Consider the following 113,480-nt stretch of genomic DNA (forward strand, 5'->3'; position numbering starts at 1 on the left):
TACAGCTCCTCATGTTGTGGTGACCCCCAACCATACAATTATTTTCGTTGCTACTTCATAACTGTCATTTTGCTACTCTTATGAATCGTAATGTAAATATCTGATATGCAGGATGTATTTAGGTGAGCCCCTGTGAAAGGTCGTTTGACCCCCAAAGGGGTCGCGAACCACAGGTTGAGAACCGCTGCCCTAAAGAGTTAGTGCCATTCCGTCAGATAAATGTGCTCCAGCTGGTGGAAGTAGGTTGAGCTACCTGAGGGCTCTGAACCGAAGGTTCTAGAACAGAATTCCATGTTCCAGCTTCCTCTGCAGACAGGAGCTGGCCGTTAGGATGAGGTCTGATGAGCCACCGGCTTACAGAAGAGGCGCCCGTGGCAGCGGAGGGGAGGCCCCGCCACAGCGGAAGCCACAGCCGGGAGCGGGCAGGCTCACGGTGCAGGTTTCTTTCCGGACAATGGCCTCCCGGTTGGGAGGGAGGAGGTGCGTGCCATCGGCCAGGGGTGCTTGGAGGGGTGCCATGGCCTCCAGGTGGAAAAAAAAAAGCAAAACTAAATGACAGTAACTACAAGTTCATCGTGAGCAGGGCGCGTCCTCCCCCTGCCCCCCCCCCTCCGTGGTAGGTGGAATGATGGCATCCAAAGATGCCCATGTCCCAACCCCGAACCTGTGACTACGATGCCTCACATGGCGAAAGGGACTTGCAGGTGTGGTGAAGGTCCAAAACCCTGAGATGGGGCGGGTCCCCCGAACCCCCCCGGGGCCTGAACCCTTAAATGTGGAGAAGCCGTCCCAGCTGGCCCAAAGGGAGGGGCCTGGGGAAGCGTGGGCAGAGGAGAAGCCAGGCGCTGGCTTTGAGGAGGGCGGGGGGATGTGGCAGACTCCAGAAGCCCCAAAGGCAGAGACCTCTTCTCCCCAGGCCCCCCCAAAGGAACGCAGCCCCGCTGACACCCCCAGCCTCACCCTGTGAGGCCCGAGGGAGCAGGATGTCAGTCACGGCGGAAACCAGTGCGAAGCACGAGGGAACGCTCTGTGCCACCTTGGCAGTGTTTTCTGTAAAGCTAAGCGCTACTCTGAAATTAAAGGTTTCTTTAAAAATACAGATGCCCAGGCCCCGTCCCTGACCATTTAAATCAGAACTTCTGTCTCAGGGGTCAGCGTGGGACTTCAGGATTCTCTCTCGGTGACTCAGCCCTGCCGCGGTGACAGCCACTTTCTAAGGACACAAGTAACAGTGACCTTCGCTGTTACTTAAAAATCCAGAGAAAAATAAAAATGAAACCCCCTCCCCCGCCTGTCCCCTAGTGAAGCCCGCTGTTTTGGTGAATGGCCTTTCACATCCCCCATGAGATACCTACATCTATTACTACCCCTGTCGTTATTACTGTTAAAACACGAAACCGGGGCTCTGAGAGGCAGCCCCATCGCCCCAGGACCTTTGAACTCACCTGCCTCCTGCATCCTTTGTCTTCAGGGAGGATGCGAGCCCCGCCCAGGGGAGAAGCCGGAGTGGCTGGTGTTGAAAGGCTCAAACCCAGCAGACAGGTGTGCCTTAGCAATGCCGCCTGCTGATGAGTGGGGCCCGGCAGGCCTCCAGCTGTCACAGGCCACTAAAGAGGAGCCACCTGTGTGCCCCCACTCCTGCTTCCTCTCCCACGCTAGGGCACCAGACACAAGCCAAGCCCCTCACAGCTGGCCTGCTGGTTCCCACTAGGGTTCCCTCTCAGCCCCCTGGGGCCATAGTCATCACCTGTCACTAAATACTGAATATTGCTGAACTCGCCGTGTGTCCCCGTTGGTCCACATCTGGCGCCTCCTTTAAGAGCGACACCTGCAAGCCACACGCCCTGGAAAGGCAGGACGAGGAGAGTCGCCAGTTCCGCAGTTGGGGTGTCACCCTGGCTCTCCTAGTCCTTGCAGTGCGACCTCAGGAGAGCTGCCTGGCCTCTCGGGATCTCATTTGCAAAACGAAGGGCAGGAAACTCACAGTTTGGAAGAAGGTTTATTTATTTAAAATTTATTTAATTTGAGAGAGAGAGAGAGATAAAAAGAGAGAGAGCGGAACATCAATTTGTTGTTCCTCTTATTTATGCGTCTGTTGGTTGATTCTTATATGAGCCCTGACAGGGGATCCGCCCTGCAACCTTGGTGCACGGGGAGGACCTTCTAACCCCTGAGCTACCCGGCCAGGGTACCACACTGCAGCCAGGAAATCAGAGAAGTTAATAAGGGCCTGGAGAAGTTAAAGGGAGAAAACAATGGAGAGAATGGGAAAATGAAGGAAAGGGAATTTGTGGATATTTTTCATTATCTTTTAAATGGAATAAATAATACGCATAGCACAGGTGAGTCATAAAATATACTAATAGAGTGAACACCCTTGAACCTACAACCAATCTAAGACAGTAGAAAGTTACCATAACACAGGGAAGGAAGGGGGGACAGATGTAATACCTTCAACAATAAAGAATTATTAAAAAAAGAAAGGAAGGCCCTGGCTGGTTTGGCTCAGTGGATAAGAGCGTTGGCCTGCGGACGGAAGGGCCCCAGGTTCGATTCTGGACAATGGCATATGCCTAGGTTGCGGGCTCAATCCCCAGTGGGGGGGGCGTGCCGGAGGCTGCCGATCAATGATTCTCTCTCATCATTGATGTTTCTATCTGTCTCTCCCTCTCCCTTCCTCTCTGAAATCAATAAAAATATTTTAAAAAGAGAAAGAAAGTTACCAGAACAGGCCCATTTACACCAGGAGTTGCACCTGGAATGCATGGGGAGCTTAGGCGACCGCTATCCCTCAGAGCGCCTGATGGGATTTGCCTGGAGTTGGGTGTGGGTATTTGGATTTTTGGGTTTTTTTAGGGCACCTGCATTTGTTGTTCTTATTCATCCTCACCCGAGGATATTTCTCCATTGCATTTTAGAGAGAGTGGGAGGGAGAGGGAGAGACAGAGAGAAACATCAATGTGAGAGACACACAGCGATTCGTTGCCTCCTGCACATGCCCCGACCAGGGGGAGGATGGAGTCTGCAACTGAGGTACGTGCCCTTGACAGAATCGAACCCGGGACCCTTCTGAAGGTCCGTGGGCTGCCGCTCTATCCACTGAGCAAACCGGCCGGGGCTGGGGCATCTGCCTTTCTAAGACCTCCCAGGGCATCCGTGTGCAGTCAGGTCTGAGAACCCCTGGCAGCGAGGGCCTAGCTTATATGCGCCTCCCTGCGTACCCCCGTCTCCCCACCCTCCCCTTGGTCTCCCCAGGTCACCACCCTCCTTCCTCCCGGTTCCCAGCATCAGCGACGCTTGCGATGACCTCCCGCCCGCCACGAGGCGGCGCCAGAGAAAAACGCGGCCTCCGGGAGGCCGGACGGCGCCGGGGCCGCTTGGCCCTCGCGGGGCCCCGTCGCGGCGCGGCGTCCGAGCAACGAGCGGGGAAACGGCTGCTGGGCTGCGCGGCCGGAGGGTGGCGGCGGGTCGGCTGGGCCTGCGGGCGCTCGGACGCGGGGACTCCCCGGGAACGGCGGGCGCGGAGAAACGTGAGTCGGAGCGTGGGCTCGGCCGGGAGCCGGCGTGGGGTCGGACCCGCCGTGGCCGAGCGCGCGGCCTCGCGCCGGGGGCAACCCCGCGGGCACCCGGGACGCGAGCGCGGGGCGCCCCGAGACCGGCATCCGCGCTCCCTGCTCCCGCCGCGCTCGGGGCCCTTTGGTCACATGTGTGTGCTGAGGCCGAGAGAGGGTGCGGCCGGCTGGGGGGCAGCCGGGCTGGTGGTGGCCGATCCGGACCCGCAACCTCGCTTCTTGGAGCCCGGAGCTCGCGCAGCCAAGGCGAAGAAGGAAGCGTGGAAGCCCGCCCGCCTGCGGCCGGGGATGAGCCCTGCGGTCCGGGATGAGCCCAGGAGGACGGGGATGAGCCCAGGAGGACGGGGATGAGCCCAGGCGGATGGGGATGAGCCCTGCGGTCAGGGATGAGCCCAGGGAGATGGGGATGAGCCCAGGGAGATGGGGATGAGCCCAGGCGGATGGGGATGAGCCCAGGGAGATGGGGATGAGCCCAGGAGGACGGGAATGAGCCCAGGGAGATGGGGATGAGCCCAGGGAGACGGGGATGAGCCCAGGGAGATGGGGATGAGCCCAGGGAGATGGGGATGAGCCCAGGAGGACGGGGATGAGCCCAGGGAGACGGGGATGAGCCCAGGAGGACGGGGATGAGCCCAGGGAGATGGGGATGAGCCCAGAAGGACGGGGATGAACCCAGAAGGACGGGGATGAGCCCAGGGAGATGGGGATGAGCCCAGGGAGATGGGGATGAGCCCAGGGAGATGGGGATGAGCCCAGGAGGACGGGGATGAGCCCAGGGAGACGGGGATGAGCCCAGGAGGACGGGGATGAACCCAGGGAGATGGGGATGAGCCCAGGAGGACGGGGATGAGCCCAGGGAGACGGGGATGAGCCCAGGAGGACAGGGATGAGCCCTGCGGTCAGGGATGAGCCCAGGAGGACAGGGATGAGCCCAGGCGGATGGGGATGAGCCCAGGCGGACGGGGATGAGCCCAGAGAGATGGGGATGAGCCCAGGCGGTCAGGGATGAGCCCAGGGAGACGGGGATGAGCCCAGGGAGATGGGGATGAGCCCAGCTGGCCCGGGATGAGCCCAGCTGGCCCGGGATGAGCCCAGGCGGACGGGGATGAGCCCAGGCGGACGGGGATGAGCTCTGCCGCCGGGGATGAGCCCAGGGAGACGGGGATGAGCCCAGGGAGATGGGGATGAGCCCTGCGGTCGGGGATGAGTCCAGGCGGCTGGGGATGAGTCCAGCCGCAGTGGCTCCCCGAGTCCGAGGGTGGCGCGAAGCCAGGCGTGGCTTACTCCGAGGATGGGCCTTAAGCACAGTCCTGGCCAGGCTGCAGACCTGCCCTGGGGCGGCCACGGGGTCAGGAAAGGTGTCCGAGTGAGACTGCCTCCCAGTCTCCCTGTGGGTCCCCAGGCTGCTCTGTGACCCTCTCTGCGGGTCGCAGTGTCTCCATCAGTGCAATGAGGGGTCTGCCCTCCGTGAGAACCCAGAACACTTCCAGGTGTGACACCTGGGCCAGGCCCCTCCCCAGGGCGAGGAAGCCAGGGCTGCTGGTCCCTGCGGGCAGCCTCTTGCAGGCTGGAGCCTGGGCCCTGGTCTCAGACCCACAGGACTTAGTCCTTGTTTCCCAGTTCTTTTATTTCCTCTCCCTTGCTTTGTGATCTTGGGAAGTCACTTTATCTCTTCGAACTTAAGTTCCCTCCCTGCCAGTAATGGGTGGCAGTAAGGAAAAGGCCGTATACACCGCGAGCTTGGCACGTAGACGTGTTCTGTACGTGACCGCTCCTTATGCAGAGCATAGAAGTGCCCGGTGTGCCTGGCCCAGCACTGCCAGGACTGGTTCCCTGTCCGTCTGCAGTGCCCTTGGGTGCAGTTCAGGCTTATTTAAGTCTGGGGTTTGCAGCCCTGAGGGCAGATCATTTAAACACTGCTGATGCCGAGGCCGACATGAAGACTGGATTTAATTGGTCTGGAGGGGGGCCTGGGCTCCATCCCGCGATTCCCGTGTGCAGCCAGAGAGTGAGGACCCCTCACTGAGGGATGAGGCCGAGCTCGAGAGGGTTCCTGGGCTGGCAGCAAGCTCATCTCCCTGCCCTGCTGTTCCCAGATGGCACTCCCCACGCTGCCCCCCTCCTGGTGCAGCGGGAGACTCCTGGACTGGCAGGTAGCACGGCAGCGCCACCGAGAGCAGGAGGCCCGGCTTCGGCAGCAGTGGGATGAGAACAGCCGCTACTTCAGGATGTCCAGTGCCTGCAGCTCCAAACAGGCGGAATGGAGCTCCCAGGCCTCCTACCAGCGGAGGTAACTGGCCACCGGGATTGGACGGAGGTGGGCGGCCACGTGCTGGTCAGGGGATGTCGTCTTAAGAACCTGGCGGAGTATGGCTCGGTCGCATGTTTTCTCCAGGGAGTTGCTGGACAGCACAGATTGCCTGCCTGGCGATTCTTTCCAGCTGGAAATTGGAAAAAAGATAATCAGTGAAGCAATACATTTGCACTGAAAGAAACAAAATGATAAGAAATGTATGTGGAGCCCGGCTGGTGTGGCTCAGTGGTTGAGCATCGACCTGTGAACCAGGAGGTCACAGGCTCGATGCCCAGGAGGGGTTGTGCAGGAGGCAGCTTATTGGTGATTCTCTCTCATCACTGATGTTTCTCTCTCTCTCTCCCTTCCTTTCTGAAATCAATAAGAAATGTATAAAAATGTTTAAAAAAGGAAAAGAAATTTATGTAGAATCTGGAAGTCACCTTGTAACCCCACGTCCCCAGCCTGATTGCCTATCCTCCCATACTTTTCCCCATTTGTGTTTGTGTATAAATATATACACACACATGCACCTTATTTGTATAAAAATACTAGAGGCCCGGTGCACGGATTTGTGCACTGGGGGGGGGGGCGGGCTCGGCCTGGCCTGCGGGGAGCCCTCCTCTCCGGGTCCTGGTGCAGGTGAAGCAGATTCAGGGCCGACAGTGCCCCAGCAGCAACCTCACCCATGGCTGATTCCGCATGAATCAGGCTCCCTCCTCTGCTGTTTGGAGTGTCTGCCCCCTGGTGGCCATTGTGCGTCATAGGTGAACGGTCGGACAGTTGCTTAGGCTTTTATAGAGAGAGAGAGATGTAAAAATACGGAAGTTAAAAGCAGAGTCCGACAGGCCTAGATAGAAATCCTGACTGTCTCCTGCCTGAGTGAGCCTCCGTTTCCTCGTCAGTGAAGGGGGCTGAAGCTCTGTAGGATGTATGTGATGAACAGCGTGGTTTTATCTGGTGCATGGTAACTGCTAGTACTGTTACCGTGTGCACATGTAAGCGTATTACACGTCTTCTTATTGCAGGTACAGGGTTCTGTTCTGCATAGTGTCCTGTGACCTCCGTGCCACCCTGTTATGCCCACCTCAGCCTCTTTATCCAGGTCGCCGTGGCCCACATGGCTGACTCTGGTGGCTCCTTCTCACCCAGCATGCACGCCTATCAGCGCGAGAAGATGAAGGAGGAGAAGAGGAGGCAGCTGGCGGCCAGGCGGGAGAGACTCCAGCAGCTGCTGCTAGAGGAGCAGGACCTGCTGGCCAGAGAACTGGAGGAGCTGAGGCTGAGCATGAACTTGAGGGAAAAAAGAATTCGGGAGCAGCACAGGACTCTCAAGTCAGCCCGGGAAGAGCAAAGGAAGCTGGTACGTTCTCACGCCCTCGGCAGCATCCCAGCCGTCAGGGCTGTGCACGCGGTCACCCCTGGCCGCTCGGCACGGACGCGACGGCCGTAACTTCAGAGCCAGCAGGAAAGCGCTGCCTCTCAGCTGTTTTCCACTTGGGTGTTTTGCATGAGTCGTCTTTGTTCTCCGTGGCCCTTGAAATCATCCCATCTTAGTTCTTTTTCTTTATTCCAGTTCTGTGGCCCCACGAGGCCTGGGACTGGTGTATTTTCTCTTCCAACGTAGCTGAGTGGCAGGTGAGCCGGGCCGGGTTTTAGCTGCTGTGTCGTGGGAAGCAGACCTGCAGCGTCTAGGACCCACACGTGCCGTCCGGTCTGGCGCCCTCCGTCACCGCCGCCAGAGGCTTTGTCAGCGCCGTCTGGTTCGGCTCGGGTCTGGCTCCCGGACCCGTGGGTGCCAGGCGGGGGCTCTGAGGGCGGTGCAGTGACAGCTGGCTCCCAGGGTGGGTTATCCGAAACGTGCGTGGACTGCAAAGCCACCCCAGGCTCCCTCTGTTTCCTTGGCAGATTGCTGAGCAGCTTTTGTATGAACACTGGAAAAAGAACGACCCCACACTTCGGGAGGTGAGAACCGGGCACCCTAAGGGGGCGACATCGCGTGTCCCGGCTGGTTTTAGATTGCATCTTGCACTGGGTGGAGGCAGGAGGGAGCACTCCAGCCCTGAGAGGAGCACCAGCAGATCTGGTTCCTTGGTGATTTAACCACTGTCATTGCCCATCTGGTGTGATGTCCACCTGTGCAGCGAGAGGCGGCCCCCCACTCCTCCTGGGGGAGCCAGTGGGCAGCTCGTTACAGTGCAGGGTGCGGGCATCAGGACAGTGCCCCGCTCAGTGGAGCTCAGACAGGCGTCCCAGCGGAGCCGCTGGTGGAGGCGTTAGAAGGACATGGGTGCTAACTTGCGGGTGCAGAGATGAAGAGAGGACCTTCTGGATTGAGGCACCTGCTTCATGGGTCCTCCAAAGCCATTTGCTCCGAAAAGCTTATTCAGAACATTTAGTTGCAAACGTCCATATTTGTAAGTTGAGAAAGAAAATTTAAATTTTTATGAACAATTTCCCACATAACGCTTTTGGACAGAGTACTGTATGCAATTCATTTTCTGATCCGAAAGACCCTTTAAACACGACTCTCTTACTAACCGCGCAGACGTGTTGCTCTGCTGGAGCTGGCCTCATGCATCCACAGCTGCGGCTGTCAGGCGCGCGGGAGGCGGGGCTGCGCTGGGCCCTCACCCGCTCCTGCTGCCCCGAGCCGGGGGCTTTAGACCAAGCAGGGGGCCTTTGAGAGGGTGTTTCCATTTCAGTGTCTGCTGGCCTGCTCCTGCTGAACCCCAGGGAACTGGGAGGAAAGCTGCTATTACTTTGTTCCAACTCTTGAAATTGGTTTAGAACCTGGGCCCTTTGGTTTTCTTTCTTTTAAAAAAAAAAATTTTTTTTTATTGATTTCAGAGAGAAAGGGAGAGGGAGAGAGATAGAAACATCAATGATGAGAGAGAATCATTTATCAGCTGTCTCCTGCAACCTGGGCATGTGCCCCGACCAGGAATCGAACCGTGACCTCCTGGTTCACAGGTCGACGCTCAACCACTGAGCCACGCCGGCCGGGCTGGTTTTCCAGTTGACCTGCTTTGGGGTCAGCCTGTGCTCCCTCCCCAGACACCTGGGCCACGCTTGCGTCCTCACAAAGGGAGTCACGGTCACGTGTCAGTGCAGGCCCGCGCTCCCAGGGGACGTCTGCTGGGTGACCCCAGAGGAAATGAATCATCTCCTTCTTATCCTCAGATTGAGTCGGACCTTCACAAGAAGCACGTGGCAAGCTCTTGGGAAACACAGAAAGAAGAAAAAAAGCAGGTGTGGGCTCGGACTCAGGAAACGTCCCACGGGCGATAGTGGAGACTCCCCGTGTCTCAGGGTGTTTGTGGTGCCCGCACTGCGCCGCGTGCTCCCAGCCGCGTCTCTCGGAAGCGGGGGTCAGGCCACGGCTCCCATGAGCACGAGCGCAGGGTCACTCAGCGGCGAGTGGCCGCTCAGGTGGGCGCGTGGGGTGAGGACCCCGGCCTGCGGCCGGCTGCACGCTCGGGCTGCGTGTTACGGAGACTGATCTCGATTCACTTGGCCCCACGCAGCAAGAAGCCGTGGAGGAGGAAGAGAACAAACGGTATGAAAATGAATATGCGACGGCCCGCAGGGAAGCGCTGGGACGGATGAAAGCAGAAGAGGAGAGGAGGCAGTTGGAGGATAAACGCCAGGCGGAGGCGCTGCTGCAGCAGATGGAGGAGCTGAAGGTGCAGGAGATGGAGGTGAGGGCACGGCCGCGCCCAGGGGGCCTCCTCTCAGTGCTTGTTACAAATGGGCATTTCATGGCTGCTGTGAAGAGAGAGCATCCTGGGGAGGCGATTCTCAGAAATGCAGCAACGCGGCTGGCATCTGCGGTTGTCCCTGCTCCTGCGTCGTGCTGTGTGCCTCATCCTAGAATGTCAGCCGCGTGGAGATGGCACGTGGCTCCCCCTGGCCAGCAGGCTTTGGACTCAAGGCACAAACCATGAGGGCCTTTGGTCTGAAGGCTATTTTGAGAAAGATGTGCAGTTTCCCTGAGGGGGTGGGACCTTCCCACTCAGGAGGGAAGCCCCCCGTCCCTGGCCTGAATGAATGGAGAACTAGATCTTGGCGCTCACGACTTATTCTGGGTGCCAAGCTGGGCTGGGTGCTAGAGATACCGCCGTGAGCGAGCCCCACAGACCTGCCCTCACGGGTGAAGGGGCAGATGGTGAGCCACAGGGAGGCGTGGGCAGTACAGGGTCCCGGGGAGCACAGAGCAGGGGCTCCTTGTCCACAGGGTTGGCAACGGCTCTTGTAAGAAATGGCTCATCTGAGTTGGGTGAAGGAGTGAGCTGAGCTGCAGCAAGGGGCTCAGCGGTGGGAGGGGCATGATCGCCAGGCGGCCAGGCCAGCCTGTCGCCTAGTCTGCTGGGAACGGAGATGAGTGAAGGGAGCTGAGTCTCCTGACCTCCTGGGGTTGCTGTCATTGTAACCACAGGCCACCAAACTGAAGCAGGAGCGGGTGAACCTGCTGAGGCAGCGGTGGGAGCTGGAGCGGCTGGCGGAAGAGAGGAAGCAGATGGCAGCCCTGCGGCAGAAGGCGGAGCTGGGGTGCGTGGAGGGGCTCCGCCCTCAGAGCCTGCCTCTCTCTCTCTCTCTCTCTCTCTCTCTCTCTCTCTCTCTCTCTCTCTCTCGCTCTCTCGGTGTCTCTGAAACAGGAAGGGTGCACCCTGTAGTGAGTAGCTGTCTAACTTCTGTCTAGTTCTTGATAAGACATTGATGAAGGGAACCAATATGTTCTTCCTTTTTAGACGTTTTTTGAGACATCAGTATAACGTGCAACTCAACAGACGCGCACAGCAGATCCAGGAGGAGCTGGTGAGTGGAGAGGCCGCCTGGCGTCCTCTCACCTCTGAGAGCCATGTTTCCATTGCTCAGTGAGAAGTGAAACGCAGAGTGAGACCCCGGCCCGGCCCTGCCGTCTCCGCCCTCCCCAGCCGGCTCTGCTGGCACGTGCCCTGTGCGTATGTTTACACCAGCACACGCAGGGAGGTGGTGGTTTCTAAAAAACGCACCCGAAGCCGCGCTCCTCGGCTGTGTACCTGAGGGTAACGCTCCCACTTTGGGATCCGTCTGCTTAGGTCGAGCTTGTTCTGTTTCCCAGCTGCTCAGTGTCCTGTCTCCCTGCCTGCGAGTCCTCCTCCTCCCTGGCAGCGCCCTCCGGCTTCCCCGCAAGGGAGGCGCCTTTCCCAGCTCTAGGCCCCTGGATTCCTGGTTCCTTCACACCCTTCCGCCATGTACCTAACAGCTGGCCCTACCCGGGTGTTTGCATTTCCGGCTTTCCCCTCTTACGTGACGGCGGCAGTGAACTTTTGTGCATAAACCTCGGCATGTGTGCATCTGGAGTCTGTGTTCTTAGAAGTGGGATTGCTGTCAAACTGTCCGCAAAGGCTGAGCTCCCAGATGTGTCTGAGGGCAGGGACCTGCGGGTGGCAGCAGAGGGCTCTCCCTTGAGGCAGAGAGCAGCTCCTGGGCCTCCGCCGTGTCGTTTCAACCATCCCACCCTCTTCTGCCTCCACGTGGAGAGCATCTGGCAGCATCACGAGTGTCTGCACAGGAGAGGGGCTCCGCCAGCGCCCACAGTCCTTCCTCCTCCTTCCCCTCCTCCCTCCAGGAGGCGGACAAGCGCATCCTGCAGGCCCTCCTGGAGGCGGAGGAGGCGGCCCAGCGGGAGCACTCGGCGCGGCGGGAGCAGGCCCGGGCGGACGTGGCGTGGATGCAGCAGGCCCTGGAGCAGCAGCTGCAGCGGGAGCGGGAGCAGGAGGCGGAGCTGCAGGTGCTGCTGAGGTGAGGCGGCTGTGGGCGCGCCCGCCTCTCTGTCCCGGGTCCCAGCAGGTCTCCCCGGGGTCGGTTCCCGAAACGCCGTCCTGAGGAGCGGCTTTGTTAGGACCTGGCTTGTGCGGGTGTTTCCTTTCGGTCACGATGAAGATCCTTAGGGTTAAAGTAAGGCCCTGCTCATCTGAAGTCTTAGCATTTGAAAGGAAATGGTCCCCATGCTGGAGATGGTGCTGCTGGGGCTGTACAGATGGGTCTGGGTCCTAACAGTGAGCCCAGCAGGTTGACACAAACAGCAGGCAGCATTCCTTGAGCACGTGTGTGCAGATGCCCCGCCCAGTGCAGGTCCGCGGGCCCTGAGACGCGAGGAAGTCCCTCGTTTGCGCCGGCCGGGACCCCAGGAGCGCGGCCACAGCTCAGGCACCGGCAGCTTCATTCGCCTCAGTGTTGAAGTGGCCCAGGTGCAAGTCATCAGAGAGCCTTTTAGAAAGAGGTGGAGCATTAAAAAAAGGTCACTGCAAGGTCTTGCTGGTAGGGACACTCCGTGAGGAGAGGTTTATTTGAGGCTGGCCCACAGCTGTGCCGGCCGAGGCCTCGGAGCCCTGCTTGTCCGTCCGCCATCGGTGCGGGTGAGGAGCTGCTGCCATCGTCTTGTTTCCCCAGGGAGGAAGCCAAGGAGATGTGGGAAAAGAGAGAGGCCGAGTGGGCCCGCGAGAGGAGCGCACGGGACAGGCTGATGGCCGAGGTAATCGCGCTGTGAGGGTGTGGCTGGCGGTGCCGGGCTGGTGTGGGAATTAGGGACTGAGCCTGCCAGATATTTTGGGGACAGAGTCCTCTCTGGCCATTAAAGAATGTAATATTCGCTTGTTAGAAATACTTCAGTGCAGAAAATCACCCAGACCCCTGCCGCCTACACCACTACTGTTCCTCCTTCCTTCCACACTCCGTCTCGACACAACATTTACCTACATATCTCTTCCTATGCTGTGTGATCTGATTTCAAGCATTCTTACATGCTATTACATCTTCTTTGTAAATACCATTTTTCAATTTTAATTTTTTTTAACATTTTTTTTATTGGTTTCAGATAGGAAGGAAGAGGGAGGGAAGGAGAGAGAGGTAGAAACATCAATGATGAGAGAGAATCATTGATTGGCTGCCTCCTGCACACCCCGTATTGGGGATCAAGCCCACAACCCAGGCATGTGCCCTTGACCAGAATCGAACCCGGGACCCTTCAGTCTGCAGGTTGATGCTCTATCCACTGAGCCAAATCGGCTAGGGCTGTAAATATTTTGATGGCTGCATAGTATATCATCGCATGGGTATACCATAGTTTGTTTTTCCATTCCCCTTGGTGAGTTTCCATTCTTTGTCTAATTTTGAGCCATTATAGGAAACACTGCAGTAAACATCTTCGTGTGTGAAGCTTGTCCGTACCTAGCCTTGTTTTTTGTGGGTGCGTAATCAAAAGTGGACTAAAGAATGTGTTTTATTTGCCAGCATTTAAATAATGTGTATAAGACACACAGCAGCTAAAAGGAAATCTTTTGGGGGAAAGTCTTCATTTCCCTGTGCTGAGTTACCTTAAAGTGGTTTAAAGGGGGAACTTGAATCGGTTCTCTCGTCTGGGCTTGCCTTCGTCTGGCGAGTTTAGGTGCAGGCTGGGTCTCGGCACCGGTGCAGCCAGCTGCCCACAGCTTGCAGAACAGGTGTCTGCTAAGAGGCAACCCAAAACCTCCCTTTCCTTTCTGCGGAGGCCAGGTCCTGACAGGGAGACAACAGCAAATACAAGAAAAGATTGAACAAAACCGACGGGCGCAAGAGGAATCCCTAAGACACAGGGAGCAACTTATTCAGAACCTGGAGGAGGCAAGAGAGTCAGCTCGTCGAGAGAAAGAGGAGAGTGAGGAACTGAAATCTGCCAGGAAACAGGAGCTGGAAGCCCAGGTGGGCCCCTCAGGGCGGGAGCAGCCTCCGCGAGGGGATGAGCGCTGCGGCCACAGGGCTGCGTGGCCCTGCGTGGTGGACCCTGCGTGGTGGTGGCACAGGATTCAGGCCCACTTTCATGTCTCTCCTGCTGACTGCAGCTCACGCTCCACTAGGTCCCCCGCCTGTGGAGCGCGTCTGTCATTACTGCCCCCGTCTCATTCCTATCCCACCTGCAACCCCGTCGCCCACTGGGCCACAAGCCTCCATTCAGTTCAGTACCTAATAGGTAACAAAATAATCCCCCAAAGACGGACATGGCCGCGTCCAGGGCTTCCTACCAGGCACGCACTGCCACGCGCACGACGCTTCCGCACCACATGCCCCGCCCGCTGTGGGCACGTCCCTCCCTCTCACCTGCTGACTCCAGCGGGGGTAGGTCCACAGCTTCCCTGCTGATCGGAGGCAGGCTCTGCCCCGCGGGCCTGGTCTCCGGTGACTTACTCTGTGTGTGCAGGTGGCAGAGCGCCAGCGGCAGGCCTGGGAAGCGGACCAGCAGGAGGCGGAGGAAGAGGAGGAGGCGAGGCAGGCGGAGCAGCTCACCAGTGCCCTGCTGCAGCAGGAGGCAAAGATGATGGCCAAGCAGGGATACCGGCCCAAGGTGGGGAGCCTGCGGGGACGGGCCACCCCTGCCAAGCCCCTCGGCCTGGCCCCTGCTCTCCAGCCTGTGCACACGCTGTGCGCGGCTCTGCTCCCAGCAGCTGGGAGACCCTTGCTCTCCTCTTGTATGTGTCCTTTTCGCTACAGTAGGTCACCTTGACGGGGTCTGTTTCGGTCTTTGGTGGGGCCTCAGACAGCCCTGGAGGTGATTTTGCTTTGGCTCCTGTCGTTGCAGCCCAAGGAGGGAGGTCCCGACTGCTAAGCTGTGTCCTGGGACCCTGTTTGGGGACAAATAGCAATCTTGGGAGAGTGTGAGCCACAGCTGGTGAGAGGAGAAGGCTGTGGTTCTGGGCCCTAACTATGCAGACGTCAGAACCCCGCCCCCTCGTCGGTCCTCCCCTCCTCTCCCCCTTTCCCTGACACTCCAGGACATCAGTGACCCCTGCTCTGAGGGAGCTCGCTGAGGCCAGCAGGCCGTCACCGCTGCCCCTCCTTTATCAGGGACCCAGGTGCTCTGAGCGCTGCAAGGCAGGCCGGCTCCTTGGAAGCCGATGAAACCATCAGCAGCTACTGCACCTGCTACAGAATGTTAATGTCCTGACCGGCTGGGCTCTTGAGGTGCAGGGGACAGCGTTTTAAACTTGGTGACCATGGGCCAGTGAGAGTCTCAGGGTCAGGGTGTCACAGAGCACACCTGAAAATGTACTCAGGGCTGGTACTTTAAAACAAGCCAGCAAGTGCCTCATCTGTGGCCTGGGGTCAGTGCTGCTTTGGCTGTAAGTGACAACAGCTGTTTATACTGTGCTTGTAGCTTTTACTTGAAATGGATTAATTCCCATTGCTTCAGAGAACGCTGATCTAATTTCAGGTTTTCTTTCTGTTTTCAGCCTTATGGGCGTCCCAGAATTGCTTGGAACTGATTTCCTTGCCACTGGAAGCACAGAGCTGAGGTGCGAAGGCCTTTGATGTGCAGCAGCAGACGGTGTGACAACGTCCTGTTCTAGTGTTGGGGTCACTGGCAATAGCTCAGCGAGCCTGTGCAGGTCCAGGTTACGTGGATCAAGGGCTGGACAGACTAACACCGGCAGGAGGCCTTCCCTCCTTTCCGAGTTAAGAAAGGGGCTAGGATCACACGCTGACCGTGCTGTCACGGCCTGTGCTGTTCATGAGGAATGCAAGGCTGCAAGTCCAGGCGGAGTTCCAAGTTGTGTCCACGGCAGGATCCAGGTTCTGCTGTCTCGCCCTTAATTGTCAGCCTCCAATGACGCCCCCAGCCAGAGATCTGAGGGAAGGCTCTTAATGTTTAAATTGCAGTTTAAATGTGTTCTATTGAAGACAAGGGTGTGGGGTATTAGTGTAGTGGTCCCAGCAGGGTCCCGTCTTGTTTTCTGAAGAGAAGAACTGTGAACCCTGAGACCGTCTGGTGTGGTCCAGGGGTGCCTTCCGGAACGGGGACGAGAAAAGAGTCTTTGGGAAGCATTTTGGTGGAATTTCCAATGCGCGCTGTGTGGTGGGAGGGGAGTGATCCGTCACTGAGCCTCAAGGTCGCTTGCATGGCTCGCCTTGTGATGTGACACTGTGGACCTTTGGTGTCTTAGGAAGGTCTCGGGCACGTACAGCCTCCTGGGGTTTCTGTGCCAGAGGAAGGGGAGGCATTGACCTGAGGAAATGAGATCAGACTCAGCCACAGACTTCTCTTCCCCGTCACATCAGAGTGACATAGGTCTAGATTAATCTCCACAAATAGCTGCAAAAAGTTCCTGGCAGCACATTTTTACGACTTGCATTTTTTTCATGTCTTTCGGTCAAGTTTCAGTTTTCGTTATATTGTGTTCAAGAATCCCTATCAGTAAATTATAGCTAATGACTGTTCCACGTTATTAAAACCAGAGTTTGTTTAAAACTCCTGAGTGGGCGGGCTGCATCGCCTTTCACTCCCATTGCGCTACAGAACACATGAAGCTGCAGACGGCATCCTTAATCTGTTTCTCATTTTGTCTTGAGTTTCTTTGGATATGATCCCCTGACACCACTTTCCATGCAGGCTCATTTATTCCCATTTCAGATGTCCCCTCATTGTGAAATAAAGTTGGTTTGACGGCATTGCTTCCAGGCTCTTACTGTTGCTTTATTATTGCTGCAAAGTGGTTGTGTAGAATGATAGATTTTGACTTATTTCATCCACCGCTGCAGGTTTGGACAGAATATTCTCTAGGACTGTTCCCTTATTCTAGGTTATGCTCATTTTTCTGGTAAGTTGGTGTTGCCTCCCCTCTCATTTCCATTGGAGCCTCTTCTCCACAAGGAAACAGCAGTTGTATTGTCTGAGCTCTAGTACAGAACTGATATGGGTGGTCCTGTGTTTGATTCCAGTCAAGGGCACATGCCCGGATTGCGGGCTTGATCCCCAGTAGGGGGTGTGCAAGAGGCAGCCAATGATTCTCTCATCATTGATGTTTCTATCTCTCCCTCTTCCTCTCTGAAATCAATAAAAATTTATTAAAAAATATGTTTCCAAATTTAGAGCTTCCACTGTCGTACTATTTCTTACACTCTTTATCTGGTATATATTTTGTGTATGCATATTGGTTTTGTTCTTAAGCACCTTTTTCTACTTATTGTGGGTATAATGAATATTTTATGGATATAATGAATATTTTCAGGATCTGGGTTTTTAGGTATTTTTCATAAAACTTAAAAGCGTTATATAGTCTCTGTTTGTATGTGGAAACGTTTAGGGTAGAGGATGCTGTGGGGACTCCCCATGTGTGAGGTCACCCCTGCCGGGTGGCACTGCCACGCCTGCCGCTGACCTAGTTCTGAGGAACTGAGCATCTGGCTTACCAGTGACACAGGCCTTGCTCCTCTGGGTTGACGACACAAATGGGTTTCTTCGGGCACTTCTGCAGAGGGACTGTGGCCTTTGCCAGAGTCTGACACACCTCATGGGGCCTGGCGTCTGGCTCGGTGGCTGGCTGGCCGAGGTGGGGACCACTCAGTCTTCCAGCCTGGTGTCTGGGCCACAGGGACGGGCTCCTGGACAGCCTTGCCCGCCAGCCTGCCGGGCAGCGGGTCATCCTCAGATGGTCACTGAACTGTCCCTGCGGTGAGGTCACCCCCGCGCAGCCCCATGGACGGGAAAGCGCTGTTCAAGGTGCTTGGGAGCCAGAGGACAGTCCGCCCAGTTAGTCACTGAACAAACGCTGTAGGGGTCCCAGTGCCCAGGGCTCAAGGATGGCACAGTCTCCACTCCAGGGCCACAAGCAGACTGTGCCCCATGTGTCCAGTGAAGCCGTGTTCACGTCACCCACTGCCCTTCGGACCTAGAGACGCCTCCCTCCCCACGGGGCCACGTTCTCCGAGCCTCCTCGTCACAGACTCCACTGGGTGGTGAAGCCCATCGGGGCCAATCAAGACAAACGACTCTCAGTAACCCACATGCTCCCCTCTTCCCACTGTCAGGGGAGCATGAGCTGCAGTCAGCAGGACTGTAAGTTTCCTCAGCGGCACTGCTGCCCACGGGGTTGTGGTGAGGACTAAAGGAGCTAATCCACATCAAGAACCCAGCACAGTGCCTGGCGCAGAGGAAGTAGTTGATAAATGTCAGAATTATTGTAAAAACCTATTTAAAAGCAGAAACGCAGAGCTGCCGGTGGGGAGGGCCCTGAGAAGGGTGGGCAGCAGCGCTTCTGAGCAGTCAGGACCCGCAGCGGCAGCCCCGGGCCCTCCCCACAGCTGCGGGGTCCGAGATGCTGGAGGGTTTCAGTGAGCTCCCGGGCGGGGCCGGCTCATTGGGGAAGCCCTGCCCTCGGAAGTGCTTCTGGGTGGGCGCTGACGGCCTGACCAGCTGGTCGGGACCTGACAAGCTGGATCACTGAGGACTCCATCTTCCCTGCACATCTCGCTCAGAAAGGTGCCCGTGGTGACAGGTCCCGCCGCACCCCTTCCATCTGGGAGAAGAGCCCAAGTCGCCTCTCCAGAGGACGACCGCTGAGGACGGAGGGTGGCCCCGATGAGCCCGGTGTGACTATTCAGTCCCCAGGGTGAGCCTGCACAGGGCGCCTTGCTCTGAAAGTTAGACCGATGGCCTTAGAGTCCCTGTGGTCAGCAAACTGCAGCTCACGAGCCACATGCGGCTCTTTGGCCCCTTGAGTGTGGCTCTTCCTAAGCCTTAGGAGTACCCTAATTAAGTTAATAACAATGTACCTACCTATATAGTTTAAGTTTAAAAAACTTGGCTCTCAAAAGAAATTTCAATCATTGTACTGTTGATATTGGGCTCTGTTGACTAATGAGTTTGTCGACCACTGGCCTTAGACTAAACGAGCCCCATGACCAGCTCACCTGGGAAGAGGAGGTGAGGGCGCCTGTGCGCAGCCACTCTCACTGAATGTAAGTCAAACTTAGGGAGAGAGCACACTGTGAGAAGGTACCTGGAACTGATCCCCGACGTGGGTTTCCCTAACAAAGCTCGCTGCTCAGTGCAGAGGATGAAAAGGGCCTCCGTGCTGTAAGCTGAGCTCCCGGGCGAAGCATCTCAGTGCTGTCTCATCAGAGGGGGGTGAGGGAGTATCTGAAGCATCAACTAATTGACGGGAGACATACAATTACCACAGAGACAGATATAGAGCCTGTTTATTGCGTAACTAGCAGGCACAAATTCCAAAACAATTTTACAACGCTTAAAGGTTGTACAATAATTACAGGAATAGAATGTACAATACAAATGAAAAATAAGTGCAGAAGAAGGGGTGACATGGATAAAACACATTTCCATAAAAGGCATTTCAGTATTCCTATGCAGCATTTTTCTTTCGTAAAAACAAGGGAGACCTTCAACCAGGATGAGAAGGAAAATGCTATGTCTGGGAGCGCGCAGCTGCTGTGGGGACCACCAGGCTGCCTTGCTCCTGGCTCCCAGCCTAGAGGCCCGAGACCCCGGACAGCTCCCGAGTGTGCATTTGCCCGACTGCTCTTTGGCAAACAAGAACCATTTGCATTGAGGCAGAGGTGCCTTCAGTTCCCGGAGCTGGGGGTGGAGCTGCCTCAGCAACTGCCCGTTGTGTAAAGGGCACCTCTGACCTACCGGCTCTGGGGGAGGGGGTTGAGAACAGGGGAAACATGACATTAGGACACAGACATTAGTGCAAGGCTGTGGGACCCAAGTGCAAAAAGTGGTGAGCGTCGTGCAGACACGGGGCGGTCTGCCCCAGGACAGAGAGCCTGCGACGCGGGCCTCACGGAGGCTGAGGCTGAGGCTGAGGCATGGGCGGTCGGAGAAGGAAGCTGGCGGCCCTCCTAGCACCGTGTGTCTTGCCACCTGGAACTCCTTCCTGGAGTTCTGGCGCTGTGGTCAACAGCAAACCCTGCGGTGTTCTTACAACCGAGAACGCTGGGCTCCGCGTTCCGGGACTTCCTCTGGGGCAGAAGCAACGCCCTTCATCGCAGGTCCTCGTGTCCGAGGAAAGACATCGCTGCGCCCATCGCAGACGACTCATTATTCAGAAACCTGTCCTCCGGGGGCCACGGCCACCAGCTCAAGAGCGTGCTGTGCCTTTCCTGAGGACCCAATGCGCCCAGGAGGGCGGGTGTTGGCAGGAAAGAGGGACACTGAGTGTGCAGCATGCAGAGGCGGCTTCCCGACGGGGCTGGAGCTGCAGGTAGGAGCATCCCTCAGCACCGACGGCACTTAGGGTGGCACTTAGGGTGTGCGCATCAGCAAGTGGACGAGTCTTCTGGAGATTGGACCCTTTCCCCAAGCTACTCAGTGACGTGAAGCCGGCAGGAGCGTCCACACAGTGACTCAGTCAAGCAAACACCCTCAAGGTGCTCCTTTCATGACAGTTTACGGTCAAGCTATGAAGGTGATTGTGAATCAAACAGTTCTGTGACAGTGCAGGCATGTTCAGCATGTATTTAGGCAACTTTGATAATTGTGACTTCTTCACACGTGTGAAGGAGCACTATGGGACAGAATATATGGGTAAAGCAAGGAAAGGGTGGCCACATACGGGCACGGCTCACAGGCTAACCCAGGTGGGACGAGGGAAGCCCGACTCGCACCAGTTTGCAGGGCCCCAGGGCAGAGGCTGCGCGGCGGCCTCCAGACCACAGCTCACCCACATGTGCTGTGCAAATGTCTGCAGGAGTCGCCAGCATTTATAAACAGAGAGATGGCACAAAAACATCCAGATTCCTGGAGTCTCTTGAGAAATAAATGCTCTGGCAACCCCGGATCCACTTTTCCACCTGGCAGCCCGAGTGGAGCTGGGGGCTGCTGTGCCACTGGGTGTGCCCTGGCCCCCCTGATGCCCCTGCCCCGCCCCGCACCTGGCTCACCCCATTCCTCTTCCTCACCGCGGCCTGGCCTCTGGTCTAGGTCAGGTCCGAGGCCCCACACAAAGGGGTTGCAGTCAGCAGGTACAGGAATGTGCTCGGCACTCAGAACCAGAAAGGTCTCTCCAGCTACTGAGGAAGCACCTGTGTGTCCCAGAGCTCACACCCGGGCTCTTCCACAGCTTTGGGGCAGCTGCTAGTCAGCAGAACACTCTCTAAGGAATTCTTGAAAGCTGATGTCCAATTTTTAAAAACCAGTGCGATAGTGAAAAAGAAAGAAACCCAGATGACTGTATACATCTTACCTCACAAGAAGTCCTTAAAGGGGACGAGCTATGCGAAGCAGGTCGCAAGAAGGCTTTACGTGGTCAAAGGAGTGACCGAGTTTCAGATGAGAGAGGTGCCATACAAGGTCTGGGCGCAGAGGGTTTCTCTTCCCGTGTTCACGGCACTGACGGGAGGGGGTGCAGAGGAGCTATGGCCTGGGGCGCTGCTCCTCCCGCTGTCCGCAGGAAGGGAAGTCTGGTTTCCTGTGATAAGGCAGAGCAGTAGACCACGTGTGGTAACACGGCGGTGCCCCTATCAGGACGTGGCCAAGTGACACGCGACGTGGAGGATGAGTGCTTATCTGATGCCACGGAGACTTCAGGATGATAGTAAAATAGAGAAGATCAAGATAGAGAAATTAAAGAACATCTCATGATAGCACAGTGAAAAGAAATGGAGCAATTCATTGTTTCCTTCCAAGAGAGATCGTTATACTATTTTTAGAAAGTGGCAAAGTCCTCCTCATACATGCTTGGAGATACTCCAAACTTAAGAGATATTTGCAACAGGTTAGAAAATTCACTTATTGCACAGTGCTTGGTAGGGAACAGATAATGTTGAATTTTTTTTTTTTTTTTACCCAACTCTCTCAAGAAAATGTTTTACTAAAACATCTCACTTAGAGTTTTAACCATAGGCAGGGAGTTTTAAAGGCTGGATAAATGGTAACGAACTTGCAACAATGAAGCTATGCTTTTGGATGTCCATGATCATGAGCTCAATAGTCACTGACAGCACAACAGAACATCAGAAAAACTGGCAAACAGTCACAAAGTAAGGCAAGTGGGTTAAATTAATAATTGAAAATTTGTTAGAAAACATGCAAAAATAATACTGAGTCTTTTTCAAAAAAGTTTTAAGCTTTCATTAAATGTTTGTTTCTGGTAAAAATCGGGAGTTCCACATCTACATTTGTAACGGGACTGTGAAAAGCCCAGGAAACAGAGGGGCCAGCTCCGCCGCTCAGTTGTTGTTCTCTTTGGTGGTGATGGTGACCAGCTGTTTGGCGGCCTTGGCGATGTCGTACGCACACTGGATGACCTGCTGTGTGGCCAGCTGGATGTCCGTGGGCGGGCTGCAGTCCCCGGGAAGGGTCTTCTTGCATTCTGACTGCAGTCGGTAGGCACTGGATGTCAGTAAGTGAAGGGAAGTCCTCACCATGTCAGACTTGGGTTTCTAAACAGAAAACACAGCCGTTGGCCATGAAGTGTAGGGAGGACATCCGAGAGGGGGAACATACATTCTTCTGAAAACAACTTCAGCTGCTCCCCAGTGAGAGCAGTTTTGTCAGGCACCTTTCAACGGGGGCTCAGAGCGCTGCAAGCTTTGCCACCCCTGGTGACTGTGAGATGCCCAAGTGCTCTAACTCAAAGGTCAAAGTGCGTGCAGTATCATTTTAGTAGGATGTGCTGTTCTGAGGTATTATTATTCCACTTGGGTGAAATATTCCAGATTTTATTTTATTAATTTTATTCTATTAATGCTTTGTTTTTATTCTATTAACCCTTTGCGGTCGTTTGTCTACTCTCAGCCACCAAAGCTTTGTTACCGTTCCGGTCGTATGCCTGCTCTCAGCCACCACAGCAAGGAACCGTACGAATCTTAACTCTATTCAGTCATGTATCAGTTCATAATTTCTCTGAAAGCTCTTAAGTGTCTAAGCGACCTTGTCACGAACCAAAACATTGCCCCGACAAATCGGGGATATCGAAACTCAATATAAACAAACGCGGTTGTTCCACACTCGCCATGCAAAACACCGTGGCGAGTCAGTCGCCTTTTGAGAGCGAAGAAATCGACAAGCTTCGGAGATACTTCGCAGAATTTCAAATAAAGCTTTACAAATTACGTTTAACTGTAATTAGGCATTCTCGCTTGTTAAGATATTTCAAAATAATACTCCAAAATGGCAAAAGAAAGTTACTGAAAGAAGTGTACTGCGAATCTGAAAGTAACGATGAAGTGTTTTATTTTGGCACCTTGAATACTGACTCTGACGTAGAAAGTGATAACGTTTGTAGTGATTCTACTAGCAGTGACGTAGTTCCAAAAAAGAATTAATAAATCTTGTTTATCCTTCATAATCTTGCATGTTATGTATCACTGCTCTTTCAATGGAAATTAATTCCGACCAGTACGACACCCATGTCCAAATTTAATACGACCACAAAGGGTTAATGCTTTGCTTTTTAGCACTGGGTTCAGACATTCTTGTCTTATTAAAACCAGTATTCATGTAGAACAAAAATATTTCAATACTGTATCTGACTGTTTACAGATGTAAGACTCTTTGTGCCACAAAAAGAATAATGTGCTATCAAGGTAATGAAGAAATTTCTTGCAGTTTTTTTAAAAGGATCTGAACCAAGTAAGTAGGAAGGGACTTACTTTGGGAAATAATGCTGCCATTTCTGTAACAGCCAGGTGTATCCTCTCTGAGCAGGGAGTATAACTGCAAGAACATTGAAAGGTTATTCAAAGAAAGCAAAATAATTCAGAGGCAGAAACACTCAGGGGCTAGCACAGGTTCCATGTACATTCCCTTAATGAAGGGGCTGAGGCCGAGGCTAGCCACTGTGGATCCCACACCAACAGGAGGCACCTGGTTACAGATCAGGGTCCCCCTCTCCTTTCTTGAAAGTTCATTCCATCTGAAGCATAGGCAACATTACACTACTGGCCAGGTGGAGCCACAAAACAGTCTGCAAAGATATTCACACCCCCTCAAGCCGGCCATTTACTTCTCATCGTCCCAATTTCTTGAAAGCAAAGTAAGGATTTCCATGCAAAAGGCCACAGAAGCTAAAAATAAAGTACTAAAAAAAAATACCTTAGAATTGGAGCCTACACCTCAACACTTAAAAACTAACAGACAGCTCGGCTGCCTTGGCTCAGTTGTTGAGTGTTGACCTATGAACCAGGAGGTCATGGTTCAATTCCCCGTCAGGGCACATACTGGGTTGTGGGCTCATTCCCCAGTAGGGGCTGTGCAGGAGGTAGTCGATCAATGATTCTCTCATCACTGATGTTTCTATTTCTCTCTCCCTCTCCCTTCCTCTTTGAAATTAATATAAATATATTTTTAAAAAGCAAAAACCTACAGACATTTCTAAATTCCTTCAATTCAATGCATCTGAACTGTTGGGATGTCTAAAGCTTTACTTTGGACAAAGAGGAAGCACTGATATCAGCGTCATCTACTTGCTCAATCACTTATCCACTTCCTAATAAAGTTACCAGGGCTTTGTAATAAAATGCTACGGCCCTAACTGGTTTGGCTCAGCGGATAGAGCGTCAGCTTGTGGACCAAAGGGTCCTGGGTTCGATTCCGGTCAAGGGCACATACCTCAGTTGCAGGCTCTTCCCCAACCCAGACCCTGGTCAGGGCTCGTGCAGGAGGCAACCAATTGATGTATTTCTCTCACATTGATGTTTCTCTCTGTCTTTCCCTCTCTCTTCCACTCTCCCTAAAAATCAATGGAAAAATATCCTCAGATGAGGATTAACAAAAACAAAAAACAAACAAAAAAAGCTATGAGCACAGCCAGCACTCTGCTCTGGACAAGCTCAAAGACAACAAAGTGCATTAAATCTGCCCATCCTCATACTGTCGTTCAGGCCTGACTGCGTGCCAGGCTCCATTCTCAGTGCCTTGCAAAGACTCCCATAATCCTCCCAACAGCCCCATGAGGTTGCACTACTATCACACCCATTTTTCATATTAGGAAACTGAGTCCTGGAGAGGCAGAGAACTTGTCCAAGGTCCTGCAGCTGGTGAAAGAGCAGAACTCAACCCTGGCCCTCCAGCCTCCAAGCCCAGAACCCTCACCGCCAACTACAGGCCTCTCCTGGCACGAGGCCATGAATTCACACTTTTTTAATAGCAAGCCTCTTTTCACTGATGACTGGCGATTCTGACTTCTTAGGTGATGAGAATTGGAATATTTGAGACTTTGGTTTCATTTAGGGTTATTATTGGCATTACAACAAGCAAACACATGGGCTAGTTTCTTACACCTTAAAAATGTTATATTTCTGTCCTTAGTACATGTTAAAAGGTGCAGAGACAAAGAGAAACTGAACGTGGTGTTACGTGACAGCCCTTAGGTACCACACTGCCCCCAGGCCTGGATATTGCTTCTAGAAATGACCCAGAGTGCCCAGGAGGGAGATGGACATGGGGAAAGTGCTTTAGGAGCCTGTTTCGCAGGTTAGGAAATATGGTGTGAATACAAAGGTCTGGCCTTACACAAGAAACCACATGGTTATGTTTTAAAATTGTCCTCCTAAGACACAAAGCCAAATGTCCTTCAGCATCCATCCTAGTACTTAACACCTTCAAGAAACATTCTTTCCCCATTTTTTAGCTCATAAAGTTGGCTTCTGCTTAAAAATTGTCATCAGCAACCTCTGCACTTCATCTTTGTAAGAAATCTAGTATCGAAACCGTTTTAATAAAGACTGCCTCCATTTTAATAACTGTGTATGGCGCCAGGTGGGGATACTTCGTAAATTATATAAATGTCTAACCACTAAGCGACACACCGGAAACTAATATAAAATATTACTGGATGTCAACTGTAATTGGGAAAAAAAAACTTATTCAGAAAAAAACGACTGCTTACATTTTAATGAAACCATCACATCTCAAGAAAATGGTTTATATTATTTCAAAATGCCTTCAAATGGGAAATCCTCACTTTTAACTTTGTGAGCAGTTAGAACCACACACCATGTAATAGCAAAAATGCCAATGCATAAGGAGTTATTTAACTTGCCAATTTCAAGGGGCAGCAATCCATCTGGTCACACAGACACTCAAAGGAAAAGGCAAGGCCCCCAGCAACCCCGTACCAGACCTAACGTGCCTGCACTAGTACACCCGTTCATATCACACTTACTGAGAACCACATCCATCTGGAGTTGTATGTTATCCACATGAGTTTTACGTTTTGCTGGTTAGGGTTTTCATGTTGATCCAAAAATATAATTCACCCTTTTCCCTCGCTACACAGAGAAGACATTCTTCCTCAGGACATCTCTCAAAGACTCATTCCTTGTAAGGTATTTGAGGAAAGTCCTCAATAAGCCACAAAGGGAGCACACAGATTAAAGAGAAAGGCCTCCTCCCTTATCAGAGGGAGTTCACCTTCACAACTTCAAACTGTTACCTGTCCCCAAAAGGGCTTTGTGCCTGATATGTAGTGACCCTGAACTGTGTGATTTCCTGTGTGTGTGAGTGTGAGAGAGATACAGGCAGGGGTAGAGCCAGGCTGAGGTATGGCCAGGGGCTGAGGGGAGCTTGCCTAGACCAGGGGGGCCAGGACCTAGCCTGAATGTGCCCTCACGGGCTATTGGTCTACTTAACGTAACACAAGCGATGGACCAACAGGAGGAAAAGGCATGGGTTTAATTAGTACAACACAAGGTTGTGAATAAAAGCATCTTGAGCACGTAAGTAACCAGAGATTTTAAGAGAACATCAAAGAGATTGTAAAATATAAATTTTCTATACCAGTTCTGGTTTAAAGCAAAAGAATGAGCTAATGATTAAAATCTTCACATCATTCTCTCATGGTCTTTTTTTTTAAGCTCACCAGAGGATATTTTTTCCATTGATTTTTAGAGAGTGGAAGGGAGGATGGGGAGAGCGAGAGAAACATTGATGTGAGAAACACACAGCGATTGGTTGCCTTCTACACACGGTTGAAGCAGGGCATCGAACCTGCAACCGAAAAAAAAGAAAAAACAAACAAAAAAGAACCTGCAACCGAGGCATGTGCCTTTGACTGGGAATCGAACCGGAGACCCTTCAGTCCACAGGCTGATGCTCTAACCACAGAGAAACCAGCCAGGACTCTCATGGTCTTAAAAAAGAAATCAGATCATGACATTTATTGAATAAATCTGTACACTATAAAGTAAAAAATTTCCAAATTGCACCAAGCACCATACTGCGATCGTTGAACCCAGAAATGGCGGTAGGGCAGATATGTATATTTTTGACAACTGCCAAAGAGAACAATGCAACGCAAGCACATGAAAGTAGGATGTCACCCAGAACAGTTAACTGAACGGAAGTTCTCAGAGGAGAAAAGGATGAGTTAGAACAAGAGCCAGTCCCTTCCTATGCTAAGAAGTGGCTCTGCTCGATATGGTTCTGCTCAGAGTGAGCAGACAGTTACGTGAATGGTGATTTGAGCAACTTTTATCGGTAAACCACTTGTGCCTTAGATGTTTCATACAAATACAAGCACAGGCACACACGGGAGACATAAGAAATCAGGTGCCTTTCAGGGTATCTTTTACGTCGGCAAACTGGCTAGCTAAGGCGATCACAGGGAGCAGTGGTGCCGGGAAGAATCAAGGGCAAGTTCTCAGGAGCTTCCCTCCCTTCTCTGCCTAGAACTAGGAATATCACTGTCCCAACGACACAGCGATTCTATTCCTAGTGACATTTATTTTCAGAGGACTTCATAAGAGGAATGAAAAACTGAAAATACCATGTAAAAAAACAAACCCAAATTTACAAATTTGTTCTTAAACCTGTTATGTAAACCTGAAATTTTCAAAAACCTTTAAAATCAGGACATTGAGAAAACTCCGTCCCTAACCGGAGCAGCACCTCTGGAGCAGGTGCATGTTCTCCCAGGCAGGACCTAAGCCCTTACCTGTCATGTTTATTTTCTTGGGCTGCTCTTAGGAGCTCCTGGATGTTTTTGGTGATCTGCTCAGTTTTCCGGATGACGTCTTCGGTGCTGGGGAGGATGGGGCTTGGGGCCGTGGAGGGTTCTGCCATATCTGGAACTGAGCCATCACCTTGCCACACCATACTCCTCTGCCTTCCCTTCCTGCTTGACCTGTGGACATTACAGAAGAGGCTAATGCAGCAGGTGCTTATCAGCTGTTTCTCTGTTTCTAGGAGCCACTGCCGTGCATTTGCTGAACACAAGAGCAGGCTGCTTTTGTGTTCCCCTTTCTCCTGTCTGGCAGGAGACTCATGGTAAGGCTGTTTCACCAACAGGCAGCCACAGCTCACATGGAGGCTTTTCCATTCACCACAGGGCTGGAAATGAAGACTCTTGTAGGAAGGGTAAAGATGGGGAAAAGGAGGGAATAACTGGAATGGGGAGGGCGCGTCATTATAAAGCCATCCCTAACTGAGTCAGTCCCATGGGGTAAAAATGCAGAATATAACCTAACAGCGACTTAAAGTGAAGTACTGATTTGAAGGACATTACAGAGACTTAGAGACATAAAATATGCTAGTAAAGGAAAAAAAGCCGCCTGTGGCAATAATGTGTGATGAGGTGTTGAGCTATGAACTTATGCCCCAATATTTTAAGACTTTATGGGTCTGGAAATAGAGAAAAGGGGGGCAGGTGATGAACTACGTCTCCTGACCACGACTGGCTAGATATCTGGTTTCAGGGCCCGACCCCCGGCACATCCTTCTGCAGCTGTACCCCATGTCCTCTGGGTCCGTGTCGTTGGGGGTGTTGTCATAGTCACTTTCAGGCGTGCTGTTCTGCTTCTCCAGCCTGGACGCCTACAAGAGGAAAAAGGGGCCCGTTGGTTCCGAGCATCAGACACTCCTGAGGAGCTGCTCTTCCCCAGGAATCACCACCTGCTGGCCCAGATCTCCTTTGGGACGGAGCCGACCCTTCATTGAAAATCTAGTAAAAGATGAACAGTGGATACAAAAATACTTTTTCCTTTTTTGCACCATTCTTAGCTCAGTGGCTACTCCATAAGCAGATCCTTGGTACAAACTAATGCAGACACACAAGCAACGCCCACACTTAGTTCTCCAAGGAATATGAGTGTAACTACAATACGACAAGTCCCACTGAATAGCAAATTGCCAACACTTAGATACCCATCGACCGTCAGCACTGGAAGCTGCCTGCAGATTATCTACTAGTAGTCTAACACCAGGTGAGAAAATGACACACCCAAGGCCAGACTCAGCAGAAAAACAGGCCCTAGAGCCCAGGCCTCCTGCTGCCTCCCATATCCCATGCCTGGGCGCGGAGGCTCACCAATCCTCAAAACACACATGGCTCTCCAGGAACCCTTCAGAGGGGTTTTATCAGACCAGAAAACTAGTATTGTTAATTGATTGCCACATGTTGTTTGTGAATCAAAATAGATTAACCTGGTGTATACTTGATTTCCAACCATTTTTATCTGTTTCTCAAAACACCTAACCCTCAAAATATAAAGATCTGATGCAACTGTGGAAATTAAAAAATGGGTGGCAGATTTAAGAGGAATGGTAAAAATGTGTTGAGCAAATGGCAGCACAGCTAAGTATAGGGCCTTCCAGGGTGACGAAATTTGAAGGGGACCACACTCCCTTGAAGTACAGTGGGGCCTTGACTTACGAGTGTCCCGACTAACGAGTTTTTTGAGATACCAGCTGTCTCTCAGCCGATTTTTTGCATTGAGTTGGCAGAGTAATTTGAGTTAACGAGCTCCTTAAGGAGCTCGGTCTCGGGACGAATTAAACTCTAAACTCGTTAAGTCAAGGCCCCACTGTATTTAGTAAACATGGGTTTCCCCAGCATGTATTTCATCCATAATGCTTGAGAACGTCTTCATCTAGAATAGAAATCAGTGGAAGCTGATTTAAAACCTAAACTGATTACTTCGCAAAATACAAATCTAAGCTATTTCCAGCTCTACACCTTGAATTTAATCCGAGTTAATAAAAACATGTGACTTAAGGAATTGTACTAATGCTGCAATAAAATGTGGCTAAAGAAATAGCTAAAAAAAAAAGAGAGAGAGAGAAAGAAGGAATTGCTATACAGTTGTTCCTTAAAGAATACAGGCTGGTGTGGCTCAGTGGTTGAGTGCCGACTCATGCACCAAGAAGTCAGTGGTTCGATTCCTGGTCAGGCACATGCCCGGATTGCTGGCTTGATCCCCAGTAGAGGGCATGCAGGAGGCAGCAGATAGATGTTTCTATCTATCTCTGTCCCTTCCTTTCTCTCAAATCAAAAAAAAAAAATTTTTTTTAAAAATACAGGATTGATTTTTTTTTTGAGAAAGAGAAACACTGATTAGTTGTTCCATTTACTATGCATTCATTGGTTGATTCTTGTATGTGCCCTGACCGGGAATCAAAATCGCAATCCTGGCCTATCGGAACGATGCTCTAACTAACTGAGCTACCCGGCCAGGGCCACAAAAATTTTTTTCAATTGACCTTCACAGTTCAATTGACCCACATAGTTCAGACCCACGTAGTTCAAACCCACATTGTTCAAGGGTCAACTGGTCGGTGTCCCTAACCCCCGTGTTGTTTGAGGGTCAGCTGTAAACTGAGAGCCTTGTTTAAACATCTGGAGACTCTACGGTTTCATCCCAAAGCGTGGCTACCTTAGAGTAAGTCAGTTTAAGAAAAATCTACACAAAATGTAATTATTTGCTCCTTACTGGTAATGCTGCCTGGTCCTCTGAAGGCCCTTATGTGGACAGGCAAGGCAGCCAGCCCCCAGGTGGAAGGCTCCTAAGTTCACATCACATTTTACTCACTATCCTCATGGCTTCGCTGTCCTCTCCCAGGGAAAAGGCTCTTTCTCTGTCTGCTGGTCTTTCGCGTTCCCCCCAAATGCTCTATTTGGTCCTAGCCACTTTAACAGAGGACACTTGTGCTGGCTCCTAAAATTCATACTTTAGCCACTCAAATTCATCTGGCAAATGATTAAAAGTGTTAGAGAGTTTAAGTTCTGTAAATTGACTATAACTTTTAAGATCCCTTCGCTTATATCTCCTACAAGAAAGCCATTTCTGCTTCACTTGCTGCCCATTTATCTGGCTTCATGAATCAAGCCGTGAGTCACTGGCCACTGGAAGTCTAGATGGAAGACAAAGGCAGGCCCTGTGTCCAGTGCAGGAAGCAGGCTCTCCACAGGTGATCTCAAAAACAAACACCCATCTTACCTTTCACAGGGAATGTTTGACCAATCTTTAAATTTATTTTCCTTCAGTTTTTATACACACACACACACGCACGCACGCACATGCACATAAATGTAATAAAAAGACTTGCATTTAAGTAATTATTCTGGAAAATTCATCCAGAGCTGTTCCAGTGGAAAAATCTAGAAAACAGAATTAAGCCCAGAAAATCCCACATTTTATAATGGATGTTTTTGCCTTCCTTGATATAAATTTGATAATTACAAATCAAATGCACTACCCTCACAATGATCAAAAGTACCAATTTTCATTTAAACATTTTAGAAGAGTAATAACTCATATATCTATAAAAGTCCTCAGGAAACGTTTCTCCAGTACTGAAAACAATGTTTGGCAGGAAATCAGTTACTTACAAATTAAGTCCTTCATTATTGTCGACAAAAACATATATAGGATTTCAAGTTAGCCAGCATTTAATTTTGTGAAAAATGATTGTGAACATGCAGAGGTAAGATCCATTAGTTAAAAGTGCTGCTCTCTCAAAGCTGTTAATAGAAAAGTTACCATATAGCTCAGCGGTTCTCAACCTGTGGGTCACAACACCTTTGGAGGTTGAACGACCCTTTCACAGGGGTCGCCATCGGAAAACACATATATAATTACATATTGTTTTTGTGATTAATCACTGTGCTTTAATTATGTTTAATTTGTAACAATGAAAATACATTCTGCATATCAAATATTTACATTACGATTCATAACAGTAGCAAAATTACAGTTATGAAGTAGCAATGAAAATAATTTTATGGTTGGGGGTCACCACAACATGAGGAACTGTATTAAAGGGTCGCGGCATTAGGAAGGTTGAGAACCACTGGTATAGCTGGTGCTGGTTCAGTTTATTCTATAGATTTGTAATTTTTTAAAAATACAGACATGCCATATGAACCTGAACTCATGATAAAGCTTCCAGGAATATTCAGGATTATCAGTTTAAATGACTTAATTGTTAATCTTGTATAAAACTCCATTTCAGAAAGCAGTCCTTGCAATTATTCTCAAAACTACCAGAAAAAAAAAGTTTTGCTTTTTTAATTTCATAGTGGACAGAAGTTTACTTAACTCAAGTAAAAGTTCATGAGATATTTCATTTCTACTAACTGCCCCTTAGTTTAACTGAAATATTGTAATAAAAACACTGCAGTTCCTTTTTAGAACTGCTCAGGAGACTTGAATTCTTTTTAGTAGACTGCTTCAAAGCTGGGGTAAAGAGCCCCACTGGCGCTGGCGGTGGGAGAGAACAACTCATCATTCCTACGTATGTGCAGGGAATGGACAAGGCCAGGTGCAAATCCTAGTGTCTATAAAGGGGGCCCCGCACCCACAGCTACCTTTTCTCCTCTCATCTCAGGGCCACGCCCCTGGTGTAAAAAAAGAGTGAGCGGGGACCTGACTGCAGGTCTTCAAGGCTTGAGCTCTTTCCACGTGTGTCCCAGCATGTGCTCTCCATGCATGAGCCTGTTTTTTAAATGGACAGTGCCTTTGGTAGCCGGGATGTCACCTAAATCCCTAGGACCCTTTCACTGAAAAACCAAAAAGCTGGGTCTGACCCTGGCTGGTGTGATCCAGTTGGTTGGAGCATTGTCCTGTGCACCAAAAGGCGGTGGGTTTGATCCCTCGTCGGGGCATGTGCAGGAGGAAACTGATTGATGTTTCACATTGATATTTCTCTCTCTCCGCCTCTCTCTGTCTCACTTCCCGTTTCTGAAATCAATTTAAAAAAAAAAAGGCTGTGCATGGAGGAGGTACTTAATAAATACTTGTTACCTGGTTATTCTAAATGGAGTTTGCCTGAATTGTGTACTGTTACTGGGAATGCAAGTTATACATCAGAAAGTGAATACATCTGGCCCGTGTGGCTAAGTGGTTAGAGGGTCGGCCCGTGCCCCAAAGGGTCACAGGTTCTACCCCCAGCCCCGGTGGGGGAGCGTGCAAGAAGCAACCAACCCATGTGTCTCTCTCACATTGATATTACTCTCTCTCTCTCTTCCTCTTTTCCCCCCTTCCACTCTCTCTAAAAACATTAATAGAGTTCAGCCAGTGTGGCTCAGTGGTTGTGTCGAGCTATGAACCAGGAGGTCATGGTTTGAGTCCCGGTCAGGGCACATGCCCGGGTTGCAGGCTCAATCCCCAGTAGGGGGCATGCAGGAGGCAGCCAATCAATGATTCTCTCTCATCATTGATATTTCTCTCTCTCCCTTTCCCGTCCTCTCTGAAATCAATAAAAAAATTTTAAAAATTAATGGAGCACTAGCCGGTTTGGCTCAGTGGATAGAGCATCAGCTTGAGGATCAAAGGGTCCCGGGTTCAATTCCGGTCAAGGGCACGTACCTTGGTTGCAGGCTCCTCCCTGGCCCGTGCCCTGGTTGGGGCTCATGCAGGAGGCAACCAATGGATGCATTTCTCTCACATCAATGTTTCCTGTCTTTCCCTTTCTCTTCTACTCTCCCTAAAAATCAATGGAAGAGTATTCTCGGGTGAGGCTTAAAACAACAACAACAAAAAAGAAAGTTGGACTTGACCAACGAATAAAGTGAGCAGCTGCATACTAACAGCTGCCAAGACCTCCAATTCTGCTGTGCTGCAATGCTTACATGAAACCCAGGGACGGCAAAACCTTGGTTTGTCAAGTATGGTGCTGACAAAGTATGTTAAGGGGTTAAAAGAAATGAAAAAGCATGATGTCTTGGTGTTTCAGTTAGTCCAAATATACTAGTTTTAATCTGATAACTGAAGCTCTGAACAAATCTGACAGATGTGCCCTACTACAATATTTAACCAGCAGCCAGCTAATATTCTGATTGTTTAAAATGTCAGAATAAATGTTATAGGGTGAATTGTGAACTTGGTTAAATAGTACGTGAAACAGAGTAATGTTAGACGAAAGGGTGGCCGTCTCCCATAGGCGTGTGCGTGTGTCCATGCGTGCTGCTAAGAGCTGCCTCATGCAGGACAGAGGGCAATCAGCAGGAGGACAGGGGGGCCAGAAACACACAGCGGCCCAGGAGCTGCCCCTCCTCCAGAGAGCCAACCATTCAGAGTGTACTTAACCCTTCGGGTGCTTTCGTCCCTGGACCAGGAAAGTGTGGAGGGGAAGGAAGGCAGAGACGAAGAGGAGGTCACAAGCGCACTCCTCCCGATCTGAAAGGGGAAAAAGAAACACACTCGGGAAAATACATACAACAAAACCCCACCTACCCCGGCCTCAGCCCCGGCTTCCCAGGAAGAGTCCTAAAACGCTACTCAATACGCCAGGTCAGTGCTGACATTTCTGTGACAGGCGGCTGACTGCCACACTAGCTGACGACAGATGCCCAGACATGTTTAATCCCTTAGTGAAATGCCTTCCAGAAATTACTCGGAATTTATAAAGCTATTTTTTCTATGTAAGGGAAAAGATAATATCTAGCATAATTTGTCAAATTTGCTGGTAGTTTTTAAAAAAATAAATATCCTTAAACAAATATTTTTAATTAAGACAGATAATATGAAATGAGAAACTATATGAATGATTAAAAGTTGGTATGTTATCTATTTTTTAGTAGATATAAAACTTCTGCAATAATGAAATAATGACATTCTTACATTCTAAGTGTTTCTAAAATAAAAAAATACACTTTGGAAACTAACAAAGCTTCCTTTTCTTAAATTTTGTTTTTCAGTTATACAAAAGTAAGTTTTTTGTGTGTTTTATTTTGTTTGTTTTTTTGTTTTGTTTTTTCTTGACTGGAATCGAACCTGGGACCTTTCAGTCCGCAGGCCGACGCTCTATCCACTGAGCCAAACCAGTCAGGGCCAAAAATAAGTTTTTAACTTTAGTTCAATGACATTCCATTATACCAAAAGTATCAAATCAACTGCTTTAGAATGTTTAGCCCAAACAACTTAGAAAGTTGAAGTAATATATTCCCAATTACAATATAACAACACAGTAATTTTACCACACTAAAGCTGGACAAAATTAAACTAGGGCTTAATTTACTAGACCATACATATTCTTTACTTTGAATTTTCTCTGAGAATTTTTTGGAAACTTACAAAATTTGACTGAAAAAAATAACAACTGTGACATTCAAAAAGATAAATATTATTCTCTAAAAATCACCACATAAGTTCAAAACATCTGTGACATTTTGTCAAAACAGATTTTTAAAATAAATCTTAAATATATTATTTTAAAACCTCACAACACAATATTATCCCATTGTAAAATAAGATGTTAGCAGCCTTTACAGAGTACAATCTTTGGAACACAACCCTTGTAAAATCCATGTAGAGTTTTTACACCTCATTCTTATGAAAGGACAAAGCCCGCTTTCTCCAGAATGGAGCGGCAGGGGATGCGGGAGCGAAGCAGGCACGCTGACCACACGTGCAGGCTGAGGGGCCCAGGAGCTGTGGATGTCCAGGTCACCGAGGCCACCTGCTCAACGGGGAGGAGCAGAGGAGGCACCTTGCATCCTAAGGCTCTAGTTCATAAAGGGGCACGGACCTGTCTTATCGACCTCAAAGAAGATGGCGCTTACTTCTAGGGGCAACCTTAACAATTTGTTTTTGTGTTTGGAAATGGGGATGAAAGTTGGTTATAAGAAAATAAAATTCCAATAGGGAGAAAAAGGGGAGGGGAGCTGAGCAAGAACCAGAATATTGGTTTTGTTGGAAACTTTTGGCCAATGGCCCTGTGTGCTTATGGTGCTCCTACAAGCATCTGTCAACATGTGAATTCAGCAAACACAACTCTCACAGCCCAATTTGGCAAAGCAGAGACGTGCGCATGTACAGGTTCAGAAGAGGGACCGCAGGAGGCAGGCTGCACAGAGAGGGAACAGTGGGAGCGCCAGTGGTGGTACTTACGTGTGCAGGGAACGGCTGCAGTCTCGTCCTGCTCTCTTTGGGGTGGTTCGCTTCTCCCACTGGGAGGTATGGCTTCTGACCTGATCCCGTCTCGTACATGGACATGGGCCTACTGCCCCGGGCGGACGGACGTCGCTTTAAGGAAGAGTGGTTGGAAGTATCTGGGTACTCAGAACCAGTTTGCACCTGATATATTTTGGTTGAGGCCTGTTTCCTGAGGTTCGAATTTTCACTCTGGAGTGTTTGAAGCTGAAAGAAATGTTTGGCAGTGGGACTGTGTTTTTCCACAGCAAGCAGAAAAAGCAAACACCAAATAAATGCATACAACTACTAGCTTTAAACAATAAAAACAATAATAGCTAGCTGGGTTGAAAGTAAAAGGCAACTATAAATGAGAATTCTGTCTTCTTGAATGAATGAAACGTAATCAACTCACTTCATCGCTGAAGCATGATAAATAGCTTAATTTCTAAATGTGGAAAAGTTGCAGATTAGACTTTTTAAAAACAAAATGTCTAACAACTTAAAATTTGGTCATGGCAGACCTGAGAAATGTTTTCAGGCATGCTGAACTCTGGATTTCCCTAAAGCTGTTGCTAGCAAGAGCTTGAGATCATTAAGACACCGCTTAGGTAACTTGCTTTTCAAATGAGCCCTGAGCAATTTGCCAATGCCAAAAATGCCAGCGGACACCATGGAAGCAGCACAAAAGTTACTGGAGTTGCTGTGCAAAGCAAGAAAGACAGTGAAGTTCAGCTTATGAAAAATCAGGTCAGCTACCTCCCAGAAAGCCAACAGGAAAAATTATAATCAACAAGTTTTTATTTCATAATATTTTTGATGTTCCAAACAATGTAGCACACGTTAAAAAAAGAGAGGGAGCCGAATCATGGTATGCTTGCTGCATTAACATATTACAAAGAAAACTGAAGACCTGTTCTGTTAACATCGTCATCCGAACGCTCCACGCAGCACGCTCGCTTCCCTTTGGTGACTGATCAGCTTTCAGCCAGAGCTGGAATATGTGGCCTCTCTCTCCTTCGGTTTTGTCACCCAAAACTGCGACCATGACGGTGTCAGCTTTAAACACTCTAATCTGCCTGGCACCACCCCATTCAGTTAGAGGCTGTCACTTGGAGACCCTGAATGCTCTTTCCATTCCTCACATGCAGGTTGCTTCATGGCGTCTGATGAATGAGAGTTAAGGGATCAGCAAGGAATCATGTTACTCTTTGGCATCTGGCATTTTAACACAATTAACTGAGTCCAGTCTGCAATGTCCTTCCCCTCTGGTGCTCCTTCATCGTCCATGACATTTATAAGCTGGGTGTGGTGTGCGTTCAGCTGTCTACTCTTTGACAGTGACTGTAAAATCTGACCAAATTCCCCACCAGGGCCAAGGCTCAGGTCCGCAAGCAACTGCATCTGCACCAGAAGATCATTACTTGTTCGATAGTAAACCATTCAGTGTTAGGAGTTACTTTCAATTTTTATTTATAAAGCACCGATCTGTGAAAATGCACCAATAGTGGCTGCTCCTCTTCATTAATTAGCATCTTTTCCAAGCAACTGTTCAAATGTGAAAGATCAAATAGAAATCACGCTTTGTCAACTCTATATATTTATATATTAAAAAACTTTACTTAACTTTGAAATAAAATCAATGCATCTTTGCTAAATAAAGGTATCTCACATACTTTATATTAATAGTGCCAAACGTCTGTGAAAGCCTGGCATACGGCCTCTGTCACAGAAATACCCGCATCCTCCATTTTCTCGAAGTGACCACGAAGGGCTGCCTCTACACCACAAAGCTTTCAGGGTCTAACGTGTCTGCAACTCCCTTTCCAAAGAAGGAGCGACAGCTGCAAAGTGGCCAGCAGCCATGGAAAGTCCCTACGTTCCAGGACACAGACAGGCGGAAGGTGCCTGTCAAAACTATGTCTTAGGGAACCCATATCCTAAAGTGAAATGGTCAAGGTCCAAAGAGTGAGGAGCTTAACTGACACACGCCTGCCGATGAAGGAGTGGTGTCTGGTCACATGTCTATGTAAAAGCCTTCTCTTAGGGAGTTGAAGACAAGGATGTTTCATGTCTCTGAAACATCCAGTCTGGATTTCGCTTGCAAGTGTTTTGATGAGCACATTTCCTGGTATCAATCTTTAAGAACTTTAGTATTCTGTATTTAGAGAGGCATCTAGGATGAATCTGAATGATACTTATCTTATTGAGAACTAGATCACTTTTTTTTTTATTTGGAAGGAGTATAACAGGAAATGAAAAGTTACAGATAATCCAATAGTTTCAGAGATCAAAAACTTTTCCAAGAATTGAGGAAATAATCCATGAGCAACAGCAAATAATTTCACTCTCTATTTCTTAAAGCAGCTTAAGACATTTGCTTTCAGAGATAGGTTATCTCTGGCAATTTCTACCAGTACTAAAAGGAGCATTAAAGAATAAAAAAGCTGATGCTTAGCAGGCTGACTTACAGTGGCAACGTCAGCACGTTTCAGAAAAAGGCACCTGAACAAAATTATTAGTTCAATTAATGGGTCAAACTGTAATTTATTAAACAAAAGGTATTTCAGAAAAGACAGAGGAAGTGCAAGCCCTGTATGTTATGGCTGCATACCAGGGCCAGCAATGCACAGAGTAAGTGTTAGGTTAAAATCTGACTGATCTTCTTGTCCCCTTCTATTATAGCTAGTACAGCCATCTATCTCAGTATGTCTCAACAAATGACCTAGAACCCAACATCAACAGAACCCTAGACCACGCCCAGGCCAGGGCGCACTGCGGCGCACTTCCCTGACAAGCAGAAGGGCACAGTCCCCACCTGCTCCTGTGGCTTTCCTTTAGGAAGCATCATTGAAAAGGGCCCAGCCACAAATGAACTGCACCACGCCCTCTGTTCTTGATGATTCTGAAGCAGGACTCTTCAAATGCCTTTGTTTTGTTTCTTTTTCAGGGAAGTGTACAAAATCTCATATTGTGGAGAACTGAATGATGGGATTAGTATCTGTGAAGTCTTGGGCAGAATTTAGAATTTTTCAACTTTCTTGTCTTAGAATTCTCATAAAAAATTACATATGGAATCCTCATCTTAAACAAATTCCTTGCTACTGTTAGCCACACTTCTTTTAGGGATTAATATATTAATGTATTTCTGACTCTCTTAAAAGAAAATGCTAAGCAAATGGGGTTCTTACTAGTGAACATCTCTCACTAATGTAAACAATGTTTTCTTCTATTCACTGAGCACCTGCTCTGTGGCAGGCCCTGCTCCAGGCTCTGAGGACATCATAAACTAGTGGTTAAGCACTGGTGAAAAATAAAGTGGGGATGCGGGACAGGGCTGCCAGGGCGGGGGTGAATAACAACTCAGAATAAGAGTGAAGAGGGACAGCACCCCTTGCATGGCGTGGGGTGGGGTATGATATGGAATGCTGATAAACACATATACCCGTCCAGGGCTTTCATCTGCTCTGTCTTCCTGCTATGATTATTCTTGTAGAATGAGCAACAGGAAGAATCACATCCACGGAGTGCCATCCAGGATCCCAGGAGGCACAGAATGGTGCAAGGTTACTGTAACTGATAAGCACCTAATAGGTTGTATGTTTCTCCTATTGGGACACTTACTCTGGATTTATTTATCAAAGCTACTTTACCTGCAATATCCAAACATTACTTCCAAAAAGACAGCTTGGCCCAAAGGTTTTTAGGTCTGTTACAATAACTGTTTTTCTTCCCTCTAACCACAAGTATTGTGTCTGGGATTCTTCCTTATACTATGGGGGTTAAAGCGTCAATCATCCTGGCATTTATTAACATGTTACCTTTTTCTGCATAATTCTCAGCTCGTCACTCAAGTTGTTATTCACCTTCATTAGCTGTTGTATCTTGGCCTCAGAAGCCACTAGAGCGTTTTTGACCTCCATAAATTCCTGCACAGTGACTGGTCCATCTGATAAATCTGAATCTAGGCTCTAAAAATAAATTGGGGAAAATGTTCACAATCTGAGACGATGATAACATTCAAGACTAACAGCTAAAGAATTTCAAATTCTGACCATGCCAACTGGACTGCAAAGTTAATTAAACTAAATCAAGGCTTCTGAGGGTAATGCAAAAATAAAACATTAAGGTGGGGTTACTATAATATGTGAAAAAATTTAAAGTCAGTATTTTCTAACAGAATAGGCAGTAGAGCTATAAACCTACTCTGACAATGACTCTCTAAATGCATCTGTCTTGTCTGTCTTTCCTTGCTCATTCATTTTTCTTTTTTATTCATTCTTTAATTCATTCACTCCAACAAAAGTTTATTGAGCACCAGGCAGTGTTCTGGGGATACATAGGAAAATAAAATAGACTACGATTCCTATTCCATGGCATTTATATCCAACCGAGTGAGGGAGGGGGAAAATAAAAACAAGTAACTATGCAGTCTGACTGAAGGTGGTAAGTGTGGTGGAAAATAGGTAATACGGAGAAGGGTAAGGGGCTAAGGAGCTCAAGTAGGGCTGAAGGTGGGCGCATTTTACTTCGACAGATGGGGAAAGCCTTTGGGTAGGTGAGATGTGAGCGGCAGCCTAAAGAAGGTGAGGACATTAGTCAAATGGCTGTGTAGAGGAAGAACGTTCCAGCCAGCGGCAGAGCTCAGCTAGAGGGAGTGGGTGTGCAGGGCAGAGAGGAGGGGGAGGCCCGTCAGTCCACAGAGGACCCTTTCCCGTAGGGTCCTGCCATGACCTTCGCTTTCACCAAGTGAACGCAGTGCTGCTGGGGAAACCTGGCAGGGGTGTTTCAGACACATGACTCTCGCTGTCCTCTCTGCATTCCCTGCATCTGCCAATGGCACTACCATTTTCACAGTCATGTGAGCTACAAATCCCTGACACATCTTCTGTAAGTCTATCTCCCCCCGTTCAAACATTCAACTTATTGCCAGGGCTGGTCTATTCTATCTTCCTGCCCACTCACTCTCAAATGTTTGCTGAGCCCCTCTGTGGGCTAGGTCTGGGCCAAGGTCCTGGGGATTCAGCAGAGTGTGGGCCAGCCAACCCCTGCTGCCCCTCCCTGCGCTCACTCTCTGCTAGTGATCTCTCCCCCATCTGGACCCTCCCAGCCAAGCCCTAAGTGGCCTGGCCAGCTCTTGGGGAGTATCCTGATTGGGTTCCTTTCCTCTACTCTCTGACGATCCAGGACTCCAAATGGCTGACCACTGCCTCCTGCCCTCCCTAAAAGCTCCCTGGGCTCGGCTCTGCCTGCCAAGGTCCATGCTCTGCAGTCTGGCACATGGTGTGACCTCCGCCCTCTGCTGTAGCTTTGGTTCCCACTCCTTTTAGGCTCTCTACACAACACCGCCCACCCCCTACGCCCCCCAACCAGATGCTTTATTTCATTTTCTCTCTGCCTACACCACTCTTCCCTGCCTTTTCACGTGCCCAAACCAATGCATCCTTTAAGACACGTTAAGAGCCATCCTATTCACAAAGCCTCCGGCCACTCCCCCTCAGCAACAAGTTGTGTCTCCTCTCGGCTCCCAGTCTCTTCTGTTGGTGCTTATGACACAGGTCACTGTGTGCCTCTTCCTGCAGCTACCTCTCCTCTTAGGCAGTGAGAGCCTCACAGGAAAGGGACCAGACCTCATTCAGGGGAGTATTACTCAGAAAAGTCACTTGATAAAAATTTGTTGAAAGAATAAAACACACAGTCCCTCCTCACAAGTTTTATAAAGTCACAACTGCAGCAGGGCCACGTGAGTCAGCAGTGACTCAGGGACAAAGGACTCCCAGTTTTAAAACTATTTACCTCGCTTGACCTTTGTTTAGCCCAAGCTCGTTAGTGAACTCAACTATACCTCATAGCACTTTCACAGGGCTAGCCCTCAAGTGGCTTACAAGGTGATTCTGCAGGAGAAAAGAGTTTTAAAAGAATCACAGTCTCCCTTCCTATGTGTCATCTCACCTTCTGCCTGTGTGCCTTGCTGGCAGTGGCTTCCAGATCTGTGTCTTCATCTGATGCCACACTGTCATAGTCCGGCTGGTCATTGTCTTGACTCTCAGTACTGTGCTGGTTATTGATGGTTTTCAGAATGAGCTCCACATTGTCTATCAACAGAAGCAAATAACTTTATTCAGGCCTTAAAAACTTTTAAAGAAGTTATTGATTTTTAGAGAGAGGGAGGAAGGGATAGAGAGAAACACTGATTTGTTGTTCCACTTATTTATGCATTCATTGGTTCATTCATGTATGTGCCCTGACCGGGGATTGAACATGCAACCTTGGAGTATTGGGACAATGTTCTACCAACTAAGCTATCTGGCCAGGGCCTCAAGAAAAAGTTTTTCCCCAAAAAACTATTGGGAGGATTTTTGGGTTATTAAAAGACTGAAGGAAAATGACAGCGATAGAAACCAGACAGACAGCCTACTGCAAACTGCACAGATTTAAGCATCCCTCTGAGCTGCTCACCAAATGTGGGCAAATCATTAGAAAGCACTACTCAGACAAAGGAGGCTGGTTCCCAAGTTTCTAATCAGTGAGATAGAGTATGGCTCCAAATCATGACGATGAAGCTGTGCTAATGCAAGCTTAATTGTGATTACCCAGGTAACAAGTCAAGATAGAAAGAAGATTGTTAAAGTGGAGCCTAAACACTAGGTGCTCAAAGAGCAGGCACAGGTATTTAGTCAGCTGGATGCCAGTGAGAGAGGGAGGAAAAAGCAGAACGACCCAGCAGCCACACACATGTGCTATCAGAAAGGAATGGTCTACAAGGGAGCAGGGATGATTCTATGGGCTCTAACACATTTTGAATAAAAGAGTTCACAAATTATCCAAGTCTCTCCAGTTTCTTTCAGGTAACTCAAGCTTACCTCTAACTTCCAATATTATTTCTGGGTATTTTGATAGATAATATCTGCATGATAAATTATGGCTACGTAAATTTTAATTTTTAAAATTAATATTTAAAACACACATAGCACCTGATTATAGAAGTAATAGAGATTCAACATATATATAATTATTATTTGCAGCAGTTATGGTCTATAAAGTTGCTGTAAAGACTGAGTTAGTAAATAGTGAACCACTGTTTCGAATGGAAACAGGGTTAGGTTCCTGCAAGCCTCTGGTCACAACATTTCCATTGACTGACCTATGAGTAACCTTGTTTTACGTGTGCTATGTTTAAAGACGCCTACAATATGTACTGTTGATTCACTAACAGTGAACTCACAGCCAACAGCAGAACTCATGTCCAAACGAAGCTTATCTAACACAGGCATTTTCTCCACAAGGCATATCACAGCCTTCGGGTGCTTACGAACCCTAAACAGCACTTCCGCACTACACTGTGGCCCATTTTAAACAGTAAAATTACTAACAGAAAGCATAAAAAATGTGAAAAATATAACACTACACAGACCTTGAAAAGGACAGTTGTTTACAATATGAAAGCTGAAACAAAAGCCAAAGTGTGATCTTATTCAATCTCAGCTGGGAATATATGCTTTCGGTGACTCAAGTTTTTCAACACTTTGCACATGTCTACAAATTACCATGAAAGTGCTATGAGTACTGATTTTGAGGTTACAAATACATTTTAGTGAACAGGTGAATTTGCAAATATGGAATTTGTGAATAATGAGGACTGATTAATATTTATACTTACATGTGGTATATTCACTTGTACATACGTATGTTGTAAATGTTTTCCTTACAAAATTGGTATTATACAAAACTAAACCTTTATTTAAAAAATTATTACTTGCCCAGCCAGCGTGGCTCAGTGGTTGAGCATAGACCTATGAATCAGGAGGTCACGGTTTGATTCCCGGCCAAGGGCATATGCCCAGGTTGCGGGCTCAGTCCCCAGTAGGGGGCGTGCAGGAGGCAGCCGATCAATGATTCTCTCATCATTGATGTTTTTTTTCCCTCTCTCTCTCTCTTCCACTCTGAAATCAATAAAAATATATTTAATATAGTTTTTAAAAGTTATTACCTTATACTGTCATTATATATTTTCTGAAAAGAAAGTGTGTGCAATACTATTCAAATATGTGACTAAATGTTGCTCTGTTATGTTTCTAATGTTTTCAGTATTATATAAAACATATATATATATATATACACATATATATATAGATGTAGATATATATAGATATATATAAAACGCCTCTGATTTTCTCCTCAATTAACACCTAGAAATGGAACCACCAAATCAAGAAAGTACGTACATCTTGGTACTCCATATTTATGAAAGTACCCTTATCATTGCATCTTCACCAAAGTTTAATAAGCTTTCTTAGAACTTGTTTACTCCTGGTCAAACCAGTAAAAATCAAGAACAAATTGTTGTCAGCTAATGAGTACTTACTGTCTTTGGGAATGTAATATTGACTGAAAAGTTAATTTTTATGGTATGTATTTCTTCTGTCTAAATGTTTTACAATGAAATGTATTATAATTAGAAAAAGCCCACGAGGACAGTTTTGCGGCATGTTCTTCAGCACAGAGACAGGTCCCTGAGCTACGGAACGAGCCTCCAAAGGCACTCAGAAAGAGGCACTGTGCTCTCTACAATTTAACCCACAGTAACTCTCACGGTAGGCATCTAAAGCTTATAGTAACAAATTTTGCATGTGCCCTTGGCTGGAGTTGAACCTGGGACCCTGCAATCCACAGACTGACGCTCTATCCACTGAGCCAAACCAGCTAGGGCTAGAACTCAGTTTTGTAGGTAAGCTACAGCAGGTGAGCTGTAATTTCAATAAAGAGGGCTTATTTTCTTAAGTACTTTAACAAGATAGTCGGACTTTTGGGTTAATTTCAGGATGCAACTTTATAGGAATAAAGACAGATGACCCAAGAGGGAAAAATCACATATATGATACATATTTGAATAGTAGTTAATAATGTTGAAATATTTGTAATTCACCAGGGCTCATGGAGGCAAACTTTTTGTCCCAACATGGTACCAATAAAACTTATAGGGTTTTAACTAAGCTATTCTGATGGCTGCTCTAATCTGCTCTAATCATTTTGTAGCTTTAAATCTAGCACTTGTGTGAAATTTAGAAGCAAACTTGGTTTGAAACAGTTACCTTTTGAACTAGAGAGAGAACTGCCTTGCTGTCTTCTCTTGGCATCACTGAGAATGTCAATAACCAGCGTGGCAAACTCATGGGCATTAAACCGAGCTAATTTCTGTCTGCCCTGAAGGTGAAAAAATAATTGAAAATACTCCCAAATGTCAAAATACACACATAGATATTCACATAAACATCGTCAGGCTATTGTCAGACTTTGGCAAAGACCTTCCAGCATGATCAAGGCATCATCAACCACAGCCAAACTGAAGCAGCATTAACATTTTCCTTGCCATCAGTTTAAAACCATTTACACAGAACTATATAACACTTAAATTCTCACAATGCATATTTATTTTAGGGAACAAAACCAAATTAATTCTACTTAAAGCTTTTTTCCCCCCTAATATCAAACAGTTTTTAAATAGATGTAGTAATAAAAAATTAATTTGGAGGGAAATTTTAAAATTGCAAGATAAATTTATAGACTAGATGCTGAGATTCCATCATTATATATAACCATCATTATATATAACCATTAATCAATAAAATTTAAAAGACCTTCCTAATTTTATCAACTTCTCTCCTCTTGATGGGTGCTTAGGCTGTTTTTATGCTCTATTACTACACACAGTGCTTCGATGAACATCGTTCGTTGTGCATGAATCTCTATTTTTATTTTATTAGAACATATCCCCAAATAAAGAATTCCCATGTGAAAGGATGGACACTTAATTCTGAGGCTTCTGAAATAAGTTAGTAAATAGTTTTTCTAAAGTCTGGAACAATTTAAGCTCTTATCTGCAGCATGAGAAAGCCCATCTAGCCAGATCCTTACCAGTTTTGGAGTACCCCTTATTATACACTTTATTAATTTGATTGATGAAACTTTCATTAATGCCTTTAGGTTGCTTTGTTTGATTACTAATGAGGTTAAATATTTTTTACATGAAAGGCCGTTTATATTTCTTCTGTGAATTTTTTTATGTTCTTGCCCAGGCGTGCACTGCTATCTACTGCTTTTCTTATCAGTTTGTGTGTATAAAGGCCATTAATATTTGAATCAAAAATATTAAAATACCTGTCTTGGAAAAATAAAATACCAAGATATCAACTATTCTCAAAATATCACCCTGGTCACTTTTCACACTCAGCCACTTGCCTGGTTCCGCGTCGATGAGTACTCGGGATTGACCGGAAGGAAGGGAACGACGGTTGTCTCGGTCACCAGGGTGCTGTGGTTTTGCGTGGCAAGCCAGACTGGCCAGAGGAGAGAGCCAGAGACAGAATCTCGTCACTATGGTGCGCCACTGCTCCTCTGAGAGCTGCGGCCCCGCCTTACTAGGGAGACTCAAGGAAGCACACTCCAAAGCCAACATACACAAAAGGAAATGTCCACACAAGTGTTATCAGGACAGGAGAGATTGGGCAAGGAAACACGGAGGCTGGCAGCTTGTCACTGCCCACTGATAACGAGCATATTAGGTAAAGCCCCATGTTAAGTCACCTGCATCAGTCTCTCGCCTGTCAACTTCATCGTACACATCCATGGCAAGTTCTTCAAACAAGTGATTACTTAGCTGAAAGTAAAAAAATATCAGGAACACAAGGGACAAGGGTTAACACTAGCAGAATGAGTGGGAACTGTGACTTATTCACCCTTTTATCTCCAATGTTTTATCCAAAGCCAGTGCTTAGTAAATACCCACTGTAACACAGACAATAACATTTCCAAAATAGTGCAGATCCTCCAATATATCTGTTTCCCATAGCGCCTCACTCCCCTGTGGTATGCAGACAGGGCTGTGCTATACAGGAGGTAAGAGACATCCACAGTGCCTCTCTCGAACACAGGTTGCAGTGCTCTACTCTTCATGTGATATCACACTTTAAGTCTTCTCTTTTGCTCTTGAGAATGTTTGCCAAAGCCCCCAAATATAAGGGGTCATAAACCCTTGGCAGGCTAAAGATGGCAAAAGACGCAATTTTGAGAGGATAGAAGATGCCATTGCACAAAAATATCACTGCCCTGGCCAGTGTGCTCAGTGTTTAGAGTGCCGGCTCTCACTCCAAAAGATCATGGATTCAATTCCCGGTCAAGGGCACGTACCTGGGTTGCAGGTTTGATCCCTGGCCCATTAGGGTACATGCAGGAAGCAACCAATCGATGTGTCTCTCTCACATCAATGTTTCTCTCTCTCTCCTCCTCCTCCTCCTCCTCCTCCTCCTCCTCCTTTCTCTCCCCTCCCTCTCTTTAAAAAATCAATGGAAAAAATATCCTCAGCCCAGCTGGCATGGCTCAATGGTTGAACGCTGATCTGTGAACCAGGTCACAGGTTTGATTCTGATTAGGGCACATGCTCAGATTGCAGGCTCAATCCCATATGGGGCGTGCAGGGCGTAGCCAATCATGATTCTCTCTCATCATTGGTATTTCTATCTCTCTCTTCCTCCCTCTCTGAAATCAATAAAAATATATTTTTAAAAAATATCCTCAGGTGAAGATTAACAAAAATAAATAAATTAATAAAAAATATCACCAGACCTTGGTTAAGCCTCTTCGCTATCTTCCTCAGTAGTAACCCCAATCCCCAGAAGAACTGAGCATCCCCAACAAAGGATAGGTTGTCTGATCCATATGCTGTGCAGGGTCAGCCAACAAAATACTCCCCACAGACTAGGTGCCTGCCTGGCAGCAACCGGGATGGTCAAGGTCAGGGTCTTCCTTAACCCAGGCGAGGCTAAGCCCCTGCCAGGGTGTCTCCGGCTCTCTCTATGCTTTTTTCCTCATAAATGCACCCTGACAATTGGTGGCTGTTACTTTTCAGTTGACTGCTTCCCCATTCTGTGAGCGTAAACTGAATTTGCTCTATTCTCTACTGTGTTCACCACATCCACACACAGTACTTGGCACTGAGATGGGGCTCAGTACATAAGCAATTACACATTGACCACAAGGCATTTTATGCAGCAATTTTAAATGCTGGTTACACAGACCTCATGGGAACTCATTAAAATGGATACAATACATTGTTGGGTGAAAAAAGCAGGATATAAAATTCTAAAATTATGATTGCAGCCTCATTTAAAAAATAAAGATATCTGAACTAAGAATTAGAAGAAGTACTCCAAAATATTGAGGCTGAATCCATTAAGAGTATAGTGAATAAGGATTATTCCCCTTTTCTATTTTCCAAATTTTCTCTTGTGTGGTTACATTACATTTATAGCAAAATAAACTCTGAGAGTCTTTTGCTGGGTAAAGTGATGAAGGATTGAAAACTTGAACTTTCTTCATGAATACCTAGTCTCTTTCCTTTGAGGAGATACAAGCTAATGTGATTACTAACAATAACTACAGCAGCAATACTGATTGAGGGTTTACATCCAAGGTACTGCGTTAATATCATATTTAATATTCACAATACCTCTATGAAATAGTAACTACTATTATTCCACATAACAAATAAGGAAATTGAGACAACAGAAGTTAGTATCTTACCTAAAGTCACAAAGTCAATAAATGATAATAGATCTGAGATCCAAGTTTAAGTCTCTCACAATGTTAACATTTGCTAATTCAAGGAGTACATTATTAGTCTTACTATGTTTATCTTAGTTTTTGTGGATGGAGGGAGAAAGGAAGTAGGTAGAGATGGAGGGAAGAATGAAGATACTATAGCAGCGGTTCTCAACCTGTGGGTCACGACCCCTTTGGCGGTAGAACGACCCTTTCACAGGGGTCGCCTAAGACCATCCTGCATATCAGATATTTACATTACGATTCATAATAGTAGCAACATTACAGTTATGAAGTAGCAATGAAAATAATTTTATGGTTGGGTCACAACATGAGGAACTGTATTTAAAGGGCCAGAAGGTTGAGAACCACTGTACTATAGGCTAAACACTGAATTGGCAATTATAATTGGCTGTGGTCACCTGTGAAGAGACCACGGGTGGGGTCAACAGCAGCAGCAGCTCACCCTCACCGAGCAGTTCTGAGCTGCAACCCCTGCTACATCACTATCTCCCTTTCTAGGAGAGGACACCAAGGCAGAGAGACGCTAAGGAGCTTGTCTGAGCTGAGACCTGTACCTGAGCAGTCTGATGCAGAATCCAAGTTCTTGAGAGCTGTACTCAACTTGGTTCCAAATAGTCACCTAGTGCCTGCCACATACTAGAGATAATACAGACATAACCCCAGCTTTCAGCCTAGCAAATGTAAAATAGTCAAAAGGAACTTGGCTTTATCTATAACGTTGGAATTATTTATAATAAAAATTGGTTTACATAATATAATTAAAAGGAAATCACAGAATATTTATTGCTGACTCCAAAGCTTATCATCTTAACTATATGACCTCCTTAATTTAAAAAAGGCGATAAAACACAGACACACAAAACCATACAGAACACAGAGACACCAAACAAATTGCATAAAATACATTTATTTCATATTACAGTTAAAATAGTAAGGATAAATTCACGTTATGTAATATTTAGTACTTAATATTATATGATGTTCTAGTAAAGGGTTTTCTGTGAGAAGGAGAATGAAGAGAAAGCCATAAATTAGAGGAGCTGCAATTTCAGTTGGGCTTTGGGAAAACTACTACCTACATTGTGAAGGTGGTCATTTTTCAGCTGCTTGAATGATGAAAGGGATGGAAGCTGGGAAAGGGGAATGCTGCAGGAAAAGAGGATTCCTGGAAGAGGACTTGAAGGTGGCAGCTAAGGGACGAGAATGCACACACAATGGGAGTAAGATGGGAGGTAGGGCCGGTACTACTGAAAGGTCAGAGAGTTGGATGTCCTTAGAGTTAAAAATCTTGGTTCTGATCCAGAGAACAATGGGAACAGCTGGAGAGTGTAATCTGGTGGTTAAAACTGAGGAAGAGCTTTAGTGAAGCTTCATTTGTGGGGACTAAACCAAGAGAATTCACCCCCAGAGAGGAGATTCCTGACTAACTCTAAGGTGGGCAGGATGGAAAGAATCATTCAGATTACAGCGAGGCTTGACCTGCAGAACTAGGCAAACTCTGAGCACATACCCAGGGCAGGCCCACCAGCTTGTTAAAGCTACATTTATAAAGCTCTGATGAATGGCATGGGATAGGCAAGAAAGTTACAACCGAGGCTGGACCCCAATGGCAGCAAGTGAATCTCTGGTACTCACCGTTCCAGCACCTGCTTTTATCCACCTAAGCAGCCTATGAGGCTACAGGAAGCAATCCCAAGAAGTGTGTTCCACTTGACTTATTTACAGTGGGAGAAACAAGGAACTCTTATAAGGCGACACAACTTCCTAGTAGCAAAAGCACAGTCTTCCCATTTAAAATAAGAAAAATGGCATTATTTGAAGCAGAGCCAATAAACTGGATATACCGAACGTATAGTACTTCCAGTCTTCATGCCTATATACTCAATGGTCTGCTTCCGGTTTAACAGCATCTAAGTGTATGTAACAGTCATCTGATGCAATAGTAAAGAGCTGAGAACAGGTATTAGCAGGATACAGTTCCTATACTGGAGTTTACTAGGAAATAGAGATACTCACAGATTGAAGTTTCTTCTTAGCAGCTTTTGCCAATTCAGACAAATCCAGGCTGCTAAGAAAATGTACAAAACTAATAAGCAAATAAATAAAATCTTTTTGTGTGTATGTGTGTGTGAACTCTGTAGAAGATAAAGATGGTCAAGGGATCAAGATATTAATTAGAGTTCATGGACATGGTCAGAGCCAAAAACTCTATAGCCCAAAAGAGTCAGTGAGAAAAATTTGAACAGAACAACTTGGTTAAAGTAACCCCTTCTAGAAATACCATGATCACCCTGGCAGGTTTTGCTCAGTGGATAGAGCATCAGTCCGTGGGCCAAAGGGGTGCCGGGTTCGATTCCGGTCAAGGGCACATACCTCAGTTGCAGGCTCCCATCCCTGGTCGGGTGCATGTGGGAGGCAACCAATTGATGTGTCTCCCTCACATCGATGTTTCTCTCTCTGTGTCTTTCCCTCTCTCTTTGACTCTAAAAATCAATGGAAAATATCCTCAGGTGAGGATTAAAAAATAAAATTAAAAACAGAAATACCATAATCATGTAATATGGTTAAAAGAAAAATAATCACCTACTAACTAAAACACAAAAACTAATGAGAAAAGTCACCATTTTTGAAGTATTAAAAAAAAAGCATGGCCCTGACCAGTTTGGCTCAATGGATAAAGCGTTGGCCTGTGGCCTGAAAGGTCCCGGGTTCCATTCCGGTCAAGGGCATGTACCTTGGTTGCAGACACATCTCCAGTGGGAGGTGTGCAGGAGGCAGCTGATCTATGTTTCTCTCTCATCGATGTTTCTGGCTCTCTATCCCTCTCCCTTCCTCTCTGTAAAAAATCAGTAAAATATATTAAAAAAAAAAAAAAAAAAAGCATGGTAGAAGAAAATATCAAAAGGGCAGAATGTGAAAAACCAGAATGGCAAGATTACATCTAGAATTGCAAGTAATCATTTCATAAACTCTTGACAGTATTTGTACAAAGATAACTGCCTAAATTAAGGGTTCATTACTACAGCTTCAAACTCATCTGACCTTACAGATACAGTCCACCTTTTGTTTAGCAATGAGCTAAGAATAATGTTTACATTTTTAAATGGTTGGGGGGGAGGGGGACAAGGAGGAATAGTATTTCATAATTTGTGAAAATTACATATAAAATTCAAATTTCAGTATCCGAAAATAAAATTTTATTGGAATAGGCATGCCCTTCATTTACATAGTGTCCATGGATGCTTTCATCTACAACGGTAGAGTTGAGTAGTTGTGACAGAGGCTGTATGGCCCAAATATTTACTATCTAGCCTTTAACAACAACATAAAAACTTGCCAATCCCGTTATAAACAAAGAATATACTCTCATATAATAAAGAAATATTCTTTGAACACAATCTATAAACATACTGTCACAACTAGCTAATACTGTGACAATATCACGGACTCCAATTTTCATATTAGTAAATTTGTTACTTGTGCTCTTTCAAACTTAAGTTTTATATGGTGGTTTACTTACAGCCGTCTTATTTCCAAATTGTATAGCAATAAAAGAGAAAAATGTATGGGCTTTGTTAAACACAAAATATTATACACTTAAACACTATACAACCAAGGAAATATTTGAGACAGATAAAATTGACTGGTATTTAAAGGATCTTACCTGTCTGCCATTTGAGGTATAATAAAGTGCTGTCCATTTTTGTGATCTGAAACAGAAACCAAGCCAAAGTTTGTTCATATTAAATATTAAGATCTGTAAAAGAGCACCCCCATTATTTTCTCAATTTATGTTTTGCAATTAGTATCATCCCATAATTATGAATTATGTGGGGGAACATAAGTTGCCAAATTGGCTACAAGTTCCTGAAGCCTTGGCTGGTAGCAAGGATCGTATTCTCGTTTTCTTTCTGGCACAGAAGTCTAGACATCTTTAAGCAGAAAGCCTACGCTCACCCTAATCCTATGCTTTGTTCATCCCCAGTGTAAGTGATGACCTTCAGCCATGGAAAGAATGCGTAGGGAGCTGAATTAGCTCACAGCAGGCTTCCATGTGGCATGCCACATTATCTCCACGTGGCATGGGCAGGGCTTCCTTGAGCTTTGGTGGCTCACCTTCAAATTAATCTAAAATAAAAGCGTAATATACAAATTGACCAAACAGCCAAACAGCAGGACGACCTTCCAGAAGAAGCCGGGACTGCTAGGGCTGTCAAAATATCTTTTGATTATTTGATTGACTTTAATATTCTATTTTATTTCTAGAATTTTTGAGCATATAACATTATATGTAGTCTTTTTTTAGTGGTTAAGCTAGGGATTATAATACATATAAATTTTTACAGTGTACTTAGAAATAGCATTTTACCATTTTAAGAAGGCAATCTTATCTCTATATTTCTCTCCCCCTTTTTATGTTGTAGTTGTCAAATTTATGACATTGACATATGCTGAAAACCCCACAAGATAATGTTATAAACTTTTACTTTAAACTATCATACATATCTTAAAGAACTTAAGGGGAAAACATAGCTGTTATTTTTATCCAGATACCTATCATTTCAGATGCTCTTCTTTCATTCCTTAAGTTCCAAGATTCCTTCCAGTATCATTTCCCTTCTACTCAAAGAACTTCCTTTAGCATTTCTGCTAGAGCAACTAATTCTCTTCTTTTCCTTCATCTTAAAATGTCTTTATTTTGCTTCATTCCTGAAGGTTATTTTCACTGAAAATTGGAGTCCTGGATTGACAACTCTTTTTTGTTTCAGCACTTCAAAAATATTGTTCTACTTTTCATATCCATGGTTTCTGATGAGAAATCTAGTCATTCAAATAATTGTTCTTCTATGTGTCATTTATTTTCTTGCAGTTTCAGGATGTTTTGTTGTCTTTGGTTTTCAGCAGTTTGATTTTAATATATCTGAGTGACAATATCCTTGAGTTTATTCTTTTTGGAATTCTTTGAGCTTCTTGAATCTGTAAGCGTATGTCTTTTGCCAAATATAGACTTTTTAGCTGATATTTCTTTAAGCATTTTTCCTGTATCACTCTCTGGTCTCTTTATGGGAATCTGATACAAATGTGACCTTTTGCTATTGTCCCACAGGTCCCTGAGGCTCTGTGTAGTTTCATTTTCCTTCCACTCTTTTTTTCTATTGTTCAATACTGGGTAATTTCTAGTGATCTATTTTCAATTAGTCACTCTTTTGTCATCTCCAATCTGCTATTAAGCCTATCCAGTGAATTATATTTTTCAGTTATAATATTTCTATTTGATTCATTTCTTTATCTTCTATTTCTATGCTGAGATTTTCTTCTTTCTATTTGTTTCAAGATGTTCACACTTTTTAGAGGATGGTGTTCCTGTTTGCTTAAAATTTTTTGTCTGATAATTCCAACAACTGTGTCATCTGAGGTTGGTGGCTGTTGACTACTTTTTCCTTACAAGTCATTGGGATTTCCCTGGTGTCAAGTCATTATGAATGGTATCTTGGACATTTTAAATATTATGTTGTGAAACGGAGTCTTCCTTACATTTTATGGACAATGTTAATTTTTTAAAAAAAAATATGTTCTTATTGATTTCAGAGAGAGGGAGAGATAGAAACATCAATGATGAGAATCATCGATTGGCTGCCTCCTGCATGCCCTACACTGGGGGTCGAGCCCCCAACCCAGGCATGTGTTGATGAGAATCATTGATTAGCTGCCTCCTCAATGTCTTACACTGGGGGGGTCGAGCCCCCAACCCAGGCATGTGTCCCGACTGGGAATCAAACCATGACCTCCTGGTTCATGGGTCAATGCTCAACCACTGAGCTACACTGGCTGGGCAGTATTTTTGTTTTAGTAGGTTAGGTTCTACCTCCTGGGCCAAGTGGTGAGAGAATACAGAGAAAAATAAAAGCAATCAGTATTCCCCTCATGCTCTTGGTCAGAGATTTAGGCTGATTTAGCCACAGGACTGCCTTGGGGATAGGGTAAGGGGAAAAGGAAGGAAAAAAAATAAAAAATTAAAAAGGGAATCCTCCAACTCTCTGTCCTGTAGGAGTCCTACTTCCTGTTCCTCATACCAGAACGAGAAGGTTTCTTTGCATCTGCTATATAGTTCCAGTTTCAGGCTGCAGTAGAGGCCTTATCAGAAGTACAGAACACTCACCACCAGCTTGATGGTACCTTGAGTTCCCTAATTCATAAACTAGAGTCCTTAAATAGCTATTCCATGCATTTGGTCCAGGGTTTTTAATTATATTCAGGAGAGACAGGGTGGGGTGTGCTTACCCATCTCACCAGGAACTGGACCCTCATCAGGGGCTCCTAACTCTATGTACAACCAGAGTGGAGAACCACTATATACATGTATGTGGATATTCTACATCAGGGGTTGGCAAACTTTTTCTGTAAAAGGCCAGATAAATATTTTAGGCTCTTTAGCTATATGGTCTCTGTCACAACTACTCAACCTACTCAACTCTGCTTCTACAGTGCAAAAGCAGCCACAGACAATATGGAATTGGCCTGGCTATCTTGTAATAAAACTTTATTTTAAAACAGGTCATTGGCTGGATTTGGCCCACTGAGCCATGGTTTAATGACCCCAGTTCCACCTCAAAAATAAAGATGGTTACAGGTAAAATTCACTTTTGGGCTTTTTTCCATTCCTTAGACAGCAGAATTCTTCAAATAACTACAAAAGTGACTGCTTTGCTCCTGCATTCTTAGTCGCATTATGTGCCAAGAACTGTGGTGCACATTCAGTTTTGGTTTAATTATGCTCTTTGATGCCTGAAACAGTCACTATCTAGAGCTAAAATCCTATCTAATCTAATAAAAGACAAAAAAGGTAATTAACCATACCTCCACTACGCTTCCCACTGGCTAATCAGGGCGATATGCAAATTAACTGCCAACAAAGATGGCGGCCGGCAGCCACGCAGATGAAGAGAGCAGGAGGCTTGTTTGCTCCAGTGATGGAGGAAGCCAAGGTTCCCCACCTGCCACAGCCCAGCCCTGAGCTCTGAAAGCAACTAAGTTTCAATTATAGAAGCTACCTGCTTTCAGCCGGCCGCAGCCTCAGAGCTGCGAGCGCCAGTGACGGCAACAATGTTTCAATTATAGAAGGTAAATAAATCTCAGAATAAAAAAAGGAAAAAAAGAAAAAAAGGAGAGGCTGGGAGCTTCAGTCACTGGCCAGCCTGAAAACGGCCCTCAGCCCCCCACCCAGACTGGCCAGGCACCCCAGTGGGGACCCCCACCCTGAAGGGGGTGTGACCAGCTGCAAACAGCCATCAGCCCCTCACCCAGGCACCCCAGCAGGACCCCCACCCTGATCCGGGACACCCTTCAGGGCAAACCAGCTGGCCCTCACCCGTGCACCAGGCCTCTATGCTATATAGTAACAGGGTAATATGCAAACTGACCCTAACAGCAGAAAGACTGGGAATGACTGGTCACTATGACACACACTGACCACCAGGGGGCAGACGCTCAATGCAGGAGCTGCCCTCTGGTGGTCATTGCGCTCCCACAGGGGGAGCTCTGCTCAGCCACAAGCCAAGCTGATGGCTGCCAGTACAGCGGTGGTGGTGGGAGCCTCTCCCGCCTCCTCAGCAGCGCGAAGGATGTACAACTGCAGCTTAGGCCTGCTCCCTGCTGGCAAGTGGACATCCCCCGAGGGCTGCCGGGCTGCCAGAGGGATGTCTGATTGCCACCTTAGGCCAAATCCCCCAGGGAGTGGGCCTAAGCCAGCAGGTGGTCATCCCCCGAGGGGTCCCAGACTGTGAGAGGGTACAGGCCGGGCTGAGGGACCCCCCACCCCCGAGTGCAAATTTTTGTGCACCAGGCCTCTAGTAAAGTTATAAAAGCTAAAATTCAAGGAGATTTGACCAACATCTTTTACATATAACTGAAAATGCTGTAGTTATCATTTCAAATAGAAATCCTTATTCACAATGTTCTGGAGGATATGTTAAAGCAGAGGTCATAAGTAATAGTGTCCCAACTTGTTTTTCCAGAGACTGACTAACTGGAGGTGTGGAGAGGCTGATGTCCTTTCACTCACCTGGTTTCCTGCCACAGAGATAAAAGGCGAGTCTGTCAGTCAGCTCATACTGTATTTCTACAAGGCGTTCTGCCAGCTCGTGGTGCCCTCCTTGCCTACCAAAAGAAAACAAAGTACCATTATATTGCTCATCAGCCACTGGCTCTAGAATAAAAAAGGACAGAGACGTCTCCTGAGACACCTGAGCAATTTATCAAACATGGCTTTTTAGAATAATCAACCTTTATGTGTGAGGTAAACTGTCAAGATCTACTTTGATTCCCACATTTATAAACTGTTCTCATAATCTGAAATACTCCCTCTCCTTTTATATAAAAGACAGAATACTTAATAAAGAATTCAAGGACTTATCAGGTAAATAATAACTTCATCTAAAGAGGCAGAAGATAAAATTAATAAATGGTCTAGGGTAGAGATTCTCAAAAATTAACAAAAGTGCTTTAAAATTTATACAGACATCCAGAACCCATCCTTGGAAATTCTGAGTGTGTGAAGATGGATGAGTACAGACATCAGTATTTTAAAGACAGTATTCCCCCTAGATACTGCCGATGGAGCTGTCTGACCTGGATGAGAGTTTAGTAACCATGTGGTCCTCAATTCAGAGACACAGACCAACCTAACCCAGACCTGTAGCTTTCACCTCCTTATCTTTAATTTCCATAATAAAAATATTAAGTTTGCCTTTCTTCATTCATGAAATAAATATATAAGCTGCTTGAAGTCTTTTTAGTAACAAGGCACATATGCACGGTATCCAGGAAAAAATTCCAAGGTAAGTGATAATACATATCATATACTTAGGGCTCTCTTCCTCTTAAAAGGTGAAGTTAGTTTCTGTCAGTTTCTCTTCCTGCCATTCAAGGCACTACAAAATATCCTCCTTATCACACAACTTTGATTTTGTGATGCATATCTTTTTTTTTTTCATTTTGTAAACATCTGTGAAATCAGGAAATATCCTACAATTGATGGTACCTCATTATTTAATTGGCCAAGTTTTTTAGTGGTATATAAAATAATGAATGACCCGTACAAACAGTGGAGTCTTAGATCTGATCAAATACTGTAGCTCTTTATTCCCAGACGATTCTGTGCCATCCAGTCAGGTCCCCTGCTGTGGTGAGCATGCCCCGCCTATGCCTTCTTCCTGAACTTGACGCATGCCTTTTTCTCCCCTAGAATGCCTGAGCTCTTCCTTCATACACCCAAATCTAACCCATTCTTCAAAGACCAGGGAAAAGAAATGTCTTAATGGTTTGGCTGCAATGAAGAACCCTATATATGCCTTTTAAGACCAGTTATCTATTTTGGCAAACAAATTCCACATTATCTTGCCCCATTTAACTCTTTTATGCATTTATGAATCATCTCCTCCATGGAACAGAAAATTCTGGGAGGGCAGAGTTTTGTCATTTCAACCATTTTATCCTCTGTAGAGCAATTAATTTAGAAAAAGAAGGAAAGATGATCTACATAAACCCTAGAATTGACATCTACACTAATAAAAGACAAAGATGCTAATTGACTGTACCTTCACCACACCCATCAACCAATCAGATGAGTATGCAAATTAACCCAAGAAAGATGGCCATTAAATTTGCATACTGCAGGCGGGGCGGGACAGTGCAATCCGCTGCCCGCCCGCTGCCATCCGGGCCTGCTCTGTGCGACCCGGGGCGGCGGGGTGGGCGGCAGCGCGATCCGCCGCCTGCCCCGCTGCCATCCGAACCTGCCATCTGCGACCCAGCGCGGGATTTGGGCCTGCCATCTGTGACCCAGGGAGCCGGGGCAGTCACCGCGGGATCAGGCCTGCCATTTGCCACCCAGGGAGTGGGCATAAGCCAGCAGGTGGTTATCTCCCGAGTGGTCCCAGACTGTGAGAGGGCACAGGTCGGGCTGAGGGACCCACCCTCTCCCCCCCGCCAGTGCACAAATTTTTGTGCACCGGGCCTCTAGTCTATATATATAAAGAGCCAAGGGCTGTCACATCCATTCTTAGTACTTGATTTGGAGACAACTAAGCAGGCTGAGTGGGGCAACAAGGCCAGCAGGGGTGTTAGTGAAGGACAACCAAACAACTGAGCAGCAGGCTGTGTGGGGAGACCAGGCCAGACCAGGCCAGTAGGGGAGTTACCAAATGACCAAACAGCAGGCTGCGTGGGGCGACCAGTCCAGCAAGGGGGGGCAGTGAGTGGCAACCAGGCCGGCAGATGGGGGCAGTGAGGGGTGACCAGGCCGGCAGGGGGCGCAGTTGACGGCAACCAGGCTGGCAGGGGGGGCAGTGAGAAGTGACCAAATGACCGAACAGTAGGCTGCGAGGGACGACCAGGCCGGCAGCGGGGGCAGTGAGTGGCAACCAGGCCGGAAGAGGGAGGCAGTGAGGGGTGACCAGGCCGGCAGGGGGCACAGTTGGCGGCAACCAGGCTGGCAGGGGGGCAGTGAGGGGTGACCAGGCTGGCATGGGGGGCCGTGAGGAGCAACCAAGCAGGCAGGGGGAGCAGTTGGGGGCGACCAGGCTGGCGGGTGGGGGGGCAGCTGGGGACAAACAGGTTGGCAGAGGTGGGGCAGTTGGGGGGCGACCAGGTTGACAGGCAGAGGCTGTTAGGGGTGGTCAGGCTGGCAGGGGGGCCAGTTAGGGGCGATCAGGCAGGCAGACAGGTGAGCAATTAGGAGCCAGCGGTCCCGGATTGTGAGAGGGATGTCCAACTGCTGGTTTAGGCCCAATCCCCAGGATCGGGCCTAAACCAGCAGTCGGAATCACCCGAGGGGTCCCAGATTGGAGAGGGTGCATGCTGGGCTGAGGGGACACCCCCCTCCCCACCCCCATGCACGAATTTCATGCACCAGACCTCTAGTTTTACTATAATCATTTAATCACATATCTACCTACTCATACACATTTGTTTTTAAGTTTCAGCAATGGTTAAAAACATATAAAAATTGAGGAGTGCGTTCTGCCATTCTTAGTACTTGATTTGGAATATAACTATGGCTTAAATACCATAGCATTATAAAGAATCACACAAAAGACTGGAAGCTAAGCAGACTGGTTATGGTTCTACTTTCCCAGGTTCTGAGCTGATACTCATTTGAAAAGTCATCTGAAAATAACTGCATGTAAATCTTTATAAGGTTAAATGTTAACCACACACAATTTAGCAACTTAACAATGAATCATACAAAATACAAAGAAGCCCAAACAGAGAGAAGTGACAAGAATCTAGGTTTCTAACCTTGCATAATCAACAGGAGTTTTCCCACTGGAATCTTGTGTGCCTGGGTCTGCTCCATATACTGCCAATAATTCCGCCTGTAAAATCTGTCCTGCTTTGGAGGCAACATGGAGTGGGGTGTTTCCTTTTTCCTAAGAATCATTAATAAAACGTAGACAAAAAGGCAAATTTAATAAAGAAAAGGCTACATGAACACAACCCACTTAGTTTCAATTTAATATGTAGACCAATTCCTGCTGTCTTACAGGGTGAAAGAAGTTGGCTTGTGCTCCTAAAGATAACAGCCTCAAACAGGTTTCAAGATTCCCTGTTCTCACGCTTGAATGGAGTTGCTGAAAAACACACAGACAAAAAAGGAATGCTGTTAAAAGCGTAAAGAGTGATATACTAGAGCAGCTGGCAGACCATTTTGATGTATGTCAGTCATACTTAGCTCAGTAATGGGATGAAGCAGTCTCTCCCTTGCTGGTGACAACCAGCCCTGGACGCTAAGGTGGAGTCAGGCCCATTTTACTGATAAGGAAACTAGGGCTGGGAGGGCTGACCTGCCCAAATGCAAGACCTGTCTAAGTGGCACAATTATACCTTGAGTGAGAGGTAGTATGAAGAGGTGGCTGAGCATGGCTCTGAAGTCTGATAGACCTGAATTTCAAACCATATAAACCTTTATGCTGTATAACTTTGAGGAGGTTCATTAAGCAATCTGAACCCGTTTCCTCATCTCTAAAATGCCAATAATAATGCCACCTATTCACAGGGTTACTGTAAGGAGTCAATGATACAGTACAGTGCCTAGCATAGAACCTGGTACGTAGGAAATATTTTAAAAATACAGCTGTTATTGTATTTATTATCTTTTTTTTTTTTTTTTTTAGGGAGTGTGGAAGGGAAGGGAGAGAAACATCAATTGGTTGCCTCCCACATGCACCCCAACTGGGGATTGAGCCTGCTCCCTGGGCATGTGCCCTGACCAGAAGTCGAACCCACAACCTTTCAGTGCACAGGACAACACTCAACCAACTGAGCCATAACAGCAGGACAGCTATTAATACTGCAGGGTTCTGCCTTTATTGCATCCTTTCCACACCAGTATTCTTGGCCTTGTATACAATGCTCTAATGAAGTCTTTCAGGTGGGAAATGGGCCTGTGATATACCAAATTCTGCACTACTGAAGAAAAGTACTTATACATTCAGAAGATGAGCTGCCTTCAATTCTGACCAAATTGTTGAAATGCAATAACCCTTCTCATAGGAATAAAGATATCCACTCTAACATCTGTATCTAAGCCTTATATTTAAAATTTATTTTACTTTTAAAAAACTGTGGTAAAAAACACATACCCAGTCTTACTAATAATCAGAAGTAATAAGAAATGGAAGTAGCAAGAAATAAAGAAGTAAAAATGTTTATGCAAAGTTTAAAATTCTGAACTGTGAATGCTCGTGCTATGTGTGAACATTTGCCAAAAGCAATGCTTTGAAAATGAAAAAGCAGGTTTCTTGTAGCATCTCTCAAAAACAAGCAAAGGCCCACATAAAGAAAACAAACTACTCATTTTACAAGTATAATAAACCACCCCATGTACTACAGCTTTGAGTCACACCCTGCTTCCTGAAGATCTTCTTTTAAGTATGCAACCTAGAGACCTGAAGAAATCCCACAAACTTTCTAGTCCCTTCTAGAAACTGTGAGGGTTTCTACTTCAAAGTTAAACAAACAAAAAACTTATCCTATCCTATATAATAAAAGGCTAATATGCAAATTGACCGAATGGCAAAATGACTGGTTGCTATGACACACACTGACCACCAGGGGGCAGACGCTCAACGCAGGAGCTACCCCCGATGGTCTGTGCGCTCCCACAGGGGGAGTACCACTCAGCCAGAAGACTCCGCAGTAGCACTAAGGATGCCCGACTGTCGGACATCCCTCAAGGGCTCCCTGACTATGAGAGGGCACAGGCCAGGCTGAGGGGCCCCCTGAGTGCAAGAATTTCATGCACCGGGCCTCTAGTAGAAACATAATTTTCAAACCATATCAGATTAACACAAATAGAGTTCTAGATACTTATTTTTCCTCTATGCCCTTACCTATACTAACATGAATGGCTCCTATTTGAATTAAGAATAAAGACAAAACCAACTGCAATGAAAAGCTGTTATTATTTAGTGACTAGACAGCAGTTTTTGTTTTTTCTTTTCTTCCTTTTAAAGTTTGTTTTTTCCCCTAAACAAAACAATACACTGCTTCATCCAGTAATTGTAGAGATTTTAAAAGGTATGACCCACCTTACTGAGATCTTTGGCAGTCACACTATCATCATCCCGGCAGGGCAAACGATGGACAAATGCTAACATCTGATACTTGGCTCTGATGAATTCCGCTTTATTAGGACTGGTTGAAAAACAGAAAAAAGAACATTTCACTTGCAGTTCAGATACGACATCCCCCATTCTTTAGGCTGTAAAAAGAAGAGGAAGTGACCCACATTCCCTACTCAAGAATAAAATGAGCAACACTGAAGTAAGTTTACAGCAGCGGGTCTGAAAACGTATTATTAGTAATTATAATGGCCAGGACTGAATGCTTGCTTTTTATAGCATCTCTTTTCTCTGTGTAATTTTTTCATTGACCTGGCAACCTTGGGAGGAAACAGCATTTCATCCCATCTTATAGGCAAGGCATCAGGCTGACTAGAGTGCAGAACCTAGATGTCTGGTCAGACAGACCTCTTGTTTGAATACTAAGCTTAAATCTGATTACACCAACAGCCCTCAAGCCTTAGTTTCAAACTGGAGAAACCACTGACTTGTGCTGGGTAACCATGCAAAAGAGATGGTCCCATGCTTGGCCTTATTCTGCATTTCTTTTTTCTTTTTTATTGATTTTTAGAGAGATAGAGGAAGGAAGGGAGAGAGAAAGAGAAACATCGATCTGTTATTCCACCTATTCATGCATTCACTGGTTGATTGTTCTATATGCCCTGACTGGGGATCGAACCCATAACCTTGATGTATTGATGCTCTAACAAACTGAGCTACCTGGCCAGAGCCCCTTGTTCTGCATTTCTAATAGCAAAGAGTTCAAGGAACAATTGGGGTAACCCCCTCCTGTGCTGCCCTGTGGAGGCTGGTCAAAAACAGCTGCACTCCTTCCAGTGGGTCCATGTGTCCCAAAGAAATAAAAGTATTTATAAACATTCCACTCACTGTACTTTATCCTGTGGATTAGCTTTACGTCTTCCACTCATAATAGAGGCAGGGTCCAGCAAAGAATGCTCCCATATTGAATTAGCACCATTATTATATAAGGTTTCAACCATCTAAAACCAAGCAGTATAACATCAGATTTTAATTTCTTTCCACAAATATTCAGTGGTAATCACTGAACAGGGAAAACAAAGCCCCATTACAAAAACTAGCATGACTGGCATCACACACATCATCATTTTCTGATTTTAGAGCATGAAAGATGAACCTGTACACAGAATTCAGATTTGACCAGTAAGATATCTAAATATCTAAATGGGTTTGATTATATTGTTCTTATATATTAATAGAGGCCCGATGCACAAAATTCGTGCAAGAGTAGGCCTTCCTTTCCTCCGGCTGCTGTCACCGGCTTTTCCCTCTGGCACCTGAAACTGGGGCTTCCCTCCCAGCACCAGCTTTGTCTGGAAGGTCTTCCGGAAGGATGTCCGGTCTAATTAGCATATTACACTTTTATTATTATAGATGAAGGAAGAGTACTTTGACACTTTAAGGCAGTGTCCCACGACTGGTTATCCAAATACTATTTACAAGATTCTTAACAACCCATGTACCGTCTAGAGACCAGTGGTTCTCAACCTTCCGAATGCCGTGACCCTTTAATACAGTTCCTCATGTTGTGGTGACCCCCAACCATAAAATTATTTTCGTTGCTACTTCATAACTGTAATTTTGCTACTGTTATGAACTGCAATGTAAATATCTGATATGCAGGATGTATTTAGGCAACCCCTGTGTAAGGGTTGTTTGACACCCAAAGGGTGTCGCGACCCACAGGTTGAGAACCGCTGGTCTAGACCAGTGGTCAGCAAACTCATTAGTCAACAGAGCCAAATATCAACAGTACAACGATTGAAATTTCTATTGAGAGCCAAATTTTTTAAACTTAAACTATATAGGTAGGTACACTGTTATTAACTTAATTAGGGTGCTCCTAAGGCTGAGGAAGAGCCACACTCGAGGGGCCAAAGAGCCGCATGTGGCTCGTGAGTCGCAGTTTGCCGACCACGGGTCTAGACTATCCACTTGGTTGTGTGTTTTTTTAAATCCACTCATTTTTAAAACTTTCTCTAGCAATTATGGTTTAATGTGCTACTTATAGCTTTCATACACACATTAATATAATGCAACCTCCAAAATAAATATTGAAGTATTATCTACATGTCTTGAGTGCCACTGAGGGTTCATGTATCATACTTTGGGAAAAGTTTTAGGGTCAACCCTGGCATTTTAAACTATTAATCTCTAGACTTTATTCAGATCTTCTAATAAAAATCTGTAAACACAGACCTGGGAACAGTAAACACCCACTTACTTGTACATAGAATGAACTGTTAGAAACTTGTGAGCAAAGTTATTAATAAACCATATCTCCCAATTTCATTCCAAAGCATGACTGCTAACATGGCCCATCTATTTTTTACATTAGTGGAGATACTGTCACATCAAAGACCCAAACCCACTTGTTCTGGTCCCTTGGTTTGTACAGGCACATTTAAGGGACATGTTATGCAGCTGCCATAGACTTAGTAAAAAATGTACTCAAGACAAAGGAAGGGGAAACACATGCTTAATTCTTTGTTCCAACAGAACTTGGAGAATGTGTACCCCAAAATAGAAATACTGATTACATGACACTGAATCGCAAATAAAACAACACACAACACTTAGCAGCGTGTTAGGCAATCAATCAAAACATGTTAATTGAATTTGTTCTCTAAGTAGTAACAACTTTAAATCAGATGTTTCAGAAATTTCTGAGAAATCCCAGTCTGTGCTTCTATCAAAGGAGGGAAAAAAGTGCTAAAAATATTAGCAGGTACTGAGGGATAAGTACATTAACAAAAGTTTCTAAAGCAGTAGCTTTCAGAAACATTCACCATGGTATGTGGAAACAATGAGGTGTTTAAAAACAGTTTCTGGAGACTTTCTAGAAAGTCAGCAGGGAAGCAGTACCAAGAAATTTGAATGACTACTTCTCTATCTGTCTATGATGCATTTAAGATGGGCACAGAACTCTATTCAGTTATGATTCAAACATTTTTGTATGATTTAAGGAGTAGGGGAAACTTTAGTTGCTAAAACAATGAGCCCTAAAAACTTAAATTACAAACCATGAGAAAAATGCTTCCTTTACCTGAAGCAATGTTGGAGGCCACGGTGTGTGTTTAAGATGCCTTACTTGAGAGATGTGGCGCCCCAGACTCCGATGGACACTGCAGCACTCATCGCATATGAAAGTTCCCCTATTTACTGATGCCCAGGAAGGATCTGGAAAGAAAATGAAATCTCAGTGTCGAGGATACCAGTCGATTGCTTTGCTGCTAGATGGCAAAGGATGACTGAGGTATGGTTTTTCAGAAAAATAGGACATTTTTGTTGTTGTAGTATGCTAATCAACATATCCAGCTGGTGATACAACTTATCTTGGCTGATTGGGTACAATGTTAATTGAGACTAAAAACATGAGTTGAAATCCTATATAAGCAGTTATCTCCTTTCTGGTTCAGGGCCACAGTCTGAAGCCCTAATGGGATCTACCACCTCAGATACATGCTCTTTCATTCAACATGAGAAGCAAATTAAGAGGATATAGATGAATCATTTTAAATCCATCTCCACAAATGGCAAAATAATATAACTGTGACAGTGAATAATCCACATAGCATTAGACAAAGAAAATGGTGAAAAGATTGCTACAAATCTATATGCCTATCTGCTTAGCAGAAAGCTGCAAGTGACAAAACTATAAAATTGCTCAGCTGTGTGGTTCTGAGGACTGACTGGGAAATCTGGCCTCCTCCACTAGGGAGATGTTCTAGGATATCCATTCGTTGTTTTAAATAAACTACTGAGGTCCGACTGGTGTGGCTCAGTGGTTGAGCGTCAACCTATGAACCAGGAGTTCATGGTTCGGTTCCCAGTAAAGGCATATGCCCAAGTTGTGGGCTCGATCCCCAGTAGGAAGCAGCCAATCAATGATTCTCTCTCATCATTGGTGTTTCTATCTCTCTCTCTCCCTTACTCTCAATAAAAATATATTAAAATAAATAAACTACTGAGTCCAATCTTGCAACTGCTCTGAAAGAACAGATCTGTAATAACAGTGGCTTAAAAGAAGCAAAGGTGTCAAATAAAAATGAGTAATATTTTAGGTGTGTGTAATACTTTTTTCCTATGAAGTTCCAGAGACAGCTATTGAAACAGGAATAATTCACACTGTAAGCGGCAAGAATAATTCACATTGGGTAAGTACACTGGATACTTAGAAACAAAAAAAACAAAAAAAAAGAAAAGAAAAAAAAAAAGACCTACATTTCATCAGAGTCACAATGGAGTGACAATAGGTGCCACACAAGCTCCCTGGTCTAAGGGTTATATTTAAAAGTTCTCCAATGTCCACAAAAATCTCTAAAATGCATGTACACCATCTTTACCATTTTTAACAGTTTATTCAGATCCTTTCCAACCATATAATGAAAAGTTATGGGATTTCAATCAAAGACAAATCCTAGGAGTCAGAGAGTGTGGTGGTTAAGAGAACTGGCTCTGGAGACAAGCAGTCCAGGGTTTGAATCCCAACTCTCCCACTTCTCACATAATGAGCTAAGCAAGTTATTTTATTAATTAATTAATTTTTTTGAGCATCCTCACCATGGATCAAATGGGAATATACACATCTCAGGATAGTGAGGATATAAAAAGTAAGTAAAGTTGCTTGCATATGGTAAGTACTCAGTAATTTTAACGGTTATAACTTTTCTAAATTATTTTCTGAGTAACACTCAGATATTTTCAAGAGTCCACTGAAATTCATGACCCACTGGAAAAAGTTTTTTTTTTTTTAATATATTTTATTGATTTACAGAGAGGAAGGGAGAAGGATAGAGAGTTAGAAACATCGATGGTAGAGAAACATTGATCAGCTGCCTCCTGCACACCTCCTACTGGGGATGTGCCCACAACCAAGGTACATGCCCATGACTGGAATCGAACCCAGGACCGACCATTCAGTCTGCAGGCCAGAGCTCTATCCACTGAGCCAAACCGATTAGGGCTGGAAAAAGTTTTTTAAATTAATTTGTTAGAGAGGAAGGGAGAGAGAGAGATAGAAACACTGATGAGAGAGAAAAATCAATTGGCTGCCTCTTGCATGCCCCCTTTTGGGGATCAGGCCCCGAACCTGGGCATGTGTCCTGATGGGGAATTGAACCAGTGACCTTTGGTTCACTGGTCGATGCTCAACCACTGAGCCACACCAGCCAGGCTGGAAAAAGTTTTTGATTCTTAATACTTACAATGTAGAATGTTTCATGTGAACACTGCATTACTATAGTAAAAATCTCAGTAAAACTGGGAGTAGAATATATTTTAAATGAACTAGATTCATTTTTTAAAGGTAAAATATTCACTAAGATGTAAATATTTACTAAGATGATTAAATGTTTGTCATGAAATAGAACAGAAAATAATTCAGTACTATTATGCCATTCTATTTAAAAAGCAAAGACTCAAAACATCAAGATGAAGGATCCCTACAAAGACACATAACATTGCTTTTTGTACCATTACTAGTGATAAAAAAGAGATTGTTTCGAATCACAGCTTTGGTTTTCACATATCTATTCAGTAGATTCACAATGTTCTAGGAGAAAATTAGACAGGAACAAGACAACTGGAACTTCACACATTAAGCAAAGTTCTCAGTTAATCACTTTAACATCAGAGATCAGAATCCCATGGAAAGAACATCAGAATGTTAACAACACTGTAAAACTGAGTTTATATAAATGATATTGGGTGAACCCCTTCCAGATGATCTGTTTTGGTTTTTTTGTTAATCCTCACCTGAGGATATTTTTCCAATGATTTTTAGAGTGTGGAAGGGAGGGGGAGAGACAGAGAGAGACACACACATACATCAATTGGTTGCCCCCCGTACACACCCTGAGGTATGTGCCCTTGATTGGAACTGAACCCAGGACCCTTTAGTCTGCAGGCCACCGCACTAACCACTGACCCAAACTGGCAAGGGCCCTTGCAGTTTATCTGAAGCATAATGCAGGAGCTGCTTAACCTGGGCTCCAGGAGCACAGCAAATGGTCTTCGGAAATGTCTGTGACCCCACTGAGACATCTTAATATAAATTCTGTATGAAAGATGACGTATGCGTGCACTTTGGGGGGAGAAGGCCTTAGTATTCATCAAAATCTGAAAGGGATCCCTAACCATAAGGTAACTTTCACGAGGGTGTACCAAAAAAGCAGCAGAAATTCCTGGCTGCTCAAGTTCACAGAACATTTCAAGGTAGCCGAATTACATTCAAAACAGGAAGGAAGTGACTCAAGTCTCAGAGATTAGGCAGAGGAGACAAGTAAAATGACACAACAGGAGAGAGAACGTTCTGAAATGCACAACACACGGAAGAAGTGCAAGGAGCATTCAGGGTGGCGACGGAGCCAACGTGTTCCTTTGCCCCTGTCATCCCGCAGCGCTAAAGAACACGCGTCCAAGAGGAAGTCCGGACCTAGCCTCAAGTGAACCAAACACTTCCGACAGTTCAACGGAAAACACAAGAAATAAGGAAGCGGAACGAGTAACATGTCGAGAGACGGCAATGGAGTTTGTGTCACCCGCACGAACTCAGTCGGTAAAGCGCCTCTCCAAAGGCCTGCCCCCGGGTCCCCATCTTGGAAACGGCGGGCACCATCCCTGGCACTGCCGGGCCGTGGGATACCCAGAGGCCGGCGTCATCACGGGACTGGAACACCCATCTCCGCGGCCACGGAACCAGGTGCCGCTCGGAGCAGTAGCAGAGACACTGCTGCTCCCTGATTTCATTAAGATTGTTTATTGGGCGCTATTGTGCCAAGGAAGCCATCTTACCTTGAATTACTTCCCATTCAAAGCAGATAAGCCCAAGCACCGAAAACAGCACCGGGACCTGTCAACCCAGGTCCAGTCCCGAAGATGGACCTGAATCCTAAACCTGAAACCTACACACGGGAGGGATGGTTCTGCCCCGACAAGGCCCCCAGATGCCGGAATGCCAGGGACTCTGTGTGTGTGTGTTGTAAACCGTAACCAACGAGCAGCGTAGACATGCAGTTCTAGCTTCCAGGGGCTGCCAGGCTCTGCACTCCGGAACCCCATTCAGAGAGCGAAGACTCCACCGCCCAGATGCCGTGACGGCGGGGCGTTCGCGGGGTCCTCCCACCGCGGACGCGGGGCTCCTGGCCATGCCCGTTGGAAAAAGTGAGGGCGGCAGGGCCGGCCAACGCAGCCGCAGCCCAAGGTCACCCGCAAGCAGAAGCTGGTGTGAACTCGGGCCGCTCCGATGCCCGAACCGGAGGCGGCGTCGACTCCTAGTGCCGGCGACGTCTGCCAGCCCCGGCCTCCCGGACTCCCCCGGGGAGCGGGGCCCCCAGGTCGGGAGGGGGAGGGGTCCGCGGCGCGGCCGGCTGGTCCCGGCGGAGGGAAGCGGCGAAGGTCGCCCACCCGGGCAGGGCTCCCGGCCGAGCGGCGGCTCGGGGCGGCGGGGGGGCGGGGGCCGGAGTGACACCTGCGCCGCCGGGGCGGCGGGAGCGCGCACTGACTTCTGCAATTGGCTTCCTGTGCGTGGCCCGAGCCCCTTCCTGTGGCTGCAGCGGCCCGGCCTCCAGCCCGCCCCGCGCCGCACGGGAGGGACGGAGGGACGGGAGGGCGGCGGCCCCCTGCCCGCCCGGCTCTGACAGGCCCGGGACGGCTCGCGCCCCGACGCGGCCCCAGGTGCTCCGAGTGGCGACCCCGGGCGCATGGGGTGCAGGACTCGGCCGCCGGGAGCCGCCGGACCCGTGGGGGCGGCTTGGGGCAGGGGTCCCGGGCAGCAGCGCTGAGGGAGCGGGCCCGGCCGGGGAGACTCACCCGGCCCGCTGCAGTCGGCGCACATCTCGCTGCTCCGGAGCCGCTTCGACATGGCTCCCGCCTCCTACCTGCCGGGTCCCTGAAGCCCCGAGACAGCGAAGGCGGCGGCAGCGGCGCTTCCGCTCTAACGGGTCCCACCGCGGCGCTGGCGGCGGCGCCTCTCCCCTCAGCGCTTCGCAGCCGCGGCGCAGCACGCAAGCGTGGGGAGGCGCCGTGGCGTCGGGCGTCACGTGACCCGAAAGGGCACGCCGCCTCGCCGCCATTTTGAGTGAGGGCAGATGGGTCCCCAGCGCCAGGCGTCCTGCCTGTCAATCTAGAGTTGGGTCTCCCTCCCGGAAGGGAGTCGCCTCGTCCCAGCACTGAACCGTACCAGAGAGCGCAGCTAACACCTGTTGACCCGTTGGAACTGCAGCCACACTTTACTGAGACAATCAATAGTCAAGTCACTAGCATCCCTGTGGCCAAGTTCATTCATTTATTCATTACTTTATCCAACAAATATGTATTGAGTACCTACTATGTTCCATACACTGTTCTAGGCACTAAAGAAACAGAAGTGAGCAAAGAAGACAAAACGTCCTGTCCTTACGGAGCTGACATCGACTGCAGTAAATTACAGCAAAATGAGTGAAATTAGAATGCTAGCCCTGGCCGGCTTGGCTCAGTGGATAGAGCGCCAGCCTGCAGACTAAAGGGTCCCAGGTTCGATTCCGGCCAAGGGCACATGCCTGGGTTGCAGGCTTGATCCCCAGTGAGGGGCATGCAGGAGGCAGCCAATCAGTGATTCTCTCTCATCATGGATATTTCTCTCTCCCTCCCTCCCCCTTCCTCTCTGAAATCAATAAAGAAATATATTTAAAAGGGGGGGGGGGCATGCTAACCTGACCCACTCTGGGGAGGCCTGGGTGGAGGCCTGGCCTGGCCTTGCAAACTCAGACACCTACAGTGACCACCCAGGATGTTCTGAAATTTAAAAAAAAAAAAAAAAAAGAAGAAGAAGAATGCTAGCTGTTCCTTAGGCTGAAGTTTTAGTCTCCTCAGCAAAATGGAGATAATGTGTTATCTACCAAGAAACTTAGATTTGCTTTTATATGGCCTGCTATCGAAGAATGATTTTTATAATTTTAAGGGGTGGTAAAGAGGAAGAGGAAGAATAGTCAACAAAACTCATGCATAACCTGCAAAACTAAATATTTCCTATCTGGCTAAGGAGAAATGTAATAATTCACAGAAAAATGTGGTGTGCCTGTCCCATAGCAAGCTGTCAATAATAGTAGCTCCTATTATTACTGGTATTTGGTATTACTATTATCTTCTTGTCACAATTTGTTTTTAGAATAAGAATGGATAACCTAAAGTAATTTACAGGATGCTATAAGATAAACACAAGGAGATGAGTTTAATCAGTGTGAAGGAGAGATGTGGCTCTAATGCTAATGAATATTTATTGTATGTGTTATATGTGTCAACCAAGCAAAAAAAAGTCAAGAGGTGTTGACTACAAATAAATGATAAAGATTTATTCAAGGGTCTTAAGATTTGCAAATCATAAACACTACTAGAATGTTACAAAGAAAAGAGAATAGCCCAGCTGGTGTGACTCAGTGGTTGAGCGTCGACCTATGAACCAGGAGGTCATGGTTCGATTCCGGGTCAGGGCACATGCCCAGGATGCAAGCTCAATCTCAGGGGTGAGATCAGGAGAATCACTGATCGGCTGCGGGAGGCAGCCAATCAATGATTTTCCCTCATCGCTGATGTTTCTATCTCTCTCCCTCTCCCTTCCTCTCTGAAATCAATAAAAATATATTAAAAAAATTTATATTCCTCATGGTTCGGCCCATTTGGTCTGAACCAGTTTTGTCAGCATGACTGTACTGACTTGATCTTGTTTTCTTCACCAATTTCTCATATGTAAACACAATTATGAGCTCCATTCAGCAAATATTGGACGCCTCTTATGGGTCTGGTACTGTGTGACTTTGGGTCCTCTGGTAAGCAGCCATTGTGGAGTTTTTCAATGAATGAATAAGAGAGGTGTCCGATAAACATGGGACAAGAAGAGAAAAGATTAAGTTGCTCAGGTTTCTGAAAGGATAGGAAGCCCTGGAAGAAATCGATGTGTCTTTCTCACATCGATGTTTCTCTCTGTCTCTCCCTCTCCCTTCCAAATAGGTCTCAGAAGCTCTGGGTTTTGGTCCACCTCTCCACTTTGATAAACGTGTGGTGTGGGTATAACCACATAATTCCCACAGATCCCACAGTTAGAGCCTCTGGGTCCCATCCCGATGCTCCTGCACCCTATTTTGGGTGGGAGACTCGCAAATCTTCTGGACTCAACACATGCAGAGAAAGGATTAGGCCAGGATTCTTCAGCAGCTGTTGTTGCAGGCATCTGGAAAGCCGAGAAGGCAGAGGGCAGCTTTCTGGATACATTAAAGAATCTCACCCAGCGATGTAGTCTAGTTGTAGACAGCTGTGGAGAAAGCTCCGATCGGGGAGTAGATGTAAATTGACTTGGTTCTTTATTGAATCAGGAGCTATAGTTAGTGTCTTAGGTTGGAACTCAAAGAATGAACTTTATACTTGCAGGCTGTGGGCAAGTTTAGGTATTCATAACCCAAAATTCAAATGGCTAGCTTCAAAAAAACAAAAACGGGACACTCGTGTGTGGAATAAGCCATAGGTAACATAACCTAGTTTGGAGCTCAGATATAACAGTGGTTTTCCACTGGGGGCGATTTGCCTCCTCCACGGGACAATCGGCAATGTCTGGAGGTTTGGGGGGGGAGTGCTCCTGGCAACCAGCGGGCAGAAAGGCTAGGGATGCTGCTCAGTATCTTACCGAGCACAGCACAACCCCCACAGAAAGAATTCTCTCCTTCAAAAACGCCCTGCCTTGAGAAACCATGAGACACAACGATCTCCGTGCCATGCAACTATTTAATGCCACTTCTCTAGGGTTTACAGCTCCCCCTTCAAAACTGTTTGGTGTTGCCCACTTCCAAAATGGCTTCTGACCAATCATAGAAGCGTCTGCCCTGGTCCAAAAGGCTGCCAGGGAGCCGGCGAACGGAATGGTTCGGCCCATGAGCTGCTGTCACCCCCTGAGCGCGGAGTCTTTGGGAGCAGCCCAGTTGTGGGCCGAACCATATGAGGCTGCTGGGGCGGGGGGAGGGGCTGGTGGCGGGCAGGCTGAGTTCTCCATTTCCAGATCCTGGGCTCAGAGGCAGAATTTTAAATCTTCCGCGGAGTTGCACTGTGCCTCCCGGCGTGGAGCGGGACGTGTGCGGGATCGGGGGGACCCCGGGCCGGGGGGGGGCTGGCCTCTCGCCTCCCCCGCCGCGGTGTGCGGTGGTTCGCTCTCGGCACTTCCCGGTTTGGGGCAGTTCAGTCCGCAGAAGTCGGTTCGGGAGCTGTCAGCGCGGGCGGCAGCGCGGCGGGGCGCGGGGTGGGCGCGGCTGACGGGGTCCCCGACCCGACCCGACCTCCGGTGCTCCCCGCACCTGGCCCCGGAGGCCGCCCGGCCGCGCCCGCGCCGCTCACTCGCTCACCCTTCTCTCTCGCGCTCGCCGGGCGGGAGGGCGGCGCCGGAGACCCCGCGGGGACTGAGGCTGAGGCTGGGCCAGTGGGCGGTGAGGCCCGGCTGCGGCCTCCTCGCCATGTCCGCGGCCCGCGACTCCAGCGGCCACTTCCCGCTGCACCTCCTGGTCTGGAACAACGACTACCGGCAGCTGGAGCGGGAGCTGCGGGACCAGGTGAGGGGCGGGGCGGGGCCCGGCGGGTGCCGGGGAGGGAGCGCTCCGGGGTCGTTTAGCCCGCGTGGCCTCTCCAGCCCGCTGCCCCGGGCGCCGCGGACCCCGCAGTCCCCGGTCGGGGGCAAGGATCGGAACAGGATCTGGTTGAGTGCTTGCTGTGTGCCGGGCCCCGTGCCCAGGGCTTTATCACATTAACTCTTTTTGACTTTGCAGCAATCCAAGTAAAAAGGAGGGAGCTACTATTAGTGTTACGTTGGAAAGAAAGGGAAACTGAGGCGCTCAGAGGTTCTGTGCTTTGCTCAAGGTCGCCCACCGATTAAACACCGAGTCGGGGTTTTGTGTGTGGCCGCTGGTTCCAGAGCGCACCGCACTGTCTCAGCCAGCCAGGCTCTTCCCAGAGGGGCGAGAACAATGCCCCCCCCCCCCTTCTGTAAGGAAGGGCTCGGGTGGGTTTGGAGTCCAGGCTGTAACTCGCCCTGTGACCTTGGGCAAGGCATTTCCCTCTCCGGCCCGGGGAGACGGATACATACCCCAGATTGAGAATCACTGGCGTCCAGGATGCTTAAGTCCCTTCCTGTGCCAAAGTACGTGGGTTCCTTGTCTTTTATGTATTACCGTCACTTTAAAGCACCGGTTCTCAGCACCTCCGGGGTGGCTCAGTGGTTGAGCATTGACCTGTGAACCAGGAGGTCACGGGTTCGATTCCTGGTCCCGGCACATGCCGGGGTTGCGGGCTCGATCCCGGATCCCTAGCGTGGGGCGTGCAGGAGGCAGCCGATCAATGACTTTCTCATCATTGATATTTCTGTCTCTCTCTCTCCCTCTCCCTTCCTCTCTGAAATACAAAAATATAGTAAAAAGTAAATAAATAAAGCGGTGGTTCTCAGTTGGAAGTGGTTTTGGCCCCTGCCACTCCAAGTGCATTAGACAGTTTTGGTTGTTACGAGTGGGGAGTGGGACCTGGTGGTAGAGGCCAGGGTTGCTGCTCAGCATCCTGCCCTGTAGGCATTCCTCCAATTCTGGGAGTTGTTGGTGCCTTCAAGTTACAAGGTAATAAACTTAGCAGTTAGAATAAGGTTTTGTAGTTGTTTGGTGTAATTGTTCTTGTTGAGTCATTTAATCCAGTGCACTAAAGTCCTGGTTTTTGAATGGATCAGAACTGACACTATAACTGTCAAGGAATTTTAGGTTAAAGGAGCATTGGTTGTCTTTTGGTTGGTGAGCATTGAGCAGTCAGCATCAACTCATTTGGTAAGTGGTGAATGCTAAGCTGTTCTTACACCCTGCCATATTTCTTTCAAGTCTGTTGAGCACCCACTGGAAGTCAAAAGTCACTTTTTTTTTCATGTAAATCCTCCATCCAATGAAAATAAACCTTTATTGTAAGTCATTGTTCTTAATTAGATCATGCCCCCAGAGTAAATGATTCACCACTAGGCATCCTAGTATACCTGATGATTTCACTCCCTTTCTGTTACAGAGAGAGTCCTCCATCATTTTGCTCTTAACTCTAAGTCTCACCATGGGCACTTTAAAAACAACTGGACAGTCCTGGTTTTTAGGTCAGCTGCATTTTGTATCTGCACTTCCTCAGTATCGGGCTGTCCAGCTTCTTGTGAAATATCAAGATAAAGTAAAAAGTCACAGAACTAACATCCCCTTTGATAGAGAGCTTCATCATCATCATTAAACCACACACTCTTTCAATACCAGTTTCTGAAAACAGCCCACTTTCTAGTCATTGGAGGTGAAGAAAAGAGTTTAAATAAACTGGAGTTTTTCTTGATAGAAAAACGTGTTTGATAAGAGCAGTCTTGGTTTATAATCTGTAATGTGACATAGTTGAATTATCTTTTTTTCCTGCAAGCTGTGGTAAAGCTGTTCATTGAGAAAGTTCTCTGTGATGCTTAACTTGAAAAACCTTAAGAACATTTGTGATTAGAAAATTATAATTTTGCAGCAGATTTTCCTGGAATAACTTGGTCCTTAATGCCTTCAGCCGTCAAGGAGGTCTCAGGAAAACTGTTCATACTTGCTAGTTACTTGGTTTTGACTTTGTTATTGGTTATCACTGTAGATCATTTCACAGTATACCTATTTTCTTTGGGGAAGAGGAAGGTCAAATGTAATCATAAAGAACATCTTGAACCCATCCAGTGTGACTCAGTGGATTGAGCATCTGTGCACCAAGAGGTTGCTGGTTCGATTCCTGCTCAGGGCCTGTGCCTGGGTTTTGAGCTCGAACCCCTTTAGGGATGTGAAGGTGGCAGCTGGTTGATATTTTTCTCTCTCCCTCTCCCTTCCTCTCCCTAAAATCAATAAAAACATTTATTTTTTTAAAAAAGAATATCTTGACCGTGGAAGCTTGACTGTCATGACCACACAACCCAATTTCAATTCTGAAAGTTGGCCATTGAGAGGGTTGAGTTGATCTAGCTTCAAAGGCATGCTACCTTGTGCTCAGAAGGGGCTCAGGATTGGTTTAATACTCTGATATTACCGTCCTGAAATTCATAATTTTTTTTCTTAATAAGGTGTCTTGCATTTTTATTTTTCACTCGTCCCTGCAAATTATGTAACTGGTTCAGGGTCAAGAAGTTGATAATTGATATCATTAAAATACAAGTTAGGAAATATTTTATTGTTTTCATATTTATTGAGATCCTCTGTTAATTATGAAGCAGCTACCTACTTCTGACTTGGAGGCAGTTGAGTTAATGGCCAGTGCTAATGCTGATTTCAGTTGTGAGAATGGGTAAGTTATTTACCCTTGCTGAATTGTTTTATTGCCTATAAAAATAGGGAGAGTAAGAGTAACTCTGGCCCTGACCAGTTTGACTCAGTGGATAGAGCGAGGGCCTGCGGACTGAAGGGTCCCAGGTTCAATTCCGGTCAAGGGCATATAACTTGGTTGCGGGCGCATCCCCAGTTGGGGGTGTGCAGGAGGCAGCTGATCGATGTTTCTCTCTAATCGATGTTTCTAGCTCTCTATCCCTCTCCCTTCCTCTCTGTAAAAAAACCAATAAAATATATTTTAAAAAAAAGAGTAACTCTGAAAGCTTACTGTTTTGCTAGCTGCTGTGCTGAAATGTTTTTGGGTGGTTTTTTTTTAATGATTTTTAAAAGTAAATATATCATTTTTATTTTATTATTTTTAAAAATATGTTTATTGGTTTGAGAGAGGAAGGGAGAGGAAGAGAGAGGTAGAAACATCAATGATGCGAGAGAATCATTAATTGGCTGCCTCCTACATGACCCCTACTGGGGATCCAGCCCACAAACTCGGGCATGTGCCCTGACTGGGAATCGAACCATGAACTCCTGGTCCATAAGTCATCATCCGACCACTGAGCAACACCGGGGGGGCTAAATTTGTTTTTATTGATTTTTAGAGAGAGAGGAAGGGAGAGGGATAAAGAGATAAAAACATCAATGAGAGCCCTAACCGGTTTGCTCGGTGGATAGAGCGTCGGCCTGCGGACTCAAGGGTCCCAGGTTCGATTCCGGTCAAGGGCATGTACCTTGGTTGCTGGTACATCCCCATTGGGGGGGGTGCAGGAGGCAGCTGATCGGTGTTTCTCTCTCATCGATGTTTCTGACTCTCTATCCCTCTCCCTTCCTCTCTGTAAAAAATCAATAAAATATATAAAAAAAACCACACACACATCGATGAGAGAGGAACATCATTGATCAGCTGCCTCCTGCAGGGCACCTACTGGGGATTGAGCCTGCAACCCAGGCATATGCCCTAACAATAATGAAACCTCTTGGCCGTGCTAAAATGTTTTATGTGCAGTTTTACATTTAATTCTAGACTCCAATCTTTGGGGGCGGGTGCTATTATGATTCCCATATTACAGATTAGGAAACTGAGGAAGCTCAGATGTATGCTTATCCCGAGAGGCTCTGATGTATGCTTGTGTATGTATATCCCAAACCAGGATATAAACCCAGAAAGTCAGACTCTGCCCTAAGCCTGTATTCCTAACCCTTATGCTATACTTATTTGATTAAAAGTGCCTTCATTTCAGGATTGTGGAAAATAAGGCAGAGAACCCATCTGAAAATGCAGGTATATAGTAAATGGGTATAATACCATTTGCCATAGTTGCTGCTGTTATTATGATCATCATCCTGGGTATTCAGCTTTTTTATGTATGTTCCAGTTTTTCTAAAGGAACACATACTGGTTGCATAATTAAAAAGAAAAAATTCCTACTACCCCAGCAATAAAACCAGCTGTTTCACTTAATGTTTTATTTGCCAGTAAGTTTCTGCTATCCATTTCTTCATTCCTTCCATTCCACGAGTGAGACTTGAAGCAGGCGTACTGGTAAGAATTTAATTTTGTTCTACGAACAGCAGAACAGAAAAAATCAAGTTTATCCAGATGAAGCTGATAAGTATGTGCTTCTGCGTGGGTGTTGGCCCCCAACCCGCTATCTTGCTAATAGCTGGAGTTGGCTGTTTAGTAACTAACTTTGTCAACTATGAGATGTTTCAGGCTTTTAACATCTGCTCAGCAAAGGCACAGTATTAAGTGCCTTCCTTTCAGGCACTTTATTAAGTGCCTCTTAACCCATCGGCTTTGCTGTCTTTAATATTCAGTGGGGCCTTCAAGTTGGTTGGTGCAGTTGAAATGATTTGTGTTATGGTTATGCCATTTATCATTTAGCAAGAGAGGTCTGTTACATATCTTTGGCCTTCTTACCAATGCTGGGAGAATGAATAGAAACTTCTTAAAGACACTGGGAGAATGAATGGATGAAAGGGGACAAATACAAAGGCCAGTCAGTGCACCTTAGACAGGGAAGGGAAAACCCTGGGACTGAGTGGGATAGATGGTAGCAGGTGACGCCTGACTCTAGGGCCAGCCCCAGTAAGGTACCAGCAGGTGAAAGCACAGAATCCAGGCAAGGGGAAGAGAGCTGTCTAGGCAGCAGCAATCCTCAGAGCCTGACAGGGAGCCACCCTGAGGTGTCCACCCCCGCCTGTGGCAAGGCTGCGTGAGGCCACTGGGCACACACTCAAGTCAGTGCCTGTTGGCCGGAAGCCTTCTGTGAGCCAGGGCCAGACATCCCAAGATAAAGAGCCTAGAGCTACTCGGGTGCTCCCCATGGGCCCTCAGGAACTCGGGCTCACCTTAGAGAACCAGGCCAGTGGATACCTTTCGCCCCTGGACTTGGAATGAGGAACCCGTTCAGGCCACAGAGGACCAGGGCAGTCTGAGACTGCCCACGGGTGAAGGTGGTTGCCCGAGGTGCCCCGCAAGAGGAAACAGTGGTCGTTTATAAAGCCTGTACTTCTCGCTGAGACCAAGGCATGGAAGGCTGAGTAATTCACCTGAGGTTAGGAAGGGACCAGGAAGTGAGACTGATGCCTAGTCTGCAGCCTGCACTCAAAGCTCCGCCTTTTGCTGCCTCTGGAGGACAGCAGGATGACAGAGAAGGCTTTGAGCAAGAAAAGTTGGTGGGGCTTAAGTTAACAGATAGGAAGGAGACATGCAGAAATCTCATCCTTTTCTTTTGGGGGGCACTATTATACTTAAAAGGAGTGAGTATTTTTTAGATATATTTTTATTGATTTCAGAGAGGAAGGGAGAGGGAGAAAGAGATAGAAGCATCAATGATGAGAGAGAATCTGCAGGCCCCCTACTGGGGATTGAGCCTGTAACCCGGACATGTGCCCTGACGGGGAATTGAACCGTTACCTCCTGGTTCATAGGTCAGTGTCAACTACTGAGCCACGCTGGCCGGGCTGGGGTGGGTATTTTTAATTGGGTACAGCTCAGGCCTGAAGAAACTTAAAGAAAAGACAATCAGCTTTAAATGAATTTCAGTGAAATTCTGAAAGTTCTTGCTCACTGAACTAATGTCATTATTTGAGGACCCTAAGACTCACTATAATGAAATTTGAACAAATCTCTTTTAGGAAGAAAGTGACAGCTTATATAAAATGACATAGTGTGGGCATATGATAATAAGAGCTGACTCCTCTTAATGCTTGCTATGGGGTTAGCCATTGTGCCTTATAAGAACTCAGTAAGGTAGGTGTTTTTTATTGATTTCATTTTATAAGGGAGCAAACTGAAATTCAAGAGAAATTAAGCAACTCATCAAATAATATATTGGTACATTAGTTTTATGTATTACAGAAAACATACATACATTGATTTTTAAATATCTTTATTGGGATATAACTCGCTTATGCAATTCACCCATTAAAGTGTATTCTTCAGTGGTTTTTAGTATATTAATTGAGTTGTGCAATCATCACCACTGTCAAATTCCAGAGCAATTTCATTATCCCCAAAAGAAACTCCATACCCCTTAGTTACTTCCCCATTTCTCCCAATCCCTTCAGCCCCAGGCAACCACTAACCTACTTGTTATCTCTATAGAATTGCCTATTCTGGACATCTCATGTAAATTGAATTGTGCATGTGGCCTTTGTGTCTGGCTTCTTTAACGTCATTTAGCGTGATGTGTTTGAGGTTCATCCATATTGTGGCATATATCAGTACTTCATTCCTTTTTATATGGCTGAATAAAATCCCGTTGTGTATATATATTTTGCTTATCCATTTACCATTTGACAGACCTTTGTTTTCCCCCCGGTAAATACCTACGAGAGGAATTGGGGTCATAGGGTCACTATGGTTAACTTTTTTTGAAGAACTGCCAACTGTTTCTTCAAATTTTACATTCCCACCAGCAGTGTTTGAGGGTTCCATCCTTGTCTACACTTGTCATTGTCTGTCTTTTGATCGTAGCCATCCTAATGGGTATGAAGTGTGGTTTTAATAATTAATGAGGTTGAGCATCTTTCCATGTGCTTATTGGTCATTTGCATATCTTTGAAGAAATGTCTATCCAAATCCTTTGCCAGTTTAAATTGGGTTGATTGGGTTGTCTTTTTATTCTTGAGTAGTTCTCTATATATTCTGGATACTAGCCCCTTATCAGATACATAACTTGCACAATTTTTCTCCCAATTCTATGGGTTGTCTTTTTACTTTCTTTATGGTATCATCTATAATAATAAAAGCATAATATGCTAATTAGACCGGACAGCCAAACGACCTTCCAGACGACCTTCCAGACGAAGCCAGGGCTGCGATGGCTGAGCCTCCTGCACGAATTTTGTGCATCGGGCCTCTAGTTTGAAGTATAAAAGTTTTCAGTTTTGGTGTAGTGCAATTTATCTGTAGTTTTCTTTTATCTATTACTAGAGGCCCTCTTTGGAGGCTGCAGGTAATGCATGCACAGCTAGCATCTCAAATCAAGACAAAGCACATTTTCTACAAAGTGTTATGGCACTTGCCATTTTTATATTCCAAAGACCTGTGGCAGCTTATTGTGTCCTTGGAAGGAAGGTCAGAGCTGTGTTTGGAAGGCAGGGCCCAGCCACTGAGAATGAGCTCCCACCAGAGAAACAGGCGCTGGGCTCTGAAGCCCTAACGCAGGTACCGGAAGGAGGGTATGTCTGTACCTGGAGGAAAACCCTCGAGGGGAAATGGACTGATGGTGCCTGCGTGCGTGTGTGTGTGTGTGTGTGTGTGTGTGTGTGTGTGTGTGTGTTCTTACATTTGTCTGTAAATATGTGCACATACACGCCTGACAGATCATGCACATTGTCTGCAGGACCCAAGGATGTTACTACTTCAGGCCAATTGGAACTCAATACACAATAATGAGAATCGTGTTTTGGTCTGGAGAATATAATTTTATTCTGACCTAAATTCTCTTCTGCACTTTCCGTTTTGCATAAATGCCTGTGCTTCCTGTTTTACACCTGAATGCTGATATGTGCTTAAGAAATCCCCTACATTTCTTAGGGTGGCTTTATTTCTGGAAAGCCTTATTTAGACTTAATTTGAGTGTGGTTCAGAACTTGAGGTTGTGTTCAATGATCTGAGGCCGGTAGCTGGCATTTATTTATTAGGCATTTAACTCTATAGAAAGAGGAACTCAGTAGCTATCATGTTTATTTATGGCCCCCAAATTCCTATTTCAACTGTGCCCGTATGCAAGCATTCGTTTTTCCACATATTGCCGTAATGAATGTGTAAATAGTTTTCTGTTTTTGTACTTATGATCTCTCGGACACATTGCCACAGTTTTCTGTAATGTATCCAATTATAGAAATGCCCGCGTTTACTTTACAGAATGTGGAGGCTGTGGACCCACGAGGTCGAACCTTATTGCACCTTGCTGTTTCTTTGGGACATTTGGAATCTGCTAGAGTCTTGCTCCGACATAAAGCAGATGTTACAAAAGAAAATCGCGAGGGATGGACGGGCAAGTATGCTTTTAAAATCTTTTCAAGCCTTTCATTTCAGCTTCTCTTTCTGACTAAAGGTCAGTCTCAATCATCATTGTCCTCAGAGTCATCTTTATCTGAAGACTCATTCTCTCTCGGGCCTAGGGAATGGGGCAAAGAGATAGGAGCCGCGGATGCTGCTGGTTGATCTACAGCACGGTGGCCCCAGTATGTCCTGGGCCCTAAGCCCTGAGTAGAGGGGACTCCTCATCTAGAAAGCAGCTCTCAGTGCAAACCCTTCCCACCATGCACAAGAGTGGAGGCCAGATTTCCCTGAGGAATGTGATGGGAACTACAATGAATCCATCAAGATAAGCAAAATCAAAAAGGAATTATGGCCTTTTCCAGTGAAATCCTGGCAGTTTACTGCGTGTGTGTGTGTGTGTGTGTGCGCGCACACACACACACGCACAAATTCTCTTATTATTGGTTAGGGTAATCTTATGTTGGCTGAGCCAGGATATATACAAGCAGAGCCCTGCTTGCCTGATCTACATGTAACCGTAGTTGTGTGATCACATAGTGAAAGCCAGCTTTCTGAAGACATTGTCAGGATTCCATGACCAGTGGTAACAAAGGGGGAGAAGGGAGAGACTGGATTTGACCAAGGAGGATGAGAGTTTGAGCAGGAAGCTAAAAGTGCTCTATTTTCTTCTCCTTTTACCTGTTTACGAGCTGGCAATAAGAAGTCGTGGTCATAAATGAGAACGTGGGGCTACAGCCCCTCTTCAGGAAGGGTGTGTTGGTCTTTGGTCTGTATAGGTATTTTCCAGACTGGCTGTGGAATTTGTCAGAAAGTGGGCGAATACTGGGCCATTAAGTTTTACCTTTTTGTTTTCCAGTTTTACACGAGGCTGTGAGCACTGGTGACCCTGAGATGGTGTACACAGTTCTTCAACATCGAGACTACCACAACACGTCCATGGCCCTCGAAGGAGTTCCTGAGCTGCTCCAAAAGATTCTCGAGGTATTCGTAAAACAATGGCATTGCCACCGTTGGGTTAATGCTGACAGGACAGCAGGGGACACAGCCTGGCGACCTGTTGTGCGCCTTCCCGAAGAGCTTTGTGAGTCGTGAATACAATGTACTAGGTACTCAGAGCACGTGCCCTGCCTTTCCTGCTTGTGAAATGTGTGGGATCTTCCACAAGTTATGTTTCTAGACTTGCACTGTAAAGTGCTATGTGAAAAGTAGAACTAAGACACATGGACATCAAGCAATTAACCTGTCCAGATGCCTGATTTCTTAAAAGTTGCACCCTGAGCATCTTGGGGAGATTGTGTTGGGCATTGGTGACTGGATGGGGATTGTCAGGGTCTCTTGAGGGTCAGAGGTCTGTGTGTATCTTCTCCTTGTCACTCCTGTTCCTTCTAGCCATTAGTATTCTGCGGCGTCTAATTCATTGCCTTCTTTGATGTACACTTTTTGGCTTTGGGGAAGTTTACCTGTCTTTGTGAATTAAAGTGCATGGGCTCTTTGACACTTAGAGAAGTTTCTTAAACAGTTTTACTTCTAGGGTCCTGGATTGTTTTGGATGATGTTGCCATTCTACAGATAATCTTTGTTACCTGCAGAAACCATCTTCTCAGTCAACCATGTTCAGTATTCCCAGGGCAGCAGGAGACGAGAAAGTCAGTGGTTCAATTTTCATGCCATTTATTCTCAAGTTAAGCACAGAAGTGAGCTCCCCAAAACATCTCCAATGATATTTGTTGATAAATTGGCTTTACGATGTTAGTCAAAACACATTTCTTGAGAAAAATGAACAGTTATGTGGAGAAAAGGAACAATTTTGCTAGAAGTTAGACAATCACTGCTCATTATCTGAACACCCTTTCAAGAAATATTTCTATGACATGCAAAGTAAATGCTGCCTAAGATATTAATTTTCCATGTACTGCAGAGAAACCTTCCATGACATATGAAACAGTTATATGCGTTGTTTTTAAAATAGGTGTGCGTTTGTACAACGTTCACATTTATCCTTCTCTTATCTAACTTACTGCAGAAGGAACTAAAAACATCACTGCTCCATTTGACAAAACAGAAAATGACTTATTTAACATGGAGTCACCCTCATTTTAAAAATTCCAAGTAAAGGCTTTTTCTTTTTTAAAACCTGTTATTGATCCGTAATAGTGAGCTGCATTGCATTGGATTCCCTGCTGGAAGGTATAGACCGCCCATAGCTGACCTTGTGCTTATTGGCACCAGAGGATGTTTTGTCTCATAACAGGCACCTTTCTTGCCGCTGCCCTGGAGAGTTTCGCTGCCCATCACTGGAATTCTGGCTGGTCTTAAACCAGGGTAGATTCTTGGTCTTCCTGCCCTGTGTTTCTGTAAAAACCTGGCAAAACTTGAGAGGTGGGAGGGAACAGGAAAACACCTGGACTTCCTCGCATTTCTCTTCTTGGATGGTAACTGGAAATTAAGTAGGGTGGTACTTAAGAAATTAAGGCGCTCTCCAGGAGCCTTGTAGGTCAGAAAAGCATCTTAAACAGGGCTGCTGGGGTGGTGTAAAGCTTCAAAAAGCCACATTCTAAGAGTTGAAGAGGAAGGTGGGGGCAAAAGTCTTTTGTTAACTGGAGGGGAATATGACTTCTTGGGGAAGTGATGTCCAGCTGCCTCTTTTTAGTTTCAGGGTGGTCCGTTACTGTGAAGCCTTTTCCAGAACACAGAGCCTTTCGCAGTCAGGTTCCCAGCCTGATAGATGGAGCTGACCTTCCTCTCTGCTTGGAGCAGTCTGTTTCGCACACTGCCTGGCGGTGCTTACCCTTCCTCCCAGGCTCCTCCTTATGTTGCTGTTATGAACCAGATTGAGCCTCTCAATCAGATTTGACTTTTATCCCCCTCCAACCTTATAGCTTCCAGTTAACTTTATTAACTGTCTAGACATTTTTTTTTAATATATTTTATTGATTTTTTTACAGAGAGGAAGGGAGAGAGATAGAGAGTTAGAAACACCGATGAGAGAGAAACATCGATCAGCTGCCTCCTGCACATCTCCCACTGGGGATGTGTCCGCAACCCAGGTACATGCCCTTGACCGGAATCGAACCTGGGACCTTTCAGTCCGCAGGCCGACGCTCTATCCACTGAGCCAAACCGGTTTCGGCAGGTCTAGACATTTTATATCAAGAATAAATCACAGCCTGAATGTAAAATAAGCATTTATTTTGATGGGTTTGCATTTTGTGTTTCTTATTTTCTCTGTTCTCTCCCCCTCCCCCACTTTAAAAAGCCCTGTTAACCCTTCCTGTGCTTGTGTTTAGTTAATAGCACCAAGGGTAATTTCTTTTCAACCTTTATCCTTCAGACTCCAGATTTCTATGTGCAGATGAAATGGGAATTCACCAGCTGGGGTGAGTGGCTGTGGGCTTGTGATTTATTTTGTTTCCACTTTATTTAGCCTGAATATTGGTTTATTTTTCCTTTATAAAAGTTACGTGTATTTTTTTTAATCTATAAAATGCATAGATAAGAATTAGGAAAAATAGTCACCTCTAACCCCACTTCAGCACCACTAGTGTTAGTGCTTTGGGCGTTTTCTTTCTAGTCTTTTCCCCACTCGTAGGACTTTTTCTCCCAAGCATCCATAAATATAACATAGAGACAATTTTGTCTCTTTTGTCATTTCCAGTTGACATTGATCCACATTATTAGTTCTTTAAAAGGCTAATATTTTAGTAAGACTTACCATAATTTAGTTACTTCCTTATGTGGTTTAGCTTGATTCTTTTAAACTTGTTATTCTGAGGAAGAAGATGAGATGAACATTGGAGTAGCTTGTGTTTTTTTTTTGTTTGTTTTTAAATCTTTAAATTTTTTTTTTTTAAATATATTTTATTGATTTTTTACACAGAGGAAGGGAGAGAGATAGAGAGTTAGAAACATCGATGAGAGAGAAACAATCGATCAGCTGCCTCCTGCACATCTCCTACTGGAGATATGCCCGCAACCCAGGTATATGCCCTTGACCGGAATCGAACCTGGGACCTTCCAGTCCACAGGCCGACGCTCTATCCACTGAGCCAAACCGGTTTCGGCTTTAAATTCTTTATTAGTTAAGGAATTACAAATGTGTCCTCATTCCCCCCCATTAACCCCCCCACACACACACACTCATGCTCTCATCCCCTGTTGTCCATGTCCATTGGTTTGGCTTATATGCATGCATGCATACAAGTCATTTGGTTGATCTCTTTGGAGTAGCCTGTTTTTTACAAAATGGATGTATTTTTCTCCAAAATCTTATGTAAGGCAAATTGACAGACAGTAATTTTCATAGATGTTCTACTTTTATTTCTAGTTGATCAGTTAATGACAGCTCCTAATTCCCAGTTTTCAGCCATTTTCACTTCCAGACTTCCCTTTCAGGCAAGATGTCATATTTATAATGAAACATTGAAATGGAGTAAAAAGTATATAAAAGAAGAAAACTTCATATTCTTCTGTGAAACGAATGAGTTTTCCCTAATGCAAATATTCACTCTGATTTCAGGTTTTGTTAAAAAGCAGCACATTATAGACATTTGATCATTGGAATGGTGGATCTGACAATATGGTAGACGCAGCCATATGGCAAAAGTAGCACATGTGAACGAGAAAGGCCAGATGGACATACTCGAGCTCTGATGGCAGCCAAGGAGAGGAGCTCACTTTGGCATTGAGCATACTCTTAAGGAATTCATTTAGAGCTTTCTCCAGACAAGACATAGATCTGCACTTTTATAAAGGGCTATAAAACAGAAGGTCCTTTTTTATTTTTTATTATTATTATTTAAAATATATTTTTATTGATTTCAGAGAGGAAAGGAGAGGGAGAGAGAAATAGAAGCATCAATGATGAGAAAGAATCATTGACAGGCTGCCTTCTGCAGACCCCACACTGGGGATCAAGCCCGCAGCCCAGACATGTGCCCTGACTGGGAATCAAACCCATGACCTCCTGGTTCATAGGTCAACGCTCAACCACTGAGCCATGCCAGCTGGGCCATCTTTATTTTTTAAGAGTGACTTCTTGTATCACGTCCAGCCAGGTCCAGCTCTATGTGACAGTCACCATCTTTCTATTCCTATCCTTTCATTAAAATCAGAATCCTGATTTCTGGGTGTTCTACTTGGCCATCAGGTTTTTCTCAGTAATATACTTCTCTTCTTCAGTGCCCTTGGTTTCCAGAATATGCCCAAACGATGTCTGTCGCATTTGGAAAAGTGGTGCCAAACTGCGTGTTGATATCACATTGCTGGGATTTGAGAACATGAGCTGGATAAGAGGGAGGCGTAGTTTCATATTTAAGGGAGAAGGTGAGTGATTTCATTGTAGTAATCACTGCTCATGTTAAGTTACAGAGTGATTTTTAACCATGAAACGCATTCACATTCATGTGACTTATCTGATCCTTTCTGGGCATTTTTTTGTTGTTCTTTTTTAAATTATGTTCTTATTTATTTTTAGAGAGAGAGGAAGGGAGAGAGTGAAAAGAGAGAGAGGTAGAAACATCAATGAGAGAGAAACATCGATTGACTGCCTCCTGCATGCCTTCTACTGGGGATTGAGCCCGCAACCCGGGCAGGTGCCCTAACTCAGAATTGAACCCAGCCCTCTTGGTTCATGGATCAATGCTCAATCACTGAGCCACATCAGCGGGCTTGTCGTTCTTTTAATTATTCACCTCTCAGTTCCTGTATCTTATTTGTTATCTGTATAATTCTCTTGTGTGTATTATTTACCACCCAGCATCTCTCCTGTCCCTGAGCCTCTGTCTTGTATCTCACTCGTTACATTCCCTCCATAAATGGCGTGGCTTACCCAGTGTTGTGCATAAATAATGTATATTTTGTAATATATATTTTAAAAAGTATGCAGATAAATGTGTTGCTAACAAAGAATGCAAATTATTTTAAAAGTCTGCATCTCTGGGGAAGATGGCTCAGAGATGCAGGCTTGGACGGGGATGCACTTTAACGTGAGGTTTCTTGTTTTTGCATCTTACTTGCATTGTACTTAGTTATGCCCTTGTTTCCGTTAACAGACACCTGGGCGGAGTTGATGGAAGTCAACCATGATGACAAAGTGGTCACCACTGAACACTTCGATCTTTCCCAGGAAATGGAGCGCCTCAGTCTGGACTTGATGAAGCCAACAGGCAGGGAGGTTGAAAGGCGGCTCACGAGCCCAGTCATTAACACCAGCCTCGATACTAAAAATATTGCTTTTGAAAGGTATGAATTTGGGCTCTGCATTTTAATTTCTCATCCCTTTACTGCCATCTTTAGTGGCATGTATGTATTGATTGGAAATTATGGGTGGACTGGAATTTTTTTTCTAATATGCCAGTTTAAGCACTAGCGTTTTAAAGTTAATCTCTGCTCTCACCAAATGTAAACCATTATTGACATCCTTCATCATACATCACTTTTATAGCACATTGGTTAAGTCTTGGATAAATGTCTTCCTATTCTTTCATGGGCCCTTTTAATGGATTTTACTTGAATTTTATATTGTTTTGGTGTTTGGGGATCCACAAGACTCCCCAGTCCCCGACCATGGGACTTTGAGTTTCTGGAAGCTATTGAATGTGGTTACACTGGTATCAGTCAAATTCACACCTTTCATATAGTTAAATGTGGTTCTCTCCCCGGTTTCCCTACAGTGAGACCTAATAGTTTAGAGCAAGAGTCTGGAGGGGTTTCAGTTCTATTGCAGACTCTACCTGAAGAAACCTCAGAGAGGTCTGTGTCTCAGTTACCCCAGATGAGAACCTCGTGTCTGCTCATCTGCCTCTGGGCTGTGCAGAGGTGTGGGGGCCTTTGTAAGGGATGCGGACGCTGTCACTGCTGTCCCCGGGGGGTCTGGAGGAGCCCCGAGTGTTTGCCTAGGATGTCACATCCAGCTCTCTGTAAACCAAAGCAGCATAACATGAGCTAATATGAACATTATCCTGGACTTAGGTGTCCTTTGCTCTTCACACATATACTAACAATCCTATCTTTTTCTTTTCTTCATTTCCAATATAAAATTTATTAATAAACCTGAGTTTTCTGTTGAGTCATGGAGAAGACTTGTTCAGTGCCTTTTCCTTTAGTTTAGATCGAGCTGTGGAATGAGGGTATTTGCTTGTAGCATAAGAGAAAACCAAAACACCAGGTGTGCTGCTGCTTGGGCGGGGTCCGTGCCGCACCGTCAGCCTCCCCGGGCGACAGCCATTGTCTTCCAGGGACAGCAGTTGACCATGGCTTTACCAGTAAGGATGTGGGAAGACCTCTGCAGTCTTGGGCACATGCCTCTGCAGACATTTAGCCTAGGGCTCTGTCCCTAAAGCCAGAAGACAGAGGACCCTGCCCTCACTGCCGTCTCCCAGCAGTAGTGACAAGAGCTGGAAGAACTGACCCTCAGCAGCAGGGCCACCAGCTAACTGCGGCTTTGGGCAGGCGGCTTCATCTCTCCGGGGTTCTGCGTGCTCGGCTGCTTTGCTTTGTGATCAGTGAGCGTCTTGTGCATCGAGTAAGGATTCGAGTTCCCTGAGTGAGGTTTGCTACCGGAGGTGTGAGTGTTCATGTGATTGAAGGGGGAAGATGAGGGTCTCTAATACTGTAATGGTCGTTGTCATCCATTTCTTTTTTCTAATCTTGCTTGGGGCTTGATGCCTGTAAATCAGTGCCCTTCTTGCATAAATTTTTGGCCTAACGTATACCCTCTGATCACATATTGGGTTTTTCTCTTCTCTGAAAGATTATGCTCAACTCATCTTAAACGAAGTATTTCCTGCCACCACCATGGCTTTTCTCCCATTGGGTAGCAGCCTCCGAGCCAGTGCTTGCTCCAAGCCAGTGGCCTTTGGGGGGGGCGTTGTGGTCTCAGTGGAGACAGGCAGAGGTGAAAATGGCAAAAGAGGGAGCTGAGATCTCTCATATCATCTTCATATGCCTCTGCATGTGAAGTTAAGTGCCAAGGAGTTATTAGAGTCTTGGTTTTAAACTAGGATGTAGACATTGAATTTAGTAACTAAACTGTCATTGGACTGACTTCCAGTCAAGAGGGCAGATTAGTGGCGGATTTCGTGAAGGAATTGGTGCTGGATTAGTGGATGTTGCTATCTGCAGATTACCCCAAAGGAGATGCCTCTATTGGATGGAATTCAGTCTCGCATCATTATTGAAGAAATACCAAAATAAGTTCTTTAATTTTAAAAAATATATTTATTTTTATTGATTTCAGAGAGGAAGGGAGAGGGAGAGAGCGACAGACACATCAACGATGAGAGAGAATCTTTGATCAGCTGCCTCCCACATGCCCCCTATTGGGGACTGAGCCCACACCCGGGCATGTGCCCCGACTGGGAATCAAACCATGACTTCCTGGTTCATAAGTCAATGCTCAACCCCTGAGCCATACTGGCTGGGCAATAAGTTCTTTAATTTCTAAAAAACAAAACGAAACCATCAGAGAGTGAAGCTGAAAAAGGAAATGGAATCGTCAGGGTTGTGGCTGAGGGAGGTGAGTGAAGAGCATGGCGGCTCCCAGGGAGAGCAGTGCAGCTGTTCGCTTAGCGCACGTGAAGGACGCAGTGGAGTGACCTGGTCATCCTTCGGTCCTTCGGACGACTCTGTGCCAGGAAAGGAGTATTTCCTGTGCTGAACTGTCAAGTGACTTAGTGACAGACAGGAACTGAGGATTGCATTTGTTAACCAAAAGGAGTATCTCGATTTTCAGTTATCAGTGACTAAGAGGGGGCTCCGGTTTATTCATCAGTTAGGTGTGGTCTCTAGCCCCCTGCACCCCAGGGTCATTTTGTTTCTGAAATGTCACTTGGACATGCGAGCAAGTAGTTTGTGTAATCCCTTTAGGATTTCTTTCTTTCCCCCCAAGGGCCACGGCGTACTAATTGTGGACAACTAATAGGACATTTAAAGCTTTGGTCCCACCTTCCTCTGGTGGGTGTAATGTATACATAAAACTCCTTATACCCCATCTGGCCTCATTTCATTTACTAAATCCCATTAGAAGAAAAGCAAACTGTTTGGAAACACAATATGCAAATGATCACAGACTTTCTTTGTGACTGGCTAACATGCCACCTGATGTCCCACTTCACTCCAGGGTCAGAGCAGAAGGCAGGCAGCTGCCCTACACAGGGCCACGTACAGCAGTCACAGTGGAGCTAGGATGTGATGTCCTAGACAAAGGGGCGGTCTGGCCAGGGCTCCCCTGAGTGGTAGCATTTCCCAGGGTGTGATGCTCTGAAAAAGAACCAGAGTCTTGGCTGCTGTTGGTTCCTAAATGCATTTTTTCCAGGAATGTGTTGAGTGGAATAACTGGGTTTCGGGGCACTTTACCAATGCTGCAGCTGCTGCTGGAATGCTGGAAATAGCAGTTCCACAGAGCTGGGACCAACGGCTGGGCTGAAACCCTGCTTTTAACACCCTTTCCCCCGCTGCACCCAGCCTGGTAAAATGCCTGACTGACTCCCAAGCCATTTGGAGGCACTGATGGTTTCTCCAAGCAGCTTGCCAGAGTGATGAGTTCCTGCCCGCCACCCCCACTCTCCCAAGGAGCAAGATGGTCTGTGTGTCCTTGTTCTAAGAATTCCTCCACTGATTGTGGCTGCTTATGGGCCAGAGCCCCTGACATCTGTGCCCATAGTTAAGATGACCCAGATAAATGCTCTGACCCAGATACTACCTTGTGGCGAGTGTTGGACGCTGGTTATCGCCACTCACTCCTTGGGGACAGCTGTCCGATAAATGTCACCACCTCTGCTGCCCGTGCTGGCAATTACTGTAAAGAAGCCAAGAATGGAGGCTCTCTGTGCCAGGGGTGAGGCAAACTGATTGATAGCTGGGAGGGTGCGGGAGATGCTTCAGCCATCTGTCATTGATAAAGTCCTTTATGGACACTTGGACCATGATTTCCAGGTGTCCTTCACTAAAGCTGGGGGAAGAAACTATAAAGGCTGCAGGAATAAATCTGAATGGCATGTTGTACATGTAGAAATTTGTGGTGTTCACTTTTTATCAGAACTAAATCCGGATTCTGGGGCTGGAGGACAGATAAAGCAGAAGTTGTTAATGGTTACGAAGCAAAGGTAAAAGGAAACTCTTAAAATAAGATTTAATATAGCAATTTAGCTTCTATGCAAATGAGTCTGTTCAGATTGTCATGCATCTGTGCCATGGAGATGCTCTGGGGACTAAGTACTGTGTAGTGTGTCTCTCCTTGGATTTTTATCTTATTTGACTCTCAGAAAATGGGATAGCATGTCCCAAGGAGGTCTCTAGTTAGGCCAAAGAGAAATGAGGACAGGTACCAGTTGTCCTGGTAAGAATGAAACACACACACAAACAAAAAAACAGAGGATTAGACTTAACATGACTGTTCATCTTTTTTTATAACCTGAGTGGCTTTAAAAAAAATACAGTAGCTTTTATGAGTCTCCATTTTTTTAGTTAGCCTACGTGTAACCAATTGGCTTGCAGCCCACTTACATGACATCAGTGAATTAGAACATAGTTGTCATAGTGGAGACGACGGCTGGCATTTTGTCCGCTGGACAGCCCTGTTTCCTGGCCCTTCCTGAGCCTGCAGTACAGCAGGATTGATGGTCCAGGGGATGGAGCCAGGCACTGCAGAATCCTCTGGTGACCTCTGAGCAGCAAAGAAAGCTGACGTCATGCTCAGCAAGACACATTTAGTAACAGTCATTCCAGTGCTGAGTGTGTTTCCTGGACCTTGGAACGTATGCTAGATACAGTTAATTCTCGGTTAATCGAGACATTGGATTTTCTAAACTCCCATAGTTCCCAGTCAACCTTGATAACAGAGAGCATTGCCTCTGGCGGCTACAATGATTTTTGTCAATACCCAGCATGCCTTTAAATAGTGACTTCTAGTTGTAAAGCTTATCAGTGTAGAGAACCTTTGGTTCACTCCTTTTTCCTCCTGCCTAGCGGATGGCTGTCTTATTATAAGTCCTATTATAAGATGGCCAGAAATCAGTCCAAGTCCTCAGCGCAGGTTCGGATGCCTTAGCACAATAGAAACGCAGGGGGGAGGCCGGACGTGCAGGACCTTCTTGAGAGCATTTAGCAACAAGAAGATGAAACCTGTCCCTGTTAAATCCTCAGTGTTTAAAACTCTCCGAGATGCAAAGTGACTGCTGAGGCCTTTCTAAGCCGATCGCTTGTGTACTTTCTCTGAAGGATCCTAGTGATTGTTAACCGTTTCTCATTTTTATTTTGCTGCATTTCTTTTTTTTTTTGGCTTCAGCATTCTTGCTCTTGCTATGCTTATTTTTTGAGTTTTGATTCCCTGTGTCACTATTTTCTCTTGCACACGTCTCTCAAGGTTTACACAGTAAATAATGTGAGTGTGATAACCAAAATACGGACAGAACATCTGACCGAGGAAGAGAAAAAGAGATATAAAGGTAATTCTTCACCCCTTTAAAAAAAAATAAGTTGTGGTGTGTTTTTTTAATTGATTTCAGAGAGAGGGATAGAAACATCAATGATGAGAGAGAATCATTGATCGGCTGCCTCCTGCAAGCACCCTACTGGTCACCAAGCCCACAGCCTGGGCATGAACCCTGACTGGGAATCGAACCGTGACCTCCTGGCTCATGGGTCAGTGGTCAACCACTGAACCACACCAGCTGGGCCTCCACCCCTTTTTTAAGCCTAGAGAGAACCTTTGTTGGCTCTGGTAAGTTTTGGGGTTAATGTGATCAGTTGTGCTAATCCCAACGCTGGCTGACTTTTCATAAAAATGTCCTTAGTCTGACTCATTCTTGGAGCTATTTCTCCTTAGTTGGCTTCAGCTACAATTAAAGCCATTCACGAGGACTTGTTTATGTGTTATGAAGAACAATTGTTGGATGAAAAAGTAGATAAGGCTATGGGGGAATATTTTCTCTGGAATAAGTGATTTGGTCCAAGCTATCACAATGAAAAATTTAGACAGAACTTGGGCTCTGAGCCAAAACATTGCCAATACATGGTCACCATTGCCCAGCTCTGCCCGTGGCTGGTTCTGTGAAGTTGCTGACCATCTGTGACTCAGTTTCCTCAAAAATGAAGTAGAAGTGCTTCTAGATCTTCCTTAAGAACTATTGGGGGGATTAGGTGAGTTACTACAAATAAATATTTAGAGCCGCGCCTGCAGTATGTGGCTAGCACACAGTAGTTGTTAACCACCACCACCGCTATTGTTAACTATATTACCACAGTACCATTACTGCAGTTTGACAAAGGAGGAAACCGAGACCCAGTACACGGACACGGACACATGGGCAGTGACCATTCAGGAGGAGATTGGAATCCAGATCAGGCTCACTCACAAATGCACCCTCTTTCTACTATTCTGCTTTAATTCTTGTAACTGTTGTTCATCTAGAGCAGTGGCTCTCAACCTTCCTAATGCCGCGACCCTTTAATACAGTTCCTCATGTTGTGGTGACCCCCAATTTCATTGTTACAAATTGAACATAATTAAAGCATAGTGATGAATCACAAAAACAATATGTAATTATATATGTGTTTTCCGATGGTCTTAGGTGACCCCTGTGAAAGGGTCGTTCGACCTCCAAAGGGGTCGCGACCCACAGGTTGAGAACCACTGATCTAGAGAGACTCTACAATAAAGATAAATTAGCTGATGGTTCTTATGGATGATTTTATGAGTCTGTCCATAAATGATACCCTGATGCAGGTAGCTTGGATCAGAAACCTTAAAATATGGTGAGAATCTTTTTCTATGGTCACAAGTAGAGTATAATATTAAACATTAAACTTTTCGCCCTTGTATAGCGGACAGGAACCCACTGGAATCCTTGTTGGGAACTGTGGAACACCAGTTCGGTGCTCAAGGGGTAAGTTGAAGCAACGAGCTCTCGGCGCAGTTTAAAGATGACGACTTCGCTGCGGTGGGGGTGGCATGTACTGAATCTGAAATAGGCCACTCCATGTGAAAAGGCTATAGGGTACTCCCAACCTGGAATTTGAGACACTCTGTTGGGAGAGAATTAGATGAGCGAGTCTTTAAAAATAAAGATTTTAGGGGTGGGTAGTGATTATAGAAATCAGGTGCTTTCTTTCTTATGTGTTATAAACTAAGATCTCTCTGTAAAAATGTAAATTAAAAAGGATTCAGGAATTTACATTTTAACAAAGCACCTTAACAATCATTTCCTCATTTGATCCTTACAATAACTGTATGAAATTGCTACAGTGGATGTCACTGAGGGTCAGAAATATGAAACTACCTTTCCAGTATCACAAGCTAGAGAATGACAGAGCTGGAACTTAAACCCCAAGTCTTCCAGATCTCATGTGCTTTCCTATATTTCTCTCTCTTGCTTTATAAATCAGGAGATAAAAATGCAAAGGAGAGTGGAGAAATATTTTGAAATGGAGAAATGCATTTGACTTGCCATGTAGCTTGGTAACACCTTTATAGATTTACTTGTTCTGTGCAGTAACTTAATTTTTAAAAAGTTAATGACTAGAACTTCCTGATCTGTAGCTGATTAACATGTCCGCCTCAGAGACTGAGTGCCATAGGCCTCCACTTGTGAGCATCACTTGGCATTTCTGACTCCCCTGAGTTCTGGCTCGGCAGGACCTCACCACAGAATGTGCCACTGCAAACAACCCGACAGCCATCACACCTGACGAGTACTTCAGTGAAGAGTTTGATCTGAGAGACAGGGACATCGGAAGGCCGAAAGAGATGACGATCAGAACACAAAAGTAAGAGAGATTTAATGGCCATTTTCTTTCTTTTTTAATTGATTTCAGAGAGGAATGGAGAGGGAAAGATAGAAACATCAATGATGAGAGACAATCATTGATTGGCTGCCTCCTGCAGGCGCCACACTGGGGATCCAGCCCACAACCGGGGCATGTGCCCTGACCAGGAATGGAACAGCGGCTCCTGGTTCATAGGTCTCATAGGTCAGTGCTCAATTACTGAGCCATGCTGGCCAGGCTCAATGGCCATTTTTCAACTTATGGATTATTTGTTTCAGAACTGTGCTGTTTTATGGTATCATGTTCAGTCATTTCTCTGTCCCCTTCCTTTAAAAATAATTTTAAATTACAAAGGCCCATCTTTTATTTTATTAATATATTTTTATTGATTTCAGAGAGGAAGGGAAAGGGAAAGAGAGAGATAGAAACATCAGTGATGAGAGAATCATTGATTGGCTGCACGCCCCTCTACTGGGGATCAAGCTTGCAACCCAGGCATGTGCCCTTGGCTGGAATCGAACCCAGGACCCTTCAGTCCACAGGCCAATGCTCTATCCACTAAGCCAAACTGGCTAGGGCAAAAGCCCATCTTATTAGCCTTTCCCAAGTAGAGTATAGATTGGATATTTATTTTACTGCCAACAGCATCCATTGATTAAGTGAAATGGTTTCCACCAGCTAGCAGTTTCTTAATGCTTGCTATCAGTTAAAGCTCTGATTGCCGGGTTGGGAATAGTCCCATCCTAGTTCAGAATTGAAATGTAAGGTAACTGGGAAGACTGTAGGGTGAGGACGCTGCTGTTGTCCAGCCCACTGCATAGAATTCAGTTTCCCTGTCTGATGGTCATGTCCTCAGTCTTTTTCTGTCAAACCCTGCAGGTTCAAAGCCATGCTGTGGATGTGTGAGGACTTTCCTCTCTCCCTTGTGGAGCAGGTCATTCCCATCATTGACCTCATGGCCAGAACAAGCGCTCATTTCGCAAGACTGAGAGATTTCATCAAATTGGAATTCCCACCTGGATTTCCTGTCAAAATAGGTACCGTTAACTGAACCACGGGAGCACTTGCAGGTTGTGCCCTGCTTGCAGGTGACAGGATGTGCTTTAGGGAATTGGGGCACTTGCATCAAAAGTAGCATACAGGAGACATAGGTCACAGCCTCTAGTTTAATTTGGCTTGAAGAAGTGTCATGATGCTTGGTCATTTTGCGTATCAAAGTTAGGAGATTCCCCAATCACCAGTTCAATTTATTGACGTGAAAAGGCATAAAAATGTGACACATTCATTGTTTCAATATCAGACCTTTAAGTGAAACTTCAAATTAGATAGTTAATTGAGGACGACAATTGATACCAAGATCCTTTGACACATAAATAGGCTTCGGGCCTGAAGTAGTATGCATAATACCATATACAATACATGTTACTTGGGAGGAATTTATATTTTGGATAGTTGTACATTCATGATACTGACTCGATCATTTGCTTACTGTGATCTAGGAAAAAGTTGCTTAACCTCAGTTTTCACATCTATATATTGGGAAGGGTTGTTATGAGGATTAAATGAATCATACTCATAAAGAGTACTTGGCAAGGTACCAGCATAGTAAGCACTCATAGCTAACTATTAAATGATGGTTATTATTATTCTCAGTAAAGTTATTTATAAAAGCTTTTATTTTGTTAGAAATTCCCTTGTTTCATGTATTAAATGCACGGATCACATTTGGAAATGTTAATGGCTGTAGCACTGCTGAAGAAACTCAAAATGTGGAAGGGACCCAGGCAGATTCAGGTAAAAGAAAATGGGGTTTTGTGATTTTTTAAAAAGAAAATTCATACATTTAGTCATTATACTAATTATTCTGTTTGGAGTATCTTATGAAGTAGTTCTCTGTACTGAATCAGGAAAATTTTGGATTTAGTTTAAATTCAGTGAAAAAAATTGAGAATGTGTATTAAAAACAGCATATTCTTTAAAAATGACTTTATTCAGATGTAATGTAGATACAATAAAATGCTCTCATTTTTAGGTGTGATAGGTCAATGCATTTTGACAAATGTAACCACCTCCACAGTTATGAGAGCATTTCTATCATCTCCCCAAATTTCCTCGGCCTCCTTTGCCATCAAGTCAATTCATATTTTGGATGCTATTGTAAATGGATTTATTTTCTTAATTTTTATTTTCCAGTTACTCAATGCTAGTATATAGAAATATAACTGATTATTTTTCAGTTTTTAAAAATTATGTTAAAATAGTGTTCTGTGTCTTAGGCTAGTTGAAAGATACACAGGTGTTTGTTTTATATTATTTTTATTTTATGTTTACAGATATATATGTGTGTGTATATATAATTGTATATGTTCACTGTGCTTCATAATAAAAGAAAAAAGACACATTGCACATTGGTGTGACCATGTGTATACACTCGCATTCCCCAAAAGACGCATGAGTAAAATACTGGATACTTCTGGAATTTGGACATAAGAAAGGGTACAGGGAGAGAGATCTTCACTTTTCATTTTATAGTCTTCTATATTTTTTATGACTCTGCATTAATTTTATTACTAAAAAATAAATGGCCTGAGGACTGAAGGGTCCTGGGTTTGATTCTGGTCAGGGGCACATGCCTGGGCTGTGGACTTGATCCCCAGTAGGGGGTGTGCAAGAGGTAGCTGATCAATGATTCTGTCATCATTGATGTTTCTATCTCTCTCTCCCTCTCCCTTCCTCTCTGAAATTAATAAAAAATATATATATTTTTTAAATCTCACATACTAGCAAACTTTTAGTGTAATCTTACCATTTTTTAATTTTAAAAACGTGTATACAGAATTGAAGTGGAAATTTACACACTGACTCAGGTACCGTCTGCAACTCCTTGTGTTCCAGCTTCCCCGGTCACGAACTTCGAGGTTGATCAGTCTGTGTTTGAAGTTCCTGAATCTTACCATGTTCAGGACAATGGCAAAAACATGCACCTGCAGGACGAAGACTACGAGATCATGCAGTTTGCCATCCAGCAGAGCTTACTGGAATCGAGCCGGAGTCAGGTGCGTGTATCAGAATAAAGGACGGGGCGTGGGAGGTTTTACCCTCCCATTTGACCTCTTCAAATAACAACTTTGGCATATTTATGGTATTTGCAGAAATTGTTCTGTTTTTTATACACCTGGTCTTTTCCAAAACGTTATTACGAGATATATATATCTCATATAATCTGCATAATCCTATCGGCGCCATTCACAGCTGTCTCCTGACAGACTTCCCTTTTCCTCATGTTCACCCATATAGCTAATGGTTATATATCTCTTGGGGTTACTATGTAATTTTTTAGTATTGAAACAGTAAATTCATAATAGCCTACACCACATTTTCCCTAGAATATTATCTGTGTCGGCAGTGTCATAAGAAGGTATGTGGATTTTAATTTCAACTTCCTCCCCAGGAAGACCAATCATTGTGTTTGGTTGCTTAGTAAGGGTACGATGAAAGTGTTGGTTGATGCTTTGTTAATATTTTTTTTACTCGGATATTTTATTGTTTTAATGGGTATAACCCCAAACTCTTTGAGCCTCTAACTAAAAGTACTAGTAGAGCTAAGGACAGGACAGACCAGCATGAAGAACAGTTGCCTTTTGTTTTCTTTTTTTTTTTTTTTAATATATTTTATTGATTTTTTACAGAGAAGAAGGGAGAGAGATAGAGAGTTAGAAACATCGATGAGAGAGAAACATCGATCAGCTGCCTCCTGCACATCTCCTACTGGGGATGTGCCCGCAACCCAGGTACATGCCCTTGACCGGAATCGAGCCTGGGACCTTTCAGTCCGCAGGCCGACGCTCTATCCACTGAGCCAAACCGGTTTCGGCGCCTTTTGTTTTCTTATGTGATTCTTCCTCCAGATCTCACCATCCTGGGGCAGTCCAGGGAATGTGGTTCTCCGCCCTCCTCTGGCTTCCCAGGGCTCAGATTTCTGACATCCTGCTTTTATTCCTGAGTCTGAGAGCTTGAGTAGTGTGAGCCCCACTCTTCCCCTTCGTGGACCCATTCTTAGAGCCTTTCAGTTTTCTGAGGCTGCTGAGCCAAGGGCCAGACCTCAGAGCAGGCATATTCCCTATGAGAGCCCTCCTGGGAGAAGGTCCAGCCCTGGACATTGCTGTCAGCCCATTACCTCTTTTCTTTCCCTATATAAGTGAGCTTATTTTTCCTCCAGAGCCTACAAACTACTTGTCCATAGTTTTACAAAAAGGAGTGGCCAAAGTCACAGACGACAGATTCAGTTAGTCGCTGCTTCACGATGGACAATGGGGATGCACTGAGAAATGCAACGTTAGATGATTGCCTCGTGCGAACATCATAAAGCGCACTTACATAAACCTAGATGGTCTAGGCCAGTGGTCGGCAAACTCGGTCAGCAGAGCCCAATATCAGCAGTACAACCATTGAAATTTCTTTTGAGAGCCCAATTTTTTAAACTTAAACTATATAGGTAGGTACATTGTTATTAACTTAATTAGGGTACTCCTAAGGCTTAGGAAGAGCCACACTCAAGGGGCCAAAGAGCCGCATGTGGCTCGGAGGCGCAGTTTGCCGACCACTGGTATAGGCTCCTACACTCCTAAGCTATATGGCATACCACCATCATATACATGGTCCATTACTGACTAAAACCTTGTTATGTGGCGCATGACTGTATTGAATTATGTATTCTAACTCTGCTCTAAAAGAATTACCTGCTTTGTTCATTTGAACCTTGCCCAAGGTTAGCTGCTTTTTAATAGGCTGATTTTTTTGTCAAGTATGAAAGGCTGTTCAGCAGGGTAGCGTGCCATATACTACCTGGCACTTAGGTGTCATTTTAGAGATAACTTAAGTCCCTATTAGTTTTTCACACAGTACTCTCAATAGTGGGCATGCAAATATTTTTAGTTTTGTTCTTGCTGCTTTATTTCCTTATCAGTATGACACCTATTCCTTCTAAGAGATATTCATGTCATCATGTTTGTTTTTCTTAGGACCTTTCAGGACCAGCTTCGAATGGAGGGATCAGCCAGACACATGTCTACGATGTCCAGTATGAGAGGTAACTGACACAATTCCTGACGATTAAAGTTGGCACAAGCACTTTGCACACACAGCACTATGCCTGGTGGGAGAGACCTGATCAGGTGTTAATTCTCCTGTTGCTTAATGTGGCAGCTCCTCATTCAAACGGCTCTCATCTCTTGGTGGCTGGTTTCTAGGAACGGGGGAGAGCACGGCTGCCTAGTTCCCAGGCCAGTGCCACTGGCAGATAGGCCCCGAGGAAGTCTTTCCTGATTTGCCTGATCTGCCAAGAATGTGTGATCACACAGGGTCTAACTGCCCCCTGTGGACCTTTATATAATTTTTTTTTCTTTATATAATTTTAAAGATGGCATTTTGGGGAAGAGCTACAGAGATTATTAGATTTTCTTCCTTTATTTTTAAATGGAGGAAACCAGAAAGATTGATTTTACAAAGCATTTCCCTAAACTTTGGGCATGTGAAAGCCTGTTGAAGAACTTGGGCTTTGCTTCAAATAGATCCAAGTTTAATTCCTAGCCCCATCACTTAGTTGGGTGATCTTAACCTCTCTGAACCTCAGACTTCTCACCTGTATACAGTCTGTCCCCAGAGTCATGGGGGATCGAATGGCATTATGCACGCACAGTGTGCACTTGGTAAGCAGTTAAGAATGTAGTTGCTACCATTGCCATGATGATGATAATCCCTGTTTCTTTTCTCCCCCCTTTTTCCAACCCAGGGCCATCCAAGAGAGCCTCCTCACCGGCTCAGGTCTGTACTCCGGTGCCTCGAGTGAGACAAGCCGTTTTGATAGCGATTTGCAGCTGGCCATGGAGCTCTCTGCCAAAGAGCTGGAGGAGGCGGAGCTCCGGCTGCGGGAGGAGGAGGCGGAGCTTCAGCAGGCCTTGCAGCTGTCTCTCACTGAGAAATAGACCTTTCTGCCCACACCTGCACCAGGCAGAGCTCTGGGCTGCACGCGGGTGCTACGTTACCAGGGCCCTGGGGCTGAGGGACTGACTGCACCTCGCATGTGCACAGCGGACGGCAGCTGCCCCCGTCTTTACGCAGAGGTGCAGAACCAGGGACCCCAGGTCCATCCACAACACTCCCCGGTGAAGGGACTGGGGACCAGCAGACCACATCTCCAGACTAAGGGGAGGGGAGCATCGTCACTTTCCATGAGCTGTGTTGGCTTGCAGGTCACATTTTTACTACCAGCTTTAGACAAAAAACCCCAATCCCCGCAGATCTGTAGGTTCGTTTTTACCAAGGAGTGATAACAAAACAAGTTATTGCAGAGTCAGGGTGCTTTTATATATGAGAGCAGCAGCCTTTGTAGAGTGTGGTTTATGAAAATTTATGATACTTTACAGTTCACCAAAGAAATGGATAATCTGTGCCGATCTACTCTTTTATTTTTACCTTTATACAGGGTTTCTAGGCCACCATCACTGTTCCTCCTCCATCTCCACCTTCTTCCATTCTTTCCATCCCTAGCTAAAGTTAAAGAGGAGATGTGTACAGGATCTATTTTAGATTAGGGTTAACTATTTGCATCAAATTAAGATAAACTAATGACCATGGATGTTGCCTTAGCCTTAAAAATTACTAATAATTTCAAACCACCTCACTTCATTCATTGAGGGATCTGATTTGAACTTGTAAAGGCAGTTCCTTTGAGAGTAGGATCCTCCAGGCTAAAACCAAGGCAGCTAATCCTGGCCCTGAAGGAGCAGCTGGAACTGAGCTTTGTTCTTGCAGTGGGCAGGCCGGCCAAAATACCAGACAGCATAGAACCAAACGACGCGTGTGTGCACGTCTCTAGTGGAGGGCCAGGAAGACCCACCCACTGCACGTCCTCAGCTCGCTAGAGGAGAAGGGGTGGGTTAAAAAGGGAGCTACAAATGGAACTCAATGGCTCTATATTCAGAAGGAAAGTGATGATTCCACATTGCTTTTTAGAGTTCAAATCATCTTTCTCGATAAATATATTTTTTAACAGAATCTTTTTATTATTTTTAAAAGATATAGAAACTATTCCCATCAGTAGCAATACAAGGTTATACATTTTAACCAGATTTCTCAGGCCTCTTTTGGATACCTTTAGTAGTTAACTATTTTGCCTAACCCTTCTGTAAATAACCATCACAGAACATACAGCTGAGGGTACCCTCACTCTGGCCGGCTGTGTATTCATGCTCACAGGGGCTGCACTGAAATAACCTGGTAAATAATATCCTCCTGTTTTACATCAGTTTCCTGTGTGTTGGGCTTCTTTTGGGATGGGAAGAGAAACATGAATTACGTTCCAGTTAAAGTCTGTAATACAGTTAGCATTGCCAGTAAAATGTTCCTAGCCACAAAGAAATGTGCTTTTGATTCAATATAACCATCTGTCTTTCTTGTCATGGTCTGACCAAAATTCCTTCTCTGCACACCAGGCCAGTATATGCAGCATCACCTTTGTTTCAAATGCATACCTTGGCATTTTGTTTACTGAATATTTACCTTGAGTGAGGACACGACTTGGGAATGGCTGCAGTTAGGCGACATTGTTTACTCACTAAGGTGAACCGTAGGTAATCTCTTATGTTTGCATTCCATTGTTCTGCTTCCCGGTGTCTCTGACTTTCTCCCAGGAAGTCAATTAAAAAGGGACTGAGCTTTTTGTCACCCTGCCTGCAGTGTCTTTCATTTATGTGTTCACTCTCTTAAAATGCAAATAGACTGCTCCCATAGAGCAGTGGTTCTCAACCTTCTGGCCCTTTAAATTCAGTTCATGTTGTGACCCAACCATAAAATTATTCTCGTTGCTACTTCATAACTGTCATGTTGCTACTGTTATGAACCGTCATGTAAATATCTGATATGCAGGATGGTCTTAGGCGACCCCCGTGAAAGGGTTGTTCAACCGCCAAAGGGGTCGCGACCCACAGGTTGAGAACCGCTGTCTTGGAGGGTGCTGGTACAGCATCCTAGACAGCCTTTGAGTCTTTCTCAGGTTGTTTTTCTAGTCACTGAATGAACCCACGCTTTGTTTTGTGTGATATGGGAACATCAGAATGGCCTCCCAGTGCTCAGCTGTGTATTATAAGGTGACATGCTCCTCCCCGCCTTCCTGACCAATCATAGTCCACACACCCAATGCTCCGTCTCAAATGGAGACTAAAAGCAAGCCAGTGTCAGGGCTGCTGAGGCCCCTGCAGCTGCATTTCCATGTAGGTCTAGCCTGGAGATGGACTGGCTCTTGTGGAGTAAGGAAAACCAAGCCAGCATCAGCTCTAAGGTGACTGACGATGCTCTCCTTTGAAGCTGAAGGGTTTTTTTATTCTTTTTTTATCCTCACCCAAGGGTATGCTTTTCATTGCTTTAGAGAGGGAGCAAGAAACATCGACCGGCCACCTCCCATACACGCCCCAACTGGTCGAACCTGAGACCTGGGTATTTGCCCTGACCCACAATCCAACCCGCCACCTTTCGGTGTACGGTAGGACATTCCAGCAGCCACACCTGCCAGGTTGAGGCGGAAGTGCTTTCTGAGGCTGTTCTTAGAAGTTCAGTTGATAATTGGGGCTTTAAGACTTACCCTACACCAAGTGTGTTGGTATTAAAACAAGGCAATGACTCGTAAAAAAAAATGGTTTCAGAAATGAGGCCTTGGGAAATGAAGGTGCTGCTTTGCTTTTGGGGAAAGAAAGTACATAGCCCGGTGGGGCACTATGAAGAAAACTGTTCCGGGGGGAAGGGAATAAATACCTGGGGATTATTTAATTTAAAGACTAAGTTTCCTGCTGAACACAGGTGACATCAAAGACAAGTTGAACGATGACAACTTCAAATGACAGTAAGTGATGGAGTTCAAAACCCAACTAGGCCCATGTGTGATTGAGAACAGATCCAGCTGGAAAAAGTCCTCCTAAGACTCCGGAGCCCCTAATCTCAAGCAGCACTTGCAGACGGCTTCATCCCAACTTTAAAGGAAACTAGGATTCGTGTTTGCTAAAGTAGCTCATTTTTATGATTGGTGTCAATTATGTGTGTTCATGTGGGCACTCGGTAGGCATTCTGAGTACAGTTCACTTGATGAGGTCTAGGGTCTCCCGTGCTCCCTAAAATGGCCAGGAAAAGAATTCTACCCGAAGGTTCTAGCTGGTCAGTCTCTACTCTCAAAAGCTTTCAGTATAATTCTCTCTCCTAGAACTGAAGTTTTTATCTTTACTTGTCTCTCTGTAATAAGCCTCTTCATCTACAAATAATGACTTTCTCACTTGAGCTTGAAGTCTCATCCTGAACAACAGACGGTAACATGGAATGAGGATGTAGGCTGGGTTTTGGATTTGTATGTGAACTACTGCAAAGTTTTTTCAGAAAATGAACATGGTCCTACTACCTGATGATTCCTGAACAAACAGCAAGCTGGCAAGTTCTTACTGTTTCCTTTTAAAATCTTAAAAGTGGCCCTGGCCAGTTTGGCTCAGCGGATAGAGTGTTGGCCTGTGGACCGAAGGGTCCCCGGTTTGATTCCAGGTCAAGGGCATGTACCTTGGTGGCAGGCTCCTCCTGGCCTGGTCCCTGGTCAGGGCTTGTGCAGGAGGCAACCAATTGATGAGTTTCTCTCACATCGATGTTTCTCTCTCTTTCCCTTTCTCTTCTACTCTCCCTAAAAATCAATGGAAAAATATTCTCAGATGAGGATTAACAAAATAAAATAAAATCCTAAAAGTGGCAATGAATTTCTTGGCAGCATATCAAAATGTGTTCCAGATGAGGTGGGACTTAACCCTGTCAATGCCAGTCTCAGCATCCCACCCACAACTCCTTCTAGCCAGTAACACAGATTTCTACGGGACAGGCTAACTAGTAATCCCACCTTCATTTGAGTTAAGTTTTCAAATCATTTAATCTTCACAATATTTAAGGAAAAGTGTGTATATCACCATTTCAAAGGTGCGAAACGGAGGCTCTGAGGAAATTAAGGCAGTTTGTGACTGCAGCTAGGACAAGAATCCACGTCTCCAGACCCCTGGCCAGCCTGAGAGACTAATCCTGGCTCAGTTTTCAGAAATAATGCCTTGCCCTGAGGAAATAGTATTATTTCACATATGAATTTAAAATTCCACTTCACAGTGCTTCCTTAAGAGATCTGAGTCAAATACGCACCTGCATTTTAAAGACTTGGAACATAATTAGGAGTAAAACAGGATGTAAGATTTAACTTTAATTTTAGACATTTGCTGAAAAGCACAGAACAGTTAACATTTGAATGCCTCAATGTTAAGGTTACAAACAAAATCCGTAAGTCAGAGTTACAGGATCCCACATCAGTTATTTCACATTAAGTGCAGGTTTAAAAAAAAATTCGTGCTGTGTTTGGAGCACAAGACACGCATTTCAATTTAACAACACAATTCAACTTAGCACCTTTAAAATAAAATAAATACTGATGACCACACTGTAAGTACAAAAGTATCATTTCAATAGGGGGAAGATCCAGTTCACCAACAGTGCAAACAAACAGCAGCGTTTCCAAAGCTGAAATTAAGTTTGTGTAAACACATACCCACTCGCCACTCTGCCTAGTACAGTGAGTCCTTCCCACCCAGGGCCAAGAGAAAGAGTTTCTGCGAAGTCTCTTAGGTTCCAAATCTGAAAAGCTGCCGCAAGTTTCAGGCCAAGGGCTGGAGATTTAAGTGCAGTACCAGGGAGATCCGCACGTTTGAGCAGCAAGTAGTTCTTTTTCAGATGGGTCAACTAGAAACATTTTCAGTCCAACCCCAGAGCCTTCCAGCCCAAGCGTACACATGACCACTGGCCTACCTGCTGTGACCCTGACTTCAGTGGGGCACCTGAGTGCAGAGCCGATGCTGGATGAGGGATGACGGCCCAAGCTCCCCACAGTGGTCACTGCTTTGCAACCAGAGTACTCTGCCAACTCAGTGCAATTACAAACGTTGTGATTCTTAACCTACTGTCACCAGTGCTGCTTAAGTACTGAATGTCTGTCTACATGTTAAGTCTTCTTCATCTTTTCAGACATTAATGACTGGTCCTTCCCAATGTGGTTTTATATCACTCACAAGGTTACTGTGTTTCCTTTCTCATGAGCACTCCATTTTTACACAGAACTTTACACTGAGCTTTAAGTCTTACTAACAAGTAAGCCACATACAAAAAAAAAATACTAGAAGCAGACTCAGTGGCCAATTATTTGCATTACAATGTTACAAAAAAACTGCTAGATGTTTTTTCTAAATCAGCATTTACCAATTGTCCAGACCAAACGTCATTTCCAAGCATGAAAGTTCGGACTCCAACGTCTCCACTGACCCATGTGCAACACAACTTATTCTGTTCCCAAACACTCCTGGGAGCGCTTGCTGGCTCGGCTGTCATCGACGCCGAATGGGTTTGTAGACACAAAATGCCATAAGGATCATGGTCACCAGCAGGATGCTGAAAATGGTTCCCATCAACACTGCAAAAGGAATACAGGTTACCTCCTAATGGCGGCTCCAGGCTCTGTAAGTCGTCATTCATTGGCGATGATGGGCCCAACGCCACTCAGTACCAGGCACGGTGCCAGGTGTGGGGGAAACAGCCTTGAACTGCCCTCTCTCTGGAAGTCTCCATGTATTGAGGGGAGAGATTGTACACAAATAAGAGCATTTCACAGAGCCTGACGAGCTGCAGTGAAGGAAACTAATGTGACGGTGGGGGAGGAAGCATCTCAGGGGGGACACATGAGCTGAGACTTGAATGGAATGAAGGTGCTGGCCGTATGAAGGTTTGCAGGGAGAGCACTGCAGGCCCCAAGGTCAGCAAATGAGGGCCACCGAGGCCAGAGCAAATGAATGAATAGGAGGCAAGCATGGTAGGGGTGGGAACAGTGAAGAGAGAAAGGCAGGAAATGAAGCTAGAGAGGAAGACTGCAGCCAGTCCTTATAGAAGGAAACATGGATTTTATTCTCAGTTTAAAGAAAGGGTTGTAGGCAAAGAATAACAAACTGAATAAAAGCAGGGAGCCCAACTATGGTTTTAAAGCCATTTATAAAAACTAGAAATTCAATAAAGAATAGAGTATTTCAGTCTCTATGTGAGTTTTGAGAAGGGCCTTCTGATCAAAGAAGCAATTTACTAACTTCATAACCTATGTTTTTGAAAGTAAATTTCACAACTAAAACTTACAATGTGCTCAAGTGAGAAATGGGACCTGTAATTGGTAACTCAAGTTAATCTGTGGTCCAGGACTAGATACAAGGACCTGGCTTTAAATTAATGTAACCAGCAACCTGTCAGAAGTCACATGCACCCCCGATTGTGTGACTCTCAGAATTGTGGGAGGCTTTCAAAATGATGTTACTTTTAACAAGCAAATGTATGTTTGTGTTGGTAAGTATGTCTGGAGATATTCTGATTGTCTAGACTGGGAGAGGGGTGTGCTACTGGCATCTAGTGGGTAAAGGCTGGGGATGCTGCTAAACATCTCACGGTGTGCAGGACAGCCTGTCTCACCTCCTCCCATCCTAACAATGAATGATCCAGTCCGACATGTCAGTAGTACCCAGGTTGAGAAACCCTGTTCTAAAGGATAAAGCAGGATAATGTGTGGAAACCACTTAGCATAGTGCTAGCTAGCTAGGCAAACAGTAAGTGAGAAATACTTGACAATGAGCCCTAATGGTTTGGCTCAGTGGATAAAGCCTTGACCCGTGGACTGAACCTGGTCCCAGGTTCAATTCTGCTCAAGGGCACATGCCCGGGTTTCGGACTTGATCCCCAGTAGGGGGAGTGCAGGAGGCAGCCGATCAATGGTTCTCTCTCATCATTGATGTTTCTAGATCCCTCACCTTTCCTCTCTGAAATCAATAAAAATATTAAAATCCTATAGAACAAAAGCCTAATATACTAAGCATCTGGTTGTCCGTTCAACCAATCAAAGCGTAATATGCTAACGATATGCTAAGGCCACTCAACCTCTTGCTATGACGTGCACTGACCACCTGGGGCAGTCAACCGGTTGACCAGTTGCTATGATGTGCACTGACCACCAGGGGGCAGACGCTCCAACCAGTAGGTTAGCTTACTGCTGGGGTCTTGTCCATCTGGACTGAGCGAGATGTGTCGGACACACCCTGGAGCCCTCCCCCAGTCCCTCCCAGCCTGACTGTGCACCGGTGGGGTCCCTTGGCCCGGCCTGCACCCTCTCGCAAGCGGGACCCCTCAGGGGATGTCAGAGAGCCCGCTGCAGCCGATCCCACAGGCCAGGCCAAGGGACCACACTGTTGCATGACTTCATGCACCAGGCTTCTAGTAAATAAGTCACATGACCTCAAGCTTTCAGATGCTGGGGATGGGTACAATGAAGAGATGGGGCCTGAGGCTTCCAAATCCTTCCCAGAGGTGGCTCCCCTGGAGGGAGGATCAGGGCACTGGGCTGGAAACCAGAATTTGGGGGGTCAGGGACACAACACCTTAATTCTAGTCTTGCCTTGCCACCAGCTTCCTGTGTGACCTTGGGACATCTCTCACCCTCTCTGTGCCTTGGTTTCCTTAATGTTTAAATAAGGGACTGACTGAGACTGTCGGGTTCTCCACGGCCTTTCTAGTTTTGACCCTCTTGAATTGTTAAAATATATATTTTTTAAAATGACAATGAGTTCATGTAAAGATAACCCATAAATGATACTATGTGGCAACTTCATAGATATCCAGATGCACCAGTGAGCTGCTGTGTTAAGGAAGGGCTGTGGCCAAACCAGAGGAAGTGATTTTGAAGCTTGCCAGGCGTTAAGCTCCAGGGTCCCTTCCGCAGCCGTGGCACCTGCATGCATGTATTTGTGGAAGAGATGCTCTCACACAAAGCCGAGGTTCCAATCCTGGCCGTCACCACTTTCTAGCTGTGTAACCTTGGGCAAATATCTGGGTTTCATTTTCCTTATCTGTAAAATACGGCTGAACACCACCCCTTATTTACTGTGAGGCTGAAATGAGATCACGTGTACGAAGTGCTGAGCACAGCACACAGGAAATGGCAACGAATGTCAATCCCCGTTGTGCCTGACCATAGTCATCAGGAAAGGGGAGGGAGTGGGGTGAACACTATGACGCGCCTCGCTGTCTAGCCTGGGCCCACGGCCCGGGAGGGGGGGACCCAGATGGAGACCCAGGCCCCCGGACTCGCAGGCCTTTCGTGCAAGCAGCACATGCCGAGAGCTGGTGTGGCCCGGCCTGGCGCCGGGCTGTCACGCTCAGGCCCTCTTCCCAGGCCTTTGGCGAGGTCGCACCTGCACCCCCAGCCCTCACACATCCCCGCCGTCCGCCCCGCGCGGGCCAGGCTCCCGGGGCCCCCAGAGGCGGAAGCGCAGGCCCGATCCCGCCGCCTGTCCGCCCGCCGCCGCTCACCCAGGTTCTGCCCCCGCAGCACCGCGTACGGCCGGCTCTGCTCCAGCGGCTCCAGCGGCTCCACCGGGCTCGGGGCCTTCGCCCGCCCCACGAGGAGGCCACACAGGCCGAGGCACAGCCACCACCACACCGCGCGCAGCATCTTCCCGAGCTCGCAGCCGCAGAGCCCACTTCCGCCGGAAGCCCCGCCTCCGTCCACTCGCGCAGCCCCTGCCGTCACTGCTTCCGCTGGTGCGGCGCGTCGTTGCCAGGGTAACTATAGTGCCGCCCCCACCGGGAAGGGAACCGGCAGCCGAAGCCCAACCGACCGATCCACACGGGCCAGGGCTTTTTAAATTTTACTTTATTTTAATTTTCCGCAATAAAACAAATAATAATAAATAATCCTGCTTCTCCCTCCCTTCACGACTACCAGCTTGATCCAAGCTGCCACGTCTCTTGTCTGGATTGTGGCGGTAGCTCCCTTACTGGACTGCTTCCCGCCTGACCTGCACCCACACCCTCTGCGTTTGCTCTGCTCTCCCGCAGAAGGCAGTGTCATCCTGGTAAAAGGAAAGCCAGACCATGCTCTGCCTCTTGGAAACCCCGGTGGCTCTTCCATTTGGCTCGGAGTAAAAGTTAAAGTCTTGCCCTAATTGGTTTGGCTCAGTGGCTAGAGAGTCCGTCTGCGGACTAACCCTACCCCCACCCCTCACCCCCACACACACCCCGGGTTGGATCCCAGTCAAGGGCACGTGCCCGGGTTGCAGGCTCGGTCCCCCGTGCAGGAGGCAGCTGACTGGTGAATCAGTGCTGTGCTCTCTTTCTCTCTCCCCCTTTCCCTCCGAAATACATTTTTTTTAAAATACATTTTATTGATTTTTTACAGAGAGGAAGGGAGAGAGATAGAGAGTTAGAAACATCGATGAGAGAGAAACATCGATCAGCTGCCTCCTGCACATCTCCTACTGGGGATGTGCCCGCAACCCAGGTACATGCCCTTGACCGGAATCGAACCTGGGACCTTTCAGTCCGCAGGCCGACGCTCTATCCACTGAGCCAAACCGGTTTTGGCCGAAATACATTTTTTTAAAAAGTCAAAGTCTTAGTGGTCTTCAAGGTCCTACACCCTTAGCGCCCCCCCCACACACACACACCCTGTACAACTCAAACCTCCTCCCCTCCCCCTCTCCTCCCCTATCATGTCCCTCCCTGCACACCGATGTTCCTTAAACCCACCAGGCCCACCATCGCCATGGACCTCTGCATTTGCCGTTCCTTCTGCCATGCAGGATCCTCTTCCCTCTGACATACACATGGCTCACTCTTCACCTCATTCATGTCTGTGCAAATGTCAAATGTCTCCTTTTAGGGCCTCCCCTAACCACCTTAAGACTGAACAACCACACACACACTCACACACACTCTCACACACACACTCACACACACACACACTCACACACACACACACACACACACACACACACTACCTCTTAACCTCTTTCTCTGCTTTATTTTTCTGCTTAGCACTTATCACCCTCTCATTTACTATAATTTTATTTATCTTGTTTTTGTCTGTCTTCACCATCAGAAAGTAAGCCCTCTGCAGGCAGGAAATTTTGCCTGTTCACTGCTTTATGCCCAACTCCTGACTGGCACATAATAGATGCTCAGAAGAATGTTCGTTGCATGAATGCATGCATGAATGAGTGACTGGCACTCCAAGATTAAACTCCTGCCCGCCTGTCTAGGCACATCCTTTCCGTCTCCCCCTCTTAACCCTCCATGCCAAGGCATATTTAACATCTGAGTCCTCGGCACACACCTGGATAGTTCACGCTTCTCTGTCTTCACCTGTGTTGTGCCCGCTTCCTCCTGGCCACATCCCCAGTCTTTCAAGACTCTTCTCAGTCAGGCGTCCACTGACACCAGAGGTGACCCAGAAGACCCTCTTCTGCCAGCTTCCTGCCAGGTTTCCATGCCCTTTTCCCGCCGGCACACTCCGCTCTCAGTCCCTAGTTCGGCTCCTCTGCTGCTCCGGGTGCCTCTTGGGGCAGGAACCAGTCTCATTTTGTCTTCTTAGTGCGATGTTTGGCACCTAGAAGACACTCACTAGATAATTAGTAAATGAATAATACTTGCATTTAGTCAGTGCTTTCTCTGCTCAATATTCCCATGCTTAATTTGCATGACAACCTACGGGCACGGGGTCAAAATGGTTAAGAGTCTGTAAAGAGTTAACTGGAATTTAAAGTCTGTTCTGGCCGAAACCGGTTTGGCTCAGTGGATAGAGCATCGGCCTGCGGACTGACGGGTCCGGGGTTCGATTCCGGTCAAGGGCATGTACCTGGGTTGCGGGCACATCCCCAGTGGGAGATGTGCAGGAGGCGGCTGATCGATGTTTCTCTCTCATTGATGTTTCTAGCTTTCTATCTCTCTCCCTTCCTCTCTGTGAAAAATCAATAAAATATATTTTTTTAAAAAAAAAAGTCTGTTCTGTCAGGCAGATGACATGAGACTGTATCTAAAGAACCCTAAAGATTCCACCAACATCTATCTGGAAAATTGGACGGATAGATACGAACAGAAACTTGACCACCCTCTTACACCGTATACAAGAATACACTCAAAATGGATTGAAAACTAAATGTAAGACTTCAAACCATAAAACCCCTAAAGGAAAACATAGGCAGTAAACTCTCAGACATCTCTCTTAGTAATATTTTTTTCTGATACATCTCCTTGGGCAAGGGAAACAAAAAATGCGTAGCAAAGGAAACCATCAACAAAATGAAAAGACAACCCACTTAATAGGAGATATTCACCAATGATACATCTGATAAGGGGTTACTATCCAAAATTATAAAGAACTCATACAACTCAACACCAAAACCCCCCCAGACTATCCAACTTACAAATGGGCAAAGGTCTCGCCTCGGGAGCACAGGCGTGCCTTCCTGTGCCCTTCCCCTCCCCCCCCCTCCCCGCCCAGGCCTGTTACCACGAGCTCCTTCACTCTCAACCCCCAAGGGCCCTTCCTTTAGCTCTATACCGTGTTTCCTAAGCCCATTTCTTCTAGGAATTACTTTTTCTACCTCTATAATTTACCCAATAAATGTTCTCTTACAAAAATAAATAAATAAATAAATAAATAAATAAATAAATAAATAAATAAATAAATAAATGGCAAAGGGCTTGAACAGACATTTTCCCAAGAGGACATCCAGATGGACAATGGACTTATGAAAAGGTGTTCAATGACACTAATTATCTGAGAAATGCAAATGAAAACCACAATGAGATGTCACCTCACACCTGTCAGAATGGCCACCATCAACAAATCAACAAACAACCAGTGCTGGCGAG

The 113,480-nt window shown here is 46.1% G+C and overlaps 4 protein-coding genes across 19 annotated transcripts; 2 read left to right on the forward strand and 2 right to left on the reverse strand.

Annotated features, from left to right (window-relative positions):
- The first annotated feature begins 3,351 nt into the window (after positions 1-3,351).
- On the forward strand, positions 3,352-16,332 carry TCHP (trichoplein keratin filament binding). 5 transcript variants are annotated; one of them, XM_059677055.1, is made up of 13 exons: positions 3,352-3,530; positions 5,669-5,862; positions 7,018-7,228; positions 7,774-7,830; positions 9,049-9,117; positions 9,393-9,566; positions 10,304-10,416; positions 10,617-10,683; positions 11,480-11,652; positions 12,304-12,385; positions 13,405-13,590; positions 14,087-14,230; positions 15,117-16,332. In XM_059677055.1, exons 2-13 carry the CDS (start codon positions 5,669-5,671, stop codon positions 15,147-15,149), a joined length of 1,503 nt encoding a protein of 500 aa, XP_059533038.1. In that variant the 5' UTR covers positions 3,352-3,530; the 3' UTR covers positions 15,150-16,332. The 5 variants fall into 5 exon arrangements, with proteins under 5 accessions (XP_059533038.1, XP_059533037.1, XP_059533039.1 ...); XM_059677054.1 differs by lacking the exon at positions 3,352-3,530 and adding an exon at positions 5,478-5,580; XM_059677056.1 differs by lacking the exon at positions 3,352-3,530 and adding an exon at positions 7,442-7,503 and having other exon boundaries at positions 5,683-5,889.
- Positions 16,333-18,836: 2,504 nt separating this feature from the next.
- On the reverse strand, positions 18,837-70,047 carry GIT2 (GIT ArfGAP 2). 11 transcript variants are annotated; one of them, XM_059676195.1, is made up of 20 exons: positions 69,852-70,045; positions 65,086-65,219; positions 62,889-63,001; positions 61,968-62,073; positions 59,922-60,008; positions 59,677-59,807; positions 56,441-56,535; positions 52,043-52,088; positions 50,395-50,446; positions 46,342-46,414; positions 45,997-46,094; positions 44,850-44,961; positions 41,710-41,852; positions 39,579-39,728; positions 35,737-35,985; positions 33,934-34,023; positions 28,359-28,441; positions 27,564-27,752; positions 23,281-23,344; positions 18,837-22,068 (listed from the first exon to the last, which is right to left on the reverse strand). In XM_059676195.1, exons 1-20 carry the CDS (start codon positions 69,901-69,903, stop codon positions 21,856-21,858), a joined length of 2,280 nt encoding a protein of 759 aa, XP_059532178.1. In that variant the 5' UTR covers positions 69,904-70,045; the 3' UTR covers positions 18,837-21,855. The 11 variants fall into 11 exon arrangements, with proteins under 11 accessions (XP_059532178.1, XP_059532180.1, XP_059532179.1 ...); XM_059676197.1 differs by lacking the exon at positions 39,579-39,728 and having other exon boundaries at positions 50,395-50,443; positions 69,852-70,046; XM_059676196.1 differs by lacking the exon at positions 33,934-34,023.
- A 3,187-nt stretch (positions 70,048-73,234) lies between these two features.
- On the forward strand, positions 73,235-103,406 carry ANKRD13A (ankyrin repeat domain 13A). 2 transcript variants are annotated; one of them, XM_059676205.1, is made up of 15 exons: positions 73,235-73,609; positions 81,777-81,909; positions 82,774-82,898; positions 85,249-85,294; positions 87,096-87,239; positions 87,968-88,157; positions 91,954-92,020; positions 93,280-93,361; positions 94,740-94,801; positions 95,551-95,681; positions 96,561-96,718; positions 97,368-97,475; positions 98,577-98,737; positions 100,703-100,770; positions 101,473-103,406. In XM_059676205.1, the coding sequence occupies exons 1-15, from the start codon at positions 73,514-73,516 to the stop codon at positions 101,663-101,665; spliced, it is 1,764 nt and encodes a 587-aa protein (XP_059532188.1). In that variant the 5' UTR covers positions 73,235-73,513; the 3' UTR covers positions 101,666-103,406. The 2 variants fall into 2 exon arrangements, with proteins under 2 accessions (XP_059532188.1, XP_059532187.1); XM_059676204.1 differs by lacking the exons at positions 73,235-73,609; positions 81,777-81,909; positions 97,368-97,475 and having other exon boundaries at positions 82,752-82,898.
- Positions 103,407-105,938: 2,532 nt separating this feature from the next.
- On the reverse strand, positions 105,939-110,323 carry C19H12orf76 (chromosome 19 C12orf76 homolog). Its single transcript, XM_059676211.1, has 2 exons — positions 110,136-110,323; positions 105,939-107,208 (listed from the first exon to the last, which is right to left on the reverse strand). Exons 1-2 carry the CDS (start codon positions 110,275-110,277, stop codon positions 107,123-107,125), a joined length of 228 nt encoding a protein of 75 aa, XP_059532194.1. The 5' UTR covers positions 110,278-110,323; the 3' UTR covers positions 105,939-107,122.
- Positions 110,324-113,480: the final 3,157 nt, after the last annotated feature.

The sequence above is a fragment of the Myotis daubentonii genome, chromosome 19 (genome assembly GCF_963259705.1).
Source record: "Myotis daubentonii chromosome 19, mMyoDau2.1, whole genome shotgun sequence".
In the NCBI taxonomy this organism is placed as follows: Eukaryota; Metazoa; Chordata; class Mammalia; order Chiroptera; family Vespertilionidae; genus Myotis; species Myotis daubentonii.

What these genes read in the sequence shown, in the direction of transcription:
- TCHP (XM_059677054.1), top strand. Translation starts at nt 5,509, where the DNA reads ATGAAGACTGGATTTAATTGGTCTGGAGGGGGGCCTGGGCTCCATCCC. An exon ending in CGGCAGAAGGCGGAGCTGGG is followed by an intron (nt 10,417 to 10,616) that starts GTGCGTGGAGGG and finishes CTTCCTTTTTAG; the next exon opens with ACGTTTTTTGAGACATCAGT. An exon ending in AGCAGGGATACCGGCCCAAG is followed by an intron (nt 14,231 to 15,116) that starts GTGGGGAGCCTG and finishes TTCTGTTTTCAG; the next exon opens with CCTTATGGGCGTCCCAGAAT.
- ANKRD13A (XM_059676205.1), top strand. Translation starts at nt 73,514, where the DNA reads ATGTCCGCGGCCCGCGACTCCAGCGGCCACTTCCCGCTGCACCTCCTG. An exon ending in TTTCATATTTAAGGGAGAAG is followed by an intron (nt 87,240 to 87,967) that starts GTGAGTGATTTC and finishes TTCCGTTAACAG; the next exon opens with ACACCTGGGCGGAGTTGATG. An exon ending in TACGATGTCCAGTATGAGAG is followed by an intron (nt 100,771 to 101,472) that starts GTAACTGACACA and finishes TTTCCAACCCAG; the next exon opens with GGCCATCCAAGAGAGCCTCC.
- GIT2 (XM_059676195.1), bottom strand. Translation starts at nt 69,903, where the DNA reads ATGTCGAAGCGGCTCCGGAGCAGCGAGATGTGCGCCGACTGCAGCGGG. An exon ending in ACTCATCGACGCGGAACCAG is followed by an intron (nt 44,962 to 45,996) that starts GCAAGTGGCTGA and finishes TTTCACCTTCAG; the next exon opens with GGCAGACAGAAATTAGCTCG. An exon ending in TGAGAATTATGCAGAAAAAG is followed by an intron (nt 35,986 to 39,578) that starts GTAACATGTTAA and finishes CATTTCTTTCAG; the next exon opens with CTTCAAACACTCCAGAGTGA.
- C19H12orf76 (XM_059676211.1), bottom strand. Translation starts at nt 110,277, where the DNA reads ATGCTGCGCGCGGTGTGGTGGTGGCTGTGCCTCGGCCTGTGTGGCCTC. An exon ending in GCTGCGGGGGCAGAACCTGG is followed by an intron (nt 107,209 to 110,135) that starts GTGAGCGGCGGC and finishes TTCCTTTTGCAG; the next exon opens with TGTTGATGGGAACCATTTTC.